At 45.9% G+C, this 141,282-nt stretch overlaps 7 protein-coding genes across 13 annotated transcripts in view; 3 read left to right on the forward strand and 4 right to left on the reverse strand.

The window, feature by feature from the left end:
• The first annotated feature begins 2,618 nt into the window (after nt 1–2,618).
• Nucleotides 2,619–15,706, forward strand: LOC118092728 (acyl-coenzyme A synthetase ACSM4, mitochondrial-like). The gene is made up of 13 exons (XM_035131181.3): nt 2,619–2,819; nt 4,312–4,522; nt 5,980–6,187; nt 8,156–8,299; nt 8,983–9,139; nt 10,261–10,340; nt 10,798–10,921; nt 11,646–11,726; nt 11,881–11,982; nt 12,974–13,101; nt 13,649–13,748; nt 15,002–15,121; nt 15,620–15,706. Exons 1-13 carry the CDS (start codon nt 2,619–2,621, stop codon nt 15,704–15,706), a joined length of 1,743 nt encoding a protein of 580 aa, XP_034987072.1.
• Nucleotides 15,707–17,004: 1,298 nt separating this feature from the next.
• On the reverse strand, nt 17,005–24,265 carry THUMPD1 (THUMP domain 1 NAT10 acetyltransferase adaptor). Its single transcript, XM_035131638.3, has 4 exons — nt 23,930–24,265; nt 22,792–22,969; nt 22,283–22,531; nt 17,005–20,033 (listed from the first exon to the last, which is right to left on the reverse strand). The coding sequence occupies exons 1-4, from the start codon at nt 24,170–24,172 to the stop codon at nt 19,747–19,749; spliced, it is 957 nt and encodes a 318-aa protein (XP_034987529.3). The 5' UTR covers nt 24,173–24,265; the 3' UTR covers nt 17,005–19,746.
• Nucleotides 24,266–32,648: 8,383 nt separating this feature from the next.
• Nucleotides 32,649–52,357, reverse strand: LOC118092472 (acyl-coenzyme A synthetase ACSM5, mitochondrial). Of its 2 annotated transcripts, none has more exons than XM_088656930.1 (14): nt 52,218–52,357; nt 49,713–49,934; nt 46,826–47,036; nt 44,741–44,948; nt 43,695–43,838; nt 43,087–43,243; nt 42,237–42,316; nt 40,549–40,672; nt 39,929–40,009; nt 39,284–39,385; nt 37,507–37,634; nt 37,319–37,418; nt 36,532–36,651; nt 32,649–33,522 (listed from the first exon to the last, which is right to left on the reverse strand). In XM_088656930.1, the coding sequence occupies exons 2-14, from the start codon at nt 49,899–49,901 to the stop codon at nt 33,454–33,456; spliced, it is 1,713 nt and encodes a 570-aa protein (XP_088513056.1). In that variant the 5' UTR covers nt 49,902–49,934; nt 52,218–52,357; the 3' UTR covers nt 32,649–33,453. The 2 variants fall into 2 exon arrangements, with proteins under 2 accessions (XP_088513056.1, XP_034986392.2); XM_035130501.3 differs by lacking the exon at nt 32,649–33,522 and adding an exon at nt 33,564–36,305.
• Nucleotides 52,311–74,164, forward strand: LOC118092473 (acyl-coenzyme A synthetase ACSM3, mitochondrial). 3 transcript variants are annotated; one of them, XM_035130502.3, is made up of 14 exons: nt 52,311–52,447; nt 56,777–57,052; nt 58,242–58,452; nt 60,207–60,414; nt 60,527–60,670; nt 61,970–62,069; nt 62,964–63,043; nt 64,514–64,637; nt 66,467–66,547; nt 67,489–67,590; nt 68,987–69,114; nt 69,201–69,300; nt 70,313–70,432; nt 72,279–74,164. In XM_035130502.3, the coding sequence occupies exons 2-14, from the start codon at nt 56,831–56,833 to the stop codon at nt 72,363–72,365; spliced, it is 1,707 nt and encodes a 568-aa protein (XP_034986393.3). In that variant the 5' UTR covers nt 52,311–52,447; nt 56,777–56,830; the 3' UTR covers nt 72,366–74,164. The 3 variants fall into 3 exon arrangements, with proteins under 3 accessions (XP_034986393.3, XP_088513058.1, XP_088513057.1); XM_088656931.1 differs by having other exon boundaries at nt 52,312–52,447; nt 56,781–57,052; XM_088656932.1 differs by lacking the exon at nt 67,489–67,590.
• Nucleotides 73,606–82,437, reverse strand: ERI2 (ERI1 exoribonuclease family member 2). The gene is made up of 9 exons (XM_035130500.3): nt 82,306–82,437; nt 81,707–81,777; nt 81,536–81,619; nt 79,520–79,647; nt 79,184–79,328; nt 78,625–78,725; nt 76,961–77,042; nt 76,004–76,092; nt 73,606–75,831 (listed from the first exon to the last, which is right to left on the reverse strand). The coding sequence occupies exons 1-9, from the start codon at nt 82,326–82,328 to the stop codon at nt 74,548–74,550; spliced, it is 2,007 nt and encodes a 668-aa protein (XP_034986391.3). The 5' UTR covers nt 82,329–82,437; the 3' UTR covers nt 73,606–74,547.
• REXO5 (RNA exonuclease 5) lies at nt 82,379–116,235 on the forward strand. The gene is made up of 20 exons (XM_035130497.3): nt 82,379–82,656; nt 84,848–85,042; nt 86,028–86,149; nt 88,924–89,050; nt 93,417–93,504; nt 95,500–95,607; nt 96,683–96,771; nt 97,926–98,041; nt 98,836–98,974; nt 100,926–101,020; nt 101,346–101,448; nt 103,632–103,741; nt 104,747–104,855; nt 106,010–106,120; nt 107,004–107,141; nt 107,597–107,689; nt 108,918–109,137; nt 109,707–109,915; nt 111,233–111,342; nt 116,016–116,235. The coding sequence occupies exons 2-20, from the start codon at nt 84,899–84,901 to the stop codon at nt 116,077–116,079; spliced, it is 2,295 nt and encodes a 764-aa protein (XP_034986388.3). The 5' UTR covers nt 82,379–82,656; nt 84,848–84,898; the 3' UTR covers nt 116,080–116,235.
• A 10,681-nt stretch (nt 116,236–126,916) lies between these two features.
• Nucleotides 126,917–141,282, reverse strand: part of DCUN1D3 (defective in cullin neddylation 1 domain containing 3) — a 42,345-nt gene continuing 27,979 nt past the window's right edge. For 3 of the 4 annotated variants that reach the window (XM_035131538.3, XM_035131539.3, XM_035131541.3), the window contains exons 4-5: nt 131,769–132,301; nt 126,917–130,169 (exon numbers count right to left, since the gene is read on the reverse strand). In XM_035131538.3, coding sequence (XP_034987429.1) covers nt 129,686–130,169; nt 131,769–132,199 — 915 coding nt within the window. In that variant the 5' untranslated portion in view covers nt 132,200–132,301 and the 3' untranslated portion in view covers nt 126,917–129,685. The remainder of the gene's footprint in view (nt 130,170–131,768; nt 132,302–141,282) is intronic. The other variant, XM_088656933.1, reaches the window with a different exon arrangement.

A 141,282-nucleotide genomic window follows, 5' to 3' on the forward strand; every position in this document is an offset into this window, starting at 1 on the left:
AAAAATGGAGGTTCTCTTTTGTTCTGGGTTCCTTCCTTGATCTCTTGTGTGAGGGGAAGGACCCTGTTGCAACAGCAAAAATAAAGGCTTTGCTTCTCAAAAATTATCTGGTTGGCCTCTGTTATATTCTCCGACCGATGGAGAACCCAATAAGGGCTCTTGTGTACCCCATAAGGGAATAAGAGCAGATTGTTTGCTTATTACACTGCCATTTTAACTTCCCACATTGTCCAGAACCAAACATCATACTGGGGCCTTGTAGGAGATTAAAATGGTGCCCCCTGTCCATCTTGAACTGCTTGAAGTAGTGCAGCCCCTTGACACAACTGCCATTTGAGTGAGTCAGGGTCCACCAGAGAGTGTCAGGCTAAAATCTGGAAGACCAGGCTTCAAATCCCCATGAATCTCAACTGGGTGACCTCAGACTCTTAGCCCTAACCTGCCTTGCAGGGTTGTTGCATGGATAATATGGAGAGGGTTAGAGAGAGCCATCTCCACCACCTTGTGCTCTTTGAAGGGATGATTGGAGGTGAGTGTTGTACTGAATGAATGAATGAGCGAACGAACGAACGAATGAATATTGGCATTGGCAGTCTGAATGGGAGTGTTTTCCTCCAATCCAAATATTTTTATTTATATATTTGGAGGTGGGGAATTATAAACCACCCTTTATTCAAAATAGGATTCCAGGGTGGCAGAAACATTGCAACACAAACTGATATGAATAAAATGAAGAAGACTAAAACTGTTCAACAATCAAAAATTACTGCTACCAGTAGTAGTATCAGCCCCGGGCAATCTGGATAAGGTCTGGAATGGGGAATACAGGGTTAAAGCCCCACATCACCCTCCACTTCATTGCTATCCCCCCCATACATGCCAGTTATTTACTTTTTTAAAAAAAGCAACAACAACAATAACTATGGAATTGTTAATTGTGTGAATGCCATACTGTATAGTTTTACCTGCACCACAAAACTTCCTGAACTCCTATATTAGCCCATAGCTGCCAAGTTTTCTCTTTTCTCGCGAGGAAGCCTATTCAGCATAAGGGAAAATCCCTTTAAAAAAGGGATAACTTGGCAGCTATGTATTATCCGTCTCCACCCCCCAAATCTCTGCTGGCACTGTAGGGTGAAATTATAGCTTCACCTGCAGCGGATTAGTTATTGAGCTGCAGTGAGAGGCCAAGGAAAGGCATGGCTAGTATACGTTTTCTTTTCTGCTCTTCGTGCCTTTAAAAAAAACAAAAAACGGATCATTGGTGAAACAAACAACTTCATTCTCACGGGGGAATAATCCTTTCCTGCGAAAGGCCCTTATAGTACAAACAAGACTCGTACGCTTTGGAGAAGCCAGATTGAGGAGCAGGAGTTGGCCAGAGCCTCTTCCCATCTCTGGTGGTGCAGGATAAACCCAAAGACATCTTGTCTAAACCATCTGCCTCCAGGTAACAATGGCTTGCTTGGTTTTGAGTTATCGGTTCTACCATGCACACCTTGAATTCTTTTGTGAATTCTTATCTATCCTTGCAACAGTCTTGTGAGGTAGGAAGGTTGCCTAGCATGAACTTTCTCATCGCTACTCCTACTGCCAAACTGGATGTGTTGTCATACTTAAAAAAAGGGGGGGGTAATAACTGGCAGGGGACTGATCTGGACCAAGAGAAGTCATGGGAGCTTTATGTAAGTTGTTTTGGACTGCTTTTAGTATTGTATTGTGTTGTAAGGGTGTGTTTTGCTGTTGTAAACTGCCCTTCAGGGCGAAGGGCAGGTAATTAATAATAGTAATCATAAATAATCATAATGTAACTCTTCGCCCCGTCCATAATACTGATTACAGATGTTGGAGATGTTGGGTTCAGTTCACATTCAAAAGGTGCGTCTAACTAATTGACCGTTCTCAAAACAATATGTGAATTGAAACGCAGCCATCCGTTGAAATTTGCACTTCTCCAAATTTTGCAATGCCTTTCTCAAACCAAATAATGAGGACAAAAACGAATATGCTAGCAGAAGTTGTGCAGAGACTTAGTGAAAATAACATACACAATTTCGTTGTGTTACCCGGGGCTTAAAAAAACCAGCAACCACGAATTGCTGCAGAAATGCTGAGAAATGTATTTAAGATTGGAAAATGAGAACCTGAGATGGGCAAAACTGACAGATCCTTCTACCCGCTAGTCAGGGATGTTGTACTTGTGTGCCCTGTGTGTCTATTTTGTATTCTTTTTAAATGTGTGTCCTACTGTTTTTTGTGCATTTAACTATTTCCCCCCCCCCCCATTTTTATTGTTCATTGTCTTGAGACAATTGGGTAGAAGGCAGTTAATAAATTGATGATCATCCTGCATTGCATATCCTATACAATACAAATAAAAATAAACATCCAAGACAGAGACATAATAAATATTTTTTAAAAAATACATTTGTCTGGAAAAGCTTGCTGGAACAAAAATGTCCTTAGTTATTTCCAGAAATTATAAGTAGTGGCTAGAGTAGCTGGACTTGATGACATCTAAGTCAACAGTTCTATGGTTCTACAACAAATAATGATTCATTTTCTCTTTTCTTGAAGGACCAAACCACCAATGACCCCAGGCCCACTCACATTGCAACATGAAAATCTTACTCAACCTCAAAACACTCAGGCCTGTCTGGAGCTGCCAAGCACTTTGCAGGGCATTCCAGAATGGCAACAAGGGGTTCGCTTCACTCAGCCTTTCATACTACGAATCTATTAACCGGGGTGACAAGGAGGTCCCAGAGTACTTTAATTTTGCAAGCGATGTGCTGGATCAATGGTCCAAAGCAGAAAAGGTAACCTTTCTTCCCACTTAGGGTAGCAATAATTTCCTGCTTTACTGGGGTGATATGCCAAGACAGTGCTTGAATTGGGGAGGAAAGAGAATCCAATAAAGAGAGATGCCTCATTCCTGGCCTCTGCCAATTTTTAGCCAAATTGCATCCCCTGTAACCTTCAGAAAAGAGTAGCTAAGATAAGTGTCTCGAAAGATAAGGAGACCGGGAGCCCTCAACCCACTTAACCACTTAGTCAGGCAAAAACAGTCATTTATTCATGGTCTCTTTGAGTGAATGGGATGTTTTAACCTAGCTTGTAAAAACACCTTTTGATTTTTCTTTGTTTTATTTTTCTCCAGTTTTAACATGTTTGTTTGTTTGTTTGCTTGCTTGCTTGCTTGCTTGCTTTTACTGCAAATCACCTAATTACTTCAATAAAAAAGAGCGACCAATAGCAACTTATTATTATTATTATTATTATTATTATTATCATCATCATCATCATTCTCGGTAGTAGGTAGGTAGGCCCTTCTCGGTAGTGGCACCCACCCTGTGGAACGCTCTCCCATCAGATGTCAAAGAGAAAAACAGCTACCAGATTTTTTGAAGACATCTGAAGGCAGCACTGTTTAGGCTTTTAATGTTTTGTTTTATTTTTCTGTTGGAAGCTGCCCAGAGTGGCTGGGGAAACCCAGCCAAATGGGTGGGGTATAAATATATTATTATTATTACTAGTCTCATTCAGCCCGTTAAGAAAACGGGCGCTAGAGGTGCGACGGGGCCGCCTTCCCTCCTTTTCTGCGCTCGGCCGCGGGGCGCGCCGGGAACGCAATTAAACAAAGCGCTCTCCCATCGTGTCCCGCGACCGAGTGCAGAGAGGGAGGGAAGGCCGCGGCCCCACCGCTCCTCCCACGGGCCAGGTAGGGTTGTCAGGAGGAGGAGGAGGCGGACCAAGATGGCGGCATCGGGTTTTGGGGCCGCGGCCCACGGCGGCAGGAGCCGGACCGGGCTCCCGCGGCCCCGGAGCCCGATGCCGCCATCTTCGTCCGCCGCTGCAGGGGAACGGGAGGCAGAGGGTTGAGGGAGGGAGGGAATGCGTGCGTGTGTACATCCCGCCTCTTCGTCCAGTCCCTGTGTCCGTGGGGCACATGCGCATTAGCACGGACACAGGGACACAGGGACTGGACGCAGAGACACAGGGACTTTATTATATAGGATTATTATTGTTGTTGTTGTTGTTGTTGTTATTGCTGCTGCTGCTGCTACTATTACTCTGTTCTGAAGGTTGCTTCCACAAAGCTTACATGGTGGTTAAACTATGCCCAGACTTTATTGAGGATTCGTTCCAATTTGTTTGCACAGCCTGTATTTACGTATTGATAAAAGGGCTGGAGACTTACTTAATTTTTTTGCAAAGGGGGGCGGGGGGCTGCTGTTGTAGGATAGAACCTTATCCATAAAGTCTCTACCATAAACTGGAGAACACCGTGAAACTGTTGCTGTTTTGCAGGATGGAAGCAGGGCATCCAATCCAGCCCTCTGGTGGATAGATGGCAAAGGAAATGAAGTGAGATGGAGCTTTGAGGAGCTGGGAGTCCTGTCACGGAAAGCGGCCAATGTGCTCTCTGGCCCATGCGGTCTGCAAAGAGGAGACCGGGTGGTTCTCATTCTGCCTCGAGTCCCAGAATGGTGGCTGCTGAATGTGGCATGCATTCGGTCAGGTAAGCACATCTTGGGTGCTCTGGAAACTTTAGAACCTACTGTGGGTACCAGTCACAAAATGGCTGCTGTGGGGTTGTATGTAGTACAGTGGTACCTCGGTTTACAAACACAATTGGTTCCAGAAGTCTGTACTTAACCTGAAGCGTACTTAACCTGAAGTGAACTTTCCCATTGAAAGTAATGGAAAGTGGATTAATTCGTTCTAGACAGGTCCGCGGAGTACTTAAACTGAAAATACTCAAACCGAGGCGTACTTAAACCGAGGTATGACTGTATGACATAATCAATCAAATCTTTATTACGGTCACCAACCAGCACAGTAAATTATTGCATTACATCATCAAAATTAATTTTTTAAAAATAAACTAAAATAATTTATCAGGGATCAGCCGTCATTTGATCTTTAAATAATATATTAAAAATGTATTTACTATACACTACAAATTAAAAACAGAATCTTTCTAACTCTGATCAGGAGTTAATTTGAGTGCCTCCTGTATAGGCGCACCGGATTTTAATAGCATCGGCGCAAAATCTTGCCACCATGGCGGTGACATTTGGGTTGGAGTCTGAAAGGAGCCATTTGGTATGGAGTTCTTCAGATTGTCCAGGGAGCTCATCAAGTATCTTTGAGATAGATTCATTTCGCAAGTCTCTATAAAGAAAGCAACGGAAGAATACAAGGTCAATGGTCTCAACTTCTCCAGAATTGCACAGGCAGAGTCTGTCTTCTAAGGGGATCCGTCTGAACTTCCCATATAAAACAGCTGAAGGCAAAATGTGATATGACATAAATTGGCTGCTGCATCTAAAAAGGAGACAAAGACACAAAATGGACCATGGACCAGAGGTTCTCCACCACTGCTAAGCAGGTCTGGGCCTGCATTCCGTCTTAGAAGAAAAGTGGGCGTATAGTCCCGTCCTGCCCCCCCCCCACTTTCCTTCTATACGCCCAGGGAAGAAGAAAAAGTTCCATTGAAAGAAGAAGGGATATTGAAGATGATGGACCATGCGGAGATGGCAAGGCTGACCAGGAAGATCAGGCACCAAGAAGATAACAAATTTAATAGAGAATGGCATAACTTTATAGACTATAATATTAAAGAACGCTGAAAAAGTTTAAAAACATTTGCAGGATTTACATAACACTTGTTATTTAAAATAACAACGGATAAAAATGAAGTATAACAATTTGGATGAATGCAATTATATGCAGTTTAAAATGCTGAATTTTGGAAGCCAAGGGAGGGGTGGAGGGAGGTCTGGGGGTTCAGGGAACCCCATAAAGATACATGACCATGGTTTTATGAAAATGTGTGTGTGTGTATGTGTAAAACTGTTTTTTCTTGTTGAAACTTTGGGAAAAAAATTAAAGGAAGAAAAGGGGGATAATAAGGTAAAAGCACAAGTGAATCCTTAAAACCTAAACACCATTTTGAATGTGTTGGTCTTCTAGGGATTGTGTTCATGCCAGGGACACCTCAGCTGACGGCCAAAGATATCCAGTACAGACTCCAGGTTTCGAAGGCCAAGTGCATCATTACCCATGACACCTTGACCCCTGCAGTGGACTCCATTTCATCTTCCTGCCCCTTTCTGAAGACAAAGTTGCTGCTCTCCAAAGGCAGGAGGGGGGGCTGGCTGAACTTCAAGGAGCTCCTTGAGTGAGTAGCAGTGCCCTTGTTTATACGGCAGGAGAAATGCCCAGGTAGGGTCCAGAACTGGCAATGCTTGGCTCAGCCCACATCTCAACATGCACGTTCCTCAGATTACTGAATGTGGCCCCTGTGTGATACCACTTTTAACAGTCATGGCTTCCCCCAAAGAATCCTGGGACTTTAACAGTCATGGCTTCCCCCAAAGAATCCTGGGAAATGTAGTTAAGAATGCTGAGTTGTTAAGAGACCTCAGAGTGCTACTATTCACAGAGTGGTTTAGCAATCAATTCCTCTTCCCAGGGGATGCTGGAAACTGTAGTTCTCTGAGGGGAATAGGGGTCTTCTAACAATTCTCAGCCTGTTGTCTTTGTCCATGGAGTTTTCTTGGCAGGGATACTGGAGTGGCTTGCCAATTCCTTCTCCAGGTGGATCACGTTTGGTCAAAACATAACTTCTCCAAGTTATTTAAGCCCCTTCGCCACGACAAGGCAGTGATCCATGAAAAGCAATGACAAACCTAGACAGCATCTTAAAAAGCAGAGACATCACCTTGCCTACAAAGGTCCGTATAGTTAAAGCTATGGTTTTCCCAGTAGTGATGTATGGAAGTGAGAGCTGGACCATAAAGAAGGCTGATCGCTGAAGAATTGATGCTTTTGAATTGTGGTGCTGGAGGAGACTCTTGAGAGTCCCATGGACTGCAAGAAGATCAAACCTATCCATTCTGAAGGAAATCAGCCCTGAGTGCTCACTGGAAGGACAGATCGTGAAGCTGAGGCTCCAATACTTTGGCCACATCATGAGAAGAGAAGACTCCCTGGGAAAGACCCTGATGTTGGGAAAGATTGAGGGCACAAGGAGAAGGGGACGACAGAGGACGAGATGGTTGGACAGTGTTCTCGAAGCTACCAACATGAGTCTGACCAAACTGCGGGAGGCGGTGCAAGACAGGAGTGCCTGGCGTGCTATGGTCCATGGGGTCACGAAGAGTCGGACACGACTAAATGACTAAACAACAACAACAACAATTCTCAGCACCCTTAACACCTTACAGATTTTTTTGGGGGGGGGAGGAACGGCTGTTTATAATATCAGAGAATATAAGAATCAGAGAATTGTAGTGTTGGAACGGACCAAGAGGGTCATCTAGTCCAACCCCCTGCAATGCAGGAATCTTTTGCCCAATGAGAGCCTCATACCCACGACCCTGAGATCAGAGGCAGATTTGGTGGAGCTCACCCAGTTTGGCCGCCTTGGGCACTGAGCTGAGAGGGCACTGCAAAAATGACTTAGAACCAAAGGTGAGGGTGGGGGGGCACTGAATTTTGGCATCACACATTGAAATTAGAAATGCCAAAGTTCGCCACTGCTGAGATTAAGAGCCTCGTGCTCTATTGACTGAGCATAATAGTACTTGAAGTGTATGACTGGAGACCACAACTGGTGTTGGAAAGCCGCCTGCCCTATAAGTTTCCCACAACTCCTCAGAGCTCCTGATGTGGCATCACTCTTGGGCATTATGGGAAGTAAAAATGGCAGGCAGTTTCCCTGATCTGGCCACTACTTCCAAGAATATTGGTGATGGGGGCTGGTAAAGTCCAGGCGACCATCAAAACTGCAGCCAGCTCTGGCAAAGGCCCATCTCATCCAACATCTTGTTCTCACAGGGGCCAACCAGATGCCTCATGGGAAGTCCACAAACAAAACCTGATTTCAGCTGCCCTCTCTTCGCTTGCGATTCCCAAGCAGTGGTATTCAGGAGCATACAGTTAGTTGCTCATGGGTGTCGGCACAGGAGGTTCATGTGGCAATTGCATGACCGACACAAAGCCACATTAATAGGCTCCCACAGTTGGCACTTATGAAGTTGGCCCCTGTTATAGCATCTGTTTGCACCCTCTGCTTGTACATTTAAATACAGAAGACATGGACGTTCACTTCTTTGACCTGTAACCTTTCTTGACTTTCTTGAAGTGTGGCCCCTTCTGATCACAGCTGCGTGAAAACCAAGAGCGATGAACCAATGTCGATCTACTTCACAAGTGGAACTACTGGGTCTCCAAAAATGGCAGAGCATTCGCAAAGCAGTTTAGCTCTTGGTTTGGCATTATCTGGAAGGTATAGTTCTATAATTTGCTTGTGTTTTTCTAAATCTCCAGGAAGCATTAAAACATTAAACTCTCTCTCTCTCTCTGGAGCAGGGATAGACAAATCATTTTCCCGTTTTCTCACTTTCTCATTTTTCCAGTCTTAAATTCGCTTCTCCATATTTCTGCAGCAATCTGATTATTATTTTTTTTTAAAAGAATCCTTTCAGTGAAAATTTCAGTGACAATTTCTACTAATAAATACAATTTTGTATGCTATTTTGACAAACGTACACATTTTGACAAGTACATTTTGAATACTGTTTTTGTGAATATGTGCATATATGTGCACACTTTACCCAAATGTAATGCATGTTTTGTACACACTGCTGGGTTGGAGAGCTGCCTTGCAAAATTCGGAAAACTGAGGATTTTACAAGATAGTGGTGTTTTGGTTCGCCTATTGTTTCCCAAAGTGTGAATTTGGTAAATTCAACTTTTAAATGCAAAGTGAATCAATTTTCTACCCCATCCCCAAGTTCAAGGGCGGAGAAATTGAACCTGGTGGGCAAAGGAAGTGAGGTTTGCAGGCTGCCACCCATCCACTGATCGTTTTCCATATCCTCTCTGACAGTCTCTGGGCAGGGTGAAAGACACAGCTTTTCTTGTACGTATTAATGCAGACTCCCATCTCTCAACCTCTGTCTCTCGCAGGTATTGGCTGGACATAAGGCCTTCAGACATCATCTGGAACATGTCTGATACAGGCTGGGTGAAGGCAGGCCTGGGGAGTGTTTTTGCCCCATGGCTTCGAGGCGTCACCGTCTTTGTACACAGCATGCCCCAGTTTGAGCCGAGAGAATTCCTAAATGTAAGAAAACAAGTCCTATCTTGGGGGGTGTAAGTTATGTTTCACACTCTCTGCCAACTGGGTTAAATAAAAATAAAAATAAAACAGCCCATGGAACCTTAACCAAGTGAAATGATCTGCAGGTCGCAGCCAGAGGGTCAGTGTGGCCCTTCAGGCCTCTCTGTCTGGCCCTTAGAACTGTCCCCTGGCCTGCCACTTCCTGACCATGCATCACAGTGTTTTTCCTGGTTGGGAATGGATCCTTGAACTTTGATAGTGCTTCTTGCTTGGCTGGATGGAGGATAGACAGTGGAATATGCCAGCATGTGGATACCAGCCTGCAGTGCAGTGGTTAAGGGGGGAAAATGCATTTGTTGCTTTGATCATTTTTGCCCCCAGCCTCACCCAACACTGGCCTATGGCTCTCAGGGGGTTTACTAGAAAAAAATGTGGCCCTCAGGCTAAAAAGGAGTCATCATCCCTGTCTTAGGTTCTGAAGCTCTGGGCTGTCACCCAGCCTTGCTCCAGCACAACTGTGAAATTGCCCCACTACCTACTATGTTACCATTTGAGATGTACTTATTCATTTGAAAATTTTAATATCTATAAGTTATTAAATTATTGTATTTTAATCCTTCTGTTGGAAGCCGCCCAGAGTTGCTGGGGAAGCCCAGCCAGATGGGCGGGGTATAAATAATAATAATAATAATTATTATTATTATTATTATTATTATAATTATTGAGCAGTGTTTCCCAAACTTGGCCCTCCAGCAGTTTTTGGACTGCAACTCCCATCATCCTTAGGTAGCAGGACCAGTGGTAAGGAATGATGGCAACTGTAGTCCAGAAACAGCTGGATACCCAAGTTGGGGAAACCCTGATGTAGTGGATAGATTTTCAGACTACGACCTGGGAGATGTAGGTTCAAATCCCCATGCATTCATGAACCTCACTGGTTCATGGTCCAGTCACTAACTCCTACCCTAACCCATGTTGCAGGGTTGTTGTGAGGATAAAATGGATAATGGCTCTTTGGATAAAGGGAAGGCTCAAAATGTGCTCTTGTTACCCATGAAGCGAAAGATATTTTTCATTGTGAGTTTGTGCTTTTCTTCCCACTCTTCCCTTCCTACTTTCTCTAGACTCTCTCCCAGTATCCAATAACGACAGTGTGCAGCGCCCCGACAGCCTATCGCATGTTGGTGCAGCATGATCTTACCAGGTACCCTGTGCTATTGTTTTGCATCAGGAATGTCGACATTCTTTTGTGGTTGCCATTCAGCCTTGGAATGAAAAACACCCCCTCTGTATCTGCCCACCAGAATGATCCTCCCAGCCTGCACATCAAAGTTCTGCAATCCTGTATCTAGCGCACTATGCACCAATGTGCTGGCGGGGAAAACCACGGCATCACCAGTGGCGTAGTGTGGGTTGCCAGTGCCCGGGGCTGCACGGGTGGGAGAGAAACGGACGGAGTAGGCATGTTCATTCAACCGCCTAATGGCGTCCACGTCACCCGGTGATCGCAGCCACAGAGATAAGAAAAGAAGAGTTTTTCCATTGTCTGGAGGGGTCACTTCCTGGTTCACGTGGAGAATCCATTTTCAATGGAGCCCAGTGACATTAAAAAAAAAAAATTAAGGAAAGCACTCCAACCCCTTCCTCTTATTTCTGTTAAGCTACAGGTTCAAGAGCCTGAGGCACTGTTTGACAGGAGGGGAGCCGCTCAACCCGGAGGTGATGGTGCAATGGAAAAGGCAGACGGGTCTGGATATCTATGAAGGCTATGGACAGACTGAAGTGGTAGGCCCAATTTAGCGGGTCAGCATTCCAAGCGAAATAAACCAGGGCACAACGGAACATCCTTTGTTGTTGGAGCAAAACAAGAGATGCTTAATGCAGTGGAACCTAACCAAGTGAATGTGCTTAGCCAAGGTCATAATAACCATCCTCCTTCATAAAGTGTTCAGTTAATTTGTTGCATCTATATCCCATCTTCCCTCCTAGGAACTCAAGGTAGTGGACAGGGCCACATTTCCCAGAGTTCCCTGGGAAGAGGGGTCTCCTAACATCTCTCAGCATCCTTAATGAACAACTGCTGCCAGGATTCTATGAAGGAAGCCATGACTGCTTAAAGTGGTATAATACTGCTTTAAATGCACAGTGGAAACGGGGCTTAGTTTTTATATAGAGTACACCCGTTGAAATAAATGGACCTCAATTAGCCATGCCCAATAATTTCAACTGGTTTACTCTGAGGAGAACTTGGTCGGAGACAGCCCATTTAAAAGCAATCATCAAAACAATAATTTCAGAGTTGCCCAGGACAGCATCAAATTGGCAGCCATCAAATTCCTGGGTGAACAGGAATGTTAATAATGAGGGCATTCCACAAATGGGGAGCCACCGCTAAGAAGGTTCTGTCACAGGTCTGTACAAACTGAGCTATCTGCTCGACATTTTAAAGTGGAATAAAAATGCAACTTGCGAAGATGATCAAGGGTTGGAAAACTTTTGTTTGCTGCAGGGTATTATATCGCAAAATGAGAAAGGGAAGAAAATTAAACCTGGGTCCATGGGCACACCCGCTCCACCTTATGATGTTCAGGTAAGAGGGCAGCTAACTCGTCAGGTGGGTCTAGTGGAAATATGGAAATAAGATGTGGAAGACAAGTTGCAAGAAAGTAGTAATGATATCTTTGTGTTTAGAGGTGTTTCCTCCCCCCTTCTAAACCCTAACTATACTTGCCTTTTTTTTCTAGATTATAGATGAAAACGGCAATATTTTGCCTCGTGGGGAAGAAGGAGACATTGCCATTAGAATAAAATCCAAGAGGCCATTTTGTTTCTTTTCCCACTATGTGGTAAGCAGTTCATTTCTATGCAAGACAGTTCCCTCTGCAGAGTTTCCGGTAATCAAATTGAAGCGGCCGTTTTGTTTCTCTCGCTAGATGCTAAGCAATTTATATACAACACAACGTTTCCCCTTTGATTTTCAGTATGTCAAATCTAAGTGGCCGTTTTGTATTTTCTCTTGCTTCACAGTAAATTTAGATACGAGTTCTTACCCCTCTCTAGATCTGTACACCAAGTCAAATCGCCCATTTCCCCCCCCCCTCTTGTTATACGGTAAGGGGTATCAATTCTCTGTACGTCAATGTAATTGCAATACGTTGGCAACATTTTTACCACCGTAACCAGGGGTGGGGAAACCCTTGCCCTTGAGTTTAAATAGGCCTGCCAAGCCTACCCATTTGGTCCACAAGGCCACTTTGCAGCTGGGCCAAAGGGACTTGTGCAGCTGATCGGCAGAGCTTGAATAGCACAGTACAGAGAGCAAAATGGGTCACCCGATGTCATTGTGGTTTCAATGTCCTTATATTAGGATACTGGATTAGATGTGGCAGTGTCTGGATCGTGCAGGCTCTCCTTATGTTCTTATGATTGCAGCCTAAGGGGGCCATTGCAAAAAATGACCCCACTCCCCCCATAACTTAACCAATTCCTCAATTCTAAGTGTGTTCGAAAGCACACCAGTGCAAGTAGATAAATAGGTACTGCTGCGGCGGGAAGTTAAATGGCATTTCCGTGCGCTCTGGCACTTGTTGTGGTCCTCCGTATGCCAGAAGCGGTTTAGTCATGCTGGACACAAGTTGTCTGTGGACAAATGCTGGCTCCCTCGGCCTAAAAGCGAGATGAGCGCCGCAACCCCATAGTCACCTTTGACTGGACTTATCCACCCAGGGGTCTTTTACCTTTACCTTTTTTACTGCAGGATTAGGAATTATTTCCTAGGTAAGAGCAGCAGCCAGAGACTCCTGATTCACATAGACATATTGTTGTGTTTATTGTAAGGATAATCCGGAGAAAACTGCTTCAGTCTTCCGTGGGAATTTCTACATTACTGGAGACAGAGGGCTAATGGATGAAGATGGATATTTATGGTTTGTTGGGCGATCCGATGATGTTATCATCTCTTCTGGGTTTGTACATTGCAGAATGTGTTACTACAGAGAGGAGCAAGTATTTGTTAATATTTCTAGGCCACTTTCCCACTGGTTAGCCTTCAAAACGGCCAACAGATTTTTAAAGCAAAATGACAATAGATACAAATGCACAAAATACACAGGAAAACTGGAAAACAAGGGGAAATGGCTAATTATAACGAAACAGAACACGAACCAGGAAGCAGATAGGTGACTCAAGGCCGAAGGCCTGATTAAATAAAACAGTTTTACTCGTACACCATACCCTCCAACTTGTCCAGGCCCAAAACTGGGATGCACGTCTTCCGGGTGAGTTACGTGATCCGCACAAGATCGTGGCCCCAAATAAAGCCCTTTTGGGAGGTGAGATTGCAGCGTGAGATCACACAAGATTGCTGCACCCAAAATTGCTGCCATGCTTGCACATGAAAAACGGTCCCGGTGGCCGCTCCCTGTCACCAGTATGGCAACCGCATTCTGGATTAGCTGTAGTTTCCAAGTCACCTTCGGAGTCAACTGGGCTTTTTGTTGTTGTTGCTTCCAGGTATCGTATTGGGCCTTTTGAGGTGGAAAGTGCTCTGATTGAGCACCCAGCAGTGGTCGAATCGGCTGTGGTGAGCAGTCCAGATCCTGTCAGAGGGGAGGTAATGAAATGTTGAATAAGAAACTCAAATCCTATTTAATGCACAGCCTGGAAATTATGGTTGTCTACAAGGCAGAGGCTGACACGAGGATTTGCAGGCTACAAATGTTCCCATCTTTGCATGGTGTCATCTTTACAGGGTTACCAACTTTTTTTGGCTCAGTGGGAACACTGGGAATTTTGGAAAGTATAGGAATCGGGGCGTTGGGGAAACAGCAGCTGCTCCCGGGGGTAGGGCCTGAACCACTGGATTCAAATTACAAGGAAGGAAGGAGATTCCAACTAACATTAGGAAGAACGTTCTGATGGTAAGAGCTGTTCGACAGTGAAATGGACTCGCTCAGAAGATGGTGGAGTCTCCTTCATTTTTGAACAGAGATTGGATAGCCATGTGCCAGACATTCCTTAGCTGTGATTCCTGCATTGCAGGGGGTTGGACAAGTTGACCCTTGGGGGTCTCTTCCAACCCTACACAGTTCTATGATTCTACACAGGAACAAAGGAAGCCCTGAGAAAGAGGGGAAGATACTAAGTCGGAGGGCATGCGGGAGAGTAACTTGGGCTGTGTTCACACTCCTTTTTGATTCGCACTCGCTGCAATTACAGTGCTGGGTTTTTTATGTGTTCACATGACATTATCCAAAAGGCTTATGTCTCCTGTTTGATGTATTATTTCTCAAAACCAGCTTCTCCCGAGTTGGAGTCCTTGAGTTGCTCCTAATTTGTCTCTAGCCAAGATTTAGACCAGGCATCCCCAAAGTTCCAGATGTTTTGGACTACAATTCCCATCATCCCCGACCACTTGTTTGCAGGGGGCACGGCCGAAGGAACAACCCATGCTCTGGTATAGAAACAGGAAAATTTGTTCCTGAATTAAATTCCTCTCCTTATGGTTCTGAAGTCCTCCTGAACATTAAAAAAACAAAACATTCCCCAGCATGGTGTAGTGGTTAAGAGCGGTAGAGTCATAATCTGGGGAACTGGGTTCGTGTCTCCACATGCAGCTGCTGGGTGGCCTTGGGCTAGTCACACTTCTCTGAAGTCTCTCAGCCCCACTCACCTCACAGAGTGTTTGTTGTGGGAGAGGAAGGGAAAGGAGAATGTTAGCCTCTTTGAGACTCCTTCGGGTAGTGATAAAGCAAGATATCAAATCCAAACTCTTCTTCTTCATCATCATCATCTTCTTTAATTACTTATTGCTTTCAATTAACTAAAGTTGCAACATGTCCTGATTATGTTTTTTATCCTCCTTAGGTGGTGAAAGCTTTTGTGGTCTTATCTCCTTCCTTTGCATCACACAACCCTGAGAAGTTAACCCTTGAGCTGCAAGAACATGTCAAAAAGGTGACTGCTCCATACAAATATCCTAGAAAGGTGAGTTGCGTTAAAAAATGATCCCAAATAATATCCACATTTGCTTTTAGTATGGACAGGCTTTATCAATAGTGAAGCCTGTGTGTTCAGGAGCAGGATGTCTGTGAATACTAGTTCCTGAGGAGGGGGCTACTGGGTTTGTGCCTTACCAAGGACTTCCTGATTGGCCACCAGGAAAAGGAGGGTGCTGGGCTGAATGGAACTTTGGTCTGATCCAGGCATCCCCAAATTTGACCCTCCAACTGTTTTGGGACTACAACTCCCATCATCCCTAGCTAACAGGACCAGTGGTCAGGGATGATGGGAATTGCAGTCCCAAAACAGCTGGAGGGCGCCGAATTTGGGGGTGCCTGGTCTGATCTATAGCAGGGCTGCTGTTCCCATTTCAGCTTCACCCCTTCAGTGGCCAAATAGCATACTCTGATTTTCCTAACGTTTATAGGCATTTGCAATTTAATTCTGGTGCTTCCTTTTTTCTTCTTCTTCTTCTTCCATCAGATGGAATTTGTCCAAGAGCTGCCAAAAACCATCACAGGCAAAATTCGAAGAAATGTACTGAGGAAAAAGGAGTGGGGACCCATGTAGTTCTTTGCTGAGGTTCAGGCAAGAATTCTCCACCATCAGCATTAGGCTGGCATTTAAAATGTGTAGAATCAAGTGTGTGCTAAACTGTGTTAGGTTTAAGAGTATTTAGGTCATAATGTGGGCAGATGTTAAAAGTGATCACCTGATTCCAAACTATTTAATGGTACCTAACACATGCAAGGTTCAGATTAAAAAGGACAAGCAGGGGCTGCAACAAGATGTTGTAGCCAGTGGGTGCTCAGCTCTTATCAGGAGTATCCCAGTTCAGGGTTCCAGGATATGATCAGCTGTAAGAGAGGGGTGAGCATGAGCAATAACCCCACCCCTTTAAGTGTTTTGGTTTTTTTTAAAAGAAAACAGATTTTTCTTTTGTACTTTTTCTGCAACCTTTGAAGTTCCACCATTTGTGACAGTCATACCCTTTTGTTTCCCAGTGTTCCCATTTTGGCTACTTTCCTGTTGGCACTTGCCACCTGTGTTTACTATTTAGAGGGAGTGATTTGTTAGAAGGCTTCTCTGGGCTAATTTGTCATGAAAGAATATGGGTCGTGCATACAAGCATAGACCTGAGAGCCTGTCATTTAAAGATACCTTATTAGAAGAGATAGGGAGCCTGTGGTCTTCTGGATGTTGGTTGGACTCTGGCTCCCATCAGCCCCAGCCAGAATGGCTAGTGATCAGCTGACAATGGGTGTTGTTGTTTAACATCTGGAAGGCAACAGGTTCCCTGCCCTGTCTTTGAACTGATGTAGGAAGCTGCCTTACACTGAGTAAGACCTTCTCAGTTAGAATTAGACACAGGCCAGCCCAGGCATCCCCAAATTTCAGTCCTCCAGATGTTTTGGACTACAATTCCCATCTTCCCCAACCACTGGTCTTGTTAGCTAGGGATCATGGGAGTTGTAGGCCAAAACATCTGGAGGGCTGCAGTTTGGGGATGCCTGGGCTAGCAGAAGTTTTTTAGGATGTTGGACAGGGGCCTTTCGCAGTCCTTCCCTGATGATGTCAGGGATTGAACTTGGGACCTCCTGCATGCAACACATGCTATAAACTGTACCATTGAACTGCAGGGGTTGGGCTAGATGACCCTTTGGATCCCTCTCAACTCTACAATTATACGATTCTGTGATCCAAGAGGCAATAGTGAGCTAGATGGATTCTTGGCCTTATCCCACTTCATGTATTCCTTTATATAAGATGGCAACATTACATTGAAGTTGCTTGTTCCTTTTTTTAAAGTGGCAATTTTACAAAGTATACTTAGTCCTCGACCAAACAAAAAATCACAGAGGAAGGGCTTCAAACTGAAACAAAATCAGTTTAATAAAAAAACAAGACAATATACAAAACAGAATTATTATTATTTTTAACCTGTCTCAGATGTTCTTCTACTACAAGGATTCTTTTTTGAAAAGGAAATTCCAAATCGAAACAAAAAGCCAAACTCATGCAGGCAACTTATTTTAAGAAACGAAGTTTAAAATGACACTGCCAGACCCAATTTTTTAAAAAAGAACTCTTCCCAAGTCCCATACAACACCTTCGATCTTAGGGGAAATACACCCCGCTCCCCGCAAAAAAGCTTTTTGTAGCTCCCCAGAACTAATGCTCTGATGTCTCACTTCAGGCCTATTTTGCCACTTTCCCAGCCCTATAATAATTACTTTCCCTAACAACCAAGAGAGGTGCAAGTTTCTGTCTGTTCACAGCCCTCACCCTTCAGCTGCTCTGCCAAGGATTTTGTTGCTCTGGGTAGGAACAAGCGCCCTGAAACTGCCTGAAAGTATATGTGACAGAGCGCTGACTCTTCCAATTTTCTGATGGGGCCAGAAATGGGAGCCTGGGAAATGGCTGAGGCAAATTTTATGGCCCAGGACAGAAAAGCAGTGGTAGATCCTTCCCACGAATGGGCCACAAGGCCGTATCTCTGGGATCGCAGCTGTCTGCTGAATGGAGGGCAGGCATTCCCCTTTAAACTTCCCACCTCTAGTTTAACAGTGTGACCCAGCGAATTAATGGAAAAGTAGATGCAGCAACCCCACACTGCCTGCTGCGGGGCAGCTCTTTGCTCATAAATGCAAGACACTGGTGCTGTTCCTTTCCATGGGCTACAGAGACGAATGCGAGGCTACCCTGGCCGGCTCTCCTAGTTTTCAATGGTTCGATGACGGGGCATCGCTGCAGCGTTCCACCTATGTGGGTGCTTCGGGGAGGGGGCATACTATGTATCTGAAGCCAGGGTGGGAAACCTTTGACCCTCCAGGTGTTGCTGGGACTACAGCTTCCATGCTGGCATTGATGGGAGTTGAGAACAGGTGTTATGGGGCTCCACCCAGAAACCGGGCCTGCAGTGGAACAGAGGAGCCTTTCATACAGACGTGATCTTCATCAGTCAAAGCCAGGGTTGTGTGGCCCTGCTTGTGAGGCCACTGCCAGCTATGCTTCTCCTGTCCCTTCTTTCTTTCTCCTTTCTTCGGCAAAGGGTTTTGCTTAGGAAAGGCAGTCACCCATGCTGGATTATCTGGCGACAACATCCTCCTGCAGCAAACTCGCCTTACTTTACCCTTTAAGCAACATTCACCAAAACTCTGCTTGGCACAAGGTGGCTAGAATCCCCCAGGTCTAGCAGGAGGACACAATGCACCCATTGGCAGAGAAGATGGAGAACTGTGTTGGTCTGGTAGCTGCCAGCCACAGCTAATACAAACCCATAAGCTAAAGTTTGCCCACCTTGCCTATGGAAACAACTCCAAAAGGATTCTGCCCAATCTCTGCAAACACATTTCAATACAGTTTCATTTCTCTCTCAACTTACTCGCAGATCTTTTGTCTACTTCAGGGCTGGGGGGGGGGGGCCTGTGGCCCTCCAGGTATTTCCTGGACTCCAGCTCTCATCAGCCCCAGCCCACGTGGCCCATCATAGTCAGAGATGATGGGAGCTGTAGTCCAGCAGAAGTTGGAGGGCCACGGGTTCCCCTACTAACAGAAAAGGTATATACCACCCACAAGGTTTTATAAAACTTGTACTGTTTAGGCATTAAAAAAAAAACCTACTCCCTCTCCACCGCACACTGCTATAGTTTTAGGAAGTGTTTGTCCCAGACAACTCAACTCTGGATTCACAATAGTTTAGAAATCTGAAGCATGTAGCCATGGCCAGGCCAGTGTGGAAATCTGATTACGGATTGCATCAGTTCATTGGCTTGAAGATAGCATGCTTGCCCTATATTGATCAACAGTTGTTTAGTAACAAGGCAGCAAGAATCCACACAGATAGTGTTATTTGCCTGTAAGCAACTATACAAGAGATGCTGCGTGTGTCTGGATTCAACACCAACAGCAAATGAGAAATAGGGCCTTTTAAGTAGCAGTTAACGTTGATGAAGGGTGTGTGTGTGTGGTTCAGCAAAATTAGGCCAAAATCTCATTGTCAAAAGGAACTCAAGCGTTGGTATGCTTTCAGTTTCACTGCTCTCATTGAAAATTTTACAGAGACTCACGTTTGCTGGACCGGAGCTAGAGGCTTGGTTCAGATTTCATAGCTAAAGCACAGTGCGACTGTTAGGGTCCTGCCTTGGGGCTCACCAGCTCTCAAGTCTTCCTGTGTACGCTCCGACTCCCTCTCCAGAACTGGAAACCCATTTCAAGCCATGGGTTCAAATCCAGGTTTCGGTCAAACTCTGGTTGGCTGTAACCACCAATCTGCACAAATCGAGGAGGAACACCCAACTACTGTTACCACAGACTAGGAAGCAAGGGAACACCCTGGAGCTTGCAAACAGGAGAAGGGAGCTCTCAGTTTGGCTGTGGGTTCGGATCAGAGAGCTCTGTTCTCCTGTTTGCTAGCTCCAGGCTATTCCCTTGATTCCTAGTCTGTGGCAACATTAGTTTGGTGTTCCGCCTCGATTTGTGCAGATTGGTGGTTTGGCTAAACAGCCTAAGTGCCATAGAGTTATAAAAGACAATTAAAGCACACCCACACCCAATTCATTGGCAGCCATCCTTCAGAGTCTCCCCCCCAGTAAGTTTCATTAATGGTCCTAGTCCTTGTGATTGTCGCTGGCCTCTGCCACCTCAGTCTTCTCCTCCACTTTCTCCTCAGTTGGTTTCCCCCCATCCAGGCCCCCCTCTTGGGACACTTTGGAAGCATTCTGCTGCCCTTCCTCTTCCTTGCTCTTCACCACTTCCTGGAGGTTGTACTTCCTGAACAGAATGTAGTCCTTCACCACACTCAAGCAGCAGATGTTCTTTATGATCCCCACCACGATGGTGAACTCAGGGTTGCTCAGATCGACTTTGTTTTCTGGGTTGAGATGGCCAACGACTCCTGCCAAGGCAACAAAGAAGGGTTGGGGAGGCAGAAAGCCATCTGATAAGCCTGGAGAGTAATACTTTTGATCAGCCACAAATGAAGAGACGGTGTCCCATAAGGGATAAGAGACTAAGGACAGAAGAAGAGATATGCTGGATCCTGGCCAAAGGCCCATCTTAACCCCCCCCCCCATTCTGTTCTCACAGAGGCCAACTAGATGCCTCTATGGCAGGGTCCCCAAACTAAGGCCCGGGGGCCGGATGCGGCCCAATTGCCTTCTAAATCCGGCCCGCGGACAGTCTGGGAATCAGCATGTTTTTACAATAGTAGAATGTGTCCTTTTATTTAAAATGCATCTCTGGGTTATTTGTGGGGCCTGCCTGGTGGTTTTACATGAGTAGAATGTGTCCTTTTATTTAAAATGCATCTCTGGGTTATTTGTGGGGCATAGGAATTCGTTCATTTTTTTCCCCAAAATATAGTCCGGCCCCCCACAAGGTCTGAGGGACAGTGGACCGGCCCCCTGCTGAAAAAGTTTGCTGACCCCTGCTCTATGGCTTCCCAGCAGGACCAAAGAATCTTGGGAGTTGCAGTTTACCCTTCACTGAGCTACGATGCCCAGCACCCTCAACAAACTTTACAGTTCCCAGGATTTTATGGAGGGCACCATGCCCTCTCATTCTGTCCTCCAATCGTTCACAACTGCAGAAACGGAATGAGGAACTATCGCTGCCAGGCTTAGTACCCAGGTAGCGTTTTATGGCCCCCACCCAAAAAAAAACCCCTGCAGAACTATGGTGTCGCCCCCCCCAAAAAAAATCTGAACAACTTTGGCTTGCCCCCTCCCCCAAAAATGGGTAGATCACTGCCAGCTCTTTTCCCCTGGGAGTAGATCACAGTCTCTTGGGAGTTCGACGTCCCTGCCATAAATGTATGGCATGGATGTGACCCAAGTTTGTAGCCTTAGCTGCCTCCCACAGGAAGTAGTAAACTGCAGTTTAACAGTGTGCTGCATTGTCTTTAGCAAGCCACCATCCTCTCATCTTCAGCCACTTAAGAACAGCCTAATGATGAGGGCTAAACGTGGCATGATGAGAATCACACATATTTTATTTCAGCTTAAGTATTTAATACCTTCCTCTTCCATACAAAGGACTGTATCCAGTTTAAGGCTGCAATCCTCTACCTGGGAACAAGCCCATCTGAACTCAATGGGGCTCACATTTAAGGATACATATTTTTAAAAGGTGGCGCTGTGGGCTAAACCACTGAGCCTAGGGCTTGCTGATCAGAAGGTCGGCGGTTCAAATCCCTGTGTCGGGGTGAGTTCCCGTTGCTTGGTCCCAGCTCCTGCCAACCTAGCAGTTCGAAAGCACATCAAAATGCAAGTAGATAAATAGGAACCGCTATAGCGGGAAGGTAAACGGCGTTTCCATGTGCTGCTCTGGTTTGCCAGAAGCGGCTTAGTCATGCTGGCCACATGACCTGGAAGCTATACGCCGGCTCCCTCGGCCAATAATGCGAGATGAGCGCGCAACCCCAGAGTCGGTCACGACTGGACCTAATGGTCAGGGGTCCCTTTACCTTTACCTATTTTTAAAAATACACTGTTAAGTTGGTTGCTAACTGGTTCACTGAAATCAACGAGGAACTCAATTAGCTTAGGCTGCAACCCTGCACCCACTTACCTAGGAGTAAGCGCACTGAACTTGATGGAACTTACTTCTAAGCAGATATGTTAAGAGGGCTGCATTGTTAGTCTGGGTCCAACCCACTGTTCCACCCCACCCTAAAAGCACGTGTTAGAAATGAACATCTAAAAGAGAGATAGGGAAGCTGAAGGACTCCAGATGTTGCTGGACTCCAACTCCCATTAGCCCCTGCTACTACAGCCAATGTTCAGAAGGGCCACCAGTTCCCCATCCGTGATCGAAAAAAATCTGCCATCCCAAGTCATGTGAAAAATAGTGGCTGAGAGATATGACAGAGGCAAGGAGAATGGTGCCCTGGAATATGTTTTCAGTCTCAGAATAGAGCCCACAGACCTTTTCGCACACAAATCCCACGTCATCCCCCCCCCCCGCCCCCGGCCTAAGCATGTTTTGTTTCAGCAACCTAAAAGCAAAAAACCAACCTGTTTTTTGTTGCTGTTATTAAACAACTGGGAGTCAGAAACCTTACTACAAATCACCCAGAGATCCTCAATAGATCCTGACTTACCTTCTGCCTATTCCTGCTACTACTGTACGAAATAAATCACTTACCTGCCAGTTCTTTGATGACTTCTTCCCGGCTCAGGTGGCTGTTATTTCGAGCCTTGTAAACAATCTGAAAAGTGCCTTTACGGGGACTTTTAAACCAAGGTTCAAAGAAGGTCTCTGAATATTGTTTCATGTCCTCCAGGAAAGCTTTGCAGGTGCCCGAAACAGGTAACATGCGCAAGATGACTCTGGTCTTCTTCTTCTTGGTGGCTTTCATGTCCTGCAGGATGTGGTGCACCAGCTTCTCAGGCTCTGCAAGAAGGAGGCAGTGCGAAAGACTTTTTCATTCATTGCTCTGGGTGAAGAAAGGGCATCTCTAAAGGCATGGAAGTCTAGGCGCAAACACAGGAAGATGCCATACCCACAACCGGGCAGAGCCACCTCTTTTCTCTCTTTCTACCACCTCTCTGTCTCCCCCTCTGATGTCCATCCTATCCCACTTAGTGTATTCAGGACTCAGAACTTACGCTCTTGCCCATTATGCTACCTCTTCCCATTCCATGCACGCTTACCTACACCCAGTGTCCTAATGAAAACTACATTGTTGGCACCGCTCTCCACCGACTGGAACCGTCGCAGCTTCTGCTCTGTTGAAGTCCGAATCTGATCGACTTCTTTTTTCAATGCAGCTTCAGCGTCGTCGTCATCCTCCTCATTTCCTGACAGTCTGCTCTCATCTTGATCTGTTAACTTTACAGACACATGCACACATATTGTGTTAGTCAAGTCAACCCAGTGAGGAAAGCTTCTTTAGAGCTGGTACAAGCTTAAATTCTTATACAAATTCAGTAGGTCTCTCCTTTTAAAATAAAAAAATAAAAATAAATCAACACAGCCATGTTAAAAAAGCAATACGGCTGAGTTAACTCGAGTCTCCACAATTTCTAATGGTGTGAAGCAAGGGGAAGTTTTCTCTAGCCATTTTGGCATTACCACACAGAGCTGTCTGAATTTCTGAGATCTTAATTGTTGTTTCTCTTAAACGAAAAAATCCCAAATGCTGCAGCCTCTCCTCACGGGGGTGTTGCTTCATTCCCTTGGTCCTTTTTGGCCGCCCTTTTCTGAAGCTTCCCCAGCTCTACAACATCCATTTTGAGGGGAGAAAACCAGGACAGCACACAGTATTCCAAAAGCAGCTGCACCACAAATTTGCATAAGGGTATTACGATACCAGCGGTTCTTCTCTTCCCCGCTTTCCCAAGCGATATATAATTTTATAGACTCCTATCGTGCCGCATCTTGCTCCCCTTTCCTCTAGTCTACAGGTGAAACTCAGAAAATTAGAATATCGTCAAAAAGTGCATTTATTTCAGTAACGCAACTTAAAAGGTGAAACCAATACAGTATATGAGATAGATGCATGACATGCAAAGCATGATATGTCAAGCATTTATTTATTGCAATTTTTTATTGTTAGGTGGGTCAATTATAAATGGAATGTAATTAAATGTAATAGCGATGTTTATTTTTGTATTATTGTAACTATTTGTTTTATTGCTGTGGAATTTCCAGAAGAAAGCATTTGTAAAAAGAAAAAGAAAAAATAATACGTTGCATTACTGAAATAAATGCACTTTTCGACGATATTCTAATTTTACGAGTTTCACGTGTAATCCCAAAAGTCCCGCCGGCCTGTGCTCCTCTTCCTACCTGCTCGGGCCCGTAGAGCTGCTCGCCATACTCGCCTAGCAGGCTGTAGGCTTCGGCCACGCACTTGCGCTCGTTCATGTTGCAGGTGATGAGGATGCCGCACATGCCCGGCTCCAGCTGGCGAGAGCCGCCGGGCCGGGCCCGCTTGGCCGCGTGCAGGTACTGCGCTTTGGGCCGCCGCTTGCGAGAGGCAGCCGGCGCAGCTCCCTTCGCGGCAGCGGGCGGCGTCTCCACGGCAGCCATCGCGGGCGTCGGGAAAGGCTACCAGCGGAGGCGGTGTCAACGGCTCGTCCCGCAACGGCGCGCGTGTCGGCGCCCTTTCGATGGCGTCATCGGGACGCGCCGGGGGAAAGCACCATAGAGATAGGAAACAAAGCACCATAGAGATAGGAAACAAAGCGCCAGAGATAGAAAATATTAGCATGCTTAATTTTTATTCATTTATTTATTTTTCTGCCACGGAGCGGGGGGTGTGGAGCTGCGGTTCTGCTGGTGCTGCCGGACTACGATTCCCCCACCGGCTTGGCCACCAGGGATGATGCGGGTGGTAATCCGACAGCATCGGGCCTACGCCTATCATAGAGGCGCCAAGGGATAGAGTGGCGCCGCCCTGCAATCATAAAGCATCGAGGCTCTCCCTTTTACTCTCTGTTTTTGTTAAAGGATAGAGGTGCTAAGGAAGCTACACCACTCTCTAGTAATGCGGAAATCGGTGGCTTTCCTCCCGGAAGTACAGGCCTTAGGCTTTCCCCTTCTCCATGGCAACAGGCATCCTATTTTCCGCCACGCAGTTCCGCGCTGTGCCCCAAAGTAGTTTCCCGCCGGGTCCTAAAACCCGTCTGATGCAGCAACTTGGGGAAAAGCTGTTACGGAGCTAAAGTCTACACGCCCCCCCCTCCCCCGCTATATTTCTCAGTTATCCGTGTCAGTTTCCAAAAAGCTGCCTAATAAATTGCCCATTTAAACTACCAGCATATGCCGTATAAACCTTCCTCAGGAAACAAAACCATGCATTGCCAAAATGGGTGATTTCAGATACATTTATCTCCTTATTGGATTTCTGGCCTGCCTTTCTAAAAGACTCCAGCGTAGCAAACTACAAAGTAGCAAAAGAAAAAAAGAAAACATATTAAATAAAATAAAAAGTATTTTAAAACATAAATAGTGCACGAACATAGTCACAATCCTAACTACAGCGAATTTTGTAGTTTCAAGGTTGCCTGGAATGGTGTCTTTCAGCCATCAAATGCTTGGGCAAACTGGGTATGTTTTTAAATCCCTCCTGAACATTAATGATAAGAAAGAGGGACACACCTCACCAGGGAGGGCTTTCTTCAAATGGAGAACCACCACCGAGAAGGCCCTGTTCTGGGTCAGTGCCAACCAAGCAGCCTCCAGCAGCAGCAGCAATATCAGTGGGACCCCTGAAAGCTACAGATTGTAGGCTTTTGATATCAGGTAACTTTAAAATATATATATATCAATGTACACTAGTGTTACTGTACATGGTCTAAATCAGGCATCCCCAAACTCCAGCCCTCCAGATGTTTTGGCCTACAACTCCCATGATCCCTAGCTAACATGACCAGTGGTCAGGGATGATGGGAATTGTAGTCCAAAACATCTGGAGGGCCGCAGTTTGGGGATGCCTGGTCTAAATAATTGGCCCAGGGTGGTGGGTGAGCTGTCAGGGTAACAGTGACCTGCCCTCGTTTTTAAGCTGCTGGCTTAAAAGTCACCAACCACCAGTGACGTAGCACAGCGGGCACATGCACACTGGGGGAGCAGAGGGTGAACGGAGCCTGTAACAGAAGAGGAGAAGCAGGGGAATCAATAATGCTGTACTGATCATGGAAATACTAAGAAATGAACTAGACTGTCGGCAGTCCTTCTCTGCTGCTCTCAGCGCATTTCCAGTAGAAAGCCAGGCCTTCCCATCACCTGAAGTTAGTATTTGAGAAAACAGAATAGGAGAGGCACTGAATCACTCAGATCCCCCACCCAACCATAGTGTTTGCTTTATGTTCTGCAGTCTCAGATGCAGATAAGTCCTCGTTGCTTGAATTGACTCCTGGCGTTTGCAATTTCAGCAAGTGGACCGAGATGAGGTTTTTTTTGTTTGTTTGTTTTTTAGTTCTGGGCACTGAGACTGGGCACTGAGGGACCTGCAGACAGTGGCTGCAGTCCAGTTGCCACCTGTGTCCGATGCTCCTGAAAAGGCCCTCAGGAAGGAAGGAAGGGGGATCTGGGCAGCAGGAAATATTGACTAAGCAGCTTGAAAACCTTCAGAAAGAAAAAGAAGAGTTTAAAAGCATGCCAGAGGGGCCTGCAGACTAGGTTGTGCCCAAAATCTGGCCATCAAGAAAATTGTGGTGAGTGAGACGATGGATTGGGTAGGACTGCCATATGTCCGTATTTCCCCAGACCTTACCAGGATTTCAAAGCGAAGTGACACCCAGGGGGAATTTCCAGAAGGTATTGTTGGTCTGCCCTGGATCTTTGGCAAGTAAACAAAAAATCATGGGTTTTTTGAGCATTTTCGTTAAAAAGCTCAACAACCCTGGGGATGTCCTGGCTTTTACTTTTTGAAATATGGCAACCCTAGGATTGTGGAGGGATATTTGGTGGAAGGCAATTTGTTCTGATTATACAATAAAGAGGATTCATTCTGGTTACATTCTAGTTTGCTTGCATTGAGGTTATTTGTCTTTAACCAATTGTTTCTATCATACAATTATTTTATTGATTTGTTGTTGTTTTTTTTAAAAAGAAACATAACAAAGAGAGAGAGAGAGCAAAACATTTTAAAGCATCACACCCCGGAAGGACAAAAGTACATAGATACAGCACAGAAAGTACTAATTCATACAAAGGTTCTTTGCACCAGTAATAAAGATATGATTACAGAGTTGGTAGCTTTGGGGACATAGGAGGGTGAACAGCAAGCCGCCTGTGCGTGGCAGATATTAATGCTCACCTTGTTGCTCCCATTATTTACTTCTCTCTGCAAAATGTGGGTGAAAAGGGAAGACGAGAAAGTGCTGAAGGTCATATTTCATTGATTATGTCAATTAAAAGACGTAGTCAGTGTGCACTTTGAGCTGCCTCACAGCTGTTTATTGTGCAAGCACAGGCCAGAGAGCAATGGCACCACAATCAGGGTCAGGCTTTGAGGCAGAAATCCTGGGCCTCAGCAGAATGAGGAGGAGAGCCCCCAACACATAAAATGCAGGTGACAATTTTGAAGTAAGTGAAGTACGGTAATACAAATTACTATCTAATGCAGGGTGTGTGTAAAACTATTGCAGTGTAGCATACTGTTACTCTGGGACGCGGATGGTGCTGTGGGTTAAACCAGTGTTTCTCAACCTTTTTTGGGCCACGGCACACTTGTTCCGTGAAAAAAATCACGAGGCACACCACCATTAAAAAAGTTAAAAAATTTAACTCTGTGCCGCCCTATATTATAATTATGACTGTAAGAAACACTTGCCAAATATTGCTTTCCGGCGGGTCAGTGCTGTGTATTGGCGGCCGCCACGCTCGTTTGCACTGAGCTTTGGGAAAGAGGAGGAGAAATATTGCTTTCCGGCGGGTCAGCGTTGTCTATTGGTGGCCGCCAGGCACGTGACATTGCAAATCGCCCTTCTCATCACCGCACGTCGCGGCACACCAGCCAGCGCCTCGCGGCACACTAGTGTGCCGTGGAACAGTGGTTGAGAAACGCTGGGTTAAACCACAGAGCCTAGGGCTTGCCGATCAGAAGGTTGGCGGTTCGAATCCCCGCAACGGTGTGAGCTCCCGTTGCTTGGTCCCTGCTCCTGCCAACCTAGCAGTTCGAAAGCACGTCAAAGTGCAAGTAGATAAATAGGTACCACTCCAGCGGGAAGCTAAACGGCATTTCCGTGCGCTGTTCTGGTTCGCCAGAAGCGGCTTAGTCATGCTGTCCACATGACCTGGAAGCTGTACGCCGGCTCCCTCAGCCAATAACGTGAGATGAGCGCCACAACCCCAGAGTCGTCCGCGACTGGACCTAATGGTCAGGGGTCCCTTTACCTATACTGTTACTCTAAGAAGGCCCACTGAAATTAATAGTGTTGTGACGTGGGGTTTGTGATTTCAGCTCTCTTGACAAAACATGCTGGAGACAGTTCTCTAGTAACAGCTCTTTATTAAAGTGAACAAGACTGACTGTGAGGGCAGGAAGGCTACATTTATAGGGACAGGGAACTAGCTAGAAGGGGATACATTTTGGAGGGAACAATATCAGGCAATCACAGTGCTGCCTTTTGGAGGGAACCAATAAGACAGAGGATCCAAATACAGCAGCTTAAATGAACCAATAGTAGCTGTACCCTCTGGAACCAAAAGGCAGTTACTTTATCCTAATGCAAATACAGACAATAATAATACAGAGATAAAATCCTTTGACTCAATACACAACACCCCTCCCCCCCTAGTGAGCACAGCAGACGTAATCCCTCAGGTACTGTGGGGTCCTACAACTTCTACCTGATCTCCTGACAACAGGTGTTGCAGGTTCTGGATTGGGTGTTACCTGTGGTGGAGGGGCTGCTATAGGGGTTTCGTCAGGAACAGATGGAGTCCCAGACATCTCAGGGTCCCCTACCTGTACCTCGTCATCCTGAGGACTAGCAGGCCCTGGTTCATTTGCGGAAGCCCCTGGTGACTGCACCTCTGGGCCATCTTCACTCTGGTCTCGCAGCTGTGCGTCATTAGCCAGGGATGAATTATCTGTCTCCTCCCTGCTGAGCGCCCGGCGCCTCAGCTGATCTATATGTCTCTTCCAAACTTGCCCATTTTCCAAGGTCACATAATAGGACACAGGTCCACTAGCCCGGGTGATCACACCGGCCACCCACCGCGGACCTCGTGAATAGTTCCTCACCCAGACCAGATCTTCAGGGGCGAGATACCTTGTTGTGTCAGTCTCAGCCTGGGGGGTTGCTCTTGAATTACGGTTTGGCATTTTATCTGGGTGGACATAATCCAGCACCGTTACCAGTCTTCTACCTAAGAGCAGCTCAGCTGGCGACTTGCCCGTCGCAGTACACGGCGTCGCATGCTGCAAAAATAACATTCGCGCAATGCGAGCCGACCAGTTACCCTCCATTAAGCGTGCAATGGATTCTTTGGCTGTTCTTACCATGCGCTCAGCCTGCCCATTGGAAGATGGGTGAAAGGGCGCGGATGTGACCCCTCTTATGAAGTTATCAGCCAAGAATGCCCTGAATTCTTGGGATACAAAAGCTGCCCCATTATCTGATACAATGGTCTCAGGTAACCCATGGGTTGCAAACAGCTGCCTCAACACCTTGATTACGGCAGCTGATGCCATGCTAGGGACCATCGCCACTTCTAACCATTTGGAATATGCATCAACGATAACCAAAAAGACCTTCCCTTGGAATGGCCCAGCAAAATCTATGTGCAGCCGGCTCCAGGGAGTCCTGGACTGCTCCCACCAGTGGACTGGTGCTCTGGCCACTTCTGGCCGCACCTCTTGGCATGCCTTGCATGTTCGTACCCATTGTTCTATGTTCTGGTCCATTCCAGGCCACCACACATAACATCGGGCTAGCGACTTCATCCTGACCATTCCCGGGTGTCCCATGTGAAGCGTCTCAAGAACCCTGTTTCTCAGTGGTGCTGGGATGATCACCCTATCTCCCCATAGGAGACAACCCTTATGCATGGACAATTCGTGCTGCCTTGTCGCATAAGGCCTGAATTTTTCTTCATGCGGACCACCTGGCCACCCCCTCCCCACCCAAGTGAGCACACGGGAGAGAACAGCATCTTTCCTCGTTTTCTCAGCTATATCCGTAGCTGTTACAGGAGCCCCCGGAAGTGTTTCTAGCATCATAATGTGCTCCGCCGGAGCAGGATCCTCATTGCTCCCGCCAGGAAGGGGCAATCGACTCAGCGCATCAGCGTGGCACAACTGTTTCCCGGGCACATGGGTCAAGGTGTACTGGAACCCATTCAGGAATATTGACCAACGCAACATTCTGGGGGAGAGAATTTGTGGCGTTTGTTTGTTTGGGTTGAACAACCCTAACAGTGGTTTGTGGTCCGTTTCAATGGAGAAATGGCGACCGTACAAATAATCATAGAACCTTTTGATTCCTGACACAATTGCTAGTGCCTCTTTATCAATTTGAGCATAGTTGCGCTCCGTGGGTGACAACGTACGGGAATAGAAAGAGATGGGCTTTTCCGACCCATCCGGTTCCCTATGACTCAGCACAGCCCCCAGGCCGTATTGAGAGGCATCACATGCCAAGACCAGCGGCTTCGACTCATCATAATGAGCAAGGACGCTCCTGCTACTCAGCATTTCTCGCAAGGAGTCAAAAGCCTTCTGCTGCTCCCGCCCCCATCGCCACACATTCTTTTTCTGCAAAAGTCTATGTAATGGTTCAGCTACCGAAGCTTTCTGGGGTAAGAATAAATGATAAAAGTTAATAAGTCCCAGGAATGACTGCAACTCCGTCTTGTTCTGTGGTCGTGGTGCCTCGATGATGGCCTTAATCTTAGCATCTGTGGGGTGGATGCCTGATGCATCAATTTTAAACCCCAAGAAATCCACAGTTGGCACCCCAAAACTGCATTTTTCTTTTTTCAGTTGCAACCCCACCTCCTTGAACTTGAGCAACACTGCACGGACACGCGCAACCAGTTCCTGTGGGTCTTTTCCAGCAATCAAAACGTCATCAAAAAATGGCAAGACCCCCGGCAGACCCCTTAACAGGCGTTCCATGAGCCCTTGAAAAATCCCTGGGGCCACACAAACTCCGAACTGTAATCTGTTAACTCTGAACGCCCCTTTATGTGTGACAATAGTCTGTGCTTCCGCTGATTGTGGGGTTACTGGCAGCTGTTGGTAAGCTTGTGCCAGGTCAATTTTGGCGAACACCTTGCCCCCAGCCAGTTTAGCCAACAGATGTGATACAACTGGAATGGGGTATGAGTTTCCCCTGAGTGCCTTATTGATAGTACATTTGTAATCTGCACATATCCTGACTTCCCCATTTGCTTTAAGGGGCGTGACGATTGGAGTCTCCCACTTAGCAGAGTCCACGGGTGAGAGAACTCCCTGCTTGACCAATTTATCCAGCTCTGCCTCGATCTTGGGTTGCAGTGCAAATGGCACTCGCCTTGGTTTGAGTCGGATTGGGGCCACCCCGGGGTCCAACTCGAAGTCAACTGGGGGCCCTTTATAACAACCCAGTTTTCCATTAAATAGACCAGCAAATTCCTTGCATAATACCTCGCTCATCTCAGGGCAGGTTTGGATTGAATTAAGCCCTGAGATACTCAGTCCCAGGGCGGGGAACCAGTCAGTGCCCAGGAGACTGGGGCGACTGCCCTTCGCAATCACCAGTTTGAGTACAGCCTGTTTGTCCCGGAACTGTACTCTCACAGCACACATTCCCATAACATGGATGCGGCCTGCTGAGTACGACTGCAAGGTTGCCGGGAAGGGCTCCAGAGGGGGCAACTTACCCCTGGGGAAGAATGTCTTCGCGGTCTGGTCTGACACGATGGTGAATGCAGATCCAGAGTCCACCTCCATGTCGCACTGCTGACCCTCAATCTTCACCTTGACGTGTGCCTTGCCTTGCGCTGGAAACTGCACGGCCCTCCCGTTGATCTCCGTTATGTAGTGGCAGTCCTTTCGAAAATGAGTTGCTGTGGGCGGTCTGCGATGCTCCAGTCTAGGTGCTCCTGTTGCTCCTGACGCCGCCGATCTACAGACCCTGGCGATGTGACCTGTCTTCCCGCACATCCGGCACATAGCATCCCTGAAACGACAACTCTTCCGCCCATGGTTTCCGCCACAACCTGGGCAACTGCCTCGGTGATCTTTGTGCACTGTGCAGGCCTGACGCACCAACTCGACCCCACGGACTGGGCTCTGGCTCGGAGTAGCCTCTAGCTCGTCCATGGCATGCGCAACTTCTATCTGTGGCTTAGTGGCCTTGCGACTGGCATCAAGCTCCTCTCTTTCATAATTCTCCGTGGCGGTGGCCTCCTTCAAGGCTGAAGCAAGGGTAACCTCTTCTTTAGCCACGATGCGTCTTCTGGCTTCCTTGCTGCTCAGACCACCAATAAACCGATCCAGGAGAGTCTCTTCCAGATTTTGGAAGCCGCAGTGCTGAGCGAGCCTCCGGAGTTCAGCCAGAAATGCGGATACAGACTCCCCAGCATGCTGCTGCCTCTTATGGAACTCCATCCGCCGGGCCATCTTGGTCTCAGTAGGCGCCAAGTGGCTTGTTAGGCAGGCAAGAATATCTTGGAGAGATGTCTCACTCAGCTTCGCTGGAGCAAGTAATGCCTTGGCTAGCTTGAAGGTCTCGGGCCCACAGTAGCTCAGGAATGTGGCCCTTCTTTTGCTGGCATCGGTGATCCCTTGAGCCACTGCGAAGAACTCAAAGCGTTCGACGTAGTCTTCCCAGGTGTGGGGCTCTGATGGCTGGAAGGGCTCCAATACCCTAGGACTCTCCATTGTCCTAGCGGGCAGGGTCGTCTTCTCAGCTGGCCAGTGAGTCTTGTTCTCAGCTGCAATCCGGACTCTGAGGCAGGGTTGTGTTTAACCGCTCCTCAGCATTCCGGATCCCACCTTCGTCGCCAGTTGTTGTGACGTGGGGTTTGTGATTTCAGCTCTCTTGACAAAACATGCTGGAGACAGTTCTCTAGTAACAGCTCTTTATTAAAGTGAACAAGACTGACTGTGAGGGCAGGAAGGCTACATTTATAGGGACAGGGAACTAGCTAGAAGGGGATACATTTTGGAGGGAACAATATCAGGCAATCACAGTGCTGCCTTTTGGAGGGAACCAATAAGACAGAGGATCCAAATACAGCAGCTTAAATGAACCAATAGTAGCTGTACCCTCTGGAACCAAAAGGCAGTTACTTTATCCTAATGCAAATACAGACAATAATAATACAGAGATAAAATCCTTTGACTCAATACACAACAAATAGACATAAGTTATTCATCTTCATTTAATGCCAGTGGGTCTACTCTAACTAACATTGGTTACTACCAATTAGGAAGAATTAAGCATCACACTAAGGCAGGCATCCCCAAACTGCGGCCCTCCAGATGTTTTGGCCTACAACTCCCATGATCCCTAGCTAACAGGACCAGTGGTCGGGGAAGATGGGAATTGTAGTCCAAAACATCTGGAGGGCCGAAGTTTGGGGATGCCTGCACTAAGGTGAGTTTTTGTCTTCATTGCATGGCCCTGCATTATAGTATGAGGAAGAAAAACTACTCCGTTCCCCCCACCACCACCAGTGCATAATTTTTATACGCCTCTATCATGTCCCCCCATTAACTCGTCTTTTCTATAAACTAAAAGGCCTCAATTATTATAATTTGCAAGGGGATTCTTCCAATCCCTTGATCAACTATTATTTTCATTTGTGGGAGTTGGAGCCATTTTTTTCTGAACTTAATTATATACTCTGACCTTTTAGCAGCTTGAAATTTAGGAACATTCGAAGCATGAGTCTTTGCAGCCTGAGCGTCTTAGCTTTTGAAGTGTGTCTGAATCTTTCTGCAATCATAATCAGAAGTATTGGAGAAATGTAAAATTCATAAAGGTTAGAAAATAGCTTTATTTCCAGCACTCAAAATATTGATTTGGTACAATTAGAAACGTTCCTTTGGGAATTTTTCCCCAAAAAACCAAGGTTACAAATACATCGGCACAGTTGATAGAACAAAAATAAAAGTTTAGTGACATAGTTTTTGGTAAAACAATCTCCTGTTTCACCTGAAAATATTTACTTGTTGGTGGCTGCAAAAATGGTCATTCATATTAGCCCTAACCAGAGCCGTCTTAAGCCCATCCAGCACCCTGGCGCTAGGGTCCCTCCAGCGCCCCCCTCCAGAGCCACTCCAAGGACCCGGGAGTGCCAACCGGACCGCGGCAGCAGTGGGAGGCCACCTCCGAGGACTCTGTGCTGCACCTCCTTCTCGTTACCCCAGCGCTGGGTTCCTCTCAGTCAAGTTTCGCCACCAGCGCGCGCACCGCGGGACCAGCAAGAGCTGCTTGGGTGCTGTGGGAAACGAGGAGGCGCAGCGCGGAGTCCTCGGAGAAGGAGAGAGACGCAGCGCAGCCTCTCATCTCATGGAGCGTGGTCCTGGCCAGATCGCCGGAACCCTGCGCTCACTTGGCGCCCTTCCAGCGCCCTCCAGCGCCGTGGTTCTCCGCACCACTAGCCTCTATGGCTAGGACGGGCCTGGCCCTAACTTGGGTCTTGCATCATCAGCATTGTTTTATTTTTGGAACATTAATATTTGCAACCAATCCACATGCCAGCCAAAGGAGGCTGACCTGCAACTGAGTGCTTACATTAACATCAGAAGAGTTTCTGAGAGGCCAGCTTGAAATAGATCTGCCTGCCTGCAACATGAGATGTATGATGGTTTGCTTTTTAAAAAACTGGGAATCTATACCAGCCTCAGCCTCTCCCTTCCTTCTGAAACATTAACTTTGGACTATGTCGCAACCCTGCTGTTGGTGTATAAGGGTGAGCTACACAACAGGGTTATTGCAGATTACTTTTTCTGCCAAACATACAATGTGGGGAGAAACGCAGTGAACAACATTGCAGGGTGGTTGTCCTCTCTCAGCTTCAGTCCAACCTAAAACAGGAGCCTAGTACAGATGGTTAACACTGCAGGGTTTGCGTCCTAGAACATGGCAGGGTATCTTCACACAACACTTCTTAGGGATTAATTCTATCTACTAGCACCCTCAAACTCCTATTTGAGTTTGATCCTTGAGGTGATCAACATTTGTAGCATATTTTATATCAGCAACAAAAAATATTTTATATTAGCTAATATTGTATATTAGCAACAAAACATAAAAAACCATGACATCTGTCAGGCCTTTGGTGTAGATAAAGGAACTTGGCACAAGATAGGAGTCTGGCCTCAACTCATCCACTTTCTGCCTTAAGTCCATATCAGGGAAAGAGAATCTGCAGTCCTCAAAGATATTTGTTGGACTTCAACTCCTGTCGTCCCCCTAACCCAGTGTTTTTCAACCACTGTTCCGCGGCACACTAGTGTGCCGCGAGATGTTGCCTGGTGTGCCGTGGGAGAATTACTTTATATATAGTCAATATAGGCACAGAGTTAATTTTTTTAACATTTTCTAACGGTGGTGTGCCTCCTGATTTTTTTTCATGAAACAAGTGTGCCTTTGCCCCAAAAAGGTTGAAAAACACTGCCCTAACCACAGGGCCATGCCAGTGTCGATGCTCGCTCCCATCAGCCCTAAAACTCCATTTGGAAGACCACAGGTTCTCTATCCCTGGTCTAGACTGGGTGGCAGCAATCCCGGGGTTTTAGACAGGGGTCTGTTCCTAACCCATCAGTGGAGAGAATGGGAACAGGATCTGACCTGCATGCAAAGCATATCCCCTACCACGGAACTATGGCCCTCCTTATCAAAACTCTTGATGTAATTGCACATACATGAACAGTGTTTTTGGCAATGTTTCATCAATGCAACTGTGCTGATCAGTTAAGCAGAGAAAGGAAATCAAATGAAAACTGGATGTTTGTCTCTACTACAACAAGGCTTGGGGATCGTGGCCCTCAGATGTTGCTGGACTCCAACTCGCATCACCCCTGACCTGAAAGAGTGTCTCCACTCCCATTGTTCGGCCCAGAAACTGAGATCCAGTTCCAAGGGCCTTCTGGTGGTTCCCTCACTGCAAGAAGTGGAGCTACAGGGAACCAGGCAGAGGGCCTTCTCAGTAGTGGCACCCACCCTGTGGAACACCCTTCCATCAGATGTCAAGGAGATGAGTAACTATATAACCTTTAGAAGACCACTGAAGGTAGCCCTGTATAGGGAAGCCTTTTAAGGGGTGATGTCTTACTATGTTTTTACAGATGTTGGAAGCTGCCCAGAGTGGCTGGGGGAACCCAATCAGATGGGTGGAGTACAAAAAAATAAAATTGTTGTTGGCTGGGACCAATGGAAGTTGATCATCACCTGAAGAGCTACAGGTTCCCCAATCTCATTCAAAAAAAGGGGGGGGGAGAGACAGAATGATTGAGGGTTCCTGACACATCATGGTTCCACTTTGGAAAGAAGGGAAACTGCAAGTCCAACATTTCAGGTGAGGGGAGAATCAGATGAGACTTTTAGAAGCAACCTTAAGGGAGAGTATTTGCCAACAAACAACAGTACTGCAGGAAGGTTCTTGGTTTGCAGATGTTCAGCCAAAGCTACACTCTTCCCCATTCTCGGTTCCTTAATACGTTCCTTCGGATTTTCCCTGCTGCCGTCTTGGGCAACTCCTGGACAAACTCAACCTGGGTAGGCAAAACATAAGTGTGCATCTCAGTGTTTTGCAACCTTGGACTAATTCAGCCGCATGACCATAGCTGCTCAGAGTTTGCAAAACAATTTAAAAGCCAGTCAATTCCTCTTCACAATAGACACATTGAAATTAATGAGTCTAAATTAGTCACGTTCACTGCTTTCAATGAATCTACAGCCCATTTTAATTTCCCTGTTAAGACCTGGGAAGATACTTGCCTTTCTAGGATACTTGTAAGGAGCGGTCACCTTTTTCACATGTTCTTGGAGCTCCTTGATTAATTTTTCTGGATCATGCGATTTAAAGGCAGGAGACAGGATGACAAAGGCTTTCACCACCTATGGGATGCCAATCATATATGCATTAACGACTCAGAAGGGGAAATAGGCATCAGTATGACTGGGTGATTGGGATAAGATATTGATCATTAGCCAAAATAAAATACTGCTGTGCATTCAGAGATCCAGCTGGCCATGCCATTTTCAAGGTAGTACTGCATTCCATTCTCCCTCCCACTAAGCATGCTCAGTCCTCAACAGGTTTTCCCCTACTTTGGATTTTTTCCCCTAAATGTTTTCTATGCCTGCAAAACTTGGGGGTTTCTCTGAGCCCCTTGAGGATGAATGTTGCTGTTTTAGCAGCAGGCGGATCCTCACTTAAAGAACTAGAAGCACACATAGATTAATCCTTAAATGTTGGGTTAACCATAGGAATGAGCGAGCAGGGAGAGAAGAGGATTTAGGAACTCATGGAAATTGGCAGGGTCTCAAGGGGGTATTTAGAGCCCACTGTGACATCAAAAACTGGGCTTTGGGGATGCAACTGGTTTTTTTTTCACTTTTATACCTCCTCTGCTCAGGCATGTCCCTGAAATACAGCACCATCTGTACCGCTGCAATGTTTCAAGATTTATTAGGCTTTCTCCGAGCAAGCAAACTGCACGCGACTTTTGCACCCTGAGTATCATGTGTTGCAGAATGTGTTGGCTGCCTGAATCTCTGTTACCTCTCCTCTCACGGGATCTGGGCTGCTGACCACAGCTGATTCCACCACAGCCGGGTGCTCTATCAAGGCGCTCTCCACTTCAAATGGGCCGATACGATACCTAAGAGACAGAGGGGGGGGTCACTCCTGCGCCTTTTGACGCTTAATAGCACAGATCAAAGGAGGAAAGCCAACCGAACTGAACCTACCCGGCAGAATTAATCAGATCATCTGATCTTCCGACAAACCAGAAATAGCCTTCTTCATCTTTAATCCCTCTGTCTCCAGTGACATAAAAATCGCCACGCTCGGTGGCTGCGGTTTTCTCAGGGTTATCCTGACAACAACCAAAAATTGTTCAATATGTTTTCTGTCCCTTTTGGCAATGGTGCCCCAAGACAAAATAGCAAGGTGATTTGCTCTTGGTTTGAAGACTGCCATAAAGTGCTGACTCCAGATCTCAGTGGGCCCTTGAACGAGAGGCTCTCCCTTCCTCAGCCCTACCTGAGTGGGTCCTCCCTCCTCCCCCTCTTTGCTGCCTCTGCAGCCGCCTAATAATAATAATAATAATAATAATAATAATTTATTATTTATACCCCACCCATCTGGCTGGGTTTCCCCAGCCACTCTGGGCGGCTGCCAACAGAATACAGTGGTGCCTCGCTAGACGAATTTAATTCGTTCCACAGATCTTTTCTTATAACGAAAAAATTGTCTAGCGAATCCCATAGGAATGCATTGAATTTTTTTTTTATATATATATTTTTTGCCCATAGGAACGCATTAATTGAATTTCAGTGCATTCCTATGGGAAACCGCGATTCGCTAGACGAATTTTTCGTAAAACACATTCGTCTAGCGAGGCAACCTCCACTAGAAAAAACCTTTCGTTAAGCGGAAATTTCGTTAAGCAGGGCATTCGTTAAGCGAGGCACCACTGTATTAAAATACAATAATCTATTAAACATTAAAAGCTTCCCTAAACAGGGCTGCCTTCAGATTTCCTCTAAACGTTTGGTAGTTGTTTTTCTCTTTGACATCTGGTGGGAGGGTGTTCCACAGGGCAGGTGCCATTACCAAGAAGGCCCTCTGCCTAGTTCCCTGTGACTTGGCTTCTCCCTCGGTGCTGGACCTCAGTGTCCGGGCAGAACGCTGGGGGCGGAGATGCTCCTTCAGGTATACTGGACCGAGGCCTGTACTGTCCACCAGAGTCTACACCAAACCACCACCCGAAGGGAAGAGGGCAAGATGTGCAGAGGATGCTACTCTAACTCCTTGCTCTTGTCATTACAGGAGAGGGCAGGTGAAGAAGCAGCAACAGCAAGGCAGAGGAGCAGAGTCAGGAAGACGAAAAGAGTTAGCAATGGGTCCCAAGCTGGGATGTGGGCCTTGCCAGCTGCCTGATAACACCTACCCCTGACAACAGCCAAGTTTGTTGAACTACAGGGCTGTGAGCTTCAGGGGTAGGAACATAGGAAACTCCCTTATAATAGGATCAGGTTATTGATCCACCTAGCCTAGTATTGTCTCCACTGATTGGCAGAAGCTCTCCAATGTTCCAGACAGAGATCTCTTCCAGCCTTACCTAGAGACACTGGGGATTGAACCTTAGCCTATGGCATGCAAATGATTCCATACCCTGCCTCAATACACTGTACAGTGGAACCTCGGTTTATGAACACCTCGGTTTACGAATTTTCGGTTTACGAACGCCGTGGACCCACCTGGAACGGATTAATCCACATTCCATTACTTTCAATGGGAAAGTTCGCTTCAGTTTATGAACGCTTCAGTTTACGAACAGACTTCCGGAACCAATTGTGTTCATAAACCGAGGTACCGCTGTATGTTGTACTACCACTGGACCCTGTAACACAGCAAAAATCTAGACCTGGAGCTAAATCCAACTGATGTCCTCAGCTTGGTTGCAAAGTAAAGCTGTTCTATCTATCAGTACATTGTTGACATGCTAAAAATAATACTTACTAAGTACCGTGAGAAAAGGAAAGAAGGCCGCTTCGGTTTGATTCTGATAGCAATGTCCCCTTCTTCCCCTGGAGGCTGAATTTTGCCTTCATCATCCACAATCTGTAGAAGCAAAAGATTAAAAAACCCTGCTTTTATTGTTTCAGCCAACCAGTGTTCATTTAAAAGTCACACACATATCTCCATGAACAATGGTACACTTCGCGGTTTGGCTTGGTTCTCAATGCCTCCCGTTAAGATAGATATCTATGCAGCGTTCCATTATAGGCCAGTATATATATATATATTTTAAAGGGAAATGAATTAGAATATTTAGATTAGTGATGGTGGAAATACGTTCCCAGTGATTTCCATTAAGTTCTATGGAATACAATTTAAAAACCCATTCCCGCCCCCCCCCCCAAAAAATCAGAGTTTTGGAAGTAAGGAAAGTGACAGGAAGATACACTTGAAAATGTGGGACTTCCTTGATGCAGTGTCGCCCAACCACCTCACAGCAAAGTAGAACGAATACTCAGTAAACTGCGGACGTCGTTTAACCTCCCTGCAAACTCTGTACAAACAAATCAGGGTGAGTGCTCAGTAAACAGGTTGCCCAGTCTTCAGACGGACACCAGTCTGGTAAGTTTATATTCGTCCTTGTACCTGGACTTCATATGGTGGAGACGCCACTCCCATGGAGCCCGGTTTGATTTTCATCCCTTTAACATTCGTACAGATGGCTACCTGTAAGAGCAGAGAGAGAGAGAGAGAAAACAAAGCCGAATAACAATCGGGAGAGCTTTCACTAGTTTGGGAGGGTAATAAGTTCTCTCCACTGCTGCTTGAGCAGAAAATATTGCCTAGTCTCCAACTGCCCCCAAAATGTTGGGACCGTCACGAAAACCCTTAAACTATCACGGCTTCTCAGTTGGCCATGCAGAGTCCCGAATTACCGAATGCAAGCCTTTACTCCCATGGCTGCTTCAAAACAAAGACAGATAGGAAATATAGATAGACACATTTTTTTTGTCTGGGAGCAAAAGGGCTACAGATGTTTATGTAGAAACCAGCCTCCTGTACAGAGGCAATTTCCGTGTTTCATACTCAGCCCATTTTGATCTCTGGCCCCACCCGCCACTGGCATGCGGCCCTCGGAAGTTTTCTCAGAAAAGGCTGTGCTGAAAAGGCCTTCCCCCACACCACCCTTGATTTAAAAGATCTAGCAACTGCATTGTGGTGAGCTTGCAAGATGCACAGCCACGCCAGAATGAAGATAGACATACTGTTTCTGTTTGTCCATAGCCTTCATAGATATCCACCCCTGTTTGGGTCTTCCATTGCTGCAACACCTCTGCGTTGAGCGGTTCCCCTCCCGTCACACAATGCTTCAGGCTTGGGAATTTGTAGCTTGATAAGAAATGGCGACAATTAGTAATCCCACAAGTGAGGCTTGCACCCATGGGTGCCTGCAATAATTTTTCTGGGCAGGGGTGGGGGCAGACAAAGTGAAACCAAAAGCAAGGAACTGGCTAATTAGAGAGAGAGAGAGAGAGAGAGAATGTTGCCTGTACAGTGGTACCTCGATTTAAGTACACAATTGGTTCCGGAAGTCTGTACTTAAACTGAAGCGCACTTAACCTGAAGCGAACTTTCCCATTGAAAGTAGTGGAAAGTGGATTAATCCGTTCCAGACGGGTCCACAGAATACTCAACCTGAAGCGTACTTAACCTGAAGTATGAGTGTAATTCAGGCACCCCCAAACTTCGGCCCTCCAGATGTTTTGGACTACAATTCCCATCATCCCTGACCACTGGTCCTCTTAGCTAGGGATCATGGGAGTTATAAGCCAAAACATCTGGAGGGCTGCAGTTTGGGGATGCCTGGCGTAATTGGTTCTGGAAGTCCGTACTTAACCTGAAGCGTACTTAACCTGAAGCGAACTTTCCCATTGAAAGTAATGGAAAGTGGATTAATCCATTCCTGATGGGTCCGCGGAGTACTTAAACTGAAAGTACTCAAACCGAAGCATTCTTAAACCGAGGTATGACTGTATGTTTTGTCTCAGGTTCTACGAATGTACTCTATTTTTTTTTTAAAAAAAATGAAAGGTAGGAATCTATGGGTTATGATTCATCCAGGGGCAGCAACTGCCCCACCCCCCATGGACACCCATGACTGCAACAAAATGTTGCAGCGGGAAGTGTTCCTGCTCACTCAGCCATACTCTCCCCAAAACCTCCATGATTTAAAATGGACACACAGCACTATCTGAAAAAAACACTATTTATCCTATAGGAAGTTAATGAACATAGAGAGCTGCCTTATACAGAGCCGGCCCACTGGTCCATCTCACTCAGTATTGTTTTCACTGACCAGCAGCTGTTCCCCAGGGTTTCAGACAGGGGTGTCTCCCAGTCCTACTTGGAGGTGCTGGGAACTGGGACCTTCTGCATGCAAAGCAGATGCTCCACTACTGAGCTCCGACCCTTCTCCATACAGTGGTGCCTCGCTTAACGAATGCCCTGCTTAACGAAATTTCCAATTAACGAAAGGATTTTTTGAGCGGAGGTTGCCTCGCTAGACGAATTCGTTTTACGAAAAATTCGTCTAGTGAATCGCGGTTTCCCATAGGAATGCATTGAAATTCAATTAATGCGTTCTTATGGGCAAAAAAAAATTCTAAAAAATTTCAATGCATTCGCTAGACGAATTTTTCGTTATAAGAAAAGACCCGTGGAACGAATTAATTTCGTCTAGCGAGGCACCACTGTATACTGGATGGATGCCACACTCTTAGCAGTGACACACGGGCATTTTCACATGCACTTCCTAGAACAGGGACGGGGAACCCCGATCAGCCCGAGGGACACAACCCCCCCCCCAAGGGCAACATTCTGGAGGGCACCCATCAGCTCACACAGGGCCATTTCCCCTTGCATTCTCTTTTCCAGTTAGCACAGTGAAAAGTACCTGGCAAGATCCTGCTGCACCAACATACGGAATCCTGTAGGAGCTGTGCAGAAAGTGGTGATTGGGTATCGGGCAAGAGTCTAAATAAAGACAACCAAATCACAGCCATCAGAGCACTCTCCCCAAATGTGTTGCTTGGCACGCTGTCTCCACCAGCAGTGAGTTTAGGTGGAACAGTATTGATACTGTTACAGTGCATAGCTGCCAAGTTATCCCTTTTTTAAAGGGATTTTCCCTTATGCTGAATAGGCTTCCTCGCGAGAAAAGGGAAAACTTGGCAGCTATGACAGTGTCAAAACGGGGACAATCGGAACTTTGGAAGAGGTCCAACATCCTGTTCTCCCAGTGGCCAGCCAGGTGCCATAAGCCATCATTAATTTTTGATAGCCTTGTACTCCATGAATTTGTGTACATGCTTTCCCAAAGGATGCTTTAACAGGCAACAGGGGCTGCCGCTAGCAAACAGGGGAAATTGGAGGGTGCCTTTTTTGTTTTGGGGTATGTGAAGCCCAGAAGATTGACTGGGTAAGGTGATATCACCGCTTATGGCCCTGCCACACAGAAATAAGCAACGAGTTATCCTCTGTTGCCCCAGGAGGCATGACTATGTCTACTGGGTTTAAGTGAGGACCACAGGATGTTGTCTTACACTGAGCCAAGCTATTAGACAAATCAGCTTCAATCACCAACATGTGCACTTTGAATTGGGCCCCGAAGACAAATGTGCAGCTGTTTTAAAACAGGATTTATATACAAGCTCCCAGCAGAATCACAATCAGTAATGCGGTTGCTTCATTTAGGGTCAACTGAAGTTTCTGAACCATCGCCCTGCAATGCCCTCCACGCTTACGTTCAGTACGATGGCAGGTTCGAATTGCGGCAGGCGATGTACAAAGACGCATGACCCATTGATCCACGGACCAAAAACACCACTCCAGGTCGTCTTAATCCATCCTGGGTCCGACGTGTTCCAGAATATAGCCGAAGGAGACAAAGCCATGCAACGCCTATGTAAGTGGGAAAGGAGCAGAAGATGGGGAACCAGTTGCCGACTCGGGGCATCAGGATTCTGGGAAGCGTGTTAAAGAGTGACTCAGCAAAAGTGCAGCAAATCAGACTAAAGGAGGCAGAAGGTGAGTCGGCTAAAAAGTGCAAAGTCCATACAGGAGGCGAACTGTGGAGCAGCGAGACGCCGACAATGGAAAGCTGCCATTAAGCATTACAAAACACTCTACTTAATGATGTTTAGAAGATACCAATGTAGATTCTTTAAAAGTAAGCCAGATCATATTCCTCCTCCATCCCTACTGACCAGGGGAAGGGCTCAGAATATAGCCCAGCAGAGACAATCCTATTCCCCACCCCTGTCATTAGAGGATCCCCCAAGAAGGGCCCAATCCAGAATGCCATGACTCATCCATTCCCTGCTTTTGCTACCATAGCACTTAGAAGCTTTACCTGCTGGCAGATATCAATCCAATGCCGTGGCAGCAGTGGGAATGTTCCACCATTTTGGGAGCTCCCGTGGTTCCGCTTGTAAAGTAAATGGCCACTGTGTCCTCGCTCTTGGTCTTGGCGCAGTCATGGTCGGCAGGCGCTGCTCTTAAAAAGCAATCACATTGCGTGGGATTGACAGGCAACACTTCCCCCTTCCGCAGCAGCCACACACATCATGAGCAGAACCTAGCAGCTGGAATCCTGCACCCATTCGGTAACCCTTGGCAGAAATCCAGTGGGTCATTGGCCACATCCACACCATAGGCTGAAAGCACTATGGTACTACTTTATATTTATTATTATTATTATTATTATTATTATTATTATTATTATTATTATTATTATATTTATATACCACCTTTATCTTCCAAGGATCTCAAGGTTCTCCAGGAGCCAGTGTGGTGTAGTGGTTAAGAGCAGTAGTCTCCTAATCTAGTGAACCGGGTTCGCTTCCCCGCTCCTCCACATGCAGCTGCTGGGTGACCTTGGGCTAGTCACACTTCTCTGAAGTCTCTCAGCCTCACTCACCTCACAGAGTGTTTGTTGTGGGGGAGGAAGGGAAAGGAGACCGTTAGCCGCTTTGAGACTCCTTCGGGTAGTGATAAACAACCCTGTGAGGTGGGTTATGCTAAGAGATGGTGACTGGCCCAAAGTTACCCACCAAGCTTCATGGCTGAATTCAAACCCTGCTCTCCTAGTGGCTGAAAGCCTCCCCTCTCACCAACTCGGCAGGAGACCTCTGTTGCCAGCTCCTCTCTGCCTCTAGAGGCCAGGGAGACTGGTGGCAGAAAAGGCATGCCATCCCTTGGGGAATGCTGCCTGATCCAGCTGCCTCACCCAGTCTGGTGGGTGCTTCAGCTCTGCTATTACGTATAAATCAAAAGTGAAAATGGATCCCATGTTGCAGCTTGGGAAGTCAGACCTGGGTATTAATCTGGACCAACTGAAGACCACTGATCTAAATAATATCTCTACTGCTATCCATTCATGTCTGTTGCAATACTTACTGTATGAGATCCTTGAAGTTCAGCCAGCCATCTCTGCTGCTGTCGGACACAAGAAGCTTGGTTTTCAGAAATTTGCATTCGGACAGGACCGAGTCCACTGCGGGGGCCAAGGCGTCGCTGACCACGATGCATTTGGCTTTGGAAGCCTGTAGCCTGTAGGAGATGTCTTTGGCGGTTAACTGGGGTGTCCCTGGGATTAAAACAACACCTAGAAAAGAAGCAGAGCATGATGTAAGAAGGAAACCCAGAAAGTCACCATGCTTGGGGAGGCTGCACACACAGTGGTGTCCCATTCTAAGGTGGTGCAGTGGTTAGAGCAGCTATGGAGAACTTTGGGTCCTTCAGATGTTCTGTCAGCCCCAAGCAGTATGGTGAATGTCCAGGAATGGTGGGAGTTGTTGTTTTATTCATTTATATTTTATTTCAAAAATTTAATATACAGTGGTGCCTCGCAAGACGAATTTAATTCGTTCCACAAGTCAATTCGTTTTGTGAAAAATTCATCGTGCGAATCACGGTTTCCCATAGGAATGCATTGAAATTTCTTTTTTTGCCTATAGGAACGCATTAATTAAATTTCAATGCATTCCTATGGGAAACCGCGATTCGCAAGATGAATTTTTCACAAAATGAATTCGTCTTGCGAGTCACCATCACATCACAAGATGCATTCATCTTGCGAAAAAATCATCTTGCAGGGCATTCGTCTTGCGAGGTAATACATAATGATTTTTTCTTTTGTTTTATTGACTTCCCACCCTGTTTTCCATGGTGGTTTTTTATTATTATTTCTCCTCCCCTATGCTGCACCTTATCTCCTCTCTCTTATATCATAACAACAATACAATAATCTTTAATTCCTTCTGTTCCCCATAGTTCAAATGCTGATCATGAATTTATTTATTTCAATAATCCAAAAGAGGCTTCCACTCTTCCACAAAACAGTCATCATTGGGTTCTCTTATTTTAGCTGTTAGGGGCTTGTAGTTCGAAAACACCTGGGGGCCCAAAGGTTCCCCATTCCTGGGCTACCTCTGTTGGACTACCTCTGGGGAGACCAAGGTAAAAAATTCCAGTAAGCTGTCAAACTTGCTGGGTGACTCATTGGACCAGTCACTATCTGAGCCTAACCTTCCTCACGTGTGGAGAAAATGGCGGGGGAACAGGTTTTAGCGTCCCGACACTCCTAGGAGGAAGAGCGGCAACTTAGACCCTGCAAAGCAGGTATGGGGGGACCATTTTCAGCCAAAGGGTCACATTCCTGTCTGGACAGCCTTCTGGGGGACACCTGACATTGGTGGGTGTGGCCAAGGGCTTAAGTGAGGAGAGCAAAACCTGCAAACTCCACACCTTCTCACACCTATCTAGATCCTCTTTCCAGACAAGCAAGAGGCATCATGGGAATTCAAGGCATAGCTGCCAAGTTATCCCTTTTTTACAGGGATTTTCCCTTATGCTGAATAGGCTTCCTCGCGAGAAAAGTGAAAACTTGGCAGCTATGATTCAAGGACACATCCGGAGGTGTGGCCAGGGAGAATTCCTAGGGCCAGATAAGAGAGGCTTAGAGGGCCATGTTTGCCTCCCAAGCCTGAGGTTCCCCAACCCTGCAGTGAATAAATAAATAAAATACTTATCCATTCTAAAAATGCAGACATCTAAAGCTAGTCAGGAAATGAAAGAAGGGAGCACATGGGTTTCATCGCTTCTGTGCAGCTCCTCCTCCCTCCCACAAAGTAATTTATTTTAAAACTGAAATCTTGATTTCAGTAATGCTTTTGATAATGTTCCCCGTGGTATTTTTTCCAAGGAAGCTGGTAAAATGTGGGATTGAACAAATGTGAATTGTTAGGTGGATTTGTAGCTGGTTGTCTGACCAAACTCATTAATCTCACGATGCTTTCGCTGAGATTCCTGCAATGCACACCCTTTCCTCCCAATTTTTCCGCAAATTGTGTTGATATTGTTGTTTTTTTGTCAAGTTGTCAGTGGAGAATATTTGCCTACTGCTAAATTTTCTCACTGGGGAAGACAGCACTTTTCCTGGGGAGGGGGCTCCCTCTTTTCTTTCCCCGAATCTTGACTGACCTGTCCGGATACAAGCCACGTTCATCAGCCACCATTCAGGAACCTTGGGGAGAACCACCATGACCCTGTCGCCCGCCTGTAAGCCGCAGGGATCGACCAGCATGTTGGCAGCTTTCCGGGATAAGACTCCTAGCTCCTCAAAGCTCCACTTCACCTCTTTGCCCTGGTCGTCCACCCACCAGAGGGCTGGGTTCGGAGGCCTCTTTCCATCCTAGCAGAGAAGACGTTATAACAACCTAATCCACAGAGCCATTTTATATGTATGAATCATATAGCAGTGTGTGGTCAGTTGTGGCTGATGGGAGGACCTTGGGTGAGAGACAGGGAAATGCTGGTCTCTCAGAAAGGAAATGTCCCAGGTCAGAGCTGGGAGAAGCAGGAGCTACTGTTCTCTGCGAGTGGCAAGGGCCGAGAATTACTTTTAAGAGAGGACTCCATATTTTACTTATTTGATTTTTATTTTCTGTAGTCGTAATCTTACTGTATTATGGGGAATTCCTCATTAAAAAATCAAATCTTTTTTTAAAAAAGAAAGAAAAAGGAAAGTAGTGGGGTGTGTCTGTATGTGTGTAATAACTAGGAACACACTTGCCAAGATCTTACTTATGTGTTGTTGTTTTCAAAGTATTTTTTTTACTGATTTTCAAGGATGTGCAACAAAAGATAACTAGACAGATAAAGATAAGCATTGAACATCAGCAGGCATCAACACCCCTGGCAATCTCGTCAGCAGTCAGGTAAGTATTCATTTATTATGATTATTATTGTAATCATCATCATCATCATCATTACAGTAAATCATTTATCACTCCCCCTTGACCCTAAGGCCCTAGGATGGGTTATAGCAGGCACCCCCAAACTTCGGCCCTCCAGATGTTTTGGACTCCAATTCCCATCATCCCAGACCACTGGTCCTCTTAGCTAGGGATCATGGGAGTTGTAGGCCAAAACATCTGGAGGGCCGCAGTTTGGGGATGCCTGGGTTATAGCATTAAAAGCAACATTTAAAACAACTTCATGTCCTTCATATCAGGTAGCTGAAAAAAGCAACTGTTCTTCTCTATTCCTGTCAGCGCCATTACTTTGCAGGTTATTTCCTCAGCTGCAGCCAACCTCCATATATGTTTATTTCGCAGGCCTACATCATAGGAACATAGGATGCCTTATAAAGAGTCAGTCCGTTGGCACATCTATCCTGGTTTTCTCTACACCAGTGGTGTCCAAACTTTTTTCAAAGAGGGCCAGATTCAATGAAGTGAAGGGCCGTGAGGGTCAACCAAAGGGCCGTGAGGGTCGACCAAAGGGCCAACTTTATTTAGGATTGAAGCTGTTGACCTTTTTATAGGGTTGAAGTTGTGAAGGCTTTTTTTTATTATTTTACCCCCGGAAGTAAACTGCCACAGGCCAGATTAGTCCCCCAAAATGGACTTTGGACAGGCCTGCTCTACACTGACCGGCAGCAGCTGTCCAGGGTTTCAGGCAGGGGAGCCTCCCAGCCCTAAGTGGAGATGCTGGGAATTGAACCCAGGACTTTCTATGTGTGCAGATGTTCTTTCACTGAGCTAGAGCCCTTCCCTTAAGTGGCCTTCCCCCCCTCCTATGTGTGAGAGAAGGAACACAGGAAGCTGCCTCAGACCGAGTCAGACCATTGGTCCACCTGTCTCAATACTGGCCGCAGCGACTGTCAGAAGCTCTCCAGGTATTCAGATGGAGGTCTCTCTAAACCTGGGGCCTTCTGCATGCAACACACCTGCTTAATCACTGAGCTACAGCTGAAGTCACCAGAGGGAACAAACAGCGATTTAAGGCAAGGTGCAGGCATTGTGGAGGATGAGGCTCTTGACACAAGAATCAGGCGGTCTTGGAGGGTAAAATCCAAGACTTCCCTGCATCTTTCAGTTTGGGGAACACATCGCTGAACGAAGCCACCGGCCTCTGTGCTTCGCTTTCAACTACGTTGCGAAAAAATGTTTTGTATATTATTGATGTTTCAAACGCCTCCTGTGAAATATGCTACTATGTAGAATCCTTAGTAACTTTTCCTCTTTAAATGAGAATATTGTAAGACTTTGAAGGCATCCTGATATTTATGAACAAAAGAAACCCTTAAAAAAATATTACTACCCTCAAAAACCAGCAGTGCTAATCAAAATATTTTCCCTCCAGGGAATGTGAATGAAACAACCCATATATATATGTGTGTGTGTGTGTGTGTGTGTGTGTGTGTGTGTGTGTGTGTGTGTTATATATATATATATATATGGTCCATGGGGTCACGAAGAGTCGGACACGACCAAACAACAACATATATATATTCTTTTTTAAAAAATCATTCAATTGCATTGTTTTTTTATTTATTCTTGGCCATTATTGAAGCATTTGTTCTTGATGCAAGTCTTAATCTGTTTTTAGTAGTCTATTGCTATTTAAAAATTTCAAAAATCTCAAGATATTGTTATTCATTCTTATTGATATTTGTTTTATCTGTTTTATACACCGCTTTGGGGGTCGTGGTGGTGGTGGTGGTAGTTGTTGCAATCAAGAGGTGTATAAACTTTGTGAAGTATATAAACGTTACTATTGTTTAATTTTTATTTATTTATTATTTTAAAATATTTTTTTATTCATTTCCCACATGTATTCCTTTACACCATTCATATACACAACAAAATTAAATATAATTTCCATTCCATCAATTATGAAACTTTCAACATATATTATAATATCCAATAGCATTAAAGAAATTATATTAATGTAAATTTTTATTTTTATTTTTTAAAAAAAATAAGTCGCAGGTTCCTCTGTGCTCCAGGGAGACCAAGTGTACCACAATACTATTAACATCCGGTTTTCCTACCTGTCCCCCCCCCAACAGCCAAACCCCTACCTTTTCCTCTTGGGTCCACCTGTCCAGAACATCCCTGGCAAAATTAAAGTACTCGGGCACATCCTGTTCACCATGGTTTATAGCTTCATAATGCGAGATGATCGGATGGGCCAGGTGTCTCTTGGCTTGGCGAAAGAGAGCGTAAGGAGGCGGCCGCAGGCTCCAGAAGCATCGAAGCAAGGTCTTCATGGCAGCTCGAGGGCATCAACCAGCTTGGTCTCTCTGCAAAGACATGTTTTGAAAGCAGAAAAACCCTGTAAGCCTCAAAGCAGTCAATATAGCAGCAGAGCCACAACCTTATGGATCCCAAACACAGGAAACCGACTTATATTGAGTCCAACTAGCTCAGTGCTGTCTACACTGACTGGCAGCAGCTCTCAAGGGATGTTCTCAGCCCTACGTGGAGATGTCAAGGACTGAACAAGGGGCCTTCTGCACGCATAGCAGATGCTCTACTCCTGAGCTGCCATCCTTCCCAAACCTATTGGCTCATCTCCCAAACTCCACCCTGCAAAATGGATGAGTGATGTTTGTGCAGGAAGCCCTGTTTTCACATGCTGCAGATGTTTCATATATGTACAAAGAAGAGAGGAGGGGCTGACTCCTGATTTTCTGAGGGTTCTGGACTAACAAATTATACAAGGGACTTAGAATCATAAAACTGTTGAGTCGGAAGCATAGGTACCAACTCTCTAGGGCCCTGGGTGCCCGAGCACCCACAAAATTCCACATAAAGGGGCCGGACACCCGCAAATTTCAGTGCCAAGGCCATGCACGCTACATGGCACCCATGGTCTCAAGCACCCATGGTCATGAGGCCAAGTTGGCACTCCTGGTTGGAAGAGACCCCGGTGGTCATCTAGTCCAACCCCCAACAATGGAGGCATTTTTGGCCCAATGTAGGGCATTGGATGTCAATCAACCCAAGGCCTGGTAAAAGAGGAACACTTTTATTTGCTGTTTTAGAGAAATTTTGTTAATTTTACAAATAAAAAAATACAAATACACACACATGGATAAAGTAACACTGTATGTGGAGATTCTCCAAATCTTGTGACTTCCCCCCATTGTTTTAGAACAGGCACCCCCCAACTGCGGCCCTCCAGATGTTTTGGCCTACAACTCCCATGATCCCTAGCTAACAGGACCAGTGATCGGGGAAGATGGGAAATGTAGTCCAAAACATCTGGAGGGCCGAAGTTTGGGGGTGCCTGTTTTAAAACATCTACCACTGCATATTAGTTTGTACTCCAGTTATTATATCAAAACATATTATCTATAATATTTTTTTACACTACAAGGGTGTCAAAATCCTGCTCTTGTTTCCATCTGCTTACAGTGGTCTCCTCAATAACTTGTAAATTTCCCCCATTCTTTTATAAAGTTTTTAAGAGGAACGTCATTATAGCGGCAACAGATATGGCTAAATAAACAGAAGGAAGGAAGAGGATCAAAGAGAGTTTCACAATATCGCTGTGCATCACGTGGGAAACACTTTTATGTAAGCAAAGTAAGACACATGACATTGAGCTGGGGCAGGGGATGGAGGGAAGCCAAGCCATCCAAATTACCTGACTGAAATCTCTCAGACAATCATGGTGCAATCACATTAGAGCAGAGCAGACCCCACCCTCTCCACCAAGGCACTACTGCCCAAAGAATCACAGAAATGTAGAGCTGGAAGGGTACCCCAAAGGTCCTCTAGTCCAACCCCCACCTTTTAAAGATGCTTGCAATGGTGTCCACCGGTCATCCTAATCGATGGGCATGGCTAGTTCAATAGGACTGCTTCCGATAAAAGTTAGCTGGAAGCAACCCTTTGAAGCTCAGCTTCCATCATGATACAGAGCAGGGATTTCCAGGCAACCGGTTTATTGCACTGTGTCAAAACGAGTGCCTTGCAGGGGGTTGGGCTAGATGACCCTCAGGGGTCTACTACAATTCCATGATTGTAAGTGTTCTCTTGCACTTTCCAAGAGCACTTCCCCATCACTTCCCTTCCTGCAAAACTTTGGAAGAGCCTCCAGCCTAGGCAAACTCGGCCCTCCAGAAGTTTTAGGACCACAACTCCCATCATCCCTAGCTAACAGGACCTCAGGGATGATGGGAGTTGTAGTCCCAAAACATCTGGAGGGCCGAGTTTGCCTATGCCTGCTCCTGCCCGACAGAAACCCTGGAGAGCTGCTGCCAGTCAGTGTGGACAACACTGGGCTAGATGATCCATTGGTCTGCTTTGCGATAAAACAGCTTCGATGTTCTACGGTCCTTTGTGGATCTGCCTACTTTCCTCCTTTTTCCATCCCACTAGACCCCCCGTGGACATCCAAGGATGCTGAATTTTGGAAGATTTAGGGCAGACGGATGCAAGAACAGAATGCTGGATGGGCCGCTGGCCTGATCCTGCATCTTATGCCCTTTGATTGCGCAAGCTGAATTTGCAGGTATGCGACTGAATCCCACCGCGAAGCAGCCAGAGTCCGGGCGGGCAGTCCAGAGTTCACTGACCTTTGCTTTTTCCTCGGGGGACTCCGCGCAATGCCAGGGAGGCGGCCAAGGAAATTCCACCGGACCAGTCCGTCCTCCTCTGCAACAAGTGCCTGGGCGGTCCAGCCTCTTCCCCCAAGGCAGGCAGGAACTTCCCCTTCCTCTTGGCCCGGGGCGAGTGGCGCCGTCGAGGGATCGAGATCAGCCAAGTTGCCTCCGCCAAGCCCGTCCAACAAACTGTAGGCGACGGCGTAAGTGTCTCCTCTCCCTCCTCCTCCTCTCGCCCTGGGCGGTGCTGCTGCTGCTCGCTGAACTTCGCGGAGGCCGAGATCGGGGCAATCGAACAGCTTCCGACGTGGCGGGGCTGCTTTCTCGCTTTCGCTTTCTTTGTCCCAACTTTCTCCCGTCCAAGCGCTTCGGCAGCGGCCCCAGAGCGCACAGCCTTTCGCTTGCTCGCTGCTGCCGCTCTTCGGGCAGATTGCTCGTTGAAAGAAAGGCAAACACAGTTGATGTACTGTTGATAGATTCCTTTTAAGGGGTTTCTTAACCGACCTTCACTATGAGGTCCCAGAGCAGGTCACAACAACAACAACCATTATTAGTATTAATTAATTAATAATTGGACTAGATGATCCTCGTTGTTGTTGTTGTTGTTGTTGTTTAGTCGTTTAGTCATGTCCGACTCTTCATGACCCCATGGACCAGAGCACGCTAGGCACTCCTGTCTTGCATTGCCTCCCGCAGTTTGGTCAGACTCATGTTCCTAGCTTCGAGAACACTGTCCAACCATCTCGTTCTCTGTCGTCCCCTTCTCCTAGTGCCCTCCATCTTTCCCAACACCAGGGTCTTTTCCAGGGAGTCTTCTCTTCTCATGAGGTGGCCAAAGTATTGGAGCCTCAGCTTCAGGATCTGTCCTTCCAGTGAGCACTCAGGGCTGATTTCCTTCAGAATGGATAGGTTTGATCTTCTTGCAGTCCATGGGACTCTCAAGAGTCTCCTCCAGCACCATAATTCAAAAGCATCAATTCTTCGGCGATCAGCCTTCTTTATGGTCCAGCTCTTACGTCCATACATCACTACTGGGAAAACCATAGCTTTAACTATACGGACCTTTGTAGACAAGGTGATGTCTCTGCTTTTTAAGATGCTGTCTAGGTTTGTCATTGCTTTTCTCCCAAGAAGCAGGCATCTTTTAATTTGGTGACTGCTGTCACCATCTGCAGTGATCAAGGAGCCCAAGAAAGTAAAATCTCTCACTGCCTCCATTTCTTCCCCTTCTATTTGCCAGGAGGTGATGGGACCAGTGGCCATGATCTTGGTTTTTTTTTGATGTTGAGCTTCAGACCACATTTTGCACTCTCCTCTTTCACCCCCATTAAAAGGTTCTTTAATTCCTCCTCACTTTCTGCCATCAAGGTTGTGTCATCTGCATACCTGAGGTTGTTGATATTTCTTCCGGCAATCTTAATTCCGTTTTGGGATTCATCTAGTCCAGCCTTTCGCATGATGAATTCTGCATATAAGTTAAATAAGCAGGGAGACAATATACAGCCTTGCCGTAGTACGACAAGATGATCCTCTTGGTCCCTTCCAACTCTACGATTCTGTGAATATTCCATGATAAAAATAAATAAATAAAACCATTGCAGTTATACAAGTGTTTCCAAATGGGACAGAATGGTATTTGTTTGAACCTAATTTCTTTTGTAAAGTCTCTTCAGGCTGGACAAACTGGTTTCCCCAGAATAAATCCTAGCATTAACCTGGAACAATACACATCTCTTCGCAGTTGGCGTCCTCCCTGCTTAAGGCCGGCTTCTGGATTTTGTAATCTCCTTTAAAAAGCATAGTTCCTGAGATAAGACATCCCAAGGAACATTGGGGTCTAAATAGCGGGATGGCCCAGCTATGTTGTTGTTGGGGTGGTGGTGGTTGCCCCATTCTTCTGCCAAACAAAGGCTCCCACAGCAGCTTAAAAGATCAGTGAAAAGACAGCCCCTTCCCTCAGGCTAACAACACAAAAGGAAAAAGGGACTGGGAGGGAGAAGGGAGAAAGAACAAGCCCAGGCATGAATTCTTAGTAACAAAATCTTGCAGGTAACAGCAGGAATAGAGAGAAGCCGAAAAGTTGCTAGTTTTTCCGCAGATGCCATGGAGAGACCTTGCCATTTCATCTCTCTCTCAGCCTGATGGAATAGCTGCTCTAGATGCAAGTTCAAGGAGGGAGATCTCTAGATCAAGTAGCTGTTTCTGGAGGGCTTTACTCATGAGTAGACCAGCTGGCTGGGGGTGTTTTGGCCTACTGCTCGACATGAGAGAGAGATAGTGGACAAAATGCAGTACCCTGTTCGGTTTTTACCCTTGTGGAAAAGTGTAAATAATTTTTAAAAGTTTTTGAGCTGTCTGCTAACTGTTGTGTTCCTTCCGCAAGCACCGTTGCATTTGACCTGGATTAATCCTGGCCACGTGATGACAAGGCAAGGAGGAGAAGAACTTTGAATGGGTTTATAAGTGACTGCTTAGAGTAGTTTAACTATCAATCCCTCTTTGCGAGGAACTCAGAATTATAGCTCTGTGAGGGGAATAGGGGTTTCCTAACAACACTCAACACCTTTAACCAGTGCATTTTTCTGGGGGGACACAGGGATACCCATACTCCTCAACATTTTGTCCATTTACTGTATTTATTTTTCTCAGTCTGAACTATAAAATTGTGATTTTCTTGAGTCAAAATGTGAGTACCCCTAAACGATTATTATTATTTTTAAAAAGCACTGCCTTTAACAAACCACAGCTTCCAGGATTTTGGGGGGAAGCCATGACTATTTAAAGTTGGTAACACATCACTTAAAATGTGTGCAGTGAATGTGACTAAAGGAAGAGGAAAATGATAACTACCCTACTATTCCTTTCTGTTTCTTCCCCTTTGCCAATGTTGAACAGATGTGCATTGATAAAATGCACACACCCTCAAAGGCCATATTTGTAGCTATGATTATATCAAGATTTTTTTGTGTGATTATGTGACCAGTGGGCAGGAACACATGTGAGCATCTAGAAGACAAGTCAAATCTTTGTCTATCTTTTGCTCGTCTCTTTTACATATTGTGAGTTTTTTTTTTCTCAAGGTGTGTTTTCAAATACCCCAGAAGAAAATGCCATAAATCACCTAGAATCTAAATGGGAGGGGAGACTTCGTAGGGTTTGAGAAACAAAAACTTGGCTTCCGTTCCTTTGTTTGAGCCCACTCTTCCTTGACGTAGCACAGGATAGCAAGCATGATCCCCACCCTTCAGAGATAATCTGAAGGTTTACATCAGGGCAACTGTATGAACAAACATGTCATTGTAGCTTTTCCTGCAGTGTTTTATAAATGTGGCTTTGTAGGCTCCAGTTCTGGAATTCGTTGTCAACATTCTTCCAGTTTAAACCAAAACTCAGACGTGGGATGGAGGGCAGAACAAATCATTGGAACAGTAGAGAAAGGACAAGAAAGATTCACTTGCCCCATGACCATTGTCCCCCCCATCATCCACAGCCAGCTTAGCCCAGAGGTCAAGGATGATGGGAGTTGTAGTCCACCCACATCTGGGGACCCAAGGTTGAAGAATACTGCACTAGAGCCCACCACCACCAACCAGGATCCCCTGGTAAATCACCGAGTCTCAGTCAGGATTTAAGTTAAACAAAGAATCAAGAGTTTATTTTAAACACCAACAAGCTTTAAGTATTAGATACACTGTTACAAGTTATCCTCTCAATCTCAACCCTGTCTTTATCTCACTCTAACTCCTCTGCCACACCACCACCAAGTGTCACACACCAACCCTCGCAACCACCACTCGCAACTGCCAACTCTAAACTCCCAAACTCCCCCCCTTGGGCTGAGTCTTAAAGCCCATAAGCTCCGCCTCCAGCTTCCTATTGGTCAGCCTGTTAACCCTTTTATTTCCCCAGGAATTTGGCAAATGCCACATAGGTCAATCAATACTCAGGTGAAGAGGGGCAGATTCTACCTCAGTGATTTTGTTTTCCTGCCACAGATGTTTTAACACATGGAATGTTTATTGCGTTCTCCAGATTTGCTTTCTAACTGGGTTTTTTGTTGTTGATGTTTTCAGGGGATGATTTTTTTTTGCTCATTGTGTAGCTTTAAATGCAGATTTTTTATCATATTTTTATATCCGATTCCATTTGTAATGTTCTGTTTTCTGATAATCTTGTCATGTTTTAAGAGATTCCCCTGCCCCAAATAAAGAGCAGTACTGTATATAAACAAACAAATGGATGTGAATTATCATCCACTGATTGCTTCTGACATCTCGTAAAGACATCCTTTCTCTCCAGAATTTCCTTAACCTATAAGACTGGACCCTGTTATTACCTAATTCCTGTTTTTATTATAGGTACTGTTTTATTGTGTTTAGGTTTCATTTATTTGTATATACTGGTACTTTTATATATGGCGGTTTAGAAATGTTTTTGCATAAAATAATACAGAAAAAGAATGCTGAAATTCTCAGCTTGCTGAAGAAATCAGTATCTTCTCTGTTGTACAATGGTTTCCCTATGTATTTCAGGTAGGCAGCTAATGAAAAATGCACTGAATGTAATACACTGTGGAAGGCCTCACTATGGCTTGCATCACCTCGATGATATTATCAAAGACCTCGGCCTTTCGAGCTCTCTGGACTCTTCGTCTGTCTTCTTCCAGAAGCTTCAGCAAATGGCAGCTAGCCCTGGCTGCTCAGAACTTTTCAGGCTATGAATCCATACAAGCACAATACAAACCAGACGTGCCAGAATACTTCAACTTTGCAAAAGATGTGGTAGATAACTGGGCTGAGGCGGAAAAGGTAACATTTTCTGTCACTTTTCATGCTTGATGTCAAGTCTTTCAAATGTGGCGCATCAACACAGCAGTCTGATTCGCACATAACACTACGCCATGGTTTATTTACCTTAGCAGTTTGGCCATGGTTTGTTAAACACAAATTAACCATTCCTTGTTAGCCATGATTCATAAACCTTGTTTACTGTGGCTTGGTGTTACACAGAAACCTAGCCTGTGTGTGGTGGGTGTTTTAAATTGCATCCTATATTTCAATAGATCCTTTGCTCCAGTGTTGTTTGACTTCAACTCCCAGCATGCCCAATGTTCAAGGATGATGGGAATTGTAGTCCAACGTCATCTGGAGGGCCACAAGGGAGCCAATTATGTTTTAGTACCCCAAACTGCACCATACGCCCTCAAAGAGGTATCAGCAGGCCTGAGGGATACAAAGTTTGTAGAAGTACAAAATAAATTTTTTTTGGGGGGGGGAACTCCTAAGGAGGGACAAAACAGACCAATGAGGACTGAGCATGTTCTGAGGGTTCAGAATGCAGATTGAGCGGACCTAGAAAACCAGTGGGGAGGGCAATGGAACGGAGTATGCTGGAAAAGGGTATAGTTGGCTGGCACCTTTTAACAGGAGCATTACAATATTCTGGTACCGGTCCCACTAGTAGAGACATCGACAAATGTTAAATTACCAATTAATGACTTTAACTAGGGACGGGGCAGAAATTCAGCTCAGTTCACATTCAAAGGCAAATACATCCTAAACTGCACTTTTCAAAAAAACATATGGGACGAAACACTTTGAAATTCAAACTTTTTTCAGTGCCATTCTCTAGCCCAAGTAATGTTTAGAGAAATCAAAATACTAGAGTAAATTGTGAATATGAATGCTTATATTAGTGGGCACAACAAACAAAAATGTATTAGGGAAGATTGCTTTATAAAATTGTGCATATTGGGCAAAATTGCATCCAAATATGGGGATAGTGAGAGGAATTTTGCTGAGGAATTTTCATGATAACTGATTTTTTTTAATAAGAAAAACTAAAAACAAAATTGCAAACTGATGTGGAAATGTAGATAACTAAATCTAAAACTGAAACATGGGAAAGCAAAAATTGACAGGCCTCTAGCTATAACCAGTACTTCATACTTGGCCGTAAGAAGCGTTCTGCCAACTGAGCTGACTGTCATTCCAACAGGAAGGAAATCGACCGACAAGCCCAGCTCTCTGGTGGGTCAATGACCAAGGAGACCAAGTGAAGTGGAGCTTTGTGGAGCTGTCCCACATTTCCAAAAAAGCGGCTAGAGTGCTCTCTGAGCAGTGTGGCTTGCAGAGGGGAGACAGAGTCATTGTGATCCTACCACGGATTCCTGAATGGTGGCTCCTGAATGTGGCTTGCATGCGAACAGGTTAGCAGCATGCGGAGAAGTGCTGGTTGGTGGAGGAAGCAGGACGGGCCCTCTCCATATGGGATCAGGATCAATCCCTCCCCATTTTTCTAGTTCAGGGGCTGACCTCTGCCCTTACCTTCCAAGTCCCGGACTGCAGAATCCGGGACTGGCAGCCGTGTGACACCGGAAGTTGCGTCGACGTAACTTCCGGTGTCGCTTTGCCCTTCTATGGGCACCAAAAATAGCCGCCACCGGCTTCGAAAGTCGCTTCTACGCATGTCAGGCAGTGCATCGACGCAACTACCGGTGTCGCTCTGCCCATCTATGGGCACCAAAAATGGCCACCGCCGACACCGGAAGTAGCATCTATGCACTTCCGGACATGCGTAGATGCGACTTTTGAAGCCGGTGGCCATTTTTGGTGCCCATAGAAGGGAAAATCAGAAAGGAAAAAAATGGCCGCCGGCAGGAGAAAATAATGGAGAAAAACGGGAGATGGTGATACGGGGGACCACCGGGAAAAGGTAAGTAAAAACGGGGGTTTCCCAGGGAAAACGGGGTACTTGGCAGCTATGCCTCTGCCTAAACACTTGAGCCATCCTTTCGTGTATAATGTTCTTTATTTATACAGATGTTTTCCCCACCCTCTGCTTCTCTTCTAGCCCTCACCTGCACTATACATTTAAAGCAGCATCAGACCACTTTAACCAGTCATGGCTTCCCCCAAAGAATTCTGGGATCTGTCGTTTGTCAAGGGTGCTGAGAGTTGCTAGGAGGCCCCTACTCCCCTCACAGAGCTGCAATTCCCAGAGTTCCCTAGGAAGAGGGATTGCCTGTTAAAACACTTTGAGAATTGTAACTCTGAACACTTCCCAGCACCCTGAGAATTCTTGGGATTCTTTGGGGGGAAAGCCATGACTGTTAAAGTGGGATAATACTGCTTTAAATAGATAATGCAGATGGGGTCGTAGTTTCTGTTCTGTTCCCATATACGTCTGCGCACACTTAAAGGTAAAGGGTAAAGGGACCCCTGACCATTAGGTCCAGTCGTGACCGACTCTGGGGTTGCGTGCTCATCTCGCATTATTGGCTGAGGGAGCCAGCGTTTGTCCGCAGAGAGCTTCCAGGCCATGTGGCCAGCATGACAAAGCCGCTTCTGGCAAACCAGAGCAGCACATGGAAACGCCGTTTACCTTCCTGCTGTAGCGGTTCCTATTTATCTACTTGCATTTTGACGTGCTTTCGAACTGCTAGGTTGGCAGGAGCTGGGACCAAGCAACGGGAGCTCACCCCGTTGCAGGGATTCGAACCGCCGACCTTCTGATCAGCAAGCCCTAGGCTCAGTGGTTTAACCACAGCGCCACCTGGACCTGGGTCCCTTATAGAGCACACCCTTAATAGAGCTTAAATTTGCACCTCGCAGAGCTCTGTTTTGCAGCTGGATGCTAAATATTAGCCACAGTGTAGGGGTCAGAGATTGGATCCAGTCAGCGATTTGGATCCTTAACTCCCCCTCCCCTGCGGTACAACTCACCCTCCCCCCCCCAATGCAGTTTGAAATCCGAAGCCTTCAGTGCTCCCATTGCAATGTAGGAAGCTGACTCGGACCGTTGGGTTTCAAACAAGCGACTTTTCTAGCCTTTTGTGCGTGAGATGCCAGGGATTGAACTAGAGATTGTTTATATGCACAGCAAATGTTCTAACCATTTCTTCATCGCTCTTAAGTTGGAAACATGTGGCTCATTTTTAATCTTAGTTTGGTCCCTTGTTAGGAACCGTTCTTATTCCTGGGACAACACAGCTGACGGCGAAAGACATTCTCCACCGAGTCCAGACTTCAAAGGCCAGATGTATCATTACTGACCAGGTTCTGGCCCCAGCAGTAGATAGCATAGCTTCCAAATGCCCATCACTAGAATTCAAGCTCATTGTGTCAAGGAGCCACAGGGAGGGCTGGCTAAACTTCAGCGACTTATTGAAGTAAGTATACAGACTTGTCTCTATACGTAATCTCTTTGCGGGACAGAGTCGTGGCCTTGCAGGCTGCGGTTCTTTAGATCACATGGGCTTCAGTTTATTCTATGTCTTACAGACTTGCACCTGCCGAGCACGACTGTGCAGTCACAAAGAGCTGGGACCCAATGGCTATCTATTTCACCAGCGGGACAACGGGGACTCCCAAAATGACTGAACATTCTCATGCAAGTCATGGCCTTGGTCTCGGTGTAAATGGAAGGTATGAAAGGGTGTGTGTGTGTGTTTGTACGTGTACTTTTTGCACTTTCTTGCCATCACACTCGGTTTCATGAGAGCACCTAGATAAAGAATCATTCTGATCATTTTGCAGAAGGATACAAGCACATACCGTACTTTTCCGTGTATAAGATGAGATTTGTTGGTTTTTTTAAAAATTAATCTGAAAAACGGGGCGGGGGGGGCATCTTATACACAGACAGTGCATAGTGGGGACGTGGGATTGGTTGCTGACGCTAGCCGGAGATTGTCAGCGGCTATACGGCATGTTATTGTTGGCTGCAGCAAGAGCTGGTTTAGATTGGCTGTCGCTGCGGCAACCGGGCGGGCAATTGACGTATTCTGCCGGCGATGTGAAATATGATTGGCGGCTCTTGCGTCGCATACAAGTGGCAGCTCATGTCAGGTGAGTGAGTGATATTCTGCAATCCCCCCTAAAGGAAGCTCAACAACCCTTGGCAATCCTCCCCCCAAAAGCTCAACAACTCCATTTTCTTAATTTTTAGTCCCCCAGAACAGGGGGCGTCTTATACACTGGGCGTGTTATACATGGAAAATACGGTACCTTTTAAAAACCGCTTTGAGGTGTTTGTAAAAAATAAAATAAAGGAGTGTGTATATGTTGTTGTTATGTTGTGTTGTGTTGTGATATGCATACATACATCCCGGCCTTCAGGTTTGTACCTTCAAAATGAACTCAAGGGTTCTGCTGGCCTACCACAACAAAACCACTTTAAACCTGGACTTTGGAAAGTGACAGGAAAAACACTAAATGAATGATTAATGGGAAGACACGGAAACACCCCACAAGCAAATCAGGATGAATGCTCACGGTCATGTAACCACCCCGTAATCAAATCAGAACAAATCCTCCATGAAGACCACATCTAGTCTAACCACTTTGTGAAAGTAAATCAGGAGGAATGCCAAATGAAGAAGTTGTCTTAAGATAGTTCAAGAACAGATCTTCACAATGCTGTGGCTTGCAGTTACAGGCTGCGTAGGTATGGCAGCAATCCTCCTCCTTTGCTGCGGTCAACTAACTGATCCCACTAGTGGAAGCCCACATAATGATTTCAGCTAGCACAACGGAGCTTCTCCCTTCTCCCCTGCCCTTGGGCACAGGATTTTTTTGTGGGGGGGAGGAGAACCCCACAACAGCGCGGGGGGGGGGGAGAGGGAAGAGAAAGCAGGCAAGCAGAAATGCTTGTTCTGATGGAACATTTCTAACAGTGTGACATTGAATTCCTAACATTTTGTACTTTTTCTTCTTGTTACATAGGTATTGGCTGGATTTGACCCCCTCGGACATAATTTGGAATACGTCTGACACAGGCTGGGCAAAATCGGCTTGGAGCAGTGTTCTTAATCTACTTTCAACAGTATTGTGGCAACTACCAGTACCTAAATTCAGACCTCATGCACAAATGATCGCTTTATTATTTTCTTAGACTTTATAAATCACTTGTTACCTAAAAGGGACTTATCTTGAAAAGCATCAATATACTTCTAGCTGCTGAGATTAAGTGACTTGTGAATTTCTTGTCCCGTGCATGCGTGTTGTTGTCCTGGAATATATTTAATACAACTAGTTCTGGAGATTCTTCTATTACCTGTTTTGTTATTTTGGAGATTTCCTGCAGCACTGTTATCCAAAAGGATTGAACTCTGGGACATTCCCACCACATGTGGAGGTACGAGGCTATGGAGCTGCAGCCTTGCCAGCATTTAGATGAGGTTCCTGGCACACATTTTCTTATTTTATTTTATTTTATTTTATTAACTCACCAGCTTTTTACTCATGAGAGGCTGGTAAAAGTAGGAAGGAGTCCCCCATTCATCCTCAACCTGCCCGTCTTATGAGTAAAAAGGCGGGCAAATAAAGCTTTTACAAGCTAATAATGGTTTTTGGAGGCTAAATTACAAGGATGAAGAGAGGAGGGCTTCCCCTCTCCAACCCCTAGAGAGCTAATTTATAGGAACTGCCTTGGGGGAAGGAACATCTGTTCCATTAGTTGTTTTGTTTTTGAACATGTGGTTCTTGATGCATCTGTTGTCTTTATAAATGTTAAGCTGCTTTGAGGACTACTTGAAAAGCAGAATACATATCCAATAAATACTTAAATCAACCAGCTGGAGAACGGATTAGCAAATATGTCTGTATGCCACATCTTTTTAAAAAAAATTGCCTACCGATAGCTGCAAAAAGCTATATATTATGATCTGTACACAGCACTAAACTAGATTTTGATCCATTGTCTTTTATAATCATCTAGGCTTTGTCCAGGTTTCCCATAACAACATTCTGCTCTGCTCCAACTGCTTATCGGATGCTAATCCACCACAGTTTAAGCAGGTAAAGAAGTACTATACTGTACTGTACAACTTTTAGAAGACATCTGAAGGCAGCCCTGTATCGGGAAGTTTTTAATGTTTGATGTTTTATTACATTTTTATAGGTGTTGTTGTTATTTACTACTAGTCATGTTAATGTGCTTTAATATTGGCACCACTTATGATTGCATTTGCTCAGACAAAATCCCAGCCTAAGCAGGAAAACATTTATTGTCCTCCCTGGTGAGGAGAAGCCAGTGAGAGCCAGTGTGGTGTAGTGGTTAGCAGCCTTTCTCAACCTGGCATCCCTAGATGTTGTTGGACTACGACTTCCACCATCCCTGAGCACTGGTTCCTGCTAGCTAGGGATGATGGGAGTTGTAATCCAACAACATCTGGGGACCCAAGGCTGAGAAAGGCTGGGTTAGAGTGCCGGAGTAGGACCAGGGAGACAAAATCTTCACTCAGCCATGCAACTCACTGGGCCAGTCACTGCTTCTCAGGCTAGCCTACCTCATGGACTGGTCATGTTGTGCGGATGCCTGATAATCGTCTTCCAAAGCAAGTACTCTATTCCGAACTTAAAAATGGAAAGCGTAATGCTGGTGGTCAACAAAAGAGGTATAAAGACTGTCTCAAGGCAAATCTTAAAAAATGTAGTATAAACACTGACAACTGGGAAATCCTGGCCTGCGAGTGCCAGTTAGAGAACAGCCTTCATCAAAGGTGTCATGGGCTTTGAAGAAACTCGATCTCAGGACGCAATGGAGAAACGTGCTAAAAGGAAGGCACGCTTGGCAAATCCACACCATGATCAACTTCTGCCTGGAAACCAATGTCCCCACTGTGGAAGGACGTGTGGATTCAGAATTGGCCTCCACAGTCACTTACGGACCCATTGTTAAAACCGTGTTTATGGAAGACAATCTAACTCGGCTATGAGTGATCGCCAAAGAAGAAGACCTCACAGGGTTGTTTTGGGAGGGGTTAAATGAGAAGAACCATGTACGCCCCTTTTGAGATCCTTGGGGAAGACGGTGGGATATAAAGGCAATTGATCAATGGCAAGTCTAGGATGAAAGACTGGCAGGAATCTATAGCTGCCCAGGCTGATGTTAACAAGCAGCACTACACAGATATGCAGATTTCCAGTTCTAGCTCTGGAAGAAAGAGGAAAGATAAAGTGGGAGATCTTATACTATGGGGTGGGAAATTGGAACAGGAAACCTTATTGCTTCTAAATCTCCATGGACCAAGTCTGGCAGGTGGGCAGAGGTAAAGCTTCCCCCTCTCCCCCTATAAACCAGTTATATTTACATAGCTTAGCTGTGTAAATAAATGTTTCCTGAATCCCCCACCATTCAGCTTTATTAGAAGAAACGCTTCTTTCTATCCATGTTCTCCAAACCATGGTTAATTGTATAACTTCATGATTATTAACCCTTTTGAAATCTAAATGTTTCTCTCTCTTTCCTTCCCCATTTATCCAAAGTTATAAATTCCACAGCCTGAAGCATTGCGTGAGTGCAGGGGAGCCCATGAACCCAGAAATCATTGAGCAATGGAAAACTAAAACAGGACTGGATATCTACGAAGGCTACGGGCAGACAGAGACGGTAACGCTGGGCAGTTTTTTAAGTGCAGCAACAGGGGGTTCTTTCTGCTTTTGGAAGGTTCATGAAGCTGCAATGGATGTCCATATTCTGCTACATAAAAAGCAAAAAGAAGCAACTTGCATGCCACCCCCGAGTGGTGCAAAATTTCAGGGGGGTTCAGGCACTTCACCCTGGGTTTTTGTTTCCTTTTGGGAACATATTTGTTTATATATTAAATCTATATACCACTCTCCATCATAAGATCTCAGGGCAGTTCACAGAATGAGGCACAGCGGAGACTGCAGTGTCTTTATCATAAATGGTTTATTTACACATATATGCAACTTGAGCCGACTGGCAGAGGAAGAGGGGGTGGGGGTGCGCATTGCCCCCGGCAGTGCAATCCTGGTTGGGTGCTCCCCCCCACCCGTGCTGGACACCACACACCACAGGCGGCGCACCACGCCCCCTGGACATGTGCCACGCCTCCCAGATGTGCGCCAGCCACGCCCCTGCCTGCTTTCCTCCCCCTGGTGCTGGAGCATGAAGCTCCGCCACTGCCTGAGCCTGCAATGGAGGGGTTCACAGCATTAATACTCCAAGAGGGTCTTGCTTCTCCCATAGCTGCAGCTCTGGATCCAGACAGACATCAGCCATGACTCTGATGCTCTCTCCCACCCTCCTATCTTTACCAGGCTGTAACATCTATTTTCCAGGTCACACTCCAGCAAACTCCAAACCCTGGTTTTTGTTCTTCTAAATAACTCTGAGCAGAGGGAGGGGTCCCATTCACTTGTTGTCTGGCTTGTTGCCTTCCTAATGGCCCATCGCCCCAGGCGATTTCCTGGTCAGGAAAGTAATCTGGGTTATATTTGAATACTTCCTTTGATTAAATTCTAACACCTACTGGACCCAGAAATTTAGGGTGTCTAGCCCCCTAAACTCACAACCGTATAAAATATAAAGGCTTAATGTACCTGTTAACAGGGCTGCAACATTTAAACATTGATTTAATTAGTGAGACCAACAAATTAATTGTCTTGACAGCATGCAACCAGATTAGTTACATGAACCTGAGATGCTGCCTTTTGCAGAGTCAGACCACTGAGGCTGATCTAGCTCAGTACTGTCTGCGCTGACTGGCAGCAGCCCTCCAGGATTTCAGGAAAGGGTCTCTCCCAGCCCTAACTGAGGATGTCAGGAACTGACACTGAGAATTACTTGCAAAGTAGACACCGTAACGTGACGCCATACCACTTCAGTGCTTTTAGAATGCCACTTTTTCTACCTTCTCACTGACAACATGTCACCTATATAATAATAATAATTTATTATTTATACCCGCCCATCTGGCCGGGTTCCCCCAGCCACTCCGGGCGGCTTCCAACAAAACACCAAAATACAGAAATCCATCAAACATTAAAAGCTTACCTAAACAGGGCTGCCTTAAGATGCCTTCTAAAGGTCTGGTAATTGTTGTTCTCTTTGACCTCTGGTGGGAGGGCATTCCACAGGGTGGGTGCCACTACCGAGAAGGCCCTCTGCCTGGTTCCCTTTAACTTAGCATTAGTAACACCTAGCATTTCTGTGCCCATAGGAGCCAGCTGCTAGGGACTGATGCCCCTTCAGCCCCCCCAATAAAATATTTGAGGGGGCCACCCCCCACAAAGTTGATGGACATTGCCATTCAAATGGCATGTGTGTGCCGCTTCTTGTGATCGATTATTGCAGGGCAGGGCCTACCTAGGCCTCCCCAATATTTTATTCAAGTTAGCACCCTTGTCTATGCCTCTGCCTCCCAACCACCAAAATCTCATCAGCCACGCTTTCCTTTTCACTACTTGAAACAGGCGCTGGTTTGTGGAACTTTCAAGGGGATGAAAATTAAGCCGGGCTCTATGGGGAAGCCTTCCCCAGCCTATGACACACAGGTACAGTATGCAGTGCTGGTTTTAGGAGTTTTTATTTGGGGTGGGGGGAGAACCTAAGGGCTGGAGGTCACAAAGTTGGCTACCCCTAGCTTAAGCAGCTGGTCTTTTTCTTTCTCAATTTTTTTTACTCATTTTATAATAACACAACATAAACAATTAAAGACTTAATACAACACAATGAACACTAACAAATCCACATTAAAAAATTCTTAATTAGAAATCTCTTTTCTTAATATTGTAGGGTGACTTCCTCAGATCCCCCCTTTCTGAGCTTCACAGTAGTATATCATCTTTAGCAATTTCTAAATCATCATTTTAACCACATTATCTATCTTATCCTTACATAATTTCTTTCATTATTTATTTAATTCACTTCATCAATTTTCTTAATTACTAACAACTACTTCTACACCTACAGCCTATAACACCTTCCAAGTATAATCCATAATATCAAATATTGCAATATTATATATATATATATATATATATATATATATATATATATATATATATCAAATTTCTTCCAATCTTGTTCCACCGACTTCTCCCTGGTCACCCAGTCTCCCAGTCAGTTCGGCTAGTTCCATAAAGTCCAACATCTAAGCAGCTGGTCTTTAACTGGTGGGGGTTGGGGTTCATGTGCAAGGCACAAGGCAGCCTAAAGTGGACCATACTGGGGTGCCTCGTTTCAAGTTACCATTGGCCAATCTGGTTTAGCATTGTCTATATTGGCAGCAGCTCTCCAGGGTTTCAGACCTCATCTTTCACCAACCCCAACTCCAGGATGGCTGGGATTGAACCTGAGACCTTCTGCATGGGAAGCAGATGCTGTAGCAGTGAGATATTGCCCTTCACTCTTCCACCTGATCCCCACCCCCCCTCCCCGAATCCAACTTTGTAATGGATCCTATGACTTTTGAGTATTTCCTGTTTGCTTTTAGATAATAGATGAAAACTGCAATATGTTGCCTCCTGGGAAAGAAGGTGATATTGCTATCCGGATAAAACCGGCACGGCCATTTTGTCTTTTCACTCGATACACGGTAGGGATGCAAACTGCACAGCTAAGTAAAAACTAGAAGCTGTTAAGTTATTTACTTGGAATTGGATCAAGTTTTCGGAACGCCAGGAATTAGAGTAGAGTAGCATCTTGCCCTTCCAGCTACAGACGTAAAGCTGGACAAGATGATCAAGTGGCAGAAACTCAGAAGCTATTGCGGGGGCTGAAGTAGCTTGGTAGCCATTTGAGGGGCTCAGAATGAGAGTCGGAGAGCAAGGAAGACCAGGTGTCTTGTTTTGTAGGACTATTGACTGAACGGAAAGAAACATAGCACTGAAAGTTTGAGCAAAGGCATGCGCGGGAAGACCTTAATGGGCAAGGCAAAGGTTAAATGGTGATCCCCCACACCACAAATTCCATGTACAGACACTGACCAGGCAGAATTATAGGGCTGTACGTTGCACTCAGGGCTGACCAACTTAAATGAATGATCCTAAGTTACTCAATTCTATTACTTTCAATGTGCTTACTCTGAGTAGGACTAGCACTGGATACGCACCTTCCCATTGTAAGCATGAAACAGCTTGGGGTGGTATGGAGCAGTAATGACCAATCTTAATTTTGTGTTATGCCTTGCCCCGTGGCAGCCGTGGCATTTTCTTCAATATCTATCCTGCTGGTCCAGAAAGGTTTGTTACCCCTATGTTTAACTCTGGATTTAGTGCAATGTGCAAGCACAGCATGCCTTTTCTTCTGGTTTTCTTGCAATGTTCACCGTTGACCCAAGGGCTGAATACTTACCTGCCCCCACAAATGGTATAGTTCAGTAGCTTTACATATGGCACTTGCGTTATCTCAGTATTATTAACTCAAGTCTTATGGCGTGTTAGGGTAGAAGGGTGTGTCAAATAGCATCGATACACCAGGAGGAAAAGAATAAAAATAATACAGTCGTACCTTGGAAGTCGAACGGAATCCGTTCTGGAAGTCCGTTCGACTTCCAAAACATTTGGAAACCAAAGCGTGGCTTCTGATTAGCTGCAGGAAGCCATGGACGTTTGGCTTCCAAAAATAGTTCACAAACCAGAACAGTCACTTCTGGGTTTGTGGCGTTCAGGAGCCAAAACGTTTGAGAACTAAACTGTTTGAAAACCAAGGTATGACTGTAGTGATGATATAAATATAAATATAATAGAATCATAGAGTTGGAAGGACCCCGAGGAACCATCTAGTCCAACCCCCTCCAATGCAGGAATCTCAGCTAAAGCATCCATGGTAGATGGCCATCCAACCTCTGCTTGAAAACGTCCGATGAAGGAGATCCCACAACCTCCTGATGGAGATATAGTATACATAAACATACACACACTCAGCTATGCCTAAATTTGCTAGCATGAGCATGCTTGTGTTTTTTATAAGTACCTATTCACCTATCCCAGGATGATCCAGAAAGAACCAATTCAACTGTACGCGGGGACTTCTACATCACTGGGGACAGAGGAATGCGAGATGAAGATGGCTACTTCTGGTTCGTAGGAAGAGCTGATGATGTCATCAATTCTGCTGGGTAACACACCTATGTGGTGCTACTGAGCATTTTCTGCAGACCAAGTATCAGAAGGTCCCTTCAAAGCCTTCTCTTTTGTTTCCAAGATACCGCATTGGACCATTTGAAGTGGAAAGTGCATTGATAGAACACCCGGCGGTCATAGAATCCGCTGTTGTTAGCAGCCCAGATTCCGTCAGAGGGGAGGTAAAAAGAGTCAAGCCATATTACAGTACGGAGTGTTTTTAAAATGGAGGAAATAATATATTTTATTATTCATAAATAATAATTACTTATATTATACTACTACTAATAATTTTATTACTTATTACATGTAGTTGGATTGCCCCAGCCACTCTAGGCAGCTTACAACACATATAAAAACATTATAAAATATTGAACATTAAAAACTGCCTTCTGATGTCTTCTAAAAGTCAGATAGTTGTTTATTTCCTTGACATCTGATGGGAGGACGTTCCACAGGGCGGGCACCGCTACCGAGAAGGCCCTCTGCCTGGTTCCCTGCAACCTCACTTCTCACAGTGAGGGAACTGCCAGAAGGCCCTCGGAGCTGGACCTCAGTGTCTGGGCTGAACGATGGGGGTGGAGACGCTCCATCAGGTATACAGGGCTTTAAAATTTAGGGCTTTAAAGGTTAGCACCAACACTTTGAATGGTGCTTGGAAACATACCAGGAGCCAGTGTAGGTCCTTTAGGTTTGTAATTTCTGGTTTTTAAACTCATATAATTGAAATTTGATTTTTATGGTTCACATTTGTTATAAGCATCCTTGGGAGGACTCTGAAAAGATGAAATCCCGCTGGTGTTTACGTGTTCTTTTTAGAATTTGAAAGCCTATGAACTCCACAAGGAATTCATGTTCCAGAACACAACGGTCCATGCTGATTTGAACATCTTATGCTGGGAAGTACAAGTAGCAATCCCCCGAGCCACTTAAATTGGCACGCTTAGCTTTAAGCTGACACAGTAAAATGGCTTAAGAGATTTGTGGCTGTACAGTCCATCTCTTCAGGTGCCTGTTAAAAAAAAACGGGGTGCAGCCACGACACACACACACACACACACAGAGAGAGAGAGAGAGAGAACCGTTCTTTGGGTTGGTCATGGACCATTGGAAATGATCCATTGTTAAAATCTGCCCAAAGAATATTTTGCTAAGTCTTCATGATCTTTTATCAAACATATTTAATGTGTTAAGGTTGTGAAAGCCTTTGTGGTTTTGGCACCCGACTACGTTTCCCGCGACCCAGAAGCACTGATTAAGGAGCTACAGGATCACGTCAAAAAAGTCACTGCCCCTTACAAGTATCCTAGAAAGGTAAGCCATGATCTAGCTTCCTTTAGATCCCTGCACTGGCTCCCAAGCTCGGCCCAATTCCTGCGCAGGCTTCATGTCCTTGCCTTCAATACTCTCATAGCTGCCAAGTTATCCCTTTTTTACAGGGATTTTCCCTTCTGCTGAATAGGCTTCCTCGCGAGAAAAGGGAAAACTTGGCAGCTATGTACTCTCCATAGCTATGTCCCTGCACCTGCCAGGTTTTATATCCTTCCTTTGGGCTCATTCAGCTCTACCACCCTGAACTTCGTGGATGTGTCCTTTTCTCTAAAATGACCCCACCCTTGGTTTCCCCTTATGCCTGCAACTTCTACCCAGAATGCCTCTGTAAGTCCACCTCCCCTTTCCTTCAAATCAATCCTCAAAACTCATCTTGTCCAAGGAATGGAACGAACCCTCCATCAAATACCTTTCTATATCTAAACTGAAGTGCCTGAAACCGAAAAACACATCCACCTCTTATTTACTCCTGTCTTCATTGCCCTCCCTCTCCTTTAGTATTTCCCTTGTGCCTTAGTAAACTGTAAGTCCTTTTGGGGCAAGGCTCTGTCAAACCTTTGGAAAAATGCCATAGTCAATCTCATACATTTAAAGCATGTAGCTTCCTTCAATGAATCATAGGAACCACAGTTCACCCCTTACAAAGCTACAGCACCCTTAACAAACTACACTTCCCTGGACTCAGGGGCAGTGGTAGTATGCTTTAAATATTTGGGGTGTGCGCAGCCTGAGAGGAATGAGAAGATACCTTGCCGGGAGCTATCCTGCACACCTGAACCCAACAGCTTTGCCCTCACATCAGCTGGTGAACTGCTTTAACGTTTGTGTGGTTTTTAATTGTGTTATAATGTCCTGTTTTAATTGTATCATAATTGTTGTAAGACACTTTGGCACTTTTCAAGGAAACTGCGGTATACAAATATTTTTTTATAAATAAACGTGAAGGAGCCCGATCCTGGTTGGCACAATGCTTCAGAAAACCAGATGGCTGTTGGGTGCTTCAGAAACTGTGTGAGGGGGCTTTGCAGCCACTGCCCAGCAGCTAAGCCCCTACCTTACCTGCCCCACACCTGCATCAGGTGTAGGGTGGTGTCAAGGTGGGAGTCAGGGCAGGTCAGCAATAACTCACAAAGTGTCTATGAAGTTAACTCTTCATTCAAAGAAGCAAACAGCACAGACCTCGTGATCATGGCAACCCTTCCCAGCAGGTCTTGCCCCAATGAAGCAGTTGCAAGAACTGAAGGTCCCCACCTTCCCACTGCTCTCTAAGACTCCTCCCCGGCAACCCGAGGCTCCTTCACCTTGCCACCCTTTGCTCTGCCTGCTTCATTCCTCTTCGTGTTCTTGGGAGGGGAACTGGTCGGTCACAGCTGAAAGGAGAGTCTCCTTGGCTTCTTCGGCCGCCTGCCTCATTGCTGCCTCTTGGTCCCCCTCCTTTCCTGCCTCCGCTTCTGCCTCTTGAGTCTGCACTGCTCTCTGCCACAGGCTCTTCCTTCTCACTAAACCCTGTTGCCTCTTCAGCTTTCGACAGCTCCTCCTCCTCCCAGTCTGCTCCCTCTGACCCCTCACCCTCGTCCTACCACCAATTCCCTGGCTCTGAGCCATCCTCTCTTGGGGGTTCCCCAGCTGGTGCCTCTCACCACTCCTCGGCATCCAGCCAGTCCATGACAGGCCGTGTAGCTCACAGGCTGGAAGATCCTCCATCTCTGAAATAGGGGTAAGTAGAGCCCTACTGGCAGCCTTCCACAAGTAGACTCCGTATAAAAAAACAGCTTCGTATGTTTTGCCCCCGCTTTGGCTCACTGAAATTCCTTCTCTTGTCCAACAGGTGGAGTTTGTGCTACATCTGCCAAAGACAATCAGTGGGAAAATCAGAAGAAATGAATTACGCAAGGCAGAGTGGGGGAAAGCTTAGATTTAGCTGTTTACTTCCACAGCGCCTGTTCTGAGTTTTATATTGGATGCCATGCCAGCCTCTGTATTTAAATCCCAATGCTGCAGCTGTCACACACACACACACTGCAAAAAAAGAAAAAGAAGAAAAACCCCTCACACACCCACTCCCTTGGAGATTTTAAGGTATATTACAAGCAGTGCAGGATCAGACATTTGGGGAATATCAGTGGTTGAGCATCTCCCTCCACCCTTTTATATAAAATCCTAAAAGCATCTTGCAAGGTTGAGCAAAGCAAAGTGTAACTCTCATTCCAGATGCTGAGTCGCATGCAGAAAAGAACACAGTGTACTCTGGAGAAAATGCCAACACCAAGTTGATTCAAGAGCTGAGAAGCTTAAAAAATCACCACGAATCTGCAGGGAGCTACAAGAGCAAGCTAGACATGTAATCAAGCGCGTTAGCCAGCGTCTTTCCCCGCTCCCCTGTAGAGGCAGAATAGAAGGGTCTCGATTGGTTCAGATCTCCTGTTGACCCAACAGTTTCCAACACACAGGATAATGGAAATATCCACACCCAGGCCACCAAAAAAAATCAGGGGACATAGTTGTCCCAGGGCAAGTGAAGTGGACAGTCTGGGATTATAAATAAGGACCTTCATAGCACTGTTGACACATGTGCTCATTTCAACATTCCACGTAGTTGCTGGCAGCAAGCTTCTTTGGGCACCCGTGCTAGAAAGCCCTTCTAGAGACACAACCTGGCCACAGCCTAAATAAGTCTAGTCTCTATTGTGCATCAGGGTGATATAAACTACAAGGGATCCGGTGGTCACCATGCAAGAGTAGCATCCCCACCAAAGCTCTCCCCAATGATGTACTAGGCTGAATGATGCCGGCATCATTGAAGCAGGAGAAAAGGCTTTTAATTCAGCTGGACACAATCCAGCCAATATTAAATTATTTTAAATCCCATTTAGTTCAATGGGAGAATTCAATACACACTGAACGCCAGTGGGGCCTGAAGCGTGTGATAGTGACTGATCATACCAGGAATACTTTTTGTTTCTGCAACAACCGGAGGCCCACATCCGTGCTTAAATATTCTCTCCCCCATCCATGGTGTAAGCAAGCCCCTAGGATTATAGTTAAGAACAACTGAGCAGACTTTTAAGTATTAATATTTCTGCATATGTAACTTCCCCACAGTGCTTAAAGAGCTATCAAAATCAAAGAGCTATCACCAGGCAAAATCCAAACCGTTAAAACAGAAAATCGTTTTTATTTCATATTTTATTTCACTTAATTCAGATCATAAAAAACGGTTAGCTAAAAAATTCCAGCCCGGACCAATATGGGTTATCTCCTGGGACACTGAAAGCACTATAGGCACAGCATTTCACAATCTTGGCAACCATTTTCAAGTCAATGCCAGGTTTCTCATGCATTCGAGAAGAAAGTCACGGAACTCTCCTGCCATGCTATGCAACAACTTCATTCCATTTTGTTTAATTTGTTGTAGAACTTCTACCTCTTTACTTTCTGATTGATGTGGGTTTATGTTAGCTCCTGTCTTTGATTTAAACTCCTGACTTTTCCCACAGGCTGCACACCAGCCTCAAGTATGGCGGTAATGCCCCAAAGTAAACAAAACATGTTTTGACAGAAATAGAGCATCAAGATAAGAAAAGTGCTTCAGTTTTACTGTGGAATTTAAGCTGCCGTACTGGAAGGAAGTCAACCTCCAGAATTTCAGGACACACTTTTATTGTACTTCACTAATAAAAAAAATCAGTATGTCTATAAAACTTTAAACCACGATACCGTATTTATGCACTATTTCTTTTAAAAAGCAAGTGTTCAAAAGCCTGCGCTACTGATTCTCACGGAGAATGCATGTGTTTGCAGTTATCTAGTAATGGAGACATAATCCGCGATAAGCCTAGAATGTAGAAAAAGCAGGATAACTTTAAAAGGCAAGGCCACCTACTGATCCGCATTTGGTTTATCCTCAGCAATACTGTCAAAATCCTTTCAGGGACGCCCATCCTTTTACTTCTCACTTTAGAAGCTTATAGACAGCCCATTTGCAGCACAATTTGAAAGAATATTCTAAGATGGGGAAACAAAGCTAATAGCCTCTTTCATTTGTGACGGTGTGAGACACTTTTCTCCAGGAAGAAGGTCAAGGAGGGAGTCCTTGGCTAGGTTCGCATAGAAGGTCGGAGAATGAGGGTCTTCTTTTCAGAATTTCCTGATGAACTGAAACTGCGCCCAGTACATGGCAGCCCCAGAGCACTGGAGGGAGGGAGTGTGAGCTTCTCCTTTTGAAGAGCCTGCTCCCATATGAAATAACCGCAGCCCTTTCTATTCCCCGCCTGCTTTCCAACTGGGCAGCTATAGAATGCTTTGCCATGATTCGGACCACCATTTGAAACATTTAGCCTTCTGGCCCTTCGACCGCATCTGCACAGAGGAGGGGTCACTCTCCCAGTCTCTGCAGCCTTTAAAGGCTGGTTTAAGTTGACTGAGGAGTTTAAGATGCCAGAAGGGACGCGGTAGGAACCCAGCCTCCTGACTAGCTGGGAGGTACTAGGCGTTGCGCCTTTGTCTTCATAAACTATAAAGGGTGGTTTCTTTGCTGGAGGAACTGATTTTGGACTGGAAGGCTTCCTTTTATGAGCTTCAGATGACAATCTGAAAGGGTTTCCATTTGACACATCAATGGAAGCAGCACTTGCTTTCGCAGTGGGGAGCTTAAACGCAGAAGTATCTGAGAACTTATTTGGGGCTATGCCAACGTTGTAAATCGTAGTGCTGGGGCTTTTGTACACAACAGACTTAGGGAGTTCCAGATTCAGAGTAGCATCCGCAACACGTTTAGATCCTAAGTTCATGTGAGAATCATTCAGATCCATCCTCTCTTCAATGGTTAATGAACTCTTATGGCTCGTGTTATCCTCCTGCTGCAAACATCCCAAACCTTCGTCATCTTGCGATGCTGGTATTAAAGCTACATCCTCCCAGTTGGCCAGCGCTGATAAACAATCTGGAGTGGTACTTATGTCTATATCTGAAATACTGACGGAGGAAAGAGTGGTTGAGACTAAAACCAGTCCTGGATTATGCACTGAAGAATTGGAAATTGGGTGCCTGTTATTTAGCCCACTCTGGATGCCCAAAGAGTTATGCGAAGACTGAAAAGAGCCAAGAGGGGAATTGAGCCTTTCGATCAAGCAGCTTTGGACACTACTATATCCATCAGTCTTTGAGGCATTACTCGACAGAACATGGGCGTTTCTATGCAGATGAACAGGAGTGAACTCTTGCTGTTGGTTTTCCTTCTTGTTTTTAATTCCTGTGGTAACTCCAGCATTTTTGCTCTCGTCCAGACATGACATTCCTGCACCATCGCTGCTCCCCAAAGGACTTCCTTCAGTAGGTTTCGGAGACAAAAATCTGGCAATGGAATTCTTCGCAGGAGGTGCCTAAAGAATCCATAAACAAATAAGATATTGTGGGAACCGCAGGAAAGAGACGTCAACAGCCAAGTGAGAAAATGTGCCTCAGAATCCTCCAGGAAGAAGATCAAGTTCAAAGTCGTTTCAGCAAACTCTTACTGTCTTCTTGGCACATATGTCAAGAAGAAAAGCCACTGACCTTATCCAAAGATTTAGTGATTTTCATCACACACCCATCGCAGATCATCTTCCATGCAAGGCGGGCAGTATTCCGGGAATCATCCAGCCCTTAGGGAAAAGAGAGGTGGTGCTGTTGTTGACCAAGTCAGGCAAGTTAACTATTCTGTACTCACACAACCCTTTCCCACTGCTTCACAAAAGAATCTGTAGGGATACAGCTAGGCACAAAGCACCCTTGTATAAGAAGACCCTAGTATAAGATTTGGTGATCTACACATGGCAGATAATAAGTCCAGGGAGAATTGAGTTCCACTCCCTGCTTGGTCCTGAAGTGCACTAGGTGACTTTGAGTCAATCTGCCTCCCAGTCCGGTCCAGCCCACCCTGCCGGGTTGCTGCAAGGATAAATACAGAAGGAGCTAGGCAACAGTAGGTATTGTCCTGAACTTTTTGCGTTGTTTTTTAATTCTATTTTATTAATTTTTACAATAACAAAAAACATCACATACAAATAACCATGCTATGTATACAATCCATAACAACTTCCAAACATGGGATTTCTAAACTCCCTTGACTTCCCTCCACTCCCCTTCTTGGTTCTTTTGCTTAAAATTTGTTCGTGCTCATCCATAATGTCTTAAATTCACAATTTCCAATTTTATACATTATTCATCATATTACAAGTGTTTTTCAAAATCCTGCTTTGGAAATATGCAATATTTTTTTTTCCATTTTTTCAAATTGTCCTGAACTTTTTGAAAGAAGGGTGAAACAAAAGTGGAATAAAACTCATTTAAAAGGATAAGAAAAACCAGCATTCTTGGTTTTAGAGCATGCCATTATTGAACAGTTTGGGTTATATTCCATGGAGTTTGTCTCAGTTTAGGCAGAGCTTGGAACAAGCCTAAGAACTTGCTACTGACGACTAGAAATACTTCCATACATACACGCACACACACACTTAAAAACTCACTCACCAGAATGCTCCCGTCCTGCAAATATGATCCCCACATCCTGCAAAGCACCGTTTAGCCCATGTGGCTTCCGACAGTAAAAGAGCTAAAGAGGAAATAAAGGTAAAGACATTAACTGCTGTGCTCTGTTCAACTCGAATCATGGCGGGGGCTCATAGGCACAGCACAAAACGTAGTTCTTCATATACGCCTTTCTTTAGCACTGGTGTGGGAAGCCTGTGGCCTTCTAAACATTGCTGAACTACACCTCCCATAATCCCTGACTATTGGCCATGCTTGCTGGGGCTGATGGAAGTTAGGAGTTCTGCAACATTTAGAGGGCCAAAGGTTCCCCACACCTGCTTTAGCAATTCAAAGAACTCAAAACACGCCCATCGGTGCTCTGATTACTAAATATTCAGGAGCGATCATAAAATGAATCTGTATTAAGTGATATTTATCACTTTTTAAATAATGACTATACTACATAGATCATATCCTTCCTCCGAAATAAATAAATAAAACCACTGTCCCATCTTACTCACAGGGCTATCTACCACCAAAGGCCCTATATGACAAGGAATGGGAGAGCAAAGGAGAGAGGTAATGACCTCAGGTGACCTCAGACTGCCCCCCCTCCCCACACACAGTGACTGTACTATGGAAGGCAGCCTGGTGACCTGTTATGCTTTTCAGGCATCTGGCTGGCTGCTGGGAATGGAACGCTGGACGACCTGGGCCACTGTTCTGATCCAGCAAAGCTCCTCCTTTGTTCTTATTGCAACCTTATTAAATTATTTTATTCCCCCACTCCCATGTATTTCTTTACTTTGCTTCCTTAGAGGTGGGATATGGGTAATATAATAAATAAATAATACAGACAGGACCAGAGATGGGTCATATACCTAGGAGGGCTTATGTAAGTAAACATGTGATCTTTATGTCACCAGTGAAGGAAAACACTTAATGAATAAAAGAAAAGAAGAGAGATGGAAAGGAGTAAAACAGATGGGAGCATTTATTACACATGGGACTAACATGACAGTATTCATAGCTGCCAAGTACCCCGTTTTCCCCAGGAAATCCCCGTTTTTACTTACCTTTTCCCAGTGGTCCCCCGTATCACTTCGTCTCCCATTTTTCTCCATTATTTTCTCCTGCCGGCGGCCATTTTTTTCTGATTTGCCCTTCTCTGGGCACCAAAAATGGCCGCCGCCAGCTTCAAAAGTCGTGTCTACGCATGTCCGGAAGTGCGTAGATGCGACTTCTTGTGTCTGCGGCGGCCATTTTTGGTGCCCATAGATGAGCAGAGCGACACCGGAAGTTGCGTCTACGCACTTCCGAACATGCATAGACGCGACTTTCGAAGCCGGCGGCGGCCATTTTTGGTGCCCAGAGAAGGGCAAAGCGACACCGGGAGTTGCGTCGACGCAACTTCTGGTGTCACGCGGCTGCTGGTCCTGGATTCTGCAGTCCGGGACTTGGAAGGTAAGCAGTATTATAAGCAATGTAGAAATGCAGCAAAAGTTACATTTCATCTGGCCAATGATCTAGCTTGCGGAGAGGCAGACAGGCTGCCAGTTACACCATGACCACTGCAATCCAAACAATAAACAGCTCTCAGCTAGCAAAATTGGCCATTCCCACATTCCTTTCATGAATACTACACATATGCAGTCTGATCTCACCTTGTAAGTTGCCCGGAGATCAATCCAGGAGTTTAAAACATCTGGTTTTCTCAGTTGCTTTCTTTTACACTCGTATTGCAAACACACACCCAGGTCCCAGTCTGTAGAACAAACAAACTGTCATAAACCTTCCATGTTTTATGCTTTGTTATTGTTTCTAGCTTTCTTCCATGTGGAATAGTAACTGTTTCTTATCAGACAGCCATTCCTCACCAGGCTAGAAACATGAGGAATTCAAGTAGGAAAAGATACCTAGGGACTAAGTCCACTCTATAGTGTGGTCATGAAATGCACACATAACTGCTGAGGAGTACGCAACCCACAACTGTGCATTCAGCAGTTGCACCTCCCAGCTCAGAGTTTTGTGTGTATTCTACCCAAGAAAAATCTCATTTTTCTTTTGCTTTCTTAAACCAGTTTCTAGCACATGTTGCAAATACAGCCTTGAAAGATCAAGATTTTTAAAAAGGAAGTGGAAAAGCAAAGTCAAGAGGGTCGAATCACTTCAAACCACTTTCAGGGTAAGAAATCAGATTTTAAAAAAGGTACTATGAATTACCTGACCATGTAACAAAAGCGCACAATTTTCCTTCCGAAGAATGACCTGAACTGAAAACAATGTTTTTTTCCTTCTGCATCTTTTGAATCCATTTAGAAAACTGAGACAGGCATATATGAAGAGGGACGCCTTCATCAACTTGGTTCTTAGTAGAAGAGAACAAGATACATTTAGTATTTTTGACAGTATCCAAGTGTTGCTTTACACTCAGCCTTAACACAATTCATTGTCAGGCATAGTGAACAGGGTCAATAACATCTCTATAGTTTCAAAACCAACTGGAAACTATGAGCTTAGCTTGCAAAATGACTGCAACATGAAACAATAAAATTGTACCTGTTTTATGCCAGTTAGCTCAGTGCAAAATTCAGAGAGAATGGGATGTTCCTGAGGCTGCACGTACATGTGGAATTCAGATTCAATCTCTCCATTCAAGGTGTTTAATAGAACTGCTGGAAATTCAACTAAAGAAAGTGCATTTTCATTCCAAATCAGGTTTATTTTAAAGAAATAGCATTCTTAAAAACACAGTTTTACAGATGGAGTTAAAAAGTGCTGGGTCAAAGGTTTAAGCCCACCCAATCACAGTCATAAAACACATTGGGTCAGTTATATTTCCTAACCTACCTCACAGGATTCTTGTGAGTATAAAAGGAAGAGGGAATTATATAAATCTTTCTAAGCTCCTTTGAGAGAGGAATAGATATAAATGCAATTAATTGCTACCGTGCTCCAGGTTTAAACAAACTAAACATTTCAGAATGTTTTAATACCATTGAGAGATCAATTCATATTTTTTAAGACAAGCTCATCTATTTGCTCCTAGGAATGCTTATAAGCCAGGATGTTTTGATCAATTGATCAATCAATCCCTAAGCTACTGTGTTTTGGCTGTCCTGGAGTGGGAGGTGGGTGGATTTTGTTTTTGTATCTTCTTCTGTTTTTTGTAATTGTTATATATTGAAAATCAATAAAACTATGTTGTTGTTTTTAAACACACACACACAGAGAGAGAGAGAGGGAGAGAGGGAGGGAGGGAGAGCATGGTACCATTTAAATTTGTTTGATGTTTGGTACCATTTAAATTCCACTTGTATAAAAATGCTTATCTCATTTGGAACTTCCTAGTGGAACCTCAAAAGCTTCCATCTTGTTCCCTCTCCTTTATAAAGTCTGCATTAAATCCTTAGATGAGGAATCGTCAGTACACTGACAACATCTTCTCCTAAGCTCCATGCTCTTGGTCAGGCTTCCTCAAACTCAGCCCTTCAGATGTTTTGAGACTACAATTCCCATCATCCCTGACTACTGGTCCTGCTAGCCAGGGATCATGGGAGTTGTAGGCCAAAAAACATCTGGAGGGCCAAGTTTGAGGAAGCCTGGTCTTGGTTCTTTAGTAACCCCATCCAATAAACTCTAATTTATAAGCAAAGCTCTAATTTCCTAATCACAAGCTGCCTTGTTCTCTCCAATCTCAAGAAAGTGCTGTGCATTCAACTGGGGTGCATGGGTCACATTGCCCAGTACTGAAGGGTTGGGGGAAGCCAGAGCATAGGTGATGCCGAATCCTTCATGTTCAAAGAAGCCTCATAAAGCTTTGAATTGTGGCCAATAGCAGCAATGGCCAGAGACTTCTTTGCACGAGCTGCTACATCTAAGGCAGTGGTTTCCAACCAGTGTGCCATTGGTGTTGCGGGCAACACTGGCCTCTGTCCCTCTTTCCTTCTCTCCCTCCTCTGATGCCCTCTCCGCTGCCTCCCAAAGGCTTGCACAGCTGTTTGTTGCAGCAGCCCTGGCTACAAGCTCCTGGGGCTGATCAGGGGGTACTCCCCAGGCCCCTATGGGGCAGTGTGAGGAGACACCTCACTTTGGGGCATGGGGGGCAGCTCAAAGACCAGGGGTGGCAACAGCAGCTATCTGGAGGACTCCCAAGGAGAGGAGAGGGAAAGGGAGGCTGAGGGAACACTCCACAAGGGAGGGTGTTTGAAAAAGGTGAGAGGCAGCCAGCTCTACAGGCAAGGGGTGACGTAACTGGGCTCCTGAGCTCTACAGCAGTGCTGCAGAAAGAATGTAGTTGGTCAAGGGAGCCATGGACTCATGGTTGAAAACCTCTGATCTAAGGGAATGGTAAGAGGTGTGCCCCAAATACCAGCTGCTGTTATGTTCCAGGACCCACCTAGAGTCATTCATGGAAATTATCAAAAGATGAATACTTTACATGTAGAGTTTGGGATGGGTAGGTTGGGAATTATATACAAATAAACGGCACGAACAATGTTTTGGTAGCTCCATTATTAATTTAGCGATCACACAGAAGCAGTTCTCAAACAACATTACTAAATCTCCACTTACTGATTTCTTGAGTGTAACATTTTCTGCCTTCTTTCCAGCACGTAGACTCAAAATCAATAATTACTAAGTAGTCAAACAATTGCCCTATGAAATCAAGCGAGGATTGTGTTATTTGTGGGGGTAAAGACAGTACCGGTAACTTTTGCTTTGCGATTCAGACACAATACTCACTCAGTTTGGGTTTGCCATGACTTTGGCCAGTGGGCGATGTTTTAGAAATTCTTCTGATAATGCCAAGCTGCCTACAAAAAAATTAATACAAACACATACTGGAAGAATTAATCTCTCAATAGCAAAACACTATTTGGGGGGGGGTACCCAAGTTATCAAGATTTAGGCCTGAGGTTCCCGAATCCCTTAGAGAGAGGGAAAAGTGCGGAGAACAGTTGGGACAACTGTTAATGAAATGCAAGCGGCCCAACCTGTAATCTATTTACACAAAGCCCCCCAAAATGGGATAAAAGGGGAGAGAACAGGGGGGAAATGGGGGCTTGTTCCAGACATGTGGCAGCATCTTTTCTTCTCACCAGCTCCCTCCACCCCCTTATTTTAAACAGGGGGTTTTAAACAGGGGGACTGCCTCTGAACTAACCAACCTCACAGGGTTGTTGGGTGGATTAAATGAATGGGGGGGGGAACTACGTGCGCCACCTAGAGCTCTTTGGATGAAAAGGCCGTGTATAAATGAAAGAAATAATGATAATGATAATACGAGAGCCCACTAGGGAAATGGAGGAAAAGAAGGATGCAGCGCCTGTTGTAGGCCTCACCTGGCCAACTTCTTCGTCGCCATGGCTACGGCCTCCCACCCCCATCCCCCAACGCTCCACGCTCCTCACTCCTCTCCGTTTCCGACCTCCGTTTTGAACAGCCCGCGGATCCCGCCTCGTATCGATGCCGTCGACAATTCGGCTACTAGGGTCTGTTACTTCTGACTTCCGGGGAGCTCTCCGTTCTTCTCTGTCGTCCCCGCTCGCGACTTCTCCAACAGCCTATGCGGCGCTCCGAGAGAGAGGGTGGGTGGGTGAGTAGCCTAGGCCGAAGGAAACGATTGCCGATCTGAAGCTTTTCCTCGATTCGGAGCTCCGCTCTAACCCCGCGAAGGCAAACGGAGGAAGAAGGTGAGGGTCTCTTTGAATGGCGTTTCTATGTCCTCGGGGGGGACGGGAGAAGCGGCTATTCGGGGTTTGCCTTCAGAGGGCAGGAGGAGGAGGAATCCCGTCCGTCCGTCCCCCCATAAACGCACGTGGCTGCAGGTCTCCCAGCGGTCTACTCTGAGTAGTGCTAACATTGTCTCTATAACCTGCAGTCTTGAGTCTCCTCACCATTATTGCACATGCTCCATGCTATTTAGGCTGCCATGCACACCATATGCTTAATCCTGGGACCTGTAGTTTGTTATGGGTGCTTGGAATTGCACACTACGGTTCCCACGATTGGAGTGGGGGGCGAGGAGAGGGAATCTATTTTAATTGTATGGCGTGTATTACGGCCTTTTCACGACACAATATTTATTTACTCCCTTTATTATTACCGGTATTACCGTATACATGTAACATAATAATACTCGCAACATAATGATACCCTCGTTCCATATTGATAATTTTACTATTGATACCCCACACAGCTTACTGGGTGGCCCCAGCCACTTTGGGCAGCCTTCAACACATATAAAACATTTTAAAAAACATTTAAAAAACCCACTTCCCTATACAGGGAGCTATACATGGCTTGGGGGTTGTATAACTCTATACCTCCCAACATTTCTCCATTGAAAATAGGGACATCCTATCATACCCTCCAATATTTTTCTAATGAAAATAGGGACATCCTAAGGAAAAGCGGGACATTCCAGGATCACATCAGAAACCAGGACAGCTTCTCTAAACCAGGGACGTCCCTGGAAAAACTGTAGACACTTGGAGGGTCTGGCCTGTTGCTATGTGCTTGGCTCCACCAGAAGTATGTTTGTTCCATAATGGTGTCCCCTTCAGTTGTGTATTGGATCTAGAATAACACGACAATCCTAACCATGTCTCCTCAGAAGTGTGCCCTCTTGAAGTCAATGGGGTTTCCTCCCAGGTAAGTGGGATTATATTTGCAGCCTAGGTAAAGTGAGCTTTTGTCCTGTTGAAATCATTAATATGAGTGTTCTAAAAGGGGAGCAGGGCCTGCAACAGCAGTGTGGGGTGCTTCTGTTTCCAGGACACCCCATTTCATTGCCCCTTATTGAAGGCAATGGAGAAGTTGAAGACACCGAACTCCCCACTGCTTTCAGTGTGGTATAGGTTGCAATCATTGGCACACCTCCTAGAGAGTAAGCCTCATTAAGTTCAACAGGACTTCTGAGTGCACAAAGGTAAAACATAGAACAAACGTATCCTGTCTTGTGACTATAAATAACTTAGCTGGGTGGAACCATTGTGTAAATGCTCCCAGTTATTATTATTTATTAAATTTGTATCCGGCCCTCCATGCATAGATCTCAATGCAGCTCACAACACAAAAATACGAGATAAGAAAACACACAAAAAAACAAGAGAACGAAAACAAAACAGTAGCCCCTACTCCCTCCCACAACACAGTTGCACCATGCTGAAACCCATTTCAAATGTGGCAGAACATTGTCCTGGTTTCCTCCCGAAACAACCAAACTTGTAAATAAGAAAGATGTCTTTATTCAGACAGCTAGCGGTACAGCCTCAGGAGCTGATACAGGACTCAGGAGTTCAAGAGCAGGGCAAGAAGTTCAGAACCGTACAGAAGCAACGAAGATGTCACAACAAGTTTCCCCACCCCTCCCACCAAGCTTTTAAAGCTGAGGCGTGGTGTGCTCACTCAGGAGACACTCTTGCCTTGCGGGGATGTTGAGATTGTGTGTGGTCTGGTGGGGTGGGTGGGTCTGCTTCCATCTGTGAAGGCAGCTCCAGAGTCTAGGTGACAAGCACCTTCCTGATCAGTTGCCACTTCTTGTCAGCCACAACCCCCTCGGCAGATCAAAACCAAATGCAACCTCCATGGAGGCTTTCTGTTCCACATGTGGGTCGGAGGGGAGAGCTCACATCCCTGCTTCCTCTTCCAAAGCAACGGTAGTTGAGTGAAAAGAGGAGATTTGCCTGCCTCAAACCCAGGTTCCCACAATCCACCCCACCACGCCATTTCCTCCTCTTCTGTCTGTGCCTGCCAAGGGATGCCAAATCGTGTTTCTGGGTTTGTTATATTAATAATAATAATAATAATAATAATAATAATATTTTGTTCAACTTAAATCTGTTTCCAGCTATTTTATTTCCTGCTTCTTCTTTTTGGCAGATACAACACTCATACCCCCAAGGAGAAAAAAAAAAACCCAACCCCATACTGATGGACCAAATGGATGCAGCAACCCACGTCATGAAAAAGAAAAGGCCCCGTGAAGAAGATAATGAAAAGACAGAGAAGGTTAAAAAGAGAAGGAAGGTTGATGAAAGCAATGTTTGCCAAAACCAGCAGAAAGCTAAAAGTGATGTAAGTGTTCCTGCTATTGCAGGAGATCTGCTATCAGTTCTGTGGATGAGTGTATGAGCCCCTCAGTCTCCAATCTCAGCAAAAAGTAACAATAAGTTGTGTACTAGAGTAGACCCATTGGAAATAATGCCCCAACGTTAGTCAAACCTATTAATTTCAGTGAGTTTACTCTGAATGGGACTAGATACATCCCAGTGCTTTTTTTACCAGCTTTGACTGTTGCCCTGGCTACAGCCATTTCTGGACCAGAGTAGCCTGACTATAGTTTTCAGGGTGCTGGTCACCTCCATATTGGATTACTGCAATACACTCTTTGCAGGGCTTCCCCTGAAGTTGTCCCGGAAACTACAGCTAGTACAAAATGCAGCAGCCTGAATGCTCACTGGGGCAAAATCCAGGAGAGCTCTTGTAAGAGGCCAGACTTGATCAAAAGTGGGCATCGTTATAAAGACAGATCACCTCCAGGCCATGTTTGCGTGAAGCCAGTGTGTTCTTCCTTGAATTCTGCAAAATTGTGCTCAAGCCTCTGGCCCTCATGAAATCAAGAAAAGATTGAAAGCACTTTGTGGGTCAACTTTTAAAATCTTGGAAACCGAAAGGTAGGAAAGCAGGGAGCCAGGTTTCCCCAAGTTCCCCCACCATTTCTAACCCTGCAAGGTCGTTTTTGAGAGGATGACTCATGTGTTTTTTCACAGTCAGGGTTGTTAACTTCCCAGCGGAGGATTTTTGCAAATGGCACGTCCAACTGCAGTCGCCTGGCATTTGCTGTGTTTATGTAAATAGCTTCCAAGTGATGTCAAGTTATGCATAATCAAAATACTGTATGCTCACTCTGTCTTCCCTGCTCGCTCATTTATTTTCTCTGTGCCCTTTTTGCAAGAGACGAGTCGTCCCCTTCTGGAATCCATTCAGTGGCAGCTCAGACACTTCAACGCTTTCTGCCTTTGTAAACAATCCTTGAGCACGGTTCTCTTGTTCTTTTCAGGAGAAGCAGCCCCGCTTGTCTGCCAAAGTGTTTGGAGAAGACTCTGAAATCAGCTACAACCAACTGTACAGATTCCTCAAGTATTCTGCTTTGGGGAAACGCCACGGTGCAGCTCATCCCAGGTAGTCCCTTGTCCCCTTCCAGGTGTTGATGGGCTGCCAACTCCCAAGCTCTCATTGAGGTTGAGAGCTGGAGTTCAGCAACATCCTGGCAGACTGAAGGCTGCCCATCCCTGCTGTATGTTCAGTCTAGGAGTCCATCCTACATGCTCCAACAGGAATAGATATCACTAAAGGCCATCACCTAATGCCGTTCTCATGTGGATGTGCTGTAAACCATTCACCTTTGACTCCTCCATTAGCCTGTGTCAAGTTTCTGGCACCAACATAGATCCCATCAGCACCATGCATTTAAAACACATGGCTTCCTCCAAAGAATCCTGGGAACTGTAGTTTGCTCCTCGCAGAACTGCAATTGCCAGGATACACAGTTCCCGGGGATCTTTGGGGGGAAATAATGTATTTTCATTGCGTATTGTGGATGTGAATTTAGTCCAGGGAAGGCTTCGGTTCAGATCCCCTCCTGGCTGCATCAGAACCCCAGGATGGCCCTGCAGGATCAGGCCCATCTAGTCCAGTGGGGATATTGATTTCCTTTGTTTTGTTGAACAGATGGATTGATTTGCTTGATTTATTACAGTTTCATTCAAGAATCCCAAGGAGGATTACAAACAATAAATAATAAGAACATGGTTGAACATAATGAATGCAGCATAAATCATATGGGATAATTAATGGCATTAAGGGGAAAGTAGCAAAATTTCTGAGAAATGCCACATCACTATAAGACTCGAGAGGCACTTTTTAACCTCAGTTTTATCTTAAAGCATCTCCTTTTATGAAGAGATGCCAATTGTACGCTTTGACTTATATACTTCTGCATCCTGTGCATGCCAGTAAGTGAGATTGATGGAGAACATCACAAATGCAGCTTGAATCATCTAGAACAAGTAACAAATCACCAGTGAAACAATTGCAGTCTATAAAACACTGTTAACAAAGCAGCAACTAAAAAATAAGCGGGACGCTACAATTAAAGCAGAAGTCGTGTTATGCGATCAACAAATCAGTACAGCATTTATAAACTAGGAAGCAGCAGCAGACAGACACCATGCCTCAGACTGCTTTTCCAAGTTCCTTGCCTTTCAAAAACAGCTTTGCCATGCCCTATTGGGAGGGTATATTGTGAGGGGTGTGGTCAGGAGAGAGTCCTGGGGGCCTGGTAGAAATACCTGGGGGCCGCATTCAGCGCCTGAGCCTTACATTCCCCAGCGGTTCTGCAGGCCTTCCCTGCTCTGAATGCACATTCTCCTTCCTCCTTAACTATGCTCAAGAGGGGCACAGCATGCGTTCTTAGCATGCAGAAAGTTCCTGGTTCGGTTCTTGGCATTACCTCTCTCTCTCTCTCTCTCTCTCTCTCTCTCTCTCTCTCTCTCTCTCTCTCTCTCTCTCTCTCTCTCTACAAAAAAAAAGGCTCACATAGCAGGTGATAGGAAAATCTCTTTGACTGAGAACTGGAGAACTTGTGCCAGTCAAAGTAAAGGGCGTTGGACTAAAGAGGCATAAAGAACATATAAGACATTATTTCTTTCTGAAGGAGTGTCTCCACCCCCATTGTTAAACCCGGACACTGAGATCCAGCACCAAGGGCCTTCTGGTGGTTCCCTCGCTGCGGGAAGCCAAATTAACCAGGCAGAGGGCCTTCTCGGTAGTGGCACCCGCCCTGTGGAACGCCCTCCCACCAGATGTCAAAGAGAACAATAACTACCAGACTTTTAGAAGACATCTGAAGGCAGCCCTGTTTAAGGAAGCTTTTAATGTTTGGATTACTGTATTTTAATAATAATAATAAATAAATATTTTTTATTTATACCCCACCCTCCCCAGTCAAAACCGGGCTCAGGGCGGCTAACACCAGTAAAAATTACAATAAAACGTAAAAGAAAGAAAAACAATTAATTAAAATACAGGTTAAAATACAATTTAAATTTTTAAATGCAGCCTCATTTTAAAGTAGCCCAAATCAAAACCATAAGGGAGGAAAACATAGGGGTCAGACTGAGTCCAGCCCAAATGCCAGGCGGAACAGCTCCGTCTTGCAGGCCCTGCGGAAAGTTGTCAAATCCCGCAGGGCCCTGGTCTCCTAATACTTTGTTGGAAGCCGCCCAGAGTAGCTGGGGAAACCCAGCCAGATGGGTGGGGTACAAATAATAAATTATTATTATTATTATTATTATTATTATTATTATTATTATTATTAAGTTATGTGTCCCAGTGCTGCATCAACAGCAACATTGATCAGGACTGGAAACCAGGTCCTTGTCCCTAAAATACCCAGGACCAAGGAACCCGCCTTATCCTGAAACACAACGCAAGAAGGGCCAGTGGCCCATCTAGTCCAGCCTCCTGTTGTCACATTGGCCAACCAGATGCCTATGAGAAGCCCACAAGCAGACCACGATCACAGGATGATCTAGCACAGGCACCCCCAAACTTCGGCCCTCCAGATGTTTTGGACTACAATTCCCATCTTCCCCGACCACTGGTCCTGTTGGTTAGGGATCATGGGAGTTGTAGGCCAAAACATTTGGAGGGCCGCAGTTTGGGGATGCCTGATCTAGCAAGCTTAGTATGGTCCACACTGACCCTCCAGGGTTTCGAGATGCCTGGGGATTTGAACCTGGGACCTTCTGCATGCAAAGCAGATGCTCTGCCACTGAGCTGCAGACCTTGCCTCCCCGATTACCTTGCTTTCTTGCCGCCCACCCAGAGAAAGGCAGGGGGCTCACCGGAGTGCTAATGGCTTTCCCTCCCCCCCCCCCTGCTTTGTGGTGCAGCTGGTGCCGTGTTCATCACCGGAGGCGTCTGGCTGGCATAGTGGTGGTGGTCCTGGGGGACGTCGGTCAACTCCACTTCGACCGCTTCTACCTGCAGTTCAAGCACCTCCGGAAGAGATTCAGACATGTAAGTTCGCCAGGCGTAATCCTTGAGGCATCTGGGCAAGCTCCTATAATCGGGATGGAGCTCTTCAAGTTCCAGAGGGCAGCAAACTAGGGATGGCAAACCTCAGTTCTGTGGGCCAAATGTGCCCCCCCCTTGACCTTTCTGTTTGGCTCCTGGACATGCCCCTTATCAGCTTTGCTTTGTACCCTCTTTGGATTGTTTTTGCCTGGCTGGAATGAGTCCCTATATCTCCATCCGTCCATATTGCACACTTGGATAGAGGGGGAGTGCGTATGTTTCAGTTTGTGTAAAATTCGCATCCATTGCACCGCCCACTTTCCCCTCTGGCTCTGCCCCCTCAACCCCCTAGAACAGGGGTCAGCAAACTTTTTTCAGCAGGGGGCCGGTCCACTGTCCGTCAGACCTTGTGGGGGGCCGGACTATATTTTGTAAAAATAATAATGAATGAATTCCTATGCCCCACAAATAACTCAGAGATGCATTTTAAATAAAAGGACACATTCTACTCATGTAAAAAACACCAGGCAGGTCCCACAAATATCCCAAAGATGCATTTTAAATAAAAGGACACATTCTACTCATGTAAAAACATGCTGATTCCCGGACCATCCGCAAGCCGGATTTAGAAGGCGATTGGACCGCATCCAGCCCCCGGGCCTTATGGGGATCCCTGCCCTAGAAGTCTGTTGAGAAGGGAGAGTTACCTTCAGGCCAGAGAAACTTCCCCACCTCTGCTGCAAACCTTTTTCCAGGCTGGCAGGTTTCGTTGCCTGATTTGCAGAAATGAAATAAAGTGACGAAATGGACATGCTATTCTCCCTTGCTCTTCCCCCACTCTCTGGCCACAATCTGTGGCCTCTCAAGAGGGCACCAGATGTTATTGTTATTGCTATTTTCATTTGTACTCCGTCCATCTGACTGGGTTACCCCAGCCACTCTGGGTGGCTTCCAACGTATATAAAAACATAATTAAACATTGAAAATCTTCCCTATGCACTCTCCCCAAGAACTTCGTCTCCCAAGTCTTGGCACACGGGGCTCCAAAATCTAGCTGCGAATATGCGTTCGCGAGATGTGCTTTTCTTAACACAAACGGTACATTCTGTCTTTTGAAAGAGACAACTGTTTTCCACGCAGAATAGAGTCTGCTTTAATGTGCTCAATTTCTTTTCTTTTTCTTTTTGGTTTTCCTTATAAGTCTCCTCTGAACAGGATGCTTTGAATGAGTAAACTTTGCCCAAGTTGTGGGGGGGGGGGTTGTGTGTTTTTTGGGCGGTGGGTGGATGTTGGGGGGGGGGTTTCCAGTGGCAAGGAAACACATGTCTTTAATTGAGAGCAAATTCAAGACTTTCCAGGAATATGCAGCCGCCAGTCCTTGCCAGCTAGACAAAGACTGAGCTTTCTCTGGCTCCTGCCTGGAAGCCGAGGTCATTAATACGATAACGACACAAAAGAGGCCCGTTTTAGTCACTCCCATTTCCCTGAAAATGTTATTTGTCCCCCTGTGCAGTCTTCTCCACCATTAAAGCAACAATCACAGGCTCAAGAGTGAGGCAGTTTAAAAATGGCTGTATACTACTGCGTTTGGACTATACTAGACTATGACCTGACTCCCAGGATGTCAATATTTAGTCTTGCCATCTCATTTTTGACGTGCTATGGTCCATGGCGTGCTATGGTCCATGGGGTCACGAACAGTCGGACACGACTAAACGACTTAACAACAACAACAACAACAACAACAACAAACTATGACCTGGGAGATGAGTATTCAGAAAGATGGTGGTTCTATCACCACTGTTGGAGGGAGTATATTTCTGAATACCAGTGACTGGTAATCAGTCACAAGCAAGGGCTGTTGCTCTCGGATTCAAGATTCCCACGTGCATCTGGTTGGCGACTGCGAGGACAGGTTTCTAAGCTAGCTGGACATTTGGCCTGAGCTCTTCTTACAAGACCAGGTTTCAAACCCTTACTTGGCCAGAAAGCTCACAGGGTCAGCCTAACAACCTACCTCACATGGTTGCTGTGAGGAATAAAAAAAAGGGAGGGGAGGCAAACCCCGAAGGGGGAAGTAGAATGGAGTATCCTAGGCATGGGCACGGCTGGCTGTCCGGAGCGCTGAGAAAAGGAGCCCTAGTCGGCACTGCAACATTTTATTGCAGACCCCGCTTGTTTTCTGCCTATTAATAGGGGTCTGTTTATGCAGTGCGTCTGTTGCACATGCCTTTGGAAAGCGTTTGGGAGATTCAGCTAGCGGGGAGGTGAAACTCAAAAAGACAAAAGACCCGTATCAATCGGTGGACCCTCTTATCACGGGGAGAGAGGGAATCACTTGACTCATTTGCTCGATGTTTTGATGAAATTAAAAGTCCTTCCAAATGATATATATGTTTAAACCAAGAATAGCCCTGTTCAGTTAGGCTAAATCTCTGTCACATGGAAGAGGGAGCAAGCTTGTTTTCTCCTGCTCTGGAGGGTGGGACCTGAACCAATGGCTTCAAGTTACCAGAAAGGAAATTCCGACTAAATATCAGGAAGAAATTTCAGACAGTAAGAACTGTTTGATAGTGGACAGACTCCCTTGTTGTGGGGGAGGAAGGGAAAGGAGATTGTTAGCCGCTTTGAGACTCCTTAAGGGGAGTGAAAGTCGGGATATCAAGTCCAAACTCTTCTTCTTCTTCCCTGGGAAGGCGGTACACTCTCCTTCCTTGGGGGGTTTTAAGCAGAAGTTGGATGGCCATTTGCCATGGCTGCTTTAGTTGAGATTCCTGCATTGCAGCGGGTTGGACTAGATGGCCCTTGGTATCCCTTCCAACTCGACAATTCTGTGATTCTAGTCTAGCATCCTGTTCTCACAGCAACCAACCAGAAGCCTGCAAGCAGGACCTGGGCACTACTGCATGTTTGATCAAAAGGGAAATCCTGTGATTTTTCAGCTTTGGCCTTTCCTGGTTAGGCATCCACTTCTGGGCCATTAAACTACTTTTCGTTTTCAGGCTCTGTTATTTCCAGAACTATCAACCTCAGAAATTTTGGACTTGGGCCACACTCTTGAAATCCGAGTGTGTTGGGGGGGGGGTAAATCTACCACACCGCTTTCCTTAGCCTGTGGGACCCCCTAAGACATGGATAGGCAAACTAAAGCCCACGCGCCAGATCAGGCCCAATTGCCTTCTGGATCCAGCCCGCAGACGGTCTGGGAATCGCCATGTGGATTGCCAGCACGCACATTCTTTCCCTCTCCCTCACATGGCAGCGGCGGCGGTGGCGCCTCCTCCCTCCCTCCTCCTGGCTTCTCCCTGCCCTGCCTAGAGGAGGAAGGGGGCTGGGTTTTGTTGGTCCCAGCAGCAACAACGCTCGAGTGGCCGCCATTTTAAGCAGCCCCTCTCCAGAGCCCTTTCGCGCGCCTCTCATCGTCCCTCCAATGCCACCAGCCCCTGCCACTCGCAAGACACAGGTAAGCAGCCACCGGGTCTCACGGTGCTCTTGCATTATTCCCCCCCCCCCAAAAATAGTCTGGTCCCCCAACAGGTCTGAGGGACAGTGGACCGGTCCCCTGCTGAAAACGTTTGCTGACCCCTGCCCCAAGACATCAAGCAGAAAAGAAAAATATTTGTTTTTGTGGGATTGGCACATGGCTTCCGTAGCAGCCCCTTAATTACTTGGCCTGATCTTTTGATCAGTTGTATGTTTTGGCACCTTCTCTGTCCGAAGATTCGGGAACTTACGTAGCTGCTATTCATTCATGTTGAATTTATTTGTATGCAGGGTTTCTGGACCCGACCCAACACTAGGAGTCGGTGAAATGTATTTTTAATTACTGGGGTACCAGAGGAACAAAACAAAACCCCACCCAAGTTTTTCCTTTTGGTTTTGTTTAAGCTTCCCTGCTTTTCCAGCTGCCGTCTGTGTCTCTGCCATATGTGTCTCCTTCGTTTGTTTTTAAAGTTACCTGCTGTTATTTTCCATGTCATTTTGAACTCCACTCAGCCATGGAGCTCACTGGGTGACCGGGGGGGGGGCAGGGCAGTCCCTGCTTTTCTCAGCCTCTCCTACCTCACAGGGTTGTTGTGAGGATAAAATGGGGAGTGAGGAGATCAATGCCGCCACCTTGAGCTTCTTGAAGCAGAAGCCGGCCTCTAAATGTAATTAACAAAAAAAAAGCTGCCTTTGTTGCACTTTGTACATTTCCTTGGGGTGTGTTTTGGAAGGCGTTAAATAAGCAAGCAAATGGTGATCATTGGAGTTGTAGTGAGTTACAGGTTCTCGCATTCCTGCATACAAGACAAATCTCGCTGCGACGCACATGTTTCTCTGCGTTTTCAACTCTTTGGTTCGGCATGTCCTCTGTGTCTTCCAACAGCGCTTCTCTCTGCCCCCTGTCTCTGATGACTTTATGAAAGAACTTTGCGGCTCGGGAATAAATGACGCTCCGCAGATCAGCAGGCAAGGTATTGAGTATCATTTGTGTGTTTACTCGAACCCCGGTTGGTTAAAATCCCTTGCTATTCCAGATTGGCCTGTGTGGCTCTCTTGTGAATCTGACCTGGCGTCAGTCAAACACATGGTACAGCTCTGCCCAAATAGTTCAGTCCTGAAAGCACAGCACTGGCTGCTCGTGAGTCTCTGGGCCAAATTCGAGCTGTTGGCACTTGCATATAAAAAGCCTTAAATGGCTTAGGGCCCAAAAGAGTGACACAGGTTTTCTGCCTGACAGAAACGAACACCAACTGATGCACCTGAGCCTGCCACAGATTCTCACCATACAGCTCAGGATTCCCTGCCATAGAATCGTAGAGTTGGAAGGGACCATGGGGGTCATCTAGGCCAACCCTCTGCAATGCAGAAATATTTTCTCCAACGTGAGGACTGAACCCTTGACCCTGAGATTAAGAGTCTCGTGCTATAATCATAATAATGATAATAATTTATTATTTATACCCTGATCATCTGGCTGGGTTTCCCCAGCCACTCTGGGCGGCTTCCAACAGAGAAATGAACTAAAATTATCTATTAAACATTAAAAGCCTCCCTAAACAGGGCTGCCTTCAGATGTCTTCTAAAAATCTGGTAGCTGTTCTTCTCTTTGACATCTGATGGGAGGGCGTTCCACAGGGAAGGCGCCACTACTGAGAAGGCCCTCTGCCTGGTTCACTGCAACTTGGCTTCTCGCAACGAGGGAACCGCCAGAAGGCCCTCAGTACTGGACCTCAGTGTCCGGGCAGAACGATGGGGGTGGAGACGCTCCTTCAGGTATACCGGACCGAGGCCATTTAGGGCTTTAAAGGTCAGCACCAACACTTTGAACAGTGCTCGGAAACGTACTGGGAGCCAATGTAGATCTATTAACAACGGAACTACCCCAGAGATGTTTCAGTGTGCAGCCATAGGCCACAGGAAGGAGAAGTAGCGACCCACCCAACAGAGGAGCCAGAAACCAATAGTTTCCATCTGTGGCTGCCTGCTCCTCTCCTCTACACCGTCAGGGTTCATGCAAGGTGCCTAACAAAGGCAGAAATTCAACAGGTGAGGTATTCCGTCATTGCCTCTCCACCTGCATGAGACCTGCTTCTGCTAGATTTTGAAGACTTTCCTGTTTTTGTCCTCTGTTAAGAAAGAGATAGGGACCCAGGTGGCACTTTGGGTCAAACCACAGAGCCTAGGGCTTGCCGATCAGAAGGTCGGCGGTTCAAATTCCTGAGACGGGGTGAGCTCCCGTTGCTTGGTCCCAGCTCCTGCCAACCTAGCAGTTCGAAAGCACGTCAAAATGCAAGTAGATAAATAGGAACCGCTACAGCGGGAAGGTAAACGGCGTTTCCATGTGCTGCTCCGGTTTGCCAGAAGCGGCTTTGCCATGCTGGCCACATGACCTGGAAGCTACACGCCGGCTCCCTCGGCCAATAATGCGAGATGAGCGCGCAACCCCAGAGTCGGTCACGACTGGACCTAATGGTCAGGGGTCCCTTTACCTTTAAGAAAGAGATAAGTTGCCTTTTTATTTTATTTTAACACCTTACACAAAAGCTGCAGTTAATTTATTTTGGATTTTTAAAAACAAAACAAAAAACCAACAACTTTAGATTAGAATTTTAACTGAGGCTGCAATTCTCAGCAGACCCACTTGGATGAAATGTGCATGACTTGACATACTTGCAGTGTTGAGAACAGGGAATATTTTAATGCAACGTATGGAAATGCAAAACCTGGTGGCATGGAGTGCTCCTGTTCGGAATTCCAGCCAGCCATGCTCTTTTCAGGGCTCTCCATTCCATTCCCCCAGTTTTACACACACAAACACCTGCCAGTCAGCATTCTGTGTCCAATCAACACACCTGGTCCTAATTGGGTTGTCTTGCAATTCCACCCCCCCACCCCTGAGGTTTATATTCTGCAAACTGTCTGGCTCCCACAACCCTGCTGACCCTTCCCTTTGTTCTGTGTTTCAGTGACGAGGGAAGATCCCATAATTCAGAAATATGGAGAAGAGGGCCATGGGCTCTCCAGGTATGTCCTTACTGCGGAGGAGATGCGTCTCCATGATTACCCCTTGGAAGGTAAGCTCCTGTTATTGGGGAAACAGAAACACACATTTGTGATTACAGTTAATTTGCAGATTATTTGAAAAGCGGGGGGGGGGGTGCTGTGGTTCGGTGGTGGAGCACATGTAGAGTTATTTTCTCTGTAGTTAATTTCTCTTTTAACTATTCAGCATCACCAATGGAATAAAATGAGGGTAGCTCGAGAAGGAGGTTCAGGTCAGACCCCATGGCAAACCGTTGCTTCCTTGCTAGCTGCTGTTTAGAACCCATACTGTTGTTAAAAAGCCGCTTGTCTGCTTTTGTCGTCTGCCACCTCATCGCTTACTGTTCTAGTCAGTTGTGTGGTGGCAAATTCAGAAGCACAGAGTCCCTTCGTGGCAATCACAGCCACGCCTTCTCAAAGCCACGTCCCTTCCACAATCATACGATCATATTATAATTATTCAGTAATCATAATTAGGGATTCGTTGCAACAATCGGCGCAGATCTCCTTGTGCTTCCTTTCAGCCAGATCTACCCTTATCTGGGCATAAAGAAGGTAAAGGTACCCCTGACTGTTAGGTCTAGTCGCGGACGACTCTGGGGTTGTGGCGCTCATCTCACTTTACTGGCCAAGGGAGCCGACGTTTGTCCGCAGACAGTTTTTCCGGGTCATGTGGCCAGCATGACTAAGCCGCTTCTGGTAAAACCAGAGCAGGGCATGGAAACACTGTTTACCTTCCTGCCGGAGTGGTACCTATTTATCTACTTGCACTTGATGTGCTTTCGAACTGCTAGGTGGGCAGGAGAAGGGACCGAGCAACAGGAGCTCACCCCGTCTTGGGGATTCGAGCCGCCGACCTTCCGATCGGCAAGCCCTAGGCTTTGTGGTTTAGACCACAGTGCCACCCACGTCCCTCTTTCCTGGGCATACGTGTGGGCAAATGATTTTCAGAGTACTCGGGTATCTTCTTTCAGACTGAGCTAAGTTTCATTTTCCTTGGCGTTCCATCGTACGTCACAGAACTTGCGCACCATTCTCTTGAAATGGAAGCGCCAACCACACTGGCTCTTGCCATTGGAGCTGAAATACCTTCGCTCCTTTCTCTAGGCCTCAGCAACTGCAGCCATTTTGTCCGCACCCGTTGTGATGGCCCAGCGACAGACAGCAGCCCCCTCTTTGGGCTGGACTGTGAAATGGTATGTTGACATGACACTCCCTGACAAACAAAAGAAAGTGAGTGTTGTGCTTTTGTTGTGTTTCCTTGCTGAGGCTTAAACTGTGGGAGACCTTCAGCGTGAAACGTTACACTGGTTAAAGGCATGGGTGGATTAAAAAAGAGCCCTCAGTTCATAGAATTGGAAGGGACCCTGACGGTCATCTAGTCCAACCCCCAGTAATACAGGAATCTGAACTACAGCATCCCTGACAGGTGGCCATCCAACCTCTGCTTGGAACCTCCAAAGAAAGTCCACCACCTCCCGAGGGAGTCCATTCCATTGTCAAACAGCTCTTGCTGTCAGAATGTTTTTCCTGATGCTTAGCATACCTGCCAAGTTGCTGTCGGAGAAATAAGGGACCGGCCGGAAGTAGCAGACCGGAAGTAGCGCTGCTGCCATTTTGGAACTGGGCAGAGCATGCTCAGAAGTGACTTTTGATGCTGCTTTGCCCAGTTCCAAAATGGCCGCCGCGCCAGAATAAACCGGGGGGGAAACAAAAAAATCCGTTTTTTCAGCTAGGAACAGCTGGAAAAATGAAGATTTCCTGGGGAATGCGGGAGACTTGGCAGCTATGATGCTTAGTCAGAATCTCCTTTCCTGTAACTTGAATCCATTGGTTTTAAGTCCTACCCTCCGGAGCAGGAGAAAGCAAGCTTGCTCCATCTTCCACGTGACAGCCCTTTGAGATATTTGAAGATATTTGAAGATGGCTGTCATAGCTCCTCTCAGTCTCCTCTTTCTTACAAGAAGATTTAACTCTTGAGTTAAAAAGGGTTCCCCAACCCTAGGGTAGACAATATGAGATGGAGCAACGGTCTTGCCTTGGTATTAGGAAGCTTCCTAAGCCTATTACCCAAAATGAATCAGGGAATCTAACCCTGATAGGTAGGTAGGAAGCAGTAAGGGGTTGGAGGAGATTACATGACTCATATTTTCCTGTTTTGCCAAGCCTGTCCTAAAAACCTCCTCAGGAGCTCTGAGTACTCGAACCAGCCCTGTGGAGGAGACCCCTTTACATGTGGCCTTGTACTTATGGGGCAGGGGTTTGAATGTAGTGGGGAGGAAGTCAAGGCCTCAGCCTGAGCCAGTTAAGACCTTTCTTGATGTTCTTTGCTTCTCAATGTTTTCCCCAGTGCCTCACCGATAAGGGATCCGAACTCACGCGAATCTCGGTGGTGGATGCCCGTGGTCGGTGCATTATGAATGAGCTGGTCAAGCCTGAGTTACCAATAAGAAATTACCTCACGAGGTACCCTGGTCACACATTTATTCTGTGATGGAGAATGGGCAGAGAACCACCAAGCCTAGACACTACAGGGGAGTGTGTGTGTATGTATCCCACAAATCGAGAGTTAGCACGTGGGACTTAGAATTGCTTCTGTTCAGATACTCTCAGCTACCCTGTCCCTAGATGTTGCCTGACTACAGCTCCCACAAGCTGGTCAGAGATGAGGGGAATTGTACTCCAACAAGAACTGGGGATCCAAGGCTGGGAAAATCTAAGCCATCCCCCATCCCTTTTCTGTTACCCTGCTCCTCCTTCCGTGGCCACTGAGCATTTTTCAGACTTGACAGGGCTGTTTGGACGATCCTCTCCCTGCCCTTAGGGTTTTCTTTCAATGATTGTTATACTTCTGCAAAACTCCCCCCACCCACACTGTGCTCATTCAGAGACCAGCTAATATCCCCCTCTCTTTTGCCTGGGTAATGCAGATTTGGCCGCATAAGTATTGGCACTCATGGACTGATCATTAGAAATTATGTGCCCTTTCTGGACAAGCCAACATTTCCCTCCCTGGCAGTCTGAAGCAACACAGGCCGTTCTGTGACACTCCTTCTCCCTGCAAAGGCCAGGTCTGAGCTGTTCCACAGGGAAGGTGGGATTTGTCCAGGAAAAGGAAATTCGGGATGTTTCAAATCAGATTTTAAACCAAGAGGCCGGGCGAGATTCTGTGCTAAGGATTCCCACCAGAGCTTTGCCTTGGCTTGAAAATGCAGCGTTCCTTCAAGGGCTCTGACTACCCCTCCTCTTGTGTCTTGAAGTTACTCTGGCATCACGGAAGAGCTACTCCTTCCCGTCACGACAACCCTCGCTGACATCCAGGTCCGGTTGAAGAAGCTGCTGCCCCCCGACGCGGTTTTAGTGGGCCACTCTTTGAATAATGACCTTCAAGCTCTAGAAGTGAGTCTGTGAGTCTCCTTTCCTTCGACAAGTCTCACTCCTCTCAGGGCTCGGACCTCTTGCGTAAAGGGCAAGGAAATTGAATCTGCATGTTTAACCTTAGAAACACAGGGAGATATACTGAGTCAGGCTCTCTGTCCATCTAGCCGTCTTGGGGCTATTACCAAGGATTGTTATTAATGCTGGGCGATATCTGTGATCTTGATATATACCAATATGTCATGACGTCTGAAATAAGGATGGAGCTGTGTTAGAGGCATTGGCTGGCTTCACGCATTTTACCCCACATTGTGATTTTTGCATAACACATGCACACAGAGAGAGAGAGAGTGAGAGAGAGAGAGACCATGATTCACAATGTATTGCCAGGTCAAAAAGTCTGAAACCAATATCATGATGTAGACTTGAAACTGGTTTTGAAAGATATATTGCCCCTGGCTTCCGGTTCCGGTCTGCCTTAATGGAGGGAGCTCCCACGACAACGGGAGACAGCTGGAGAAGGAAAAACAAGGATGATTAAGGATAATTAATCAAGGATATACCCTATTACCCCGCTCTAGTTGTACATAACTTAACAGCTATGTTCTACCTCCATTGTTGGAGCCAGTTTGCCTCTGCATACCAGGTGCTAGGAGTTGCAGGCAGGCAGGGTGCTGTTTGTTTGTTGCACAAAATTTATACACCACTTAGAATCGTAGAGTTGGAAGGGACCCCGAGGGTCATCTAATCCAACCCCCTGCAATGCAGGAATCTCAACTAAAACATCCAAGACTTGGGAACAGCTTAAAAATCTCTCGAGGGAGGAGAATCTATAACCTTCTGAGGGAGTCTGTTCCACAGATCTTAACCGTTCAGAATCTCGTAACTTGGAAGTTATTGGTTGTAGAAAACCTCAGAACAGCTTGCAGAAAAATAAAGAAGTAAAATGCAGGAAAAAAGTCACAACCACACTTTATAAAGAGTACAAAAGTTAAAATACTAAAACAGATTAGAAGCGCCTTAACTTTCTAAGCATCTTAAGTAGGATTTTCTGAACAAGAATGTGCTTAACAGGCGCCGGGAAAAGCACAGGAAAGGCACCTGTTTGATCTCAACAGGCATGGAGTTCTAAAGTGCCGTCACACTAAAGGATCAACGAGACTCAGCTACATTTGTAAAGATAAAGCGCTTTATATGTGTTATAACACTTTGACACCAGATGGCACTGTGGAGTCCTGTTTTTCAGCAACGGGACTTCCCAGTATGAAGTTTACAATGTGTTTAACTGAATCACTTCTTGGATGTGTCTAGATCCAGCCGTGGAGGAAGGCGATCGTGAGCCAGTGTGGTGTGTGAGCCAGTGTGGTGTAGTGGTTAAGAGCGGTAGACTCGTAATCTGGGGAACCGGGTTCGTGTCTCCGCTCCTCCACATGCAGCTGCTGGGTGACCTTGGGCTAGTCACACTTCTCTGAAGTCTCTCAGCCCCACCCACCTCACAGGGTGTTTGTTGTGGGGGAGGAAGGGAAAGGAGAATGTTTGCCACTTTGAGACTCCTTCGGGTAGTGATAAAGCAGGATATCAAATCCAAACTACTCTTCTTCTTCTTCTTCTTCTTCTTCTTCTTCTTCTTCTTCTTCTTCTTCTTCTTCTTCTTCTTCTTCTTCTTCTTCTTCTTCTTCTTCTTCTTCTTCTTCTTCTTCTTCTTCTTCTTCTTCTTCTTCTTCTTCTTCTTCTTCTTGTGTCCTGCTTGCAGGCAGATTCCCACAGGTATCTGGCTGGCTGATGTGAGAACAGGATGGGCTGCTGGCCTGATACAACAGGCTCTTCTTGTTCACTATTAGTATTTTTGCAGTTTGCAGGCTGCAAATCCGGGCCAGTAGCAAAGGATCAAGTTTCCCAGCCTCGTCTGCGACTTAAAAATGTCACCCTTTTTTGAGTCATGTATTCTAACACCCCTCTCCGCTTCTTCCAGATGGTGCATCCGAATGTTATAGATACTTCTCTTCTTTTTGCCAGGAAGGGTGGCAAACGATTCAAGCTCAAATTCTTAGCAGAAGCAGTTTTAAGGTAAAGTATTTCCCCTGTCACTCAGACATCCTGACCTGAGACATTCTTCATGCAGAGCAGATGCTCTATTCCTGAGCTACGGCCCTTTTCCAACCTGGGGGGGGGGGGTCAGATTGTGCCAACTTCCACCCCAAGGTTTGGAAAACAGAGCAGATCCCGGGAAATCACAAGGAGATTGTCTTTGCTCTCGGCCAAAGCCAGTCAGAAGGGGGGTTCTTTTTATTAAAGAGCCATTTTGCAAGGCAGTGTGTGCTGTTATCAGGCGCCACGGCCCTCGCTGCATTGCTGCACTTAAACCTGCACATTTTGCTTTTCTCCTTTGCAGGAAGCAAATCCAGCGCACTGACGGAAGCGGCCACGATCCAACCGAAGATGCCAAGTGTGCCCTTGAACTGGCCCAGTATTTCATCAGCCAAGGACCCAGGAAGGTATGTGGCTTTGCATCTTTCGCGCTTCTTTTCCTTCCTTCCTTCCTTCCTTCCTTCCTTCCTTCCTTCCTTCCTTCCTTCCTTCCTTCCTTCCTTCCTTCCTTCCTTTTTTCGAAAAATATTTGCCTGCAAAAGGATTGTAGGCCTGCTGACAGGTTGAAAGGGTGTGTGGGGAGGGAGAAAATGCCAGGGAGCTACAAAAGAACAAACCCTAAATGTTTGGGATGCAATTACATCAAAGCGGGAGAGGAAAGTAAGGGCCTGCTTGCTTTGCCTTTGAAATAAGCTTGTGGGATTTAATTCGTTCATTTGCATCGCCGGGGTTGGGCTTGATGACTCTTGGGGTCCCTTGCAGCTCTACGGTTTTGTGGTTCTGATCAGGTGGGGTTTGAGTCTGACACTCTAGGGTGACTGCAAGCCCATTTCGACACATTAGTCCTTTTCAAGCCCGAGTAATCTAGAGTCCTTGGGAACAGTTTTGACGACGACACTCCTTTGTGGAATGCAACAAATTCCTCCAAATGCATCACTGACCCATAGAAAATGTTTACCTAGAGCAGCTGCTTTCTTGATGAATTCTTCACTCTGAACCATAGCCAAATGTTATATATCCCTCCCCCCAAATGCAAATAATATAAGAACAATATTCATGCCAAATGCTGTAAATAGGACACTTCACTCAAATTACATTCCCTGGAGCCAAAGCAGCCGAGGCACGACTTCCATGAAGCATATTTTATAATAGCTGTGAACCTGCTGCCTTGTGTGACTGATCATTCGGAATAAAAACAGATGCTGCAAGTATGCAGATAGGTCAGGCTTGTCACCACGAGGTCCCAGAGCAAGTTACAGCACTGGAAATATTTAAATCAGTTAAAACGATCTGCAGTGAGAAAAATCAGGCTGTGTCTTAAATCTGCCTCCCTCTGCCCAATGTCAAAGACCAGGTTAAAGAGGCACGTCTTTAGCAGAGAACGAAAGCTCTGCAGGCAAGGTGTCAGGCAGACCTCTGTGGGGAGGGAATTGCACATCTTAGGGCCGCCACAGAGAATGGCCTCTCTTGGGATACCCACCCCACACTAAACTGCCAAGAGGCAGTTGCCTCTCTGAAGACCCGAGAGGGGCTATAGAGAAGGGGCCGGATGGGGAGCTCTGCTGATAAGATTTACGGGCCCCCAGAATGGATGTGGTTAATTTGAGTTTAATCTGGAGAGTGCAAAGAGGAGCTGTCACTAAATCCTGGAGACAGGGAATCGTTCCCTCGCAGAGCCATTGGTGTGAAGGTCGCTCTGCAGAGTAAGAAGGCAACAAATCCCTGCCCCAAAGAGCTTACAATCTCGAATGTGACCCCCGAGGAGACAACAGGGAGAGGGGGAGGGTGAAGTATATGGGGGAAAGGATAAGTGCTCAGTTCAGTTCGGAGTTCTTAGGCTTATTAGTAAACACTGCATGTTGTTGTAGTAGTATTTGTTTTGCAAATTTATAAACCACTTCACAACCTGAGACCACCGAAGCGGTGTACGTCGAGATAAAAATAATATTAAACTGTCTTGACAAACCCTAAAAAATAATTCAGAATGGTTGAAAATAATTTAAACCATTCCAACATCCTACAGGTGTACAATTAATGTTTCATAGATGACCCAGACACACCTCAGGAAAAGCCTTCTTAAAACCATCACATCTTCCGTATGCCCTAAAGATAATGACCCCCCATGACGTCTGCCAAATTCCAGCTGGTAATTGAGTCCAGAGGCTTAGTTTCAGTAGGAGGTGAGGGATTTAATTTCTGCTCTGCCAGAATGTTCCCATTTTGTCCGCCAGCAGTGGCCTTAACTCTGGTTTCTCTCGCCACCTCCTCCCACATAGTGCCCTCCGGATTCTGTTGAGCTTCCGCGCCCCGCCCCCTCATCATCTCTGACCGTTTGCCCCAGCGACTGGGGCTGGTGGGAGTTCAAAATGTTCAGAGGGTTCCAGAATGGGGAAAACGTGATCTAGCGCAAGCCCCCTTTTCTTTTTGGGTGCCAAGACCTCGCCCTGGTTCTTAATATTGTACAGGCACATAATTTGCAAGGGGAATCTGTGCAAACGCTCCCCCGCGCCCCTAGGAAAACTCCAAGATCAGAAACCTGCAGACTCTGGAGAGGGGAATGTCTGGTGAAATTCTGTTGGCTTCACACCAGGTAGCAGAGCTGAACCTGGAAGCAAGACAGCTAAAGCAAAGGGAGACGGGAGAGGCATGGAACGGTGCCTTGCCGCAGCAAAAGAACGGGGTGAGGAAACCCATCCAATGGTAAATTTGTGTTGCTTTTCATTCTCTTTTGGGGGCAGCCTTTGCCTGAGCGATGTGTGTATCTCAGCCTTCTGTAGCACCATCACTCCACTTTGTTGCTGTTGTTTAGTCGTTTAGTCGTGTCCGACTCTTCGTGACCCCATGGACCAGAGCACGCCAGGCACTCCTGTCTTCCACTGCCTCCCACAGTTTGGTCAAACTCATGTCCGTAGCTTCGAGAACACTGTCCAACCATCTTGTCCTCTGTCGTCCCCTTCTCCTAGTGCCCTCCATCTTTCCCGACATCAAGGTCTTTTCCAAGTTACTATTGTCTTGGCAGAGTCTCTGGAAAGAACGCTGTGCAAATAAGCTACCCGCACCTTTCAGGACACATTGTCCGCATGATAATTTGCTTGCCTTCATTTAACGATCCGTGCTCTTGTCAAAATCGCCAGTTGTTGATTTTGCGAAAGGAGTCGGACTTGGAAACTCAACATTTCAGCGCTCTTGGCTGTCTCCATTCTCGCTATTTAATCTGGAATTGCCAACCTTCATTCACTCACTTTGTACAGGAAATCCAGATGATATCATCCTGCTGCATTTTGGATTTTTCCTGTGTTGGCCTCCATGTTTTTTCAGACCTTATTTGTTGTCACTGTTTTGAGATGCAGTGCTATTGCATCATCCCCCCCCCCCCGTCCAGCATGGACTCAAAAAGCACTATTGAGGTTTCCCAGGGTGACTGTGCCTTTGTTGGAAACTTCCTTGCAAGTTACCACTTGCCTTTAATTAAATGTTTCCTCCTTGCATTATGAAGCATAATAATATTGGCCAACTTACAGGGTGGTTGTCCATTAAGGACTTTTGAGTGTCCTACAGAGCTATATAAGTATTAATCATGATTATTATCTAATCAAAGTGAGTAGTCAGTTGTAAACATGACAATGGGTTTGTTTGTTTGTTTGTTTTAAATAGACTTTGCTTTCATTGTTGGTGTGTGTGTGTGTGTGTGTGTGTGTGTTACAGCCTTCTAGACATCTTGCACTCTGTTGGTCAAAAAACATTGCTTCTGGGAGGACAGAATGAGGAAGCTTTCTACAACTGTCAAAATCAAACTGGCTCTCCAAATAAGCAAGTGAGTTATAAATATCCCTCCCAGCCTTGACATTTTATCCCAGCTTAATATTCATTTTCCAAAGCTGAGAAACCCCCCACACTTTGGTCCTTCCCAACAGAAGCATAGAGAACTGATTCAAGCACTTGGAACCAGAATGTTTAAAAGAGGAGGACTAGGACCCAGGAGACCCGGGTTCAAATCCTCATTTGGCCATTAGGCTCCCTGGGTGACCATAGCCTGAATAAATGAGACAGTCAAAAGGACTGTACCTATTCAGATTTTCAGATGGGGGGGTGTTGCATGCATGGTTAGTATGGTTTTGTGCTCCTTAGTGTTGCAATTACACAGAGCCCTTTAAGAGACTGATCCCCATCCTGAATATTCTGCTCTCATTATAAGAAATATATATGAGGAAGAGGGGTGTGCAAAGAACATTCTCCCTAATTGCTAAGTAAGAATTTTGCCTCCTTCTGGTCTTCAGTTCAGGCCTGTGATTGGACAAGACACTGCTGTAACTTGGATGGTACAAATAAACTTTTAAAAATAGCTAATAAATAACTTCTATAAATAATAAATAAGTGTATCTGAAGAAGTGTGCATGCACATGAAAGCTCATACAAATGACAAACCTAGTTGGTCTCTAAGGTGCTACTGGAAGGAATTTTAATAAATAACTGCAAGTGTATTTTGCTGACACAGCCTTTGCCAACCTGCTGCCCTTCTGGTGTTTTGGGCTCCTGTCAGTTCCAGCCAGGCTTCTGTCTCTGGCCTTCAGGACTCTCCACAGGCCACATCCCCTTTCTGAAGGCCACACCCTTCAGTGGCTGTGCTTCACACCCTCCTTGAGAGTTTTTGCTTGGCTGGGAATGTGTCCTTGGAACTCTGATAATGACTCTTCCTTATCCGGAGGGTGTGTGAGCCTGTGTGCAGAATCTAGCTTACTGTACAAAGGTAATATTTGCATCCATTGCTCCGCCCATGCTTGCATCTGGCCCCACCCACCACTGCCATGTGACCCCCAGAAGGTTTCCCCAAAAGGAACACAGCAGCGCTGAGACTGAAAAGGCTTCCCTACCCCAAATATTCATTTTCCATGCAGCCAGATTTTCACTTTTATTGACCCTGCAGCCCATGACTCCAAATGTCTCCTACCCAACTTTCTCTCTGTTTAGGTACTCCAGAGAGCCCTGGAAGAGATTCCCAGGTCCTCCTTCAGTGTAATTCAGTTTGCTTTGGATTCTCAGCATGCCACACCCAACCAGGTTGCAGAAACAGTTTCCAAGGTAAACAGCACTTCCCTATGTCCTTCCACAGGGGTGGCCAAAGCAAGACCCACAGCGGGTGTGGGGAACCTTTGGCCTTCCAGCTGTTGCTGAACTACAGCTCCCATCCATGCCAACAAGCATGGCCAGAGGTGATGGGAGTTGTAGTTCAGTGGCATCCGAAGGGCCAAAAGGTTCCCCAAAATCTGATTGACAGGAAGCTCTCCGGATGATTTGTTATTGTTTGGATGCTTTCTGAGTCCCGATTTTGATTTTGATCATGTGTTTTTAACAACAGCAGCAGCAACAAAATATTCTCCTTCCCCTAAATTAGGCTGCTGAGAAGAATAACTTTTTTGTGGGGTGCATAAAACCAGGAGTGGATTTGTGGGTGGCAGTTCTGTGAAATCCCACCTTGAGTGAGCATTCCTGAACCAATGAGAAGTTGGAATGACTCAGCAAGTCATGCACTCAACCTAGCTGGTGTTGCTATGGTAACCCAGTGCACCTGGCAGCCTTATCTCAAGAGCATCCAGACATGGAGAATGTGCTCCTCAAAACACGAGCCTAAGTACTGTGTAATTTAACCCATTATTCACGTTACACCAACAGAACATAGGCTTCGTGGCCAGCAGCCATTCATAGCCTTGTCCTCTGTGATTTTGTCTAATCCTCTTTCAAACTATCCATTGCCTCCTGTGGGAGCGAGTTCCAGTGTTTAACTGTGTGAAGAAATGCTTCCTTTATCCGTCCTGAATCTTCTCCCAAAAAGTCTTATGATTTGAGGTGGGGAGCAAGTTACTTTAAAAAAAAGATATCCTGAAGGGTCCCAAAATGCAACCAGCCTTGTTCTGGAACAGAAGTGAAAAACTAATGTTGCTTTTAAACCCTCCCCTTATTGCAGATGAGGACCAAGCTGGCCAACATGCTGACACTCTACGCAGGCCCATTTGCCAAAGACTTCTGCCTGAAGTCTCTGAAGAGAACCTTCAAGAAATACGGCCATGTTCTATCAATAAGGGCCATCACAGAAACATTTGAGGTAAATAAACAAAATAAATTCTGCTAGGATGAGGGAGGCAGCACATGTATTCCTTCTAGTTACACCTGATTTTTTTTTTTACTTTTATGATTTTATTATCAAAAGCCTTGTACTGAGTTCATATTATTTTTTTTATTCTCAAATGTTTGCCCTTTTTCTCATTTGCATTTTCTGTTTAATAAAACATTTTTTTAAAAAAAGAAACCCCTGTGTTGGGCGCTCTTGTAGTGGACAAATGAGATCAGGTTTTCTAAACACAGTTGCCAGTTGCTTCTGGTTTCATATCATGGTTTGCAAATGTGGCTTAAACCACAGTTGGGACTCACAGGAAACTATGGTTTGACGAGCCAGGTACATGGGGGGGGGCCACATGGCTTGTTCTGAGGTTGGTAAAACCACAGTTTATGGACCTATGACCTGGGCTGATCTGTTTCAATATTCTCTTTTTTCTAAAGCCCCACATCTGTATCCAGTATGAAGTGCTTGAGGCTGCCCAGCTTGCCATGGAGAGTCTCAATGGCGCAGAAGTAGCAGGATCCTCAATCAAGGTGAGCTCGTATCTCGCCCTCGCATTCATGACATAGTTTTGGGCAGAGAGCAGCTGTAATGGTGCCGTTAACGGCTACTCTTGAGTAAAGACGCCCAAGTCCGCTCTGTCTTTAATAGTTTTATTGTGCATAGTATTTACAGTGCAGAGATAGCAGAAAACATGACCTCGCAGCCACTCGCAGAATCCGGGAGTGGACGTTTCCGGCTGCGGGACCAGCATAAGAGCTCGGGCACCCCGAAACGCCTCCTCCCGACCTTACGTTTGGTGGCGCGCCTTGATTCGGGCGCCGGAAGGGGCTGCATGTTCCCCTCCACCTGTTGGTCAGGGCGTTGCAAAGGCTCTCCAACCTCACTGAGCCATGACACCTCCGTCCTGCTAACTTCCTGATTCCCCTCTGCTGACCCACTGCTGCTGCTGCTGCTCTCACTGGGCGAAGTGCTGGTGAACAGGAGACGGGGAGGTTCCCTGTAAGAAGGCCCTCTGACAGCAGCAGTGGGCAGGCATGGCAGCATCTTGTCTTCCGCCATCGTAAGTTTCGTAATTATCCAGTACTATTCGGATAAGGGACCCAGGTGGCGCTGTGGTTAAACCACTGAGCCTAGGCCTTGCTGATCAGAAGGTCGGCGGTTCGAATCCCTGTGACGGGGTGAGCTCCCGTTGCTTGGTCCCAGCTCCTGCCAACCTAGCAGTTCAAAAGCACGTCAAAATGCAAGTAGATAAATAGGAACCGCTATAGCGGGAAGGTAAACGGCGTTTCCATGTGCTGCTCTGGTTTACCAGAAGCGGCTTTGTCATGCTGGCCACATGACCTGGAAGCTATACGCCGGCTCCCTCGGCCAATAATGCGAGATGAGCGCGCAACCCCAGAGTCAGTCACGACTGGACCTAATGGTCAGGGGTCCCTTTACCTTTACCTTATGCTCCGGATATAAATTGGCTCCCACTGAGCACACACAGAGCAAAATATTTCCACCAGACCTGCATGTAGCCACTCGCCTATGGCGCATACAAATTACCTCCAGGTGATCAGGCTGCGAAAAGAGGTGTGTGTCGGGGGGAAACCCACCCTCTGCTCTGACCTGCATCTTCCAAATTCCTCTCAAGCATTTCATGCCCATTGCAAGCCCACCAGCCCCTTTAAGTAATGCCCTCATGCACACAGGGTAGAAGGCCTCTGGACTACAGGGCGCCAGGTGAGTTTCAGTTTCTCCTCTGGTGCCTTTCAGCTTCAGAGACCCGTCACTGAGGAAACGCTCGATTGTGAGATGCTGGTGAAGGAGCTGGAAAGAGATGCAGACAATGAAGGCGTCCTTTACCTGGCAGGATTGGGGAAAGCCCAGAGCGAGGCAGGCTTGCGGGAGAAGCTGGGTTATTTGAAAGACTTAAACGCCGTTTTCCTGCCAAGGGATCCCAGAACCGGAAAACATAGGAATTACTGCTTTCTCAGTAAGTAGAGCACCTGAGGAACTGGATTCTAGGCGCAATAATAATAATAATAATAATAATAATAATAATAATAATAATAATTACTATTTATATGCCATCTATTCCTGCTGTTCTTGGATGAGCGGAGGCAGGCTCTTGAGCAGGGGTCAGCAAACTTTTTCAGCAGGGGGCCGGTCCACTGTCCCTCAGACCTTGTGGGGGGCCGAACTATATTTTTTGGGGGGAAATGAACGAATTCCTATGCCCCACAAATAACCCAGAGGTGCATTTTAAATAAAAGGACACATTCTACTCATGTAAAAACACCAGGCAGGCCCCACAAATAACCCAGAGATGCATTTTAAATAAAAGGACACATTCTACTCATGTAAAAACACGTTGATTCCCGGACCGTCCACGGGCCGGATTTAGAAGGCGATTGGGCCGCATCCGGCCCCCGGGCCTTAGTTTGGAGACCCTGCTCTTGAGCAAACAAACACCATCCTAGGAATCTCCCCCAGCAAAAGTTAATCTTTGTTATTTGTGCTGGCTGAGGAAATAGCACTCAATTGATTTTGTGTGTGTTCTAGAATTCCCCACACCAGAAAGCGCCTCCCATGCTCTTGAAGCCATAAGGGAACAGGCAGCCAGAGGAAGCAAAATGGAGAGCAGGAGGGCTCTCACGCCTGCACGTCTCCACAAATGGTTTCGTCACGTGAATCAAAATGGCGGGAAGCTCCTTGCCTCACAGCCACCCCTTGAAGCTCCCTCCCTGGAAAAGGAGCGGCCCTTTGCTTTGGTGAGCTTTTTGCCTTGCTCTCAGTGTGTCGTGGGAAAGTGGTTTGAATGCAGAGCTTGGGACAAAGGTTACCTCTCTGATACCTTCCTGAGCTTGCAGCATTGATAACGGACTCTGCCAGTGGAGTGTTCTTGATGACTGGTCTAGAAACTTCATTTGGTGTCGGAGGATATAATCCTAACCACCCGCACTAGCTTCCTGTTATTTTACGTTCATGCGTTACTCATAACCTTGGGACAATGTGTACCGGAGGTGGCAAATTCACAGTTGGTCTGCCAGCTCCATCCACTGACATTTTCCTGCACTGGGGTGGGAGGAGAGCACAGAGCAGGGCTTGATGGGAAGCAGCAGTGAGGAACTTGTGGCCCACAAGCCTACTCAGGTCCATTGCACCTCCTCATTTCCCCTGTGGCGTGGGTTTGCCCGAAACCACCCCCTCCTTTCCATCACCGGACATCGTAGGATGGCCAGCTGTCCAACAGACAGACCCGCAGGGCGGCTTGTATAGTTCGGCACCTCATTCAGTGCAGAATTATATCTGGAAAGGCAGAGTTGGGAGTGCCGTCTAAGTGTTCTCCCTTTCCAGCCCAACTTGAATTCAAAGGGGAACGTCTTCCTTTGTAGCCAGGACTTGAATTCAAGACATGACTGCAAAGGAAGAATCAGGAGTGAACTTGAATCAGCTGAGATCAAAGTTGTGTGTGTGTGTGTGTGTGTGTGAGAGAGAGAGAGAGAGAGAGAGAGAAAGATTTTTGTATGCATGAATGTCCACCGTTGAAGGCAACGTACAGTTGAATACCGGTGACTGTGAATTGCAAGTGGGGAGAATGGTGTTGTGCTCAAGTTGCACTTGCAAGCATCCTTTGGGCATCTGGTTCAACACTGGGAGATCAGAGTGCTACACTAGCTGGCCTGATCCTGCAGGGAGCTTCTGAACATTCTGCCCATATGCGTGGGTAAAGGTGCAAGAGTTGGGGCACGGGGGGACTGTGCCAATTTTGGCAACACCCACTTTTGATTGGGCCGCACCTGTGGCTGCTATGCAGTCCTCAGAGAGAGGACCAACATCATTTGTCGTCCTTGGGCCAAAAAAAGAGAGAAAGAAACAAAAAAGCCATCCCTGACTTAAATGCCCACAAAGCACTTAGATAATCAGTTTGTCATGGGTTCTTTTTTAATTGCAAATTTAAAGTACTGGGGACCCTACTACCAATGCTCTTTTGCCCACTGTACAATAGCTTTCTGATGCCCTTCCCAGTGTCATTGTGGTTATTGGGTTTTTGCTTTATGGACAGCCTTCATGTTAATCCTACACAGGAAGAAGATTTAAAGAAAGCCGTGAAGACATTAGACCGTAGAATCAAACAGCTGCATCGGTGCTTGCCGAACCACACGCTCTGTGTTGTTTTGTTGCCAGGCACAAACAGGTAAAAAACTTTGCAGTTTTTTTTCTGCTTTCACTGAATTCTAATATTGAAAACTAAGCTCATAATCTAGAGCAGGCATCCCCAAACTTTGGCCCGCAAGATGTTTTGGACTACATTTCCCATCTTCCCCAACCACTGGTCCTATTAGCTAGGGATCATGGGAGTTGTAGGCCAAAACATCTGGAGGGCCGCAGTTTGGGGGTGCCTGATCTAGAGCACTGTTCTTCAACTTTGAGTCCCCCAGATGTACTCGAACTTCAAGTCCCATCATCCCCGACCATTGGCTAAGTGGCTGAGGATGATGGGTTTTGTAGTCTTAACAACATCTGGGGACCTAAAGTTGAAGAACACGGGTCTAGAGCAGGGGTTCCCAAGCTGTATTCCACGGACCACCAGTGACCTCCATGCTTCATTCAGGCGGTCCACAGGATTGTCTGCAGTAAGTATTTGTAGCAATTTTCAATTGCCTTTTTATGTTTTTCTTCTGTGGAATGCAAACGGTAGCACAATGAAATGCAATGTAAGAAAATAAAAGAAGCAAAAAAAAGAAAGAAAGAATGCAATTAAAAAGCATACTGCATCTAGCACATTGCAATTGCTACAACAGGCACGAAAATCATTAAGTGGCCCTCGAAAGACCATTGCAGGGCGTTGGACTAGATGGCGCTTGAGATTCCTTCAAACCCTACCATTCTGTGGACCTTGACAAGGTGGTGGGGGTTTGAATCCCCCTGAAGAATAAACCAAGACATGAAAAGGGGTGAGAGTGGGACAGGCTCTGGTGAATACAAGCAGAAATTTATTTATTTGGAGAAAAGAATGTAAGTCTGTGCCAGTTAGATAAAATGTACTAAATGATTCAGTTGGAAAAGCAAACCTCATCATATTCAAACCAAATCTCTCCCCCCCCCCCGGCACAAATTTCTTATCTCCATTTCCTCTCCCCAGTCTGGATGGATGACCTGCTTTCATGATTTTTTTTTAAAAAAATAGCACCTTAGAGACCGACTAAGTTTGTTATTGGTATGAGCTTTCGTGTGCATGCACACTTCTTCAGATTTAATGAATGAGCCAATAGCCATGACAGTCAAAAATTTGCACAGAGCACTAAGGTTCCAATCCACCGGGCCTCAGGGGTGGCCTGAACAAATGTGGGAAGGAAAATTGGGAAATGCCTCAGTTAGCTTGATGGGAACAAGGAGCCCTTAAAACTGACCGCAGTCCTACCATCTCAAGCTGGTTGGAGTCTTCCGGCCCCGCTCTCGACAGCTAGCACAAAATATCTCGGTTGCTGCTTTATGGCTTTTCAGTTATCTCCTCCCTGCAAGTGTTACATGCTTTGGGCTCCTGTTATTATTTTTCAGGGGCTTAAAAGAAAGGAAGCTGAGCACCCTAGAGGCTAGACCGGCTTGGCTGTTCTTCAGTTCACTGGGGTATAGGGAGGGGGGGGTCTCTTGCTGCTGCTACAGTTTTTTCGCTTGTTTGCAATAATTCTTTTAATGTGCTATATCAGTAGCTATAGATCTTTTCTCCAGCCCCCACCCCAACCAGCTCCCTTTCCTGAGCTCCGCATGCAACGCCACATTGGCTTAATCAGCCCCAGGGGAGGACTGAATGCAGGGATGAGCCCTTGCAGGCCTTTTAAAATTCACTCTGCCTCCATCCTTTGATCCTAAACCCTCGCTGCTGATTATTTGAAGCCGGGCGTGGGGGTGGGGGTGGGGTGGGGGTGGGGGGTGGCAGGGAAGTGTTAGATGCTTCCCAAGCAAGTCATTTTTTTTTGCTCCTGATAAGCCTGGGGTCGCAGACAGGAATTGATTCATGGCTGTATTTTCCTGCTCTTTGTTAACTATTGAAAGCTTGCCAGTGTGCCGTATTCCTTTCTTTCTTTTTGCACCAAAGTACATTGCGCAAAGGGACGTGGTTCGAATCCCCACAACGGGGTGAGCTCCCGTTGTTCGGTCCCTGCTCCTGCCAACCTAGCAGTTCGAAAGCATGCCAGTGCAAGTAGATAAATAGGTACCGCTCCAGCGGGAAGGTAAACGGCATTTCCATGCGCTGCTCTGGTTCGCCATGCTGGCCACATGACCCGGAAGCTGTACGCCAGCTCCCTCAGCCGGTAAAGCGAGATGAGCGCCGCAGCCCCAGAGTCGTCCGCAACGGGACCTAACGGTCAGGGGTCCCTTTACCTTTACATAGCGCAAAGCTGTTTGGACCAACAAGGGTAGATTTCCAGCTCAGCCCCCCCCCCCCCCACGTCTGGAGGCTGTCATGAAGACTGTGGACGCAGCCACATGGCACATTTGAAGCACAAGGCTTCCCTCAGAGAATCCTGGGAACTGTAGTTCACCCCTAGCAGCGCCCCACACCCTCAACAAACTTAAATGTACGCTGGGGATTGAACCTGAAATCTTCTGCATACAGAGGGTTTGCCACTGAGCTGCAGCTCTTCCCTGTTAAAAAATGGGCATACGTTATGTAAACTATAATTCTCTCCCCTTTGTCCCCATTCTCCCCACGTTAACTAAAAAGCCCCAGATGGATGTTGTTCCACCCCCACCCACCCCGATCATTTTGCTTTCCCTATTGCGCCGTCCTTCCATCTCTACAATATCCTCCGTTCAGCAACCAGAACTGTGTACAGTATTCCAGGGGGGGGGGGGGTGTGGCCTGACTCAGGGAGTGTCCTTTCATCTGACACACGCTGCAGCTGCCAAATGGTGATTTGAGCAGTTAATATATAGTAGGGCAATGATACTTGCTTAGTATATCTTTGTTCCTTTGGTTAATCACCCTCCTTGGTTTTTAAATCTGCAGGCATTCACAGAATGAACACATAGGGGGGAGGCTAGAGAAACACCCCATCCCAGAAAAGTACAATTGGGGAGGTGGCGCTGGTATTAATCCTCAGTATGCAAATAAATACGTAATATGCATGCCCCTATTTTTCATCTGTGAAATGTTTGGAAGGTATGGCAAAGCAAGGAAAAGAATGTGCTTAAGTTTGAGAAATCTTTTACGTAGCATGGATGGGCAGACTTCACTCTTCTAGGGTCTACATTGTTTTATTTTTACTATAATCCCAAGATCCACCAACCAGAGGAGCATACGAATGCTGAGCCCAGAAATTGGTTTTAATGTCCAAGCTGAACTAAGTGCAATAGTTCTTCGACACAAAACTTTCCTCCTGGTCACCCCTTCCAAGATTTCTCACCAAGCTCCAACAATTTGACATAAAGGTGTGAAAAGCAGCCTGCATGCTCCTGAGGATGTTGGAGACGGGGCTTGCTTAAACAGGGCTCCAGAGAATCTGCCCTAAGGGTCAGGATGGCGTAGTGGTTATAGTGTCAGACTAAGACCTGGGAGACCAGGGTTCAAATCCCCGCTCAGCCATGAAGCCGACTGGTTGGCCTTAGAATCATAGAATTGTAAACCATGCCACAGTGGGAAAATTTGTGGAAGAATAATTGGAAATTCACAAACTGTTATGTCTTACCGTAAGAGAAAACTTCCTAAAAATGCAACACTGATGGTATCCAACACCTTGGAAACTGTCAAAGATGTACAAAGTGTCCCAAGTAACTGCTGGAGGTGTGGAGATAAATCAGGCACTTTCTATCACATGTGGTGGCTATGCAAAAAAATCCAAGCATTTTGGGAGAGTATCCACTTAGAAATACAAAAAATGATAAAGATTTCCTTTAAGAGAAAACCAGAAGCTTATCTTCTGGGGATCACAAATTTGGATATCCCACAAAAAATGAAGAGTATATTTTTATACGCCACAGTGGCAGCAAGAGTTCTTATCGCTACAAAGTGGAAGAGCGATGAAATCCCCTCTATCCATGAATGGATCCAAAAGCTAACAGATTATGCGGAGTTAGGTGGTTTATCAGAAAAAATAAAGAACAAACCAAAACAGGAATTCATCTCAAAATGGGAAGTCTTCAAAGTTTCTTTGAAAAACAATTACAGTAGTTTAAACTCTGTCTCAGCATTTGAATAACTTTAGTAGTAGATTTAAGAAAGATATGAAACTTAAGATAAATCAATAATTAGTTAATTTAAGATAAACATGTGTATTGGCAACAATTAATAGATAATTGAAATAAGGAATGGACGGGAGGTCGGGTCTATAGTCTAAGGAGCACTTTTTGCTTTATTGATTTGTAATTAATATTGTCTTTATCACTGTTTTGTTTGTATTTTTGTTTTCTTTTTTTGGTGTATAATTTTTTTAAAAAAAAAATCATAGAATTGTAGCGTTGGAAGGGACCGCAAGGGTCAACCAATCCAACCCCCTGCAATGCAGAAATCTTTTGCCCAACATGGGGCTCGAACCCACGACCCTGAGAATAAGAGTCTCATGTTCCACGGCTGAGCAACCAAGGCCCGGTTGCTTTTCTCTCAGCCTAATCTTACCTTGCAAGGTTTATGTCAGGATAAAAGGAGGGATCACGTGCGCCAGCTTCAGCTCCTTGGAGGGAAGGCGGGATATACTTATAATAAATGAATGAACGAATGACTAAATAAATAAATACCTTCTGCCCACACAGGGCATCTTGTTCAGCTTTCCGTTTGCCTGCAAAAAGCAGAGTTTACACAGCCCTCCACCTTTCAGCACTGTGTCCCTGGAAGGCAAGTAACTCTGGTTCCTGTCGCTTGCTTTGCAGAGGCTCCGAATCGTTCCAGGGCTTAGTCCTGCTGGGAATCAAAGGAGAAAAGCCTGCCTCTTGAGGTTCCTGTTCGCCTTCACAGCTTTTAACGCCCTGGTTTTGCTCAGAGCTCCAGTGATTTCATTGAGGCCCTGCGTCCCGAACAGCAGCAAGTCGTGTCCCCCCCCCCATTCCTTCAGTGTTTTAAATATTAAAATCGGTCAAGTCAAACATGAAAGAAGCTGATCCAGTTATTAATTCAGTAAGCTGGGTTCCCCCTCCATTTCACCTCCACTTAACCCAGGCATCCCCAAACTGCGGACCTCCAGATGTTTTGGCCTACAACTCCCATGATCCCTAGCTAACAGGACCAGTGGTCGAGGAAGATGGGAATTGTAGTCCAAAACATCTGGAGGGCCGAAGTTTGAGGGTGCCTGACTTAACCTCTGCTAACTGCTAACCAAATCTTTAGGTGGGGGAAAAAGAGCATGGAAGAAGCTAATTGGGTCTGGGTTTGGTGGAGCTCAAAGAAAACTTCCATTCTGAAAAATTTCCACTCGGTTAATACTGAATAAAGCTATGTTGAAGGGCCAACACGCCTAGGGCTTGCTTATCGGAAGGTCGGCGGTTCGAATCTCCGCAATGGGGTGAGCTCCCGTTGCTTGGTCCCAGCTTCTGCCAACCTAGCAATTCGAAAGCACATCAAAGTGCAAGTAGATTAATAGGAACCGCTATAGCGGGAAGGTAAATGGTGTTTCCATGCGCTGCTCTGGTTTCGCCAGAAGCGGCTTAGTCATGCTGGCCACATGACCTGGAAGTTGTCTGCAGACAAACGCCAGCTCCCTCGGCCAGTAAAGTGAGATGGACGCTGCAACCCCAGAGTCGTTCACGACTGGACTTAACTGTCAGGGGTCATTTACTTTTACCTTTTTTAAGAGCCAACATTATCTAACGGTTGGATTCTAACGGTTGTCACCGAAATTCACCACCTGGATTTGCAGGAGGCAAATTTTGAGTGGGAAGGGAGAGTTTGCCACATATATTCTTCTTGTGTGTAAAATTCGCCCAACAAGTTAAGGGTTTGCTCAAATGAGAAAATTCTCAGGACATTCTTCTCTAATAAATATTGGCCTTTGTGTGTGTGAGAGAGAAATTTAACAAGAAATAATGTTAACTGTTGGAAGTTTTAAACAGGAACACCATCATGGATGTAAGAAAATGCCGCCCACCCACCCCTGGGGCCAAAAGGTGCATAGACAAGGGCTACCCACCTATCTCTGCCTCTTAGGTCCCATAATTAAGCTTTTCATAAACGTATGTAGCATTTTCAACACACACACACACACATACCATCCAGCCTGCAGGAAGTAGCACATTTTAGAGCAAAACACTTAACTTTGCCCATGGGAAAATGGAATCTGTGATTCACACATTTTGGTCTTTTTCCATCTTCATAAAAGGAAAGGTTTCAGCTTGAGTGGGGTGGAGGAACACCGGGGGGGGAGGGAGGGGAGAGAGAGAAAGAGAAACTCTTGCCGAGGCAGGAATGTGTATAGACTGAATTATTTATTTATTTATTCCAAATATATTTTGGAAGCCCACATGACCATAGCTCTGGTAGGCTTGCAGCCCATTTGGTTTCTAAAAACATTGAGCAAAGGCATTGAGCCCCTCTGAGCATGCATAGATTGCCCTGTGCCCCCAAAAGAGGAAAAAAATGTCGAAAACTGGATTTAAGAGCAAAGGGCCTCTTAGGGAAACCAACTAATCTCTGAATACATGTTTTGGGGAGAAAAGAACTCTTTGAACTAGATTTGTTTTCAGGAATAAGATGTCGTTGATGATAACACACCCAATGACAGCTCCAAGCTGGAAACAACTGTGGGCCGTCGACATTTCCAGGCAGGGCTAAGAGCATCCCCTACCTGAAACCTCTTGAGAGCTGCTGCCAGTCAGTGTAGACAATATTGAGCTAGATGCAGCAAGGATAGCTTCCTGTGTTCCTGGGGTTGGGTGCGGGGCCGGAAATAGACTTCCTCCAAAGGAAGCAGCCACTACTTCCCCTTTGCCTAAATGCTTGCCCTCCCTCTGGGCTCAATCCGCACAACTGCCCAGAGGGAGAAGCCAAGGCAGGTTGGAGAAGCTGTTCCATCTCCTCACTGTATCCACACTTGGAATAGGCAACTGAACGGACAGTGACCAAGAGCAGGAACAACGGGACCAGTACATTTTGTAGGTTAGCAACAGGCCCCCAGGCGTGCTCAGCACACTGATGTTTTGCAAGAGGGCGGTACATAAACACACTTTTATGAAAAGCTAGAAAAGCAGCATTGGGGGTGGGGTGGGGACAGCAGTCCTCAAGCTACTGTTAAGACTGCATTATCCTTGACCACTGGGCATGCTGGCTGGGGCTGACCAGGATCCCACCTCATCTGCAGGCCCAGAGGCTGCCCATCCTTGCAACGGGAGCCTCTGAACTGCGCCTGCATCGAAACTGGTGCGGCCAGAGAAGTAGAGAGGTTCGATGTGCAGAAAGCAGTAGGTGGGAAGAGCCAGTCTCGTGTGGGGCTCAGCATCAGTCTGGCTTTGAACACCTGGCTTCAAAACCTACGCAGCCATGAAGATCAATGGGCCAAGCGCTACCTCGCAGGGTTGTGAGAATAAAAGCAGGGTAGGGGGAAACCATGCTTCAAGCTCCCGGGTGAGGGAATGCAGACCCTCAAAGTGTTCCTATTTTCCAGGGACAGCCCCAGACTTACAGAAGCCGCCCCAGTTCCTGATCTGATCCTGGAATGTCCCACCTTTTCTTAGGGCACCCCTATTTTCATTGGGGAAATGTTGGAGGGTATGGAAATGTAAATAGGTCATAAATATCATGAGCTCATGACTGCAAGGCATGTTTCAAAAGTGGGGCTGACTTAACAATGCTTGAGCTTAGATCCCCAAGCCACACTTCAGATGAGACCCCAAATCCCACTTTGGGAAGGGGGCCTGGGGTCATGAGCCAATGCAATTTCACCATCTGTCTGGCTACAAACCTACGTTCTTGTCCATGTACTCTTTTTCCTGTGAGGGAGGTCATGTAACACACTTTCCATGTGGAGGCCAGCAACCAAGGCTGAGCTTCATCCCCTCCTGGCCTAATTCCGGAACATTCCGGGCAAATAAAAATGGCAGCCGCCTGAGGGGAAAATAGGCAAAGGTGAAGCGAGGAGCTTAACTGAGTCACCGACCATTTCACCGGGTTCTCGCCAGAAATGTATTCAAGCAGCTAAATGGTGACAACATGTAACGAAAGACAGGTACATTCTGCAGTTGTGTAGGTGAGAAAATGTCAGCAGATGGGCTTTTTGCACCTGTGCTCAACAAGCTTTGCCTGCTCTAATTCCCCCATGTCTCTTGCTTCCACAGACCTTGGTTGCACTGAGCTGTGATTGTGGCGCATTTTGGAGGCACAGAGCTTTGTGTAGCAACAGGAGAGGTGACACCCTTATCCCCAAACGCACGCCAGGCTCGTAGGGCTGTATTCAGTGCTAGTAGACTGTGCAGAGTAGACTTTTGGGACACGCTGAGGAAAAATATGTTGGCTACAAGACATAACCATGGGGGGCAATGGTGGAGGAAAACCAGTGCAAAACAGGCAGGATGGAAACACCAGCTAACTAATTGTATTAATTACAGTAGTTGTATTTTTTGTCATTGGGAGAAAAGCAATGACAAACCTAGACAGTATCTTAAAAAGCAGAGACATCACCTTGCCGACAAAGGTCCGTATAGTTAAAGCTATGGTTTCCCCAGTAGTGATGTATGGAAGTGAGAGCTGGACCATAAAGAAGGCTGGTCTCCAAAGGATTGATGCTTTTGAATTATGGTGCTGGAAGAGACTCTTGAGAGTCCCATGGACTGCAAGAAGATCAAACCTATTCATTCTGAAGGAAATAAACCCTGAGTACTCACTGGAAGGACAGATCCTGAAGCTGAGGCTCCAATACTTTGGCCACCTCATGAGAAGAGAAGACTCCCTGGAAAAGACCTTGATGTTGGGAAAGATGGAGGGCACTAGGAGAAGGGGACGACAGAGGACGAGATGGTTGGACTGTGTTCTCGAAGCTACGAACATGAGTTTGACCAAACTGCGGGAGGCAGTGGAAGACAGGAGTGCCTGGTGTGCTCTGGTCCATGGGGTCACGAAGAGTCGGACACGACTAAACGACAACAAAGTTGTATTTTTTAAAGGGGGACTCAGAACTGCATGCCCTCCCAGAGTTGTGATTGCTGTCACCATTGATCAAGACAGTGGAAAGTAAACATGGAAGCTGCCTTGTAGGTAGGTCTAGTGAAGTGTTGCTTACATTGACCAGCAGCCATTCCCAAGGATTTCAGGCAGGGAATTTGCCCAGCCCTAGCCTGCATCTTGTTCATTATTATCTCTGAAAGGGAGTACTGTAGAGACTTTAATGCAAGATGAAAATTATGGGGGAAAGCCTGGGGTTTCCATAAGGGAACTGCTCTGGCCCCCATTCGTCACCCTTCTGTGGCTCCAAACCTATTACAGCTCTTCATTTTCCATCTCTTCTGTTTCTGCTCCAAGACTAAATTCCACCCTCCATTTTACAGTAACAAAGGGAGGGGCCCAATCCAGCCCTCCAGGTTTCCCCTCAAGAATCACAAGGCTTTACACTTGATTTTATACAAAAACATCTAAAGCATTCTTGGCAAAGTTTGCTGGATGCTTCGAGCCTGCCCATGGAGCAGTGAGAAACAAATCTAAGAAACAAATCAATAAGGCATCAGGCTTTCAGAAGAGATAAATCACTGTGAAGGCCTCTACGAGAAACTACGAGGCATTTTAAGGCTTCTCAGGCTGTTTCTAGGCTATTGCTCTTTTGTAGCTGAGATCCAATCGCCTGTCGTTAAATTCAAGTTGGGGAATTGAAGGGATCTGGCAACTTTGCACGACAAAACTGCTTAAGCCAAGAAAAATGGGGGTGGACTTTTTGCAGTAAGTGATTTGGGGGGGGGGACCACTGGAAAAGCAGGATAGCAATTGCTTGACATTGTGGTACCTCCCCTGCAAATGAATCAGAATCGATGCTCCATAAAGAGCAGACGTCATGCAACCTCTCGAGCGAATTTTGTGCAAACAAATCAGGCCTAATGCTCAATAAGCAGGTCGTGTGGAAACGAGATGAGAGACACAGGAAAAAGCTCAGTTGCGTTTTGTCCTTCCACTTCTCCCAAGCTTTGCTGGAGGGTTGCGTGACTGGGAACCTCTTGCAAACAGACACTTAAGAACGCCCCATTTACAGATATTTTCAATGTTGTAGTCTTGAAATATTAAGCACTGCGCTGTCAAAGCCGTTAACTCTGACGGTAGATTCCCACAGGTACAAGCAGCAGTTAACCTAGAATTCTGGAACGACTTTTCCTGCAAAACTGTCTCATGCTTGAACCACCCTCTTTAGTGAGTTGAAGAGAAAGGCTGTGTACTCACCATAGATTTGAAGCACATTCACCATGCCGAAGAATCCTGGGAACCACAGTTCACACCTCACAGAGCTACAATTCCCAGCAACTTCAGCAAACTACAATCCCCAGTATTCTCAGAGGGGTGTGTGCTTTAAATCAGGCATCCCCAAACTGCGGCCCTACAGATGTTTTGGCCTACAATTCCCATGATCCCTAGCTAACAGGACCAGTGGTCGGGGAGGATGGGAATTGTAGTCCAAAACATCTGGAGGGCCGAAGTTTGGGGATGCCTGCTTTAAATCTATGGCGTGCATGCAGCCAAAGCAAAAGCCAATTACGAGAGAGCATGATTTGTTTCACCTTAGCAATGGGGCTGGCTTGCTGGACGCATCTATTTGTGCCTCGTATAGCTAAACACATTCCTACCCCAAAAACACACACACACACACACCCCAACCTATTTATGTATTTTAAAGCCTGAGGTTTTAAAAGACAGGGAGGCAACAGGTCGAAAGGAATTGCACAACAAATGGGGAAAAGGAAAAGGAACAAAGGCAGCAACTGCTCTGAATTTGGAAAGCGGGTTGCTCAAGCACACTCACGGCCAATTAGCATCTCGGCAGGCCACTTGGTTCAGAAGGCAGACGGATGGCGTGCAAGACCTGCAAGACCGGCAGCCAAAAGAGCAAGGGAGAGACGGCACATGTGCCAAGAGTTGGCACTCTACCACTTCTCACAATCATAGTCAAATTTCTCTCTCTCTGCCCCCCCCCCCCGCCTCCACCGGAAAAATTGTTTCGATTGTCCAACATTAATCCTGTAAAGAAATGGAGCAGAGGGAAGCAGGCTTGAGTTGACAAATGGAGACCACAGCCTAATTTGGAATGAATGCAGGGAGATTGCTTATTTTCCATCTTTTCCTTTGTTTTGTTTTAGATGAGCTTTTTGCATGTTGCAGAACTGGGGGAATGAATCAGCGTTGTTTTCTGAGAGCAGACAGGGCTGACAGACTCTTATGAAAAGCCTTTTCGCTTTTCAGGGAAGACCACCTAGTTGCTATATAGACATAATAATCAAGAGGGGGGTTGGGGAGGTGTTTGTAAGAAGCTGGTGCCTTTTTCACAGCATAACACTGCTAGTACAGACCAGAGGCCTATCTGAGCCACCCCTTTGTTTGGTTATCTGTTTCGACATACGGACTACTTATATGTTTAAATTAAGATGAGTGGATTATTGTTATTGTTCACGTGAGCTGATATTGCTTCTCTCTGTTACATATGAAAGTGTGTGTATATGTAGGTACACACACACACACACACACACACACACACACACACACACACAAGCCCTGCTTCCCAGCAACTGTATCATCCTGCCTAAGATCGAGAGTTTATAGCCATCAATACTAGTAAGAATACAAGAAACATTAAGATGAGCCTGTTGGATCAGGCCAATGGTTCTCTCAATGGTCAACCAGATGGTTGTAGTAAACCACTGAAAAACTTCTCCATGAGCACGTCTAGCCCTCAAAGCTGCTGGCCATCATGTGCCAGTTATTTCCATACCACAAAATACAAACCTTAACTGTGCATTTTGCAATTATATGCTAATCAGCCCCATTGTGTGACTCTGTTTCCATTCAAAGAAGTGTTTTTTAATTTCCAAATTTTGGATATAGCACTCTCCCTCCCTCTGACGTTTCCAAAGCATACAGGGCTGTTGAGAGCACATTGCCAGAAGCAAGCCTGGTCTGATTGTGCGCATTCAGCTTTTTAATGTCTACCTGAACAGCAGTATACAAATATCTTAATAAATCAATCCTCTTGCAGCCCAATGGCTTGCCAATGGCACAGTGGCAGAAGACCCCACCACCACTACCCAAGGTGAAAATGAAGAGTATTGGAAGCAGAGTAATGTGCAGACTGTACTCCAACTCAAGAAATGGAAAGGTACATTGAACTGAAATTCAGGAGGAGCAGAATACAGGGCAAAGCGAACCCACAGGACAATACAGAAGCAACTGGGTAAATTCACTCATCTCTCAAATGGGGATTTGGATAGGAGCCTATAAACCAAGGGACTGCCATTCTGCAAACACAAAAGACCTACTCCCTGTTGCTTGTATCTAGTCCAAACCTCTGACTATGGAAGTATCTGTTCAAGCCGTACATCCCAACAAAGAGAAGCCCATTAGAAATGACCCCTCACATATGGACCATGGCCAACACTCAGTCTACGGTAATTGCTTACCTATTAAATGCCCATAAATAACTCTGATCCTAAGCCACCTCCACACAGATTGGGCTCCTATTGGGAATGATCATGTATGAGTATTTGTAGAAACATATGCAGCTGCCTCGTACCAGTTCCATCTAACTCAGTATTGCCAGCACTGACTGGCAGCAGCTCTCCAACAGCTTTAGACGGGCGTTTTTCTGAGCCTTACCAGGAGATGCCAGAGATTGAAGCTGAGATTGGAGCCTGCAAAGCACATATTCTGCCACCGAACCTCTGTGACTATCTACTACTGTGCAGGTGCGACTGGAACATGGATCTACACACCCCTTATGATAACAGCAGGAATTTGGCCATGCAGGTGGCAGCACCTGTGCAGCGCAACCCTTTGAATTACTAACGGGGCTTGCCTGGGAACCTGCTTGAGATGAATCATGTGTCAGGCATCCCAAAGCCATGCTGCAAGGATGCTTGCCAATTAAAACGGCGCCTCTGGCCAGGCTTTGTTGGTGCAGCATGGGTGTAACTTTTTGGGTTTCCAAGGATGCCTCACTGCTGCCCAAGTTCTGCTCCTCTTATCTAGGGAGGCCTTTGTAAGCCACATTGCCGTGCCATCTGTAGGAAGTGTAAATATTTAATTACCAGGATGGGGGGGGGGGAGGGAAAGAGATTTAAAAATCACATTTATGGAAAAAGGCAGCAGGATGCCACAGAAACTACAGCCATCAACTCATTTTCCAGCCGATAATTACCACGACTGTGCTAAATGAGTCTCTGCAGCCATTTCGCTCCAAGTTTGTGGAAGATTTCACTGCAGGGGCCAAATCAATGCCTATTTTTTACGTCAGCCACATTTTAAAGTCCTTGTCAACATCATGCCCATTCACAACCCCAAGTTTACATGTTTAAAAGATGGTGTAAAAATGAGAACAGGTATTTTACATTCGGGCCTGTTCCACGAGAGATTCACGTTTCAGCAATCAATCAAGCTTTCCACTCCACCCTCTCAGCTCCACCCCTTCAGAGCAGCGGGGGGGGGGGATGGGACCTGTGGTTCTCCAGATGTCTGCAGATGCCACTATCCCTGACAACCAGCTGTGCTCCCTGGGGCTGATGGAAGCTGGAGTCCATCAATGCAGTTCCTGGCCCCTGTCCCACTGGCAAAAGTGTAAAGGAGCTGCTTCTTGGTGGATTAAAGTGCCCCCACCCCATAAGCTACATTTGACACTTTTGCAGGCTGGGGAGCAGGAAGAGAAATTAAGACACTTAAACTTGGGAGGCATCTCCTCTGGGCAACTGCAGAATATCTGCTAATATTGCCACCCTCCACCTTTATCATAGAATCATAGAGTTGGAAGAGACCACAAGGGCCATCCAGTCCCTGCCAAGCAGGAAACAGTATGGCCAGAGTTCAGGAACAATGTGTTTTATGGGCAATGTTTCTTCAGAGATTCTGTGTCAGTTCACAGTGAGGTTGCACCAAAGAATCCCAGCACATCATTAGTCCCACTCTGTGGAGGGTGGCTTTTTAGGGCTGGGTGTTATATCGATATATTGCCCCAAACCAGTCCATATTGTGATATCGGTTTAATTAATTTTTGACCTGGCAATATACAGGTGAAACTCGAAAAATCAGAATATCGTCAAAAAGTGCATTTGTTTCAGTAATGCAACTTAATAGGTGAAAGCAATATATGAGATAGATGCATGACATGCAAAGCAGGATAAGTCAAGCCTTTATTTGTTGTAATTGTAATTATTTGTCATTAGGCAGCTCAATTATACATGGAATGCAATTAATGAAATGTAATAGCGATGTTTATTTTTGTATTATTGTAACTATTTGTTTTATTACTGTGGAATCTCCAAAAGAAAGCATTTGTAAAAATTAAAATTAAAATAAAAAATAAGTTGCATTACTGAAATAAATGCACTTTTCGACAATATTCTAATTTTCCGAGTTTCACCTGTATGTTGGGGCTGGGCGATATATGATCCAAAATGGGTTTGAAGTCCACATTGTTATATCAATTTCATAATTTTGACGTTGCAATATATCACAAATCGTGGTGTGTATGTGTGCGCTATGCAAAAATCACAATGTGGAAAAAACCGTGAAGCCAGCCGATGCCTCTACAAAGCTCCCTCCTTATTTCAGACATCATTATATATCAGTATATTGCAAAGTTTAGCAGGCGATATATCACAATGTTGAAAACCAGATGGTCGCCCAGCCCTGGTGGCCTTGCTCATATACTGGCAGGAAAAAGGGCAATGAGAACACACTATATTTCATGGAGCTACTATTTCTTCTGGGAATCGTAGAGTGGGAGATGCACTCGATAGGGCAGCTTAATTTGCAAGCACTCATTAGACAAAGCCAAGGACAAGGAACCTGTGGACCTGCAGATGCTTGGGCTAGCCTATCTTCCATCCTCTCAGACCATTGGTTCATCTGATCCCTGCTCTCACACAAGCAAGCAATTCTGTTACAGGGATGAAATTTTGAAGCAATCTGGGCAAATATATATATTTATTTCTGGGAGCCTCGCTACACGGGGTTCTTTTTCTCGCTGGCATGTTCTCTCAGGAGGCTGAGAAAGCTTAAAGTGTTGGTGGAAGGTAAATTAGATCATGCAATGGTGCCTCTAGGAAGAAACAGTGGAGGGGGGTGGGTAGTGCAGGTGGGCAAGGAGAAATTCTCTCACCTCTTAACACTTGTGGCACATGATGTGGAAGCAGGGCTTGTTGCCCGACAAGAGCGAGGGATGTTCCAAACCTCTTTAGAACAGGCTGCTGACTAAAATAGGTATTCCCAGAACCGCTGCAGACAAGAGACTCTCAAATGCACAGTTACTGCCATTCATTATGTGTTTAATAACCAAGGCTTCTTCTGAAAGCCTCTGTGGGCCAAGCCTTCAAGCAGGTGGCTAAATACTTTGCAAGGTCAAGCAAGAGGGTTCAGGGCCCTCGGGAATGAATTAACACACCAAGAGAAAAGGCAACCCCCCCCCCATTTTAGGCACACATTTTCCTTTGTAATAAATAATAAAATAAATAAATAAATAAAAAAGAGGATATTGAACGGAACACACATGCAGCCTTAACCCTGAAGGATGACTTCCTGTCTGGACTAAAGAGCGGGGGGGGGGGGGTCTGAGGAGTTGGCAGCCACTAAAACCTGCTTTCCCGTAAAAACAGCACTCCTGGTAGCGTTTGCACAATTTTAAAAAGGTGTTTTAATGCAGTCAATATTCATCAACAAACAAATGGATGTCAATTCCTGCTCCTGACAGGCAAGAGAGGGTGTGAATTTCAAGTATTTTTATTTATTTTTTCTTATCCAGCTCAGGATTGTTGGCAATTTCAGATCTATAAGAATTTGTCTTGATGGAACTACCAATTGGGATAATCCAAGTGCGTCCATGCAAACTTCATTAGGAAAGGGGAAAGGGGAGGGATACTAGAGAGAGAAAGGTGTGTATGACTTTGAAGTGATTTCTCTTGCATGAAGAGCTGTAGCGGTGGAGGAAATGAGCTAGCCTGCTTCAGCACATTGCATGGTTACAGGGCAATTGCAAAGAGGGGGGTCTTCAATCCCCCTGCCCAACCTACCACACAATCGGCTTTCCCATTCATCACAAGCTACACGCAACGGGATGTATCCGTTGATGGATTCCTTTTAAAAACAAAGCTCGAGTGAGTCTGTTACTCGTTAAGCCAGCCTTCGTCAACCTGGTATCCTCTGCATGCTGGAACACAACTCCCACATGGGATTTGTAGTCCTACAAGATCTGGAGGATACAAAGTTGGGGAAAGGCTGTGTTAACTATGTTAGAAGGGGGGGAGGGAGGGAAAGTAAAACCTACTTTTGCGAGCCTTGACTGAGTGACTGGAAAATTTATATGTTCATATAAAAAAGACAGCCATATGGAGGAGAGGCTCACTGCAGGTGAAAGCCTCGGCAACTATTCCTTTTCCCAAGTTTTTTTAAAAGGTTAACATTGTTTTTCAAAAATCCAGTTAACAACATAATCCGGCCAATGTTAAGGAAACTCCCTTTTTTTGGTTACAACAGTTGAAAGCGAGCAAATCATCCCCCAAACAGGTGAAATTTAAAAGAAACAAATCCACCCCAAAATAATAGGCCTACCGTGTCACTGCTAAATATTGTTCCAAAACAGGGTTCCCTTCACTCTGGTTAATTCTGGGCTTTCCAACAGCAGCAGATGAAACAGAAATCCAAGCTTTTGCTACCTCTGAATGTCTATGCGAGCCAAAGGAACATCTGCCGAACTACCTGGCCAGGCTGCTGCTAAAAAAGACACAGGAAGGACCCCAGGAGAAGAGTGGAAAATCGTATTCAGCTGGAGCTCATTTCTTTGAGCAGAGAAGAAATGGTCACTACTCTGATTTCAAAACCAAGGGCTTGTTTGTAGTTGCTGCTGTTTTAAAACACACCCTCTTATACAGATAGTTACCAGCCAAACAGGGTCGACACTTTTATCCAAGAGTCAAATATATAAAATTAAAGCAGTCTTTTTTTATTCAAGTTGTGTGCGTGTGTGTCTTTTTAAATTATTTCCTTGGAGGGTAAACATTCGGCACTTCTCTCTAGGCTCATGCTCCTGAAAGAAGAAGAAGAAGAACCACCACCACTTTGGCTTTTCAGTCAAGCAAAAGCGCTTTTGCACGGCCATGAAAATACAATCCCTTGTGGATTTGGGGAGTGGGCGGGCAGAGGAATGACTACAACCTTATAACCGAGGTAGTAAAGCTCTTATGCCCTTAACGCACAGCGAGGGATGGCCAGTTTGCAGTCGGAAAGTGGCAATGCCCATTGTACACACAAGTAGCCCATGTGAGAGGAGAATCCCATCACTTAGTGCTATTGGAAAAGGGCTTGCATTAGCATCATCCCTGCAAGGCTGCCTAGTTTGGGCATGGGGAACCTTTACTGCTCCAGATATTGCTAAAATACAGTTCCCATCATCCCTGGCTGTGCTAGAGTTGTAGTTAAACAATATCTAGAGGGCCAAAGGTTCCCCACTCCTGGTTTGTTTTCACCCCTTCACAGTCCATGCTTGGCACCCTGTTGGTGTGATCAGAGCTTATGAGCAAAGCTGCCCCAAATTATGGCAGACTTTTCTTTTTCGTAGGGGGGGGGGGAAGAGAGTAGACGGCAAGAAGTAAAAAAACAACAGCCCTCTCTACCAAACCATGTACTGCTCCCTCTTGCCTGGGACCAAGGGTTCAAAAAAGGTTATTACTGAATTCTCAGCTGACTGGCAGGTACAGAATATTCTTTCAGACAAAAGTAAGCTTTTTTCCTTGCCCATAAAAACCAGGAGCCAAATTAAATGAAGCTAGCCATGCTACAAAAAAAAGGAAAAGATGCTGCTTTCATTGGCTTTCAGAATCTTATTTACCTGGGAATTAAATGCATTTGTAGTTAACAGTTAACACTGTTAATTCATCATGGTATGAATCTTAAAATTATCACAACCTTTTAAAAAAAATTCAACAATGTAAACAGCACTACACACAGTATAGACCTGCTCTGAAATATATACACACACACATATATATGTATGTATATTTGCAGAACTTCAATCTGGCACTGTATAATTTAGCGATGTTAATTTAACCTCACAAAAAGTTTTTGTTTTTTTTAAAGTTGTGCAACCAACATCAATCTGCAACGTTTTATGTTTGAAAAAGAGAGAAAGAAACCATTTAAACTTGCAGCCAGGGGTCTCAAACATTCCAGGGGGCAGGGGGAAAGAAGAAACGAGAGTAACCCAAAATTCAAAAGAAAGTGCCTAAAATATGGATACAGGATTTTAGAGCCCTTTCAAAAATACAAGGCAGAGAAAGGTGTAAAGTAGAAAAATCTGGAGCGTCTGTAAATTCCAGAGGAGTCCGGAGCTTATGGGTAATGAAAGGTTAACAGGTTACGGCTGTTTTCGCTGTGTTAAATGGCACTAAGTATGTTGGTCTATACACAGGCTTGCTGTCTGTGAAGCTGCAACGCATTTGGTGTTCTCCTCCTTCTTCCGCCTTTCCATTTCCCATTCCACAAAGGTATCAAAGAGACTGGGCCAAGCCTCATCTTCACTGTAATTGCTGAGGTCCGGCCCAATGACCTGAGTAAAATTTAGGAACATGTTCCACGTGTCCCGGGAGATTCCCTTAATTCCTGAGGGGTTCTCGTTCAAGAAGTGTAACCACTGGTCCAATATCGGGGGCTTGTTTTGAGTGAAGACTAGTTTCCAAAGGGCAATGGCTATTTCCCGATGCAGCGATCTCTGTCCCTCCTCGGAGTCCAGGCCAAACTGAAAGGTAAAACGGTAGAGATCCTTGAACTTATCTTCTTGTTTGGCTTCATTTAAGAGGCTGGGGAACCGGGCACATATCCCATCGATGCTGTCCGCGTTTATTGCTTTGCAGCCCTCAAAGAACTCCGTCCTAGTCAAGGGGGAAAGAAGCCAGTTAGACCACCTCCTTTTCTTCAGCACCACATGCAAAAACTTCAGGGCTAGTAGTCACAGCTGCTACATGCAACTTCCTTGGATCAGGGGTGAGAACCCCCAAACCAGAACCCAGAGGGAGGAGTTGGGGGGGGGAATCAAGTGGCAAGTAGAACTGCTTCTGCTGGCAAAACGATCAGAAGAGATTTGCATTCCTCCCTTTGATCCCAATTAATTTGTGCTGGGAAAGGGGGAATCGGACAATGGTACTGGAAAGATATTCCAGTTCAAACATTCTGTGAAAACATATGCGTCACTGAGCATCATGTTGCCCCTGAAGGAATTTAAACCCCCTCAGTCCTGCCTGTTGCGCTTATTTCCATTCACACACAGTTTTACTCCGTATGCGAACATGCAAAGACATGATTCCCTCCCCAACACAATCTGAAGCCCAGTGGATCAGTCCATCTTATTTATTTATTTGATTCCTTTCATGAAATCACTGCCTTTAAAATATATTAAGTGATTTGCAGCTAAAACATCAACAATGAAAACAATTCCATACTAAAACACACACACACTCTCTCTCTCTTAAAAACACATACATAAGGTTGTCCCCAAAGGTCCACTCAGTTAAGCATTCTGCTTCCCAAAGCGGGCAGCCAGAAGACTCCAGGAAGCCCACACACAGAGATAGAAGGCAAACAACCTCTCCTGCTGTTAACTAATCTTGGCACTTATGTTCATGCACTGAAAGGTGCCTGAAGCACCAAAGATCTGTAGCTCAGTTCACAGGCTTACCTGGGTGGTGACAGTCCTCGTGGGGTGGGTAAATAGGTAAACTGCACCCCCCCCCAGCACAATACTTCTGCCCTGTATACCTGAAGGAGCGTCTCTGCCCCCATTGTGCAGCCTGGGCACCAAGGTCCAGCTCCAAGGGCCTTCTGGCGGTTCCCTCATTGCAGGAAGTTATAGGGAACCTGGCAGAGAGCCTCCTGCCAGATGTCAGAGATAAACAGACAACTTTCTGTAGGCATCTGAAGGCAGGCCCTGTATTGGGAAGCTTTTAATGTCTGATGCTTTGTTGTGTACTTTTATATTCTGTTGGAAGCTGCCATAATAATAATAATAATAATAATAATAATAATAATAATAATAATAATAGCAAAAACCTAACAGGTCAGAGTGGGACTCCACTTGGAGGGACCAGTTGCAAAAGTCTTCAAAAAGTTGAGAAAAACAACTCATTTGCACATACTTTTTTTCCAAAAAGAGAAGAATCTGAGAATCATGATTTTTACAACAGCAGGTTTAAATTTTCAAAAACATTTTTTTTTGTAATCCAACTATTTATATAACCTGAAACCATTACCCTAAGAGGCACCCTCTAATGTATAAAAGAGGGGGTGCCTCTTCGAAAAACGACACAGTGTGCATCACCTAAAAGACATGGGGCGTATGGTTTCTGTTAGAATCGTTTTCTCTTATATACAGTTTATGTAGATTCACAATCAATCAGCAAGTTAGCAATCCACCAATATTTATGTATGTCAGGAAATAAATAGTATTCGAACAGGTCACAGCTGCAGGAACTCACCTTGTGAATTTGCACATGGTAGCTGCCTGGAATTTCCATGCCAGGACGAGGACTTTGAATTCGGTTGGGTCGACACAGAGGTCGTTGCAAAAATGCTCCATGCCTTCCTCCAATATGGCATCTTCTCGCTCGTCCTTGTATCTCCTAAATAATTCCTCAGTCCTGTGGAGGGATGATTCCTCCGTGCCAGAAACTGGCTCCTTCTTCGCATCCCCGGAAGAAGAAGGAGGCTGACTAGACTCTACAGAGGCGTCCATTTTCTTTGTCCCATTGACCAGGATGTCCCCGGAGGATTTCCCACCGACGGTGCAGTGCTCCTCCTTGTGAATCGTGCTCCGCTTGCCGTGAGCCTTGCCGCTCGATTCTCGGTCGCCATTTTTGCTGCCAAGAGTGGAAGAAGGATTCTTGCACTTGGTGACGCACTGGCCCATGGTGTCCCACGCCCAGCGGTTAGAGCGGCCCCCTTGCTATCGCACGCCCACGCCGCTGCTGCTTGGTGGGTCTCAGCATGCCATCATTGACGGTGGCACAACCTAGGGGGAAGTGGGTGGAAAAATTGTTTAGAACAGGGGTGCCAACGTGAATAAAAAATTGGTGTGTGTGTGTAAGCCCCACCCTGCATAACTGATCACATGACGCAGTGCACAGACACCAGTTGAATGGCAATGCCCATCAACTTGGAGGGGGGCAGCCTCCTCAAATATTTTATTGAGGGGGCCAAAGATCCCTCAGTCCCTAGGAGTTGGCTCCTATGGTTTAGAAATAACAATAAAACAATGAACAGGGTGGTGATACAATGACTACTGCAAGATCTAAACCACTGAGCCTTTTAGGCTTGCCATTCGTAAGGTTGGCAGTTTGAATCCAACCAACAAAGGTGAGCTCCTGTTGCTCTGTCTCAGCTCCTGCCAACCTAGCAGTTCGAAAGCACGCCAGTCCAAGTAGATAAATAGATACCACAGTGGCGGGAAGGTAAACGGCGTTTCTGTGCGCTCTGGTTTTCGCCATAGTGTCCTGTTGTGCCAGAAGCGGTTTAGTCATGCTGGCCACATGACCCGGAAAGCTTTCTGTGGACAAATGCTGGCTCCCTCGGCCTGAAAGTGAGATAAGCACCGCAACCCCATAGTTGCCTTTGACTGGACTTAACCATCCAGGGGTCCTTTACCTTTGCATGTATGCATCACAGTTGGTGCCACCTTCCAAGCAAGAGAATGGAGGAAATCCCCTAAGATGCTGCTACCACCTGTAGTTTATAGAAATACTTAAATTGAAAGCAACTAACTTTAAACAAGGTGTGTTGCCCAATTAATCAAAGACGCACTTATAGTCAGTTGAATATATAGTCAGTTGCCCAAAATACCTGGAGAAGGATGTTGAGGAGCACTGGAGAAGACAGAACTGGGCTGAACAGTCCCATCCAATATATGACCTCATCCTTTGTTCCCGCTTTGGATACTCTGGCTTGACTCTTATCTCATACACAGTCCCAGATTGCAGTCTCTGAAGGATTCTTGTGCACCCCACCCCCAGTTATGCAATGCAGCCTTGCAGAAGTGCAAAATGTGTTTGGCCAGGCCTGCCCCGACACCACAGGAAGTGGCTGTTTCTGGGGCAGTACTTTGCATGTGATCCCTGCTGAAGCTCTCAAGGCAAGGATTCTAGTGCAGCCTGCAAATTGAAGGCAACCTAGTGTAGCCTAGTGGCTAGGTCACTGAGCTATGGATGGGGAAGTAGGCAGATCTTTCCTCTGCCATGAACTCATCTGGTGATTTTTAGTCTAAGACCCTTTCCTCCCCCCCCCCAACCTATTTTTATAAGGCCACTATAGGGTTGCAATCAGATCGTATATGCAAAGAAGTCTAGAAATCAGAGTTGTCACAAGTAGCCAATTTCTGCCGTTGACTGAATCAATGAAAACAAATATATTCTCCAGGTGTTTGGGGCAACTGGCTGATGGCACATCATCTGGAGGGCACCAGGTACAAGATCTTAGAGAAATAATATCATAGAATCATAGAGTTGGAAGAGACTACAAGGGCTATCCAGGCCAACCCCCTGCCAAACAGGAAACACCATCAAAGGATTCTTGACATATGCCTGTCAAGCCTCTGCTTAAAGACCTCCAAAGAAGGAGACTCCACCACACTCCTTGGTAGCAAATTCCACTGCCGAACATATCATTGCAAAAGGCCCTTACGAAGCGGATTAGGTCCAGGATATCGCAAGGACTGCCTGATTCCTTATACTGCCACCTGACCACCAAAATATATGAAGGGAGTCTTCACTGGTGATCAGCCATGGCTCAGAGGCGCATCTCATGATTTACCAGAAGCCATGCATTCACTGCATGTGATCCCAAGCCAGTGGAACTCCCTCCCAACTGAGATCAGGTAGGCACGTCCTCCTTGCTGAACCTGCATGGTTTATGGCTAGGCACAGTGCTAAGAAATGCTAATGATTCAGAGGTATAGAAATGGCTTAAATTAAATAATTAAATGATTTAATTAAATAATTAAATGCCAACCGCTGCTTTTAATTAGAGATGCCAGGGATTGAACATGGGCCCACTGACCTATGGGCTTCTTCCCAAGGTGATGCTAAACGTCCCCCCCGCAGCCCTGAGAGGGCTCGTCTAGGATCCTGCTGCGCCCCCATTAAGACTGGCATTGTTGCTTTATCGAAGCCCTTTTAAACAGCATGCTTCTGCGAAGCTGTGACCAAGGTTGTTGGTTCGCAAATTCTATGTGATTCTGCTTGCCTCTCGAGGAGGCAGGACAGGTAGCATGAGAAACATCATGCCCGCGCAATAAAAACTGCTTACAGAAACTCCCCTTGTGCCAGCCCAATATGCTTCAAATCTGCCAGGAAAAAAACACATGCGTGGATTCAGCACAGTCTCCACATTTATTGTGGGCGTACCTAAATGATCCCCCACCGCCCCACAGGTCTCTACATTTGGAAGCACCATTTAAACTGTGTGACGCCACATTCCCTCACCTCTGCACCTAGAAAGCAGCTGTGGCTTCTCCCAGTGGCCGACTGGCAAGAGGTAATCAAAGGAAATTCCTAAAATTCTTACTGTAACACAGGGTTACAAAGAGGTCGATTCATGCGCTGAATTTGCCGAGACAGATGACTCTGACCCAGAATCTTTTTCAGGAAGCTATTTAAAAACCATAAATGCATTTTAATAGCTAAGCATCCAAGGAGCTTTACGATACCCACAGTTTGCATCAAGCTACTGCCAAGTTTGGATTCTTGGCTCCATTTGCTGCACTTTCTCTTCCACCACTCTCCAAAGTTTGGATTTTACAGTGGAAATCTAAAGGCCCGCGTCCCCCACCCCCCAAAAAACCCCCATGCTGGAGCAATGTGCCTGGGGAAATGGGGGTGGGGTGGGGGAAGTATAAGAAGTGATATTCCAGCAATATAAAAAGGCTATGATGGCGACAGAACGACTTGCCTTCTGTGGGATAAATCAGAGGCATGTTGCCCACCCTGATCCAATCCCATAAAAACTGCTAAGTTATCATTAAAAAGGACATGGAGTATTGAGGCTGGATGAGATGGCAGATGGTTCTAATCATGGCTCAAAGCTAGACTAAACTGCGTTCTGTGCAGAGTTGTCTTTAACGGCTCTTGGAAGCACAGCAGCCCGCCTCATAAGGGATGCTGTGCCAGTGGGCCAGATAATGCACATCGCTGCTCTCTTCCAACTGGAGTGAGTGCTCAAACCTGGTTTTATCTTGGAGGCTGCCAGCTCCTCTACACCATCTTTACAAAACTTTCAGCTCTGCCAGGGCAACCTCCCCGGCACACTCCATGAATACGCCAAATTTATGTAACAAGAGAATGCTGCAAAAGGTATCTGCCTTTCCAGGGGAAGATATGCTTACGATGCAAGTTTTTGTCATAAAAAGGGCTGGAAATACTTTCTGGTTTAAAGCAGACCTCTGATGAGTACGGTTTTTAAAGGCAAGCATTTATAAATCATCCATACTTTATGGGGAAAGATGGGTGGGTTTTGAGGAAAGTTATTTGGAAGCGATGTTTCACCGAACAACTTGCCAAGGGTGGGTGGGCCCAATGCTGGTTAACATTGTCATAATCTGACTTTGAGGGTGCTCAGACCTCCCAAGTCTGTACCGATAATTTTTCATTCGAAAAAGAACTTTTGAGGTAGGATTCTCAGGGAAATGTACTTGCCAGCCAATTCCAAGCATTTCCCCGCTGGGTTCAGTTCATTAAAGAGAGATCAATACTTTCAACAGTACTTGCAAGATCGAACTTTTGCTGCTCTTAGAAAAGCTTTCATTTCCAAACAATGCCTTCAGCCTATTTGGAGGGAAAGTATAAAAGGATTCCCTATGCACAGCGGATGTGTGTTTGTGGTAACCCGGTCAGTAATCACACAGTCCAAAGTTGGAGCGAATGATGTCCCACCCTTCAAAAAGGTATTTCAGGAGCATTTGAAGATGTTTCCTCTTCCATCTTCCTTTAAAACATTTAACATTGTTAGTCACCATAATAAACATATCATTTTACTGATTAACTGCATTCTTCAGAGATCTGGAGAAAACTTGTCTGAAGTTTGATGCTGCTTGATGCTTTCAAGATTCCCCTCTCTGGATATAGATACACACAGACACACACTCAACACTTTGTATTAGAACAGAGCTTTCCAAACTGTGTGTCGCGGCATGGTAGTGTGTTGGCTGCAATGTGTTGGTGTGTCGTGTGAACGCTCCCTGCACTCTTCCCGGGGCTGGAAAGGGGTTAGTTTAGCCTCTGGTTTGCTAGTAAAACTGATTTACTGTGTCACGTGAAATGATGCATGTCCAAAACACGTGTCACAAACATGTAAAGTTTGGAAAGCTCTGTATTGGAACTTTCAGGTGTTCAGAGCAATCGAGTTTTTATCCTTATAACATTTTTTCAGCCCAGGGTCTGTATCCTTCCTGAGGTCACATGCCAATGGTGGGCAGAGAAGAACAAAGTGCAATTTGCCTCAGGGCAAGATTTGAACCAGGGACCTTTTGATCCATAGCTCAGCCTTAGCTACTATGTTAGCTGTTCTATGAAAGTAACATATGACAATTGGTGACGGGGACCAGCACTATTATTCAGCAGCAGTGTATCTCAGTATCTCGATGGTGGTGGCTGTTTCTTTTTTATCTCAAGTCTCTTCTAAATTTATGCTACCTCCTTTCCAACCCAGCCCTGAGCACCTGTTGAGAAGAGGCCCTCAAATTCGCCAACCTGGCCCAAGGTGCAGTCCCAGAGGATGAAACATCCTTGCATATAGCTGCCTGCTGTTGCAGCACATGAGCAAAAATCTGAGGAGGCCTAGGACGAAGATACCAGAGCCACCGCCTCCCTTACGCACCTCTGTGATGCATGATCAGATCAGCATCCGAGGCCCTGCTCCATGTCCCTCCATCTTCTGAAATTCAACAGGTGGTATGAGAGACGGGGCCTTCTCGGCTGTGGCACCCTTCTTGCAGAATGCCATTCCTCCTAGGGAGGCCCACCTGGCCCCATCATGGCGTAACCCTTCCACACCACACGTTGAAGACCTGCCTCCATAAGAGGGCTTTTAAAGATCAGGAAACTGGGACTGTTGGTGAATCGATAATGGTTGCTATTGTTTTGTGGTTTGAAAATGTCAGTAGTGCATTTGCTTCAGACTTCTTCTGCTCACTGCCTGGAATCTCTTTTCTAATAGAAAGGCAGAATCAAAACAACACACACAAATCCCACAGCAGCAGCAGAAAGGGAGTAGAACAAGACATCTCTGTTCTGGCTTTTAAAAAAGCCATACACACACAGAAGCACCATTAGAACAAAGCAGTGGCTCTTCCCACAATAGGATGGGATGAGGAGGCCAGTGGGAGGTGGGATGGTTATGAAGAGCCTAATTTAGATGCATGACACGTTATCCTTAGCTGGCAGAATTGTGTGTGTATATGCACAGACAGACACACACACTAGAAGGAGAGAGAAATGATGCCAGAAGGTCCCAGCAATGCAAGAATTAGGTGTGTCCCATTACTATGTAGAGCATGAATGCAAACAAGAGCCAGGCAAGAGAGTTGGAAAGATGAAATCCGAGTGGATGTGACCCACCCCCAGCTGGCGATGAATTGGCAAATGAAGATGAGCAGGATGCATCAGTATGTTTCAAGAGGGCCAATTACTACTTCTTCTTCTTCTTCTTCTTCTTCTTCTTCTTCTTCTTCTTCTTCTTCTTCTTCTTCTTCTTCTTCTTCTTCTTCTTCTTCTTCTTCTCCTCTTAAGTTGCTGTACCTAGCTAGCCATTCATTGTCTCTATCGAGCCCTGAATCCAACAGCGTCAAATCTGCAACCAAACCCCACTAGAGGCAAGCTGGGAAATATTTATTGGCTGAAGGAGGATGGGCTTTCAAAGTCTGCTCCCTAATGCCCAGGGCTCCCCCTCATTGGCTTCCTAGCAGGTCTGCAGGACAGCACCTGAATGACTTAACGTGATGGGAGCCTAAACTCTTGTCTTGCTTGCAAATGCAAATTCAAATTCAGACAACCTCTCTCATCACAGGGTGCATGGGGCAAGTGGGAAAAGGGTAATTGTCTAGCCCATTGGTCTTCCACTGGTGGGTCAGAGCTCACTAGTGGGTCACAGCCTGATCCAAGGTGGGTTATTACAGGAGTACTACCAACATGCAAATATATGACAAAAGGTTAGGAAATGAGTTCCTATATGCATGTTTGGATTAAAAGTGGGTACTGGGTCAGAAAAGGTTGAAGACTACTGACCCTACTAACCTGACCAAATGCAAGAAGGAAGCAGACACTGATTACAATTAAATATTACTCACAAAAAAACATTCCTACACTTATGCTCATGAAAGATTTGCTGTCCCTCGCGGACAGAACTAAAAAGAACCTAGGGCTATATCCAATTCTGTTAAGAGTAGACCCACTGAAATTAATGAACCTTCATTAGTCATGCCCATTTATTTCAACCTGCCTATTCAAAGTAGGACAAGCATATTGCACTTTTAATTTTTATAGGCAGAGTAGAGAACCACAATTTGTTGGAATAGATTTTCAGTAGGGAGGAACAAGAGGCTAAGAGAGACTTGCCCAAGGCCATAAAATGAGTTCAGAGAGAGAGAGAGGGAGGGAGAGAGCACATTTGCTTCTGACACTCACATGAAGTTTGCTGTTTGAGCAGCAAAGGCTACTGCAAAACAGGTTACAGGATATTCTTCACCCTCCAGCTCTCTATAGGGCCAGCCCAAGGGTGCCTGCCAGCCAGATTACCAAAGTTCAACCGGAAACAGGAATTGCCCATTGAATTTCATTAAGACTGTCCACACTTTGGGCGAGGCATAAACCCTAGGTTCTTAGCTTTAAGTCTAACGTACTGTTTTACTCGGTTAGACCAGAACTCATTTACACAGAGGAAAACTGCCAAACAACACATTAAAAAAACCATCATTGACATAGAATCATAGAGTTGGAAGGGACCCAAGGGTCATCTAGTCCAGGCATAGGCAACCTTGGCTCTCCAGATGTTTTGGAACTACAACTCCCATGATCCCTAGCTAACAGGGCCAGTGGTCAGGGATCATGGGAGTTGTAGTTCCAAAACATCTGGAGAGCCAAGGTTGCCTATGCCTTATCTAGTCCAACCCCCTGCAAGGCAGGAATCTCAGCTAAAGCATCCATGACAAGATGACCATCCAACCTCTGCTTTAAAAGCACCAATGAAGGAAAGAGTCCACAACCTCCCGAGGGAGTCAAGGCTCAGATGTTCAAGGCTCAGATTAATTTTACGGGATCGCATTTCTACCCAGATCCCTTGAAAAAGCTAAGTTTGAGGGCTTTCTCTCTCTATATGTAGGATGGTGGTGATTAGCAGAGGGGGCGTGTGACCAGAGGGGATGGCACCCATCACACTCATTCAAAAACCCAATGTGCATACAGACCTAGAAAAAGTTGGTGAAGGGAAAACGCACAAAGTCAGACACATTTGGGGGATGGGGAGAGAGATGAGGGCTTGAGGAGGATGAAACTTATTTTAATCCTTTAGCATTGTGTGTCATTAAACCCACAAACTAAACAGAAGCTCTGTGCAGATTTGCATAAAGCTCATTTCAAAGTGTTTATTGCTTGTGGCCACAGGCAACTGCACAAAGACAGTAAGATTCATTACATTGGCTTTTCCTCCCCTTACTCTCTCATAACACTGAAACTCGAGGACATCCAATAAAGCTGAATTCAGGAAAGGCAAAAGGAAGTACTTCTTCACAGGGCGCAAAGCTAAACTATGGAATAAGCTCTCACAAGAGATAGAGATGGCCAGTTTGGATGGCTTTAAACCTGCCTTTAGCTGCAATTCTGAAGTGATCCTGCAGTGAACCCAAATACCAGGAGAATGTAAGGGGCATGATTCCATCACTGTTGAGGTTTCAAAAGGTGCTTCCATTTCTGACACACAGTTGGCTTTCTGCTTAAGTCTGATTATAGCACCTCCTCCTTAAGAGGTCAATCAATCCTCTTAAAATCATCATCATCAGCAGCAGCAGTTTTAATCAAGACTCCAGTTCCCCTGGTTGAAGGAACCAAACATTAGTAAGCTTACATTTGTCCCACCAGGGGTGGGACTCTGCACAAGTTGGAGCCACAGCTCTTTCCCCCTGTCTGTTGCTCTCCTAGTTGCAGGAAGCTAGACAGAGAACCAAGGAGAGTTTGGTTGATGTGCTGCCCCCCCCCTTTGCGTCTTTCTTAAAATTCACAACTGAAAAGAAGATTATAAGAGACAAAAGATTGTATCTATGAAAAGCAGTAGGGACCACAGCTTAGTGGTAGAATACGTCCCTTTGCAAAAAGGCTTGATCCTGGTTACACCAGTTAAAGGATCTCAGCAGCAGGTGCTGGGAAAGATCACTGGCCAGGACCCTGGAGAGCTACTGCCAGGCAGAACAGAGAATTCTGGGCTAGATTGTCCAATAGTTTTGTGGATAATTCCTGTCCCTTTTCTTATAAATCAGGAGAGTGATACACATTTTCCATCCAGCAGGCATTTGGCCTGTGTTATTTATGGAGGTAAATAAGCCAGCCGGGACAGAATTACACAACCGCAGATAATAGAATCGGAAAGTTGAAAGGCAGTTTCCAATATACCATATTCACTCGAGTCTAATGAGCATCTCTTTTTTTGCCAAATTATGCTGCAAAAAGTTGGGTGCGCATTAGATGGTACATTAAAAAGGTAAAGGGGCCCCTGACCATTAGGTCCAGTCGTGACCGACTCTGGGGTTGCGGCACTCATCTTGCGTTATTGGCCGAGGGAGCCGGCGTACAGCTTCCAGGTCATGTGGCCAGCATGACTGAGCCGCTTCTGGCAAACCAGAGCAGCACACGGAAACGCCGTTTACCTTCCCGCTGTAGGGGCACTTTGGCGTGCTTTCGAACTGCTAGGTTGGCAGGAGCTGGGACCGAGCAACGGGAGCTCACCCCATTGCGGGGA

Source organism: Zootoca vivipara, chromosome 13, assembly GCF_965207765.1.
Source record: "Zootoca vivipara chromosome 13, rZooViv2.hap1.1, whole genome shotgun sequence".
Taxonomy (NCBI): domain Eukaryota; kingdom Metazoa; phylum Chordata; class Lepidosauria; order Squamata; family Lacertidae; genus Zootoca; species Zootoca vivipara.

Coding starts and splice junctions, on each gene's coding strand:
- LOC118092473 (XM_035130502.3), top strand. CDS start 56,831: ATGGCTTGCATCACCTCGATGATATTATCAAAGACCTCGGCCTTTCGA. Junction 66,548..67,488: donor CCCCAGCCTATGACACACAG/GTACAGTATGCA, acceptor GTTTGCTTTTAG/ATAATAGATGAAAACTGCAA. Junction 69,301..70,312: donor CAGATTCCGTCAGAGGGGAG/GTAAAAAGAGTC, acceptor TAATGTGTTAAG/GTTGTGAAAGCCTTTGTGGT.
- LOC118092728 (XM_035131181.3), top strand. CDS start 2,619: ATGAAAATCTTACTCAACCTCAAAACACTCAGGCCTGTCTGGAGCTGC. Junction 2,820..4,311: donor AATGGTCCAAAGCAGAAAAG/GTAACCTTTCTT, acceptor GCTGTTTTGCAG/GATGGAAGCAGGGCATCCAA. Junction 13,102..13,648: donor GATGTTATCATCTCTTCTGG/GTTTGTACATTG, acceptor TGTTGCTTCCAG/GTATCGTATTGGGCCTTTTG.
- LOC118092472 (XM_035130501.3), bottom strand. CDS start 49,901: ATGAAGACCTTGCTTCGATGCTTCTGGAGCCTGCGGCCGCCTCCTTAC. Junction 40,673..42,236: donor GTGCAGCAGGATCTTGCCAG/GTACTTTTCACT, acceptor TTTCTTATCAAG/CTACAAATTCCCAAGCCTGA. Junction 37,635..39,283: donor TCCTTTTCTCACGGTACTTA/GTAAGTATTATT, acceptor GGTTGTTGTCAG/GATAACCCTGAGAAAACCGC.
- ERI2 (XM_035130500.3), bottom strand. CDS start 82,328: ATGGCGACGAAGAAGTTGGCCAG. Junction 81,778..82,305: donor GCGACGAAGAAGTTGGCCAG/GTGAGGCCTACA, acceptor ATTTTTTTGTAG/GCAGCTTGGCATTATCAGAA. Junction 79,329..79,519: donor AGCTAACTGGCATAAAACAG/GTACAATTTTAT, acceptor TCTTCTACTAAG/AACCAAGTTGATGAAGGCGT.
- THUMPD1 (XM_035131638.3), bottom strand. CDS start 24,172: ATGGCTGCCGTGGAGACGCCGCCCGCTGCCGCGAAGGGAGCTGCGCCG. Junction 22,970..23,929: donor AGCTCTACGGGCCCGAGCAG/GTAGGAAGAGGA, acceptor GTGTCTGTAAAG/TTAACAGATCAAGATGAGAG. Junction 20,034..22,282: donor AGTCATCAAAGAACTGGCAG/GTAAGTGATTTA, acceptor TTGCCTTGGCAG/GAGTCGTTGGCCATCTCAAC.
- REXO5 (XM_035130497.3), top strand. CDS start 84,899: ATGGACCAAATGGATGCAGCAACCCACGTCATGAAAAAGAAAAGGCCC. Junction 103,742..104,746: donor GTGAGGAAACCCATCCAATG/GTAAATTTGTGT, acceptor TGTGTGTTACAG/CCTTCTAGACATCTTGCACT. Junction 106,121..107,003: donor TTGCAGAAACAGTTTCCAAG/GTAAACAGCACT, acceptor CCCTTATTGCAG/ATGAGGACCAAGCTGGCCAA.